Source organism: Mustela nigripes, chromosome 1 (assembly GCF_022355385.1).
Source record: "Mustela nigripes isolate SB6536 chromosome 1, MUSNIG.SB6536, whole genome shotgun sequence".
Lineage (NCBI taxonomy): Eukaryota > Metazoa > Chordata > Mammalia > Carnivora > Mustelidae > Mustela > Mustela nigripes.
Window position 1 is genome coordinate 40165420 of NC_081557.1, and position 144179 is coordinate 40309598.

Here is a 144179-nt window from a genome sequence, read left to right on the forward strand (position 1 = left end):
AGCTCAGTGTCCTATATTTTGTGTTTCTCCTATGTAGGTAGCTAGTATATATTTAATCTCACTTATTCAAACCCAGTTTTCATTTTGGAGAGTAGAAGGACCTCCCCTCACAAAGCAGAATGTGGTAGCACGACTACATTGGGGGACTTGCTTCTCTGCATAGCTAGCTATTTAACATTGGGTAGTTTGAGCCTTCCTGTTCCTCAGTTTTCACATCTGTAAAATTATGCCTTCTTTGAGGGCTATTAATAGGGTTAAATGAGTATGTATCTAAAATTCCTAACAGGTCATAGGAAAAGATACACAGCGTATATTAGTTCTCTTTTATATCCAATCATGTCCCGTTTAAACTTTACTTACACCTTCACTTCTAGTCTGGGTTTTTGTTCTCTGGCATCTTAACAGTCCTCCAGTCCATGGGACCTGACCCAATCTAAGGCAGCAAGATTAAGCATTGCTAGCCCAGGTTTTGTCACATTAATCACCCATTTTATCTTACTGGATGCTTGTATGTTCTCAGTAATCTTTATAGCAATCCTGTGGGATTAAGTAATTTTTGAATTTGCCTAAGGTCACATATGAAGTAACAGAATGTAATTTAAAATGTTGGGGTCCCTGACCGGTTCAGTCAGCACAGCATATAATTCTTGATTTCAGGGTCTGTGAGTTCAAGGCGCACATTGGATGTAGAGCCTACTAAACAAAACAAAGAACAGTGTTTTCCCATAGAAGGTACTTTTTATGGTCATTGCCTTTCAAACTTTATAAAGAGCATCAAACAGTGACTTTTGGAGCATAGCTAAAACTCCCTACTAAAGTCTGGGCATTTCTTTGAAATCCTGTATTTTCTTCTCCAGATTCACCTAAAATTAGCTGTCTACTTCAAAATATGACTGCTTACTTTAATATAAAACTGTGTAAAAATAGGGATTAAGTTGCCATCAAGGAAAATTATTCTCAAGAAAGATTCATAATTGCTCTTACATGCAGTACTTTTTGTCAGCTAATCCTAGAATTAAATCTACCCTAATTTGAGAGGCACACATAATGCCATAATATCCCTGTCTGGCTGATACCTCAAGTTTGATAATGAGACTCGTGATTACTGAACCTGAGCCCTTAAGTTATTTGTTTAGGGTATCATCCTCTTGAGATATAATACCTCTCTTTCTTTCCGGTTCTTTACTTGGAACCTCCTCTGAGGGTCTAGATCCTTCATTAAACCCAAGTCTGTTGACTGGGACCCTGCTATCTGATAATAGACCACTTTATTGCCAACCCCACCCAACTTGATTCTCAATGCCAATTTCTCATCTGTTCTGTAATCTCTCAGGCTAACCTATGGATACCATGTATGGCTAGTTGAGAGTGGACTTTTAGCACCTGAAGGTGGGCCTGGGACCTGTTGGGTGATGGGCAAATGTAGTTCCAGACAGCAACTTCTTTATTACCCTAACCTACTGTAGGTACCATAACTGAATCCCAGAACAGAAGATTCTTATCCTTCATATTTAAACCCTATCTACCCTTCAGACTTTGCCTTTCTTAAATAAAAGCAAAGCAAATCTTGAGCACTGTTAGTACTCCCTAAGATTCCAGATACTAGAGGCTCTTTCTGGAGCTAGAGGGAAGTCTCATAAATCCTTTCACCCAAGAAAGGAAACAACTCTTAAAGGAAGAGATTTGGGGACTAAAAAAAGACATCCTCAAATGACAGCTAACCTTTCTGCCTATGCATGAAACAGTTCACCTAGTGCTATCTAACCCAAAAGGACTTTTCCACTTTGAATCTAAAGTAACCGAAATTGTAGGGTTCCTAGCTGGCTAAGTCAGTAGAGAATGTGACTCTGTCTCAGGGTCATGAGTCTGAGCACAACATTGGGCATACAGTTTACTTAAAAAATACTAGTAATGAAAATTAAGGTAAATGAAATTGCCTTGATTTCTTAATGAGGATTGCTTCCTAGTACCACACACATATAAATCCACTGATTGTCATTTTTTGTTTCTAGGACTTCTTTAGAATCATTCATAGAACTTAGTTTCTAATCGTACAAAATGTGCTCAGTGATTGAATTCCCTACCTTAAAAGTTAAAGTATTAAGTGTAATACAATTTATACTGTAACATTATAAAAATCAGCTTTAAAGTTCTTTGGCTGCCTTAACAATGCAAAGCAATAACTATTCTTTGCCTATCAAAGACTACAGAAGTGACATTTTGTAAGTAAGCTCCCATGTTTCCCTAAAAATGCAGTATTACTTCCAAAAATATAATTTATCTACAATTCTTGAAAGAATCTCTCAGCAGTGTAAATCTAGGTGCCTCTGGAATTTATTCATGTTCAGTACTTTCATTTTTTTTAAGTTGGTATAGCTACACTATTAATTAGTACAATGGAAAGAATTCTAAAGCAGGTGTCAAGAGACTTGGGTTCTGCAACTAATTAACTACCTTAGATAAGTTCATCCTCTGTAGTCCTTAGTTTTTGATTAAACTAAAATGAGCTCTAAAGTTCTTGTCAAATAGGATCTAAATTTAAGCCTCAATAAAGATGTGCTCAGTTATTTGGAATATGGGGTTTTTTTCCCTAGAAGCCAAGCTTTTTTTTACACTTATACTTTTTTTTTTTTTTAGTTTCTTTTCAGTGTAACAGAATTCGTTGTTTATGCACCACACCCAGTGCTCCATGCCATATGTGCCCTCCATAATACGCACCACCTGGCTCTCCCAACCTCCCACCCCCCTGCCCCTTCAAAACCCCCAGACTGTTTTTTAGAGTCTATAGTCTCTCATGGTTCATCTCCCCTTTCCAATTTCCCTCAACTCCCTTCTCCTCTCCATCTCCCTATGTCCTCCATGTTATTTGTTATGCTCCACAAATAAGTGAAACCATATGATAATTGACTTTCTTGGCCTGACTTCATTCACTCAGCATAATCTCTTCCAATCCCGTCCATGTTCATACAAAAGTTGGGTATTCATCCTTTGTGATGGAGAAGCCAAGCTTTTCAATGAATCTTTAACCATAATACTTTCTACCAACCAAATGATAAAAATGTATATATTGCCCCACCATGGAAACTTAACTGGGAAGGGAATGAAGTGCTTTTTTTGGAAGGGAGATATACTTTGAAATTGAGAAAACATTGGAAGAATTAAAATATGCTTGGTTATGACTGTATTGGGATCCAGGATAGATTAAATAATTAAGTGTCAGACAGGCTGCAATAGAAATTGCTGTCCCCAGCATCTATTTTCCTCTTCCAAACTGTATCAGTTTTCTTTCAGGTATCCATTTTTTTCTTATGTAATCAGTGTACTTAAGCGACAGCTAACTAACTCCACTACAGTTTAGGGAGTGAACCTACTATGCCTAAGATGGTGGCTTTCAAACATTTTTTTACCCCAATTCATAAGAAACAGATTTTACATTATGATCCAGATGTGTATGTGTAAGCACCAGTTTCATAAAATAGTATATGTGCAATGTAATCTCAAATCTATTTAATCTTTTAAATGATGATTAGGACCCAAATATTAATTTCATGATGCATTCTTGGGTTACGGCCCACCATTTGAAAAACATTGGTCAGTGTAATGCCATTGCACTTACAAAAATTGTTCAGAAGCCTGGATCAAAGTTTACTAAGGCATAGTATTACTCTGACCGCAGGAATTGGTTCAGAATTTCATGTGACCCAGTACAGTCTAGTGAAAAGCAAGGGTAGATTGTTTATTATAAGGACTTTGAGAAAAGATGTATCCTCAGTTAATAAAGGTCCTATGTACTTGGGAGACGTAGAATTGCATCTCTCTAGCCCAAAGATAAACCCAACACATAGAAGAAGGGAGAGCCAGTAACATAGTAAGAAATGAAACCAGAACCCTGACTGAACCATGCTTCATCACTATTCTGCCTGTAATTTTTTTGTTATGTAGGCTAATAAATGCCCTTTATTGTTTAAGATAGTTTCATTGGATTTTCTATTAATATTGGCACAATCATCGTAACATAGTAGTCTAAACAGAAAGCAATATAAAACTAGAATTTATTGGTCACCTTAACCACAATGATGAGATGAGTGCCATCCCAAACGGATAGCCTGATCTCTTGTTATTTAGCCATCTACCATAGTTTTATCATTCAGAATTCTGCCATGGGTAGTATTTTATAGATGAGAAACAAAATCCATGCATATATTGACATTATTAGGTATCATCAAATGCCATTTATTTCTCTTAGTGGGACAGCTTGATAAATGTATTTTACTTACTAGCTAAGATTAGGCTAGTCGTGAATCAGGTATGTGCTTTAAATTAGAAATTAACTTGAGAACAAACTTGTTTATTTTTCCTTTAATTTGTTGAAAACCCTTGTAAATATGGTATGATTTTTTTTTTAAGTTTAATAAGAGAGTATTAACTGAGTTAATCTGAGAAGTCTTAAAGAAAGTGACATTTGAGCTGAAGCCTGAGCGATAAGGAGCCTTTCAAATGAAGGATTGGGAGAAGAATATTCCAGATGGAGAGAAAGCAAATGCAAGCACCCTGTATCAGAAAAGAGCTTGGTATGTTTGAAGAACAGAAAGATTAGAATGTATGGAATAAAGAGCACCATGAGCATGATGGAAATCAAAGATGTAGGAATGAATCAGATTTCTTAGGTGATTAGAGGCCAGTATAAGGAGTATGGATTTTATTTCAAGTACAATGGGAAGCCACTGTGGTTCTCAAACAGGAAAAGGGGTTGGAGTTAGGTTATCATCTCCAAGGGGTATTTGTAAATATGTCAGAGGGCACTGAGGGAAGAGCTGTTGTCATCATTAGTATAGACAATATCCATTCTGTAGAACCCTATCTTTCGAAGAGCTCAAAGTTAGGTGATACTGGGCACTTAATATACTTCCGAGGAGACCCAGGACTTTAGAGACCCCTTTAGGAAATGTATATATTTGTTGAAGGATTCTCCATTTCCAGTCTTAAGACCAGGGAACATATGTTGGATTTCTTTTCATCCCATATATCTCCATGCTAGGTTTTCTGGCACAAATTTGCCAACTATCTAAATTTGGAAGCATGTAAAATTTAATGGTGATAATATTTTGTCATAAGTGTAATGCATTAATCAAACAAAGGTCCATGATGTATAAAAATGCACAGATTTGGCCTTAAATATGTTTTTATTGAGTGAAGAGATGATATTAGGTCTTTAAGCCTCATCTAATAAACTCTTCATGCTACCACCATGTCCTTTTTGCTATCACCTTTCCCCTGTCCCTCAAGGAAGAGACTTCCAGAATTTTTGGTAGAAGAGCAAAAGGGACTCACCCTTGGGAATTTCACTGTTGGAATTATTTTTAAACTTAATTTTGAACTCCTTCCACCAGATGATTTTAGGATTTCTTATAAAGAAGTAGTGCCTACCTCCCTGCCCAAAATATGCAGGGAAACTCTAGTCTTAATGATAAGAGCACTGAATTGGTTTGGGAATAACAGAATAAGATTTTGTTCCAAGGCTTTTCACCATGTTACAAAAACTATATTCTATTTTTTAAGTTTTATTTATTTAAGTAATCTCTACACCCAATGCAGGGCTTGAGCTCACAACTCCCAAGATCAAGAGTCACATGCTCTTCTGACTGGGCCAGCAAGGTGCCTCCAAAAACAATACTTTAAAAACCACTGTTGGAGGACACCTGGATGGCTCAGTCATTTAAGCATCCAAATCCTGATTTTGGCTCAGCTCATGATCTCAGGGTAGTGAGATAGAGCCCAAGATTGGGCTCTGTTCTGAGTGTGGAGCCTGCTTAAGATAGGCACCTGGGTGGCTCAGTGGATTAAGCCGCTGCCTTCGGCTCAGGTCATGATCTCAGGGTCCTGGGATCGAGTCCCGCATCGGGCTCTCTGCTCAGCAGGGAGCCTGCTTCCCTCTCTCTCTCTCTCTCTGGCTGCCTCTCTGTCTACTTGTGATTTCTCTCTGTCAAATAAATAAATCTTTTAAAAAAAAAGATAGTCTTGTTGCCATCTCCCTATGCCCTCCCACTCTTGCGTACGCATGCTCTCTCCTTCCCTCTCTAAAAAAAAAAAAGTCACTCGGGTCAGCAGGCTGGCTCAGTGGTGGAACATGCAACTCTTGATCTTGGGGTGGTGAGTTCGAGTCCCACATTGGATATAGAGATGATTTTAAAAGAAATTATTTTTTTAAAGATCACTCTTGATGTAAATTTTCCGAGCACTTCATAAGTGTTAAGCAATTCTGTGGTAGGTTATATAACCATGATACAGCTATGGAATAATTAATTGCTAACATAGAGTACTTTGGGTTTACAGAAGGCCCTTTAAAATGCAAATTTTTATTCTACATAAATGAAAAGGTTAGACATCATCTTTTAAAAGAATTAGGAAGTCATGTATATTGTCAAAGCCTCAAATACTTTTGGAAGCTCCCATGTTCACTCAGCAACATTCGTTCATTCACTCTTTTTCCCCTTCCCAAGCACCTATTTAAGGAGGTAGCAGTAAAGATCACTCTAGAACAGGTCTACCTTAACAGCAATTCACTTTCAAGTACCCATTCCAGCTTTTAAATATAAATATGGTCTATCAAAGCACCATAAATTGACCAGACAGCTGTCATTGGGAACTAAGCCAATATCCCTTTCCCGGAAAGCTTTGGAAAGAAATTTTTCTCTGACAAACTGTGTACTTGTTCTAGAAAACAAGGTACTCTCAAGGCTTCAGTTTCAAGTCAGGTACAATACAGACAGAGCTCTAGTCTGTTGTGAGCTTGAAATTCTGAGTCTTATTAATTTTACAGTAAATTGATTACCACTTAGGAGGTTCTCAGTGTTCCTGAAATCATCTAATAAGTCCAGCACTCCTTAAATAGTGCAACACCAATAAATCGTACTTGTTTCACTTAATTTTGTACTCTAAAAAAGCAGACTTTTATCAACTAAACTCTGCTAAAATGAGAGATGAATAGAGCTTATGAAAGAAAGGCCTGAAGTTCAAACTTTATTTTCTTAAACCCTGTTATGAAAACCACTGAAGAATTGTTTGGTGTATGCATGGAGCATTTATCTAATATTTAGCCAGTCAAACACTGAAACAACCGTGGCTCTACTCATGGAGATAGTGTGTCAGATTCCACAGTTAAGAGCTCAATCCTACAAGACGGATCTTCAGATACCAATAGCAAGTCCAGGTTGTCAACCTAGCAGCTGTCTAAAGATCATATATTCCCACAACCCTCTCCTCCAGTTCAATTACTTTGCTAGAGCTGTTCACAGAGCTCAGAGAAAAATTTACTTACCTTTACCAGTTTATTATAGAAAGATGTAAGTAAGGAACAGCCAGATGGAAGAGATGCACAGGGCAAGGTATATAGGTTGGAGCAAGGAGCTTCCAGGCTCTCTTGTGCAGCCCATTCTCCCCACACCTTAATGTGTTTACTTACCCAGAAGCTCAGTTTGTTCACAAGTTTTTACAGAGAGTTAATCTGTAGCCTTCCCCTACTTCTCCCTTCCCAGGGGTCAGTGGGTGGGTGTGAAAGTTCCAATCTTTTGACTAGGTCTTTCTGGTGACCAGCTCCATCCTGAGGCTATCTGGGGGCCCTATCTAAGTTACTTCCTTAACATAAACTGAGAAGGGACTCCTAATGAAGGACAAAAATTTTCCTGAGTTTTAGGAACTCTGTGGCAGAAACCCAGGATTGAAACCATGTATTTCTTATGCCACAGTTTTAATCAGGTTCCTACTCTGAAAAATAAGATATGTATGTAGAACCACTATAAAATGCTATAGCATTATTAAAAAGTCATTATTTTAATGTAAGTAGTGTTATAACAAGACATTACCTGGTAGAGATAAAATTTAGTGGGCTTGAGTTAATAGTTACCTTTTTAAATGTATCTATTATCACACCAGTCAAAATGGCTAAAATCAGTCAAAGTCACGTGTTGGCAAGGATCTGGAGAAAGGGGAACCCTCTTTTACTATTGATGGGAATGCAGGCTGGTGCAGCCACTCTGGAAAACAATATGGAGGTTCCTCAAAAAGTTGAAAGTAGAGCTACCCTACAACCCAGCAACTGCATTACTAGGGATTTATGCCAAAGATACAAATGTAGTGATCTGAAGGGACACCTGCACCCCAATGTTTATAACAATGTCCACGATAGCCAAACTATGGAAAGAGCCCACATGTCTATTGACACAAAGGGGTAAAGAAGATGTGGTATATATATACACAATGGAATATTACTCAACCATCAAAAAAATGAAATCTTGCTATTTGCAAATGATGTGGATGGAACTAGAGAGTATTATATTAAGCGAAATAAGTCAACCAGAGAAAGAAAATTATCATATGATCTCACTGATATGTGGAATTTAAGAAACAAAACGGGATCATAGGGGAAGAGAGGTAAAAAGAAAACAAGTTGAAACCAGAGAGGGAGACAAACTACAACAGACTCTTAATCATAGGAAATAAACTGAGGTTTGCTGAGGGGAGGGTGGTGGAGGGATGGGGTAACTGGGTAATAGACATTGAGGAGGGCATGTGATGTAATAAGCATTGGGTATTATATACTGATGAATCACTGACCTGTACCTCTGAAACCAATAATACATGTTAATTAATTGAATTTAATTTTTTAAAAAAGAATAAATGGCAGAAATGGGAGGAAAAAAGTTTAGGACGATAGTTTTTCAAATTTTTAAAAGGGAAACATAAGTTGAATGTTTGCATTCTAGTGCTGTAATAGTATCTAACCTGGAGAGTAAGTCCTAATACTTAGTAAATGTTAACATACGCTAGACACTCTTCTAAGTATTTCACACATATTTTATGAAATGTTTATCACAAGGGTATGAGTAATGTCCTGGTTACTATTCCTGCAAAATAAATAACCCAAAACTTAATGGTGGTAAAATAAATAAATAAAGTATATATATACACATATATATATTTTTTAAGGATTTTAAATTTTGCTATTTTTATAGCAGGATTTTGACTCTTACACGCATTGTTTAATTTTAAGAGGATGGTGTGTATTATAGGCACTATTTTCCAGAGATCTTCAACTATAGAACTTTTTTTTAAATCTTTTCTTTTTTAAATTATGTTCAATTAGCCAACATATAGTACATCATTAGTTTTTGATATAGTAATCAGTGATTCATTAGTTGTGTGTAACACCCAGTGCGCATCACATGTGCCCTTCTTAATACCCATCACCCAGCTACCCCATCCCCCCATCCCACTCCACCCCCAAAATATAAATTAGATGCCAAATGCTTTACATATATTATTTCATTTAATTATGATACCTCTGTGAGGTATGCTATCAACTCCATTTTTAGAGATGAGGAAGCTAGGGCTTTGCATTATCTGCTATATAACAAATGATTACCTCACAATTTCTAGAAGTCAGGAATCTAGGTATAGCTTAGCTTCAGACTCTGCTTCAGTCTTCCACAGGCTGCAGTGAAGTTACTGGCCAGGGCTACAGTCATGTCAGGGGTCCGATGGGGAAGCATCCCTTCCAAACTCACTCATGTTGGCAGGGTTCAGTTTCTCACAGGCTGTTGGACTGAATGGGAGGCTGCCCTTAGCTTTTTAACACATGGACCTTTCTATAGGGCTGCTTACAACATGCCAGCTGGCTTCATCAAAGTGAGCAAGTGAGAGAGTGCCAGCCAGTGAGACAGAAGTCACAAACTTTTACAATCTAATTTTGGAAGAATTATCCTATCACTTTCCTTGTCCTCTCCATTAAAACCAAGTCACTAAATGAATAGGTTGCAGGCTCTCACCAGTCACTGAATCTGTTAGCACCTTGATCTTGGATTTCCCAGCCTCCAGAACTGTTAAGAAATGAATTTTTATTGATTTTTTTAAAGATTTTATTTATTTATTTGACAGGCAGAAATCACAAGTAGGCAGAGAGAAAGAGGAGGAAGCAGGCTCCCCACTGAGCAGAGAGCCTGATGCAGGGCTCGATCCCAGGACCCTGGGATCATGACCTGAGCCAAAGGCAGAGGCTTTAACCACTGAGCCACCCAGGTGCCCCTAAATTTCTATTGATTTTTAATGACCAAAAACAAGTTACTAGATCCAGCCCACATCCAAGAGGAGAGAGTATTACAACAGAAACGGACTCATAAATACAGAACCAACTGGGGGTTGCCCAAGAAGAGGGGTTTTAGGGGAATGGGAAAAATAGGTGAAGGAGATTAAGAGATACAAACTTCTAATTATAAGTCACAGGGATGAAAAGTAAAGCATAGGGAATATATCCCCCACCCTCACCCTCCAAAAAAGTATTACACAGAGGCATGAGTATCAGGAGGCAGAGAGCTCGGTGAGCCATTTTAGAAGACTGCCCTCCCACAGGCTCAGAGTGTTTGAGTTGCTTATCCAGTTTGATAAAGCCAGTAAGTAGCAAATGCGTCCGAATCACATCTACCAGACAAAGCCCACACTATTCTATTACTCTTTTCCCATTGAATACATAATAATCATGTAGGGTTAGCATAAACTTGTCTAGAAATGAATCATTCTAAAGTGTTAAAATTATCTATTCTCTAAGAATAAGCCATTTCCATCCTAATGGTTTTCCCTAGGATTATTCATCCTTGTCATTTTCTTCATACATAGGACAAGATAAACTTTTTTCATTTTTGGTCCACTGTACCATAAATTTCAAATTTTAGTAATATCAGAATGTTTATCATCTAAAAAGGACATGAAGTGTAAGTCACCTCTCAAGACTACATAAAGAAAAGAATCTAGTGGGCACACTAGTGTCATTGATAGAACTTTGGACAGCTTATCTTTTATTTGTTCATTTATTCAGTTCAGTAGGAAAGGACACAGACTTGTAAATAGCAATAAAGGTGTATACAAGAAACTGTAAGTTCAGAGAAGAAATATGGTTAAAGAATTATGAGTCAAAGAAGAAAACGTACTTTGAGTCTTAACGTATGAATCTCAATTTGCCGGGTGAACCAAGGCACAGAATTGTAAAAACAAACAAACAAAAACCCAATCAAGATTATTGAAGATTTTTGGACCTCAGGATTGCCAGCAGCTTTGGAATTTTGAGGACTCCTTGAAAGTCAGAGGGCATATGAAATAAGAGCAAGAGTCAGGCTTCAGAGCCCATTGATAACAGGGAGCTAGGCTGTAGGGGAAGGGCACAGTGTTCTAGAGCAACCATAAGGGAATGGAATTTGAAAACTCTGGTCGAGTTGGCTTCTCCTTCCATTCATTCTTCAAAGTTAGGGGTACTCTGGAATGGTATTTGCCCCTAAACTAGCTCAGTGACTCTAGAAACTTGTAGCAGATGAACCAGGCAGTACCCCAGGAGGTTATAACCAAGAAAAGAAGCCTCACTTCACATCCAGAATATTAGTTACTGTGCCCTCCCTCACAATCACCAGAGCAAACTATGGCAAAGGAACAGCATCATGCACAGAGAACAAGGAATACCAAAACAAAGAACCACCAAATACTGAAGGAAGATGAATACAAAATCAAGAACCACCAAATATCCAAGGAAAACCAATGCTGTGAAAGGTTGACACCAATCAACAGAAGATCTAACACCCAAGCAAATAGTTATTAGACAAAGCAGAAGAGGATCTTAGAAATAATAATTATTTACTGCATAATAGGTGTGGTATCAGGCATTGTTCTAATAAGCACCTTACGTGTACTTTAAAATTTGAATCCTTATGGAGAATATGCCCAGCGAAATATGAGAGCCTATGAGAGAATATTGTGTCTGAATTTCCTGAAAAAAGGTTGAGTTAAAGATTGTTAAAATTAAAAAATTAAAGCATGGTATAAGCTGCAAGTGGACTTTGATGAAGAACAAATTAGCAAAACTGAAAGAATAAGCGGAAAAATTATTCCAAAAGAACAAAGATACTGAAGGAGAGGTCGTTTAAGATGAAAGAAAAATCCAGAGATCCCAATATTTCTCTCACAGTTCCTAAGAAGAGATAAGAGAGAATTTTAAGGCAGCATTAACTGAAGAAATAATAGAAGAAAATCCTGGTGTAACTAGTGTAATTGAGAAAAAAGTTTAAGGATATTTATATTTTTAAAAAAGGTCAAACATTAAGTAAGTGCATCTTATTTTTTATTGCCAGGTTGCATCTAAAATTTTATCACTTTATTATATGTATTTCTAAATTGTAATACATATGTTTTTATGACAATTGTGCTTTTTAGCTTTTTATTTTGAAATAAATTTAGACCTACAGAAAAGCTGCAAACATAGTACCAATGCCCTTCACCTAGTTTCTTATAACGTTAACATCTTATATTCACTGTGTTAAAATTACACAAATTAATAAATTAATATCAATACAATACCATTAATTAAACTGCAAATATACCTTATATCAAATAGGATGAAAACATGTCAATGGGTATGATTAATGTATATAGATATATAAAAAACAGAACAAAGGAGATGGGTAGCTACTATATCCTCATTTCTATAACTGGTCTTGAGGCTTTTTTTTTTATAACATCCCTCATTATTTCATATTCATTTTGCCAGCATGTACAGCTGGTTGAGGTTGTCACATGATGCGGTAATTTTCATTTTTCAGGAATGAGTCCTTGGTGCTTCTGCTTGAATTTTATTACTATAGTTTCCTGTTTTCCACTGTACATAGCAATGCTAGGAGGTGACCCAAAGCATCTCCTGGGTTTCAAGACATTCTCATCCTTGCTCCTATAATGTAGCAGCAGTCATACTTACCCTTAGTATCAAGGGTAAGTTGTCCCAGCCTACAATATAACCTCTTTTCCCCCCTATTGTAGTATAAACTTCCAGTTACGTGGAACCATTGTTTTCTGGGAAACATATTCCTCCCTTGGATACTGAGCTCTTTAAATGGTCAAACCTCAAAATTATGGCAATTGGAAGCAAAACATTTTACGGGTAGATCAATAGGTATGAGCGGGAGGTGTCTATCCCACTCAAGGCTCCCCAGCTCCTGTGCTGCAGATAAGGGATAAACAACACTGTGTTAGTTGCTAGTTTACAATAATACTGTAGAACAGGAGTTGGCAAACTTTCTCCTACAAAGGGCCAGATAGTAAATATTCTAGGGTTTTAGGATCACATATGGTGTCTGTCACATGTTCTTTGTTTTTGTCTAAAACAAAAAATGTAAAAGCCGGGGTACATGGGTGGCTTAATCAGGCATGTGCCTTTGGCTCAGGTCATGATCCCAAGGTCCTGGGATGAAGCCCCATGTTGGGCATCCTACTCAGTGGGGAGCCTGCTTCTCCCTCTGCCCCTCCCTCCTGCTCATGTTCTCTCTGTCTTTCTCTCTCAAATAAGTAAAGTGTAAAATGTAAAAAGGTGTAAACGCCATTCTTAAAACTACAAAAACAGGATGTGGGCCAGGTTTAGCCCTCAGACTCTAATTTACTAGTCTCTGCTGTAGGCCAATAATTTGCAAATTTTTCCCTCTCTGATGACACTGGAACTGAGTCTTCAGAAGACCACTCAAGAGTTCTAACTGCAATCCGCTACTGAATGATGAGGATATACAATAAGACCAGTGAGTCTTGTGTGCATAGTATTCTGGGTCACAAGGGATTAACACCATTGTCCATGTCTTCCCTTTTTCCACCTACCAGTGCAGTTTTATGCTAGGAAATAACTGTATGTCCCTTTGGGGAAAGGCTGAGAGATTCACACATCATTCTTTTGATGTGTGGTCCTTTCTCATAGTACCTAGCATATTCTGTCTTCAAGGGCCTCTGGGTTTGTGAACTTTCCAGAACTAGGAAATGGGTGAAAACTACTGCATTACTCTTAGTGGTATTTCTAGCCACTGTTTTCCCAACCTAGGGATTGTTCAGTCACACAAATATGTATGACCTTAGCCAGCTCTTCTTCTATTTTAATACTGGAAACTCTATACATAAAGTTAACCACTACCAAAGATCTCTGTAGGTCAAAACCTTTCAATTACTACTCTTGGAGTAGTATTATACTTTTATTGGTAATTGTGCCCACTGTGTCTATAGCCGTTAAGTTCTGCTACCTTGATTAGAAAACCCATTTGAATGGCAACACATGCAGCCTTCATCCCCAGAAGACAGCTATTACAGTAACATTCAAGGATGCTTGTGCTGGACTCATCAATCTATTTGTTCATGCTGTAGAGTGAAGAGAGGGTGTGCTCTAGGTCCTTTTGCGGTTATAATTAGGGGTGGATGAGCCAATACAAATAACAACCCTTTTCAATATTTTTTTCTTCACAAACCTTTTCCTGGATTTCATACTTCTATCTTTTATGGCCTGCAGTTGGAAGCCACACATCATTTCTGTGATCTCCTACAGGATATAAAAGTCAGCCATCTGGGGCACCTGGGTGGCTCAGTGGGTTAAGCCGCTGCCTTCGGTTCGGGTCATGATCTCGGGGTCCTGGGATCGAGCCCCGCCTCGGGCTTTCTGCTCGGCGGGTAGCCTGCTTCCCTTCCTCTCTCTCTGCCCGCCTTTTCTGCCTACTTGTGATTTCTCACTGTCAAATATATAAATGAAATATTTAAAAAAAAAAAAAAGTCAGCCATATTCATTGTTGGAAGGGACTACTAGGGGCATTTAATACTAACAGGTACAAATCACTGAGATCTTCTTGGAGACTAGTTACTATAAGGTCTCTAGAGTTTCCAAGGAAGATAGACCAGGGCAAGAAGGGAGCTACTTCTCCAGGCAAGGGACACTCAGTGAAGTTTGGCAGTACAGGATACCATTTTTGTTTAGAATACAACTCTGTCAGTACTGAAACCTCCACATGAGAGATCAAGTGAAGCTCTTAATTCTACCTATATCATAACATAGCATTTTACTAAAGATTCTCTTTCTAATTTTTGGTGTGTTAGGCCTGTGGCTCTAAGAGATTAAGGATATATGGGGTACCTGGGTGGTTCAGTGGGTTAAACATCTGCCTTTAGCTTGGGTCATGATCCCAAGGTCCTAAGATCAAGCCCCACCACAGGCTCTCTGATCAGCTGGGAGCCTGCTTCTCCCTCTCCCTCTGCCTGGTGCTCTGCCTGTTTGTGTGCGCTCTCTCTCTCTCTCTCTCTCTCTCTCAAATAAATAAATCTTTTTTTTTTTAAGTGATAAAGGATGTTTTTAGGACAGTCATAGAAAACTCCTGGTTTTTTAAACATATCCTGAGCTAAAAATGTGAAATGTTGAGCCTATAATTTTCTTTAGGTTTTTCTAGCACAATTAGACATAATCCCTACGCTTGTATTCCTTATGCATTTCATAATAATCTGATTTAGCAGCCATTTGGTCCACCAGAGTTTTACTTTTGATAGGCAGTTCATTCTAGACAACACCAGATGATAATTTTGGTACTTTTTTTTAAAGAGAGAGCAAGGGAGGGGCAGAGAGAAAGAGAATTTTAAGCAGGCTCCATGTGTAGTGCAAACCTGATACAGGGCTCTATCTCAGGACCCAGAGATCATGACCTGAGCTGAAATCAAGAGTTGGATGCTTTATTGGCTGAGTCACTCAGGGTCCCCAAATGATAATTTTTTTAAGCAAAAATGGAATATACTTTCTAATGTAACTGAAAAGTCTTCAGATAGACCTGGATCCACAGACTCAAAACATCTTTAAGAATCTGTCCCTTGCCTTCACTTGAGTCTGCCTTCCTCTGTTGTCTTTATTCTCAGGGATACTTTTTCCATGTGATGGCAGAAGTGGTCTTTGCCTTATATTTTACTAGTTTACTAGTCCATAGGTGATAATTTAAATAACTGTTTCTCTTCTGTGTATCTTGGACTACCAGTCTCGGCTAATAGTAACCAGATTCTCGCTGCCTTCAGATACATCCAAGTCAGATAAGGCATCCCACATTCCTATTTCCTGGAAAATCATTCATTAACAACTTCTCTTATTACTGCATTCGTGTTCAATTGCATAACACAGAATCATCTAGTTTTGGCAAAAAGAGATTTAAAATGAGGAATTGAGTGCTTACAAAATTATTGAAAAAAGTAGAGGAGAAACTTCTAGGCCCAACTCCTTGGAATAACCTTCAGCCTTTACAACCATTCCGTTTCCACCATGATTAGAAATTCCCCACTACTGTGGCTCTGGGAAGCTGCTGCCATTGTTATGGAACTGCATTACTATTGCTGCTGCTGCTGCTGCTGCTGCTGCTGCTGCTGCTGCTGCTGCTATTACAAGAAACTGCTAACTCCAGAATCACATACATCCCCTCTGCCAAATCCACACAAGCAAATTAGATTCCATGTTTCTTTCCTTTTTCCTCAGCTCTGAATTCATTTCTCACAAGATCCATTGAACTGAATCACATCTGGAATCCTAACTGAAAAAGAGTCTGGGAAATGTCACATACTAGCTTTCCAGTTTTTTCAGATTAGAAAGAGGTTGAGCATCAAGCCACAGCTCTCAGCATTTTGTTCACATCAAGTATTATTATTATTCTGTAGAATTGGAAGTTGTGCATTCATCAGTACCTCCCTCAAACATAATCCCATAATTAAATACAACACTATTTTACAAATTTGTATTAAATATTTGCTAAGAATCTTTGTATGTATGGGTAAAGACTCATCCTTATACAATTCCTCTTTCAGCCAGAGCCTACTCATTTCCCCCATCCCTACCCCTTACTGAAACTGAAATTTCATTCACATCACTTCTTTTCTTATCACACCTTAGAAGACACTGTGATTGGAAAGATCAGAGTTTTGAGGGGGGCAGACAAATTTGGATTTGAATTTTGGCTTAGCTACTTAGCTAAATTTGGCTTAGCTCCATATACTATCTGTAAAACCTCGGGTAAGTTATTAACTCCTCTAAACCTTGGCTATACTATGAAGATAGTAATTTGAAGTTGCTCTAAGAACTAAATGAGGTAATGTTTTTAAAGTACTTGGCACAGAATATAAATAAAATCTTAAAAAAAAAAAGGACTTGGCACATAGTAGATGCTAAGAAATACATATTTAATAATATATGTTATATTAAATATATATTAAAATGTCTTCCCTTATCTCATATCTGTAACTTTGGAGTTGAAAGAGTTATCTAGTCCAGCTCCCTAACACCCATGAATAAGCCCAAACCTAAAAGAAGGGGTTTCATATCTGTGTCTGCCTGCCCCAGCTCTTTATGACTTGACCTATTCATCCCCTATATGTTGACACAGGTGTACTGTAGATCCCTGATAGATACTTGTTTGAGTAGATATTTATCTTCCTTTTGAGTGAGACTTAGTATGAAATTATCTTCCCTATTCAGTTGGCCCAGAAATAGCCATCCAGTCCTGATCACTGGATATTTAGTCTCAAGGACAGTTGAACCCATAATGTCTCACACTGAAAGGGAAGTTTTTGCCTGGCATTCTGGAGTCCAAGACACTCCTCCTAGATGCTAGAATGTGTAATCTTGATGTCAATTATTTATTTCTTCATGACGGTAGATCAACCCATCTTTGGCTACTGAATCTTCCCTGTATCGCTGAACTTGCATATGCCATGAGCAAGGCTCCACATGGTATCAGGGTCTAATGTAGTGGTTCTCAACTGGAGGGTGATTTGTCTCCCTGGGGACATTTGATAATGCTAAGAGACATTTTTGGTTGTCATAACTGGGGGGAATGTTGCTGCTGGATGTGACAAGTAGAGGCCGGGCTTGCTGCTAAAAATCCTACAGTACACAGGACAACCTCCTATAACAAAGAATTATCTGTCCCAAAATGTCAATAGTGTTAAAGTTGATAAATCGTGGTCTAATTTTAAGCCCCAGGCTTGTGCTCTAAGCCATGTCTTGAAGTGTCATAACTCACCAATAAGTTCTAAAATAGGACATCTCTACCATGGCTTTAGCCCTTATCATTACTGCCCATAGCAATTTCTTCCTCTGCCTTCTGTAAGGTTTTATTCATTTGTAGTCTCCTGACAAACTGGTTGTATTTCTTTCATTTTTATACATTGTCTCTTTAGGCTATGAGCTCTTCTGGACAATAGCCCTGTCTCCTACATTCTATACTCCTATTGCGTATGACAGTTTTAATTAATCCATAAAAATAATAAAAGAGCCTGGATTCAGACCAAATCTTTCAGAGTGCTCCCACTGTCTCTGGACAAAGACCCCCCACCCCACCCCCCCAAAAAAGGGTTCTTACCTTATTGAAATATTCAACCCACTTCATGTCAAAAGAATAAAATCTTAACTTCTTGGATCTCCATCTATTCCCACTTATTCTTGAGAGTTCTTGGTTTTTATTTTGGCTTTTGATTTCTTTCCTTTTTTTTTTTTTTTTAAAGATTTTATTTATTTATTTTACAGAGAGAGATCACAAGTAGGCAGAGAGGCAGGCAGAGAGAGAGAGAGGAGGAAGCAGGCTCCTGCTGAGCAGAGAGCCCGATGCGGGACTCGATCCCAGGACCCTGAGATCATGACCCGAGCCGAAGGCAGCGGCTTAACCCACTGAGCCACCCAGGCGCCCATGGCTTTTGATTTCTTTCCACTGAGAGTTTCTGTTCTGCTTATGTCTAATTGCTCTATCCGCAAATGCCCCTAGCAACTTGTCCTTCTTCCTTCATAACACATCACATTTGAATTTCTTTTTCAGCATCTTTCTTCCCCAAAAGACTTTTAGCTACATGAAAGCAGAGACCATTTCGGCCTTCATCATCATATCCCTCGCACTCTTAGAACAATGCCTGGCATATAGTAGGTAATTTCCTTGTTAGTGTCTTTGAGGTGTTTTGTTTTGTTTTGTGTTTCCCAAAATGAGTTTTATTAAAACATAATGGGTTCCAAAAGGAAGTTCAGCAAAGAAACTACAAAAAGGAAAATTCCAATTTAGAAAGTACAACCTTGTGTTCTAACACAGGTCAATTGATGACCAGACTCATGGTATCTATTCCATAGCCTCCTTGAGGGTGCCACTCACCTCCTTTGTCCCCTTCCTTCCTTCCTTGAGGTCTCAGACTTGTAAGTCCTGGGGTTTAAATTGCATATTAATGGCTTATCAGGCCATTTTAGAAGAACTGTTGCCCTTACTCTTCACCTGTCCAAACTGCCCGATCAGTGGTTTATCTGTGCATCTACTTAATAGATTCTGTGGATTTACATGTAGCAATTAGACTAAGGGTGATTGCAGGCCCCTTTAGTCAGTGAAGTAAAAAAAAAAAATCACGTACTTACTCTGGTCTACCCAGGACAATTTCTAATTAAGTGTTTCCTTCAATTGTTATACTGCATAAAATTAAAAACTCCAAGTCAAGTTAAATTTCATATATTCCTTCTCCTTCTAGTCTTTCTGTCATAAGATTGATTTGAGGGAGATTGGTTTTTTTTAAAAACCATGTACATTTTTACTTGTTAGTATTTATATTGTTCCTTTGATCAAAAGGAACAAGGCTTTTTAGGAGCAGAATTTGAGGGATGAAGGTAAGAAGAAGCTTTGAAACTCCCTCAGTTTGAACATACTTATCAACTTCTGGCTCCATCTCCCCTTTCTCCCACCCCAGTTTTTGTTCTTGGCTTCTAAACCCTTTTTCTCTTTCCCTTTCCCTCTCCACTTCTCTCCCCACCGCACCTTTCCCCCTTTTTCTCTCTCCTTTTCCAATTTCTGTGCAACATAAAAGTGGCCGGACAAGTGGTCTGAAAGACCCTTCGAAGATCTAAACTCTACTAATTCACTATCCACTAACCAAGCTGTGGATCTGAGCAAGTTTGTCCGTCCCTCTCCATAACCTTGCAGAGGCACTTTCTGATCCCCAGGGCTTACTCTCAGCCAACTCCTATCTATGGTAATTCCCCAGCCTAGAGGCACACTGCCTCCTCTTAGTTCTTGGGTCAGGCTGGTACCTAACTTTGCTTTAAGTTAGCATGGAGTTACCCCGAGGCAATATACTTGGTGGTGTAGCTTTTGAGATTTAGAACCCATGCTATCTAATTTCAAATTCTGATTCTCCCACCTTCTTGTTTCTCTGTGCCTCAGCTTCCTTCTCTGTGAAAAAGAGAGAAGTATCCTCTACCTCCTAGGACCGTTGTACACTTGTAAAATATTTAGAACATAGCTTTGTAGCTTTGTAAGCACAGTGTTGTTAATTATTATTATGACTTGACCCATGGTGGTGTTGGGAAGAGACCTGTGTTACTTCTACCACACTAATAATTCAGCACATGTTTATTGAATGACCACAGTGTGCCAGACACTGCTAGGCAGAACACAGAGTTGAAGCAGAAATTAACATTAAACATTTCATTTGTTTCCCAATGAGCTGCATTTGGTCTACAGATGATAATGATGGAAAAAGGTAGCTGTTCGTTTAGACAGGCCCTCAAGGTTTTCTTCATTGACTCTTACATGCAAGAAAGAATATTTATCCTTTGCCTTCTAGTATTGTCTTATATTCTGTCTCCTTTAAGAGCTTAGAAGTGCGTTTTATAATCATAGATCTTGATCTCCCTTAAATTTACCAGGGGTTGTCAAAATTATATCTTTTCCTATTTTCCTATAATTAAAAATAAACAATACTTTCTCTTTCCCAAATCATCTGTTCTCCAAATTCTCAAAAATAATTATTCTGGGCCTTGAAATGACTCTGGTCCTTTTTTTTAACCCCTCTGGTTTTGATTTGGTGGTATGTCACTATATATGTGTTTGCCCTTTGGCTCTAGTGAGATTTGGAAAGGTGAGCTGAATCAGAGAGATGTGAGTGAATTTACCATTGAATAAATGTACTTATTTCTCACCAGTTATTTCCCAGATCCAGCTGGATTTTATCTCTGCCTTGCAATCACAGGGAATGAAGGCAGAAAGCAGACAAACTTAAAATGTTCTGTCTAGAAGAGAGTAAGAATCCTTTCTAAAACAAAATATGAAGTTATAATTTAAATGATGGTTGGGGGGGGATCTAAAAAGGGATACAGTGAATTACCTAAAAATAAGAACAATCCCTTTTCTTTCTGGTTTATTATTCTACATCTCGGACCGAGATTTTTGTTGACTTGTGCACTCCGAAAGTTACTCTCTCTTTTAAGGGAGGGGAGGAGTCATGGACAGGCTCTGAGTTCAGCTGCAGGGATGTACAAATGAAGATGTGCAGGGCCGTGAGACAGTGAAGTCTCTGAGACAGCATTGTGTAACTGGATCAACGTTGGTTCACTATGATACTTGGCTTTCTGTTTTGAGTTCCTTGGTTCACAAATGTTCTTTCTCTCCACCCTTTATCTAATCAGCCACAATAAAATATAACTCAACCAGAGAACAGTATATTTATAGCCAAGGAAAGGTAAGTATTTGGTGCAGGAGCAACCAAAATTCACTTTGTTATGCCTAGGTCTACAGCACTATCTTCAAATCTCTTTCCCTTTTATAATTGGCTCTCTATTCTTTTTCTATAGGGCATATCATTATCCAATCATTGAGGATCTAAGTTATTTTTAGTAAGTCATTAATATTATCTTTAGGAGCACAAAAACTCTCCTACCAAAAGTATTGATAGTATGGCTACTATACTTTGAACAGTTTTTACATGAACCAGAACAGTCACATTTAATGAATTTATAATTTGATGGGTAAAAATAAACACTTTTACATTTCAATTTCATTGCCAAAATTTAAGTTTCAAAACACACACACACACAAAGTACACAGCTGGTTAAGCTATAAAAATTCCTTTACCTGACATCCCAAAACTTTCCCATTTCTCATTTTCTCAGATCTTTCCCATATTCACTGATATTTTTAGTCTAAAATTAGAGGCCATGATGAGTACTAGAGTACTCCAGGTCCAGATGTGCTGGAATTCTTAACAGTATTCATAAATCTTTGAAATTTTCACTCCATCATTGAAGTAGTCCTTCGGGGTTATACTATAGTCTGTGGCAAAATTTCTAGTAATATAGAATATTTAAACATACAGCAAGTACAGCTCTGGTTTTCTGCCTAAACCTGCAGAAGGATCAGAGATCCTGAATTTCCAACCCAGGAAACATATGAGGCAAACAACTTTAAAAGAAGCAAGAGTACTTGGCCAGGAAACTGAATATCCTAGTTTCTAGACCATGCCTGGGGCAACTTCTGGGGCAAGACCCTAAGTATAGATCTTGGAGTGCCTCGGTTGCATCATCTGTAGAATTGTAATATTACTACCTATCCCTTACCATCCCCCTCAAAGATTCTGTGACCCAACTACTCAGGAAAAATAGTACTGCACAGCTATGAGGTATTATTACCATTATGTGTATTGTCATCACACTTATACCCGGTCCTTATCATGATTGGTGCTTCTTTCACCAGAAAAAGATTTATAAAGAGAAACATTTATTCATATAGCATATCTCTAGGAAAATTCTTTAATTCTCAGTACTTTTAAGTAACTTACGTAACTTTTCAAACAAGTTGGTAGATGAACTCCAGTCTAGTACATATAAGTATATACACAAGTTCTCAGAGTAACAGCATGAATTAACCCATCCTCTGGCATTTAAAACTCACACCCTAGTAACTGTGTGTTTAAATGTTTTGCATATCTGTAATTCCACTTTAAAAATTACCTAAGACCAGGTATTCTTTTTAAATGACCAGCTTTTTAAGTTAACCATCAACCTTCCACAGAAAGTAAGAAAACGAGATTGATCTCTAAGAAGACAACTCTACCTGGTCAGGATAGTTTTCCAAATAGCTGCTATATCAGTCAGGGTTCTCCAGACAAACAGAACCAGCAAAATTTGTATTTATATACAGAGAGAGATTTATTTTAAGGAATTGGGTCATGTGATTGTTGAGACTTGGTGAGTCCAAAATCTGACGGGGCAAGCTGGAGACTGAGGGAGGAGTTGAGTTTGAGTCAAAAGCAGTCTTTTGGCAGAATTCCTTATTTGGGAGAGGTTACTCCTTTTTCTATTAAGGCTTTCTACTGATTGAATTAGGCCCACCCACATTATGGAAGGTAATCTGCTTTACTCCAAGTCTACCACTTGAAATGTTGATTTCATCCAAAAAGCTCCTTCACAGAAATATCCAGAATGTTTGACCAAGTATCTGGGCACCATGGCTTTGGCAAGTTGGTACATAAAATTAACTATTACAAGTAGAGTTCCAAGAATTTAGTTCTGCACTAAAAAGCTATGAGCAATTTAGTGGACTGAAAGTGACCCCCCACTCCCTCAAAAGATAGGTCCATGTCCTAATCCCTGAAACCTGTGACTATTACCTTATGTAGCAAAAAATGAACTTAAGGATTTTTTTTTTCAAGATTTTATTTATTTGACAGAGCACAAGCAGGGGGAGTGGCAGGCAAAGGGAGGAGGAGAAGCAGGCTCCCTGCTGAGCAGAGAGCCCTACACGGGGCTCCATCCCAGTACCCTGGAATCGTGACCTGAGCCAAAGGCAGACGCTTAACAAGTTGAGCCACCAGTCACCACTAAGTTAAGGATCCTGAGAGGAGCTTATTCTCAGTTATCTGAGTGCAATCATATGTATCATAAGAGAAAGTCAGAGAAGGTTTTTTGACACAGAGAAGGCAATGTGAAGACAGAGCGGAGGGAGATGCAGCCACAAGCCAAAGAATGCCAACAACCACCAGAAGCTGGAAAAGAGGTCAAGCAGACCAAAAGACATGGATTCTAGAGCATTCTCTAGAACCTCTCTAGGAAGTACAGTCTTGCCAACACCTTGATTTCAGACTTCAGACCTCCAGAAGTGCGAGGAAGTTAATTTATGTTTTTTTTCAACCACCCACTTTGGGACAGTTTATTAGAGCAGCCACAGGAAACTATGCAAGCATCTTATACACATTGCATGCAAAAGTGACCAAAAAAGGGATCCCCAGGTGGCGCAGTCGCTTAAACATCTGTCTTCTGCTCAGGTCATGATCTCAGGGTCCTGGGATTGAGTCCCCCATGGGGCTCCTTCCTCAGTGGGGAGCCTGCTTTTCTGCTTGCCGCTCACCCTGCTTGTGCTTGCTTTCTCCCTCTCTGACAAATAAATACAATCTATAAATAAATAAGTGACCCCCCCCCCAAGCCAAAAAAAAAAGGAATATCCCCCTTTGGAGTTAGAAATGTTGCTGTAAAAGAGTGAGAGAGCTTGGTGTACTTGGGAAAGTATGAAACCCTACCACAGTCTAACTTAATTACATTGGAAAAGTCACCCAACTTTCAATTTCCCTATCTTTAAAATAGGGGAAATGACACTTCCCTACCTACCCACATGATTTGTACGGAGACTCAAATGAGAGGAATATATATTCTTCTATTCAATAAATACTCACTGGTATTTACCATATGCCAAAAACTATTCAAAAGCACTGTATCTAAGGGATATAACAGTGAAAATGATAGGATTCCTATTGTCATTCAGCTTACACAGTAATGCAGTAAACAGACAATATACAAGAAAAATGTAAAATCATTTCATATAGTGAAAGGACTATAAAAAATAAATAGAATCATAATGATAGAATGGCTGGAAAAGACAATATTATGTAGGGTGATCAGGAGGGAAGGCTTTTCTAAAGAGGTGACCACAAGTTGATAAAGCTGAGTCCTAAATTATGAAAAAGAGCCAGCCATGGAAAAAAAACTAGAAAAGAGCTTTTTGGACAGTGGCACTTGAAAAAGAAGTAGCTGTAGCTTTTGCATGTTTGAAGAAAAGAAGACTTTGCAGGAACTTGAAATGTGTGAGGAACAGAAAAAAAGACCAGTTTGACTGAAGTGTAGAGGACAAGGAGAAACATGGTAGATGAAGCCAGAGTGATATTCAAGGGCTGAATCATGTAAAGCTATCTAAGCCACAATGAGAAGTTTGGATTTCACTGTGAATATAATGTATATCCATGACCAAAAGGTTTTAAACATGGAAGGGGTATTATCTGATTTTCAGTTTTAAGAAATGACTGGCTTCTGGGTAGAGGATGTGTTAGAGAGCAAGAGATGAGTAATCCAAGCTAAAGATAATGGTGGTTAGGTTAAAGTAACAGCAATGTAGACAAGCGAAGTGGACCAATTCAAGATATGTTTTGGAGATAGTGCCAGTAGAACTTTGATACATTGGATATGGGACAAGAGAGATCAGAATTAAGAATAAGTCATAGGGTTTTAGCCTTAGCAACTGGCAGATGGTGAACAATGGAGGAAAAACTATTCTGAACATGTTAAATTTGAAATGCCTTTCAGAAACCCATGGGGAGATTTCAGTAGGCAATTTGATTTTTATATCTATAGCTTGCAGGGGGAGGGCTGAATCAGAGATGGAGTTATGAATGTGGAAATCATCATCATGTAAATGGTATTTGAAGTCACAGGATAGGGGGAAAGTAATCAGAGGGAAGAGAAGAAGGTCCAGAATAAATCCTTAGGTACTTTAATATTTAGAGGTCAAGCAGAGGAGAAGAAGCCAGAAAAGACAGCTGAATTGGTGAAGGAGACAATGAGGTGGGAGGAAATCCTGGAAAATGTAAAGTTACCAAGGCCAAGAGAAAAATGAATAATGTCAACAGGATACTATGCATAAATATTTTCTCAGCTCCTGCTGTGTACAAAGAACACTACTGGAAATGCAAAAGAAATGTTCCTATCTCAAGGACCTTTTGATTTTGAAATGAAGATAAAAATAAGCCCCATAAAAATAATAGAGTACATAGCCTTCTAACTGATTTCCCCATCTTCAGGTTTGCCTTTCAATCTATTCTACTCCAGGTACAAGTTTGGTTTCCCTAACACAACACTCCGATCAGTTAAAACTGATCAGCTTTAAGCTAAAAGTCATCAAAGTTCTGATCAGCTCAGGAACTTTCTTTGCCCATATAGAAGTGCGAAATCATCATCTGACACTCAAGGAAGGATGGCCACAGCCTCATGAAACCTTAGAGCACTTTTTCGTGGTGGCTCCCTTTAGCATTCATTCTATCCTTCCCTGTCCTTGTATGTAATTGGTGTATGTATCTTCTGTCTAGACTGTGAGCTCCTTAAAGACAGACTGAGCCCAAGCTCCAGGTCTAATATGTTAACTCATTAGCTTTTTTTTTTCTGCCAAGTAGACCAAGACCTCCAAATTTTTTTAGTCATATGATATAGAACACTGGTGTAATAACAAAGCAAAATTTGAGTACCATAGAACCAGTTATGGATAACTAGGAATGGAGGATGGATATGCCTAGGAACAGGGAAGTAGTCTAAAACAAGTTTGCAAAGGGCCTTTTATGCCAAACTAAGGAGTTTGGATGTTACTCTGTTATGGGAAACCTTACTGAGGTTTTTGAACAGGGCAATTATATACTCCTATCTGTGCTAGAGAAATTAATTGGTAGAGGGGTTAAATGAGGATGGCCTCAAAATTGGAAGCAATGGAGAATCAGGACAGTGAATTTTTTGAGGCAGCAATACCGGTTTAACTGGCTCTATGAGAGAAGATTGGGTGTCTGGGAGTGGTGAAAAATAAAGCCATCAGAGAAGCAGGGTAGGGCCCTAATATGAAAGGCTTGAAAGCTAGGGAAAAGCATTATGAACTGGGATCCTTGAGTTCTAATGCTTGTTTCCCTGCTTGGGGAAAGTCCTTTACCTTTTCTAGAACCCAGTTTCCTTTTCTTAGGGTTTTCTTCAGCTGTAAAATTATCATTTCCTATAAAACTCTGACCTGTTATAACAGTAGTTCTCAAACCTTAACTGTACATTGGAACCACATGGAGAACTTTAAAAGTGGTTGATGCTGTGGATTAAGCATCTGCCTTCGGCTCAGGTCATGATCTCAGGGTCCTGGGATTGAGCCCCGCATCAGGCTCTCTGCTCAGCAGGGAGCCTGCTTCCCTCTCTCTCTCTGCCTGTCTCTCTACCTACTTGTGCTCTCTGTCAAATAAATAAAATCTTAAAAAAAAAAAAAAGTGGTTGATGCCTGGGTCCCACTCTGAGAGATTCAGATTTATCTGGTCCTGGAAGCACCCTGGACATTATTTTAAAAGGTCCTCAGGGGGGTACCTGGCAGGTTCAGTCTAGAGTATGCAACTTTTGATCTCACGGTCATGAGTTCAATACCCCACGTTCGCTTAGAAATTACTTAAAAATAACATCATTAAATAAATAATAATAAAAGGTCTGTGCAGCGAAGGTTGAGATCAACTGATGTAGAAAATAGTGAAACACTTTGTTTTTTTTAAGATTTTATTTATCTGACAGAGAGAAACATGGAGAGAAGGAATACAAGCAGGGGGAGTAGGAAAGGGAGAAGCAGGTATCCTGCAGAGCAGGATGGCCCATGTGGTGCTCAATCCCAGGAGCCTGGGATCACCAACCGAAGCCAAAGGCAGTCACTTAATGACTGAGCCACCTGGGCTCCCCAAAGCACCAATATTCTTGAGCATGGTTAATATGTTGTAAAAAAACAAAAGTGTTTTAAGGAGGACTAATATGAGTATCCAGAGTAAAAGACTATAGGAGACCAACTGGAAATTTTCAATAATTTAGGAGAAAAATATACTAAGGCCTACATTAGCATGTATGCAATGACATTGTAAGGAAGAAGATGAATTTAGGGGAAGTAACACAAGGACTTAGTATTTAATTGAATAGTCATTTGTTAGTTGTGGAAAATAGAAGACATTTTGGAGTAGGGTGAAATCTGTGTTCCTGATTGAAAGGAAAGAGAAAAGGTAGTCAAGTTTCTGGTACAGAATAATAGTGGAATCCTTAGCAAAACTAACGTACTTGTCAAACAGTTGATTAATCAATATTATTGATAATATGGTAATAGACATTAAGTAATTATTATGTCTGGGACTATGCTATGTGCTTTACATAATTATCTTATTTAATCTGTATAACTCTATAAATACTGTTATTCTCATTTTACACATTTAGAAACTAATAGGAGAGAGCAGTTAAATAATTTGCCCAACATTACACAGTAAGAAGTAGAGAAGGTAGCTATACAAGTCTGACTCCCTTTTCCTTATAAGAGGATGATGATCAATTACATACCGAATTGAGTTTGAACAAATAACTCAAAAAAGCAGAATGGCTGTAAAGGCGACACAGGAACATAAATGAATGGGTCAAGTCAGATTTAACTGTGTACAATGAAAACATTTAAATGAGGGGGTCACTGCTCAGCTATACTTAAATGTTGCCCTGTTGGAATTTCAGGCCCAGTATTGCAGTATTTTAAGATTTTTCATGAAAAGATGTATATCTAGACTTCTGTGTAAAATCTCCTAAAACTTAAATGTCAACTAATTCAAATGTTTAAAATTACCATGCCCAAACGAAATATTGGCTGCAAGTTTGCATCGCTGATCAGTAATAGGCTGTTAGAAATTAAGAGCTGAACTTAGAGATGTGAGCTGGAGATGTATGATTATGGGGAATCCTTAAGCGGTTGTGGAGTTGTATGTGTTGGAATAATAACAAAGATTTGACATGATTAGTTAAAAGAATGCAACAATATATGAGTTAACAAGTCAGTCAGGACTCTAAGAGTTTTGCAGTCTTACAGAAAACTGACATAAAATGGAAATGTTAAAACTAGCAGATTGAAGTGGGTGTATTTAAAATTCAATTTTCTATAAACTAAAAGCTAAATTCCAGATAATGACTTGAATTTTCATACATCTAGGATGTGATGGAAACATTTCAAAACTGTGAATATCTCTCCTACTGATTGAAAGATAATTGAAAGATTATGTTTTATCCATAGTTCCACCTTTTTATATTGGGTTACTTTCTCCCAGCCCAGTTTCTCACACACACACTGCAAAGTCCATAGCAGCTGGGTTCGCAAGGATCAAAGATTAAGTAAAACCTTTTTTATTTTTGAGTTTCAGACTCCTCAAAAGACCACCTTGGTTTTAGAGCTCGGTAAATACTCTCTTTGAAATCTAGTGTTTTTGAACATTATTCCATCAGATTAATGTATTATCAGTTATGAAGAATGTAAACCAGTTATTTAAAAATAAAGTATCACATATATGAAAGCATGTTTGCAAACTGTAGAGTCCTGTAATAATATTATAAATATTGTTCAGGTGTTATTTTGAAGCGACAGGGGTCCTGAAATTACAAAGTGAAACCTCTCCTATCTGGAACACAATTTTCACTCTTCCCCCAAATGTCTTATTTTCCACATGTAACTAACTCCAAGAATGAGGTATTTTCCACTTGCTTAAGTTCAAGCTATTGGGCGCCTGGGTGGCTCAGTGGGTTAAGCCGCTGCCTTCAGCTCAGGTCATGATCTCAGGGTCCTGGGATCGAGTCCCGCATCGGGCTCTCTGCTCAGCGGGGAGCCTGCTTCCCTCTCTCTCTCTCTCTCTGCCTGCCTCTCCATCTACTTGTGATTTCTCTCTGTCAAATAAATAAATAAAATCTTAAAAAAAAAAAAAAAGTTCAAGCTATTAAGTCAATAGCAATAACTGTAGTAACATGAAGGGTAGTGATCCCCCTCGTATATGACAAAGATGTAAAGATGCTGGAATTGTGTTAGAAATCTTCAGAGACGCACCACACCCCTCTATTATCAGGTTTAAAAACGTCCTGGGACAAACTGCAACTTTCATGAAGACTGTATTACCGGCTAGGTGCTTTCAACACCAAGAGCTGTTTTGACATGTCAAACACAGGTCTGGTCTTTGAAAATCCAGCCCTTTATTGGACACTTTCTTTAAAAGATATGCATGTTAAAACACAGTTTCTTGTTTTTGATACACATTGTATCAAGAACTGCACGTTTAAAATGAAGATGGGGAAATTTCTGCTAAGTATATGGAAATATGACCCCATTTTTGTATAGCCGGGACTCCATTTTTATGTAGCTAAAATGTCGCAAACGATGGAACACTTCATTTTACGGTAGCCCTCCTTTAAAATATTACCTGAGGAGTATAAATAGTTCATCTGCTGGCTTTGAAAAGCCTAATCCTATTTGTTATGGTGGACCTTACATAAAATGGAAATACACAGCTGGCAGTCTTCATCGCGCTTAAAAACAAAACCCCAGAAACAAAAACCAGCAGCTATCAATTAAAAAATCCTCCAAATGCCCGCGCTCCGCAAACACTTCTTCCAAAGAAGTCTGGTATTGTCTGGGTATTCCTCCGTGACCGCTGGCCGGACATTCCTTCGGGAAAAGCTGCTTCTCCTGTGAAGTACAAAGACAATAAACCCCTTCCTTTTATCCTTTTCTCATTCACTCTGCAGGGGGTGGAATAAATAGGGAGCTGAATGAAGCCTTCTTTACCCATCTGGGTGCACCGTCTAGTTTCCTGAACCCAATCCTCCCGGCTCCCCCACCTAAAGCTGCCGACGCTGGGCACCTGGAGACTGATAGTTATTCCAGGCACTGCGCCCCGGGGGCGCCAGGCCTCAACCCTACAGGCCCGACCCGGGGAGGCACGCCCTGCAAGGGGCAACCATGGCACCTTGGGGGCGCCAGGAAGATCAATGCTCTGACACGCCACGGACAGGAATCCGGTAGGGTAGGGGAAAGGCGAGTCCCTCGCACCACCACCCCCATGCCCGCTGAGAAAATGAGGTAGAGAGGAAGGGGGGGTGTGCAACTCGAGCGTGTTGTAGAGTCAGGGAACAAAGACACAGGAGGAAGATGAGACAGCCACACCAACGCAGACTCAGAAGGGCTCTCCGACTTTACGCAAGTGGCCCGCAACTCGACAGTGCTCAGCTCCCCTTACGCCACTAGCTTGGCCTCAGAGCCTTCGCGAATATGGCTTTGCGCACTGCGGCGGGGCTGCGCTGCAACCGAGCTTAGCCCTGTGGCTCCTCCCCGCCGCCCTGCGCGGATTGGTGGCAGACAGCAGTCAGGCTGCTGATTGGGCGACGAAGGAGCCATTCGGGGCGGCTCTGGTGGGTTCGGCTGCCCCAGAGTGATAAGTTCGGCTTCAGACACGCCTCAGCGCCAGCAGTGAGTTGGAGCTCTATGGAGGTGGCGGCGAGTACCGGGTGGTGGCTGCAGCAGCGACTCCTCTGAGCTGAGCGTTTCCAAGCCGTTCCGACTCCTTCCTCCCCCTTCCCTCCCCCTTTTTTGTTTTCCGTTCCCCTCTCCCCTCCCTTCCCTGTCCCCGACGACCGGATCCTGAGGAGGCAGCTGCGGCGGCAGCTGCTGAGTTCTCGGTGAAGGTGAGTAGAGCCGCCGCCGCCGCCGCCGAATAGAGCGCTCTAAAATGGCCGCCGTGCCCTGACCGCTTCTTCTCGAGCGGTACAAAATGGCGGCCGCAGGCGGAGACGGGCGGGGCGACTCTTGTTAGCGTTTTTTCCGCTCTTCGCGCACCCAGAAATTCTTCACCTTTGTTCTCCTCTCCCGTTGCTCTCGGAGTAGAAGGAAACCGGTAGCGATGGGGGCCCCCAGCCTTCATCGTGGCTGTCGGTGGCCGGGGTCCGGGCGGGCCGAAGCGCTGGTGTGCTCGGACGGGGAGAGAGCGTGGCGGGGCCGCGCGCGCCGCAGCGGGGAGCGACGTGCCGGCCGCCGGGGAGGGCCCGGCCGTTGGCGCGGGACCAGCCGAGGCGCAGGAGTCCTGGAGACCGGCCTCCCGGCGGGGAGGCGGTATGTTGAGGCCCCCAGTGCTGGCGGGGAGCGGGCCCCGCGTGGACGGGAGAGGGGAGAGAAAACGAGAATTTGCGTCCTTTTGTCAGCTGGGAAGAAAACAGAGAGGCGGCTGTCAGCCCCTCCGGGATTTATGGGGAGGGAGGGGGTCGGCTCGGAGGCGGCGGATGGGAAGGAGGCCGCTTTCCTGCCTGGAGAACAAAGAGCCGGGCGCTGGGCCGGCGGGGGCGGCCTTCGCTCCTCCCCGCCGAGGCTTGCCCCCAGCGGCTTCGCGGGGAGGTTGTCGGAAGCACTTCCCTAACTCCAGCCTGGGTGGGAGGAATCCAGTGCTCTTTTGTTCCCAGGAAGGGGGAAATGGGGCGGAGGTTCCTGCTGCCATGTTGTTGCCCGTGTCTTCCTCCTTCTGAGTGCCAGCCACTGAACACCCGTGTCCCTCGCATCTTCCCGGATGCCCTCTGTGCGGGGGAGTTGAAAGAATGGGCAGTGAAGAAAACTGCTCAGCAGTCTTCAATTATTTCTTACTGGTCCGCTGGGCTCGTCGTCGAGGCAGTGAAAGCCTAGGACATTTTACACATAATGTGCTCATGTTGATGGGAGTTAGATTTTGTTACCGCTCTTAGTGCTCAGTTCTCAAGGAGGTAGATGTGGCTCTCTGAAAAGATTGGTTCGCAATCAGATGTTCTCCTGTTCCTGTGAAAGGATCTTTGCATCTTTGAGCATAAAAGGAATTTCCAGGTGGCTAAACAAAATAAAATTTTACTGTCCACTTGTGTTTGAGTACATTCTATTTTAGTCTTAGGAGATCTGCAATGCAGTGAAAGTTCAGTCAACTGCAGTGCCAAGATCTAAAATAAATTACAGTTGAAGGAAGGTTTATAGGTTCGTTTATTAGCAGTGTCTAATTTTGGTACTCTTTCTCATTCTAGGTTTTTCATTTCTCCCATCCTCTTCCCTTCCCACCCCATCCATTAATATTATTCTTTTGAAGATTCTTCGTTGTCAAGCCGCCAAAGTGGAGAGTGCGATTGCAGAAGGGGGTGCTTCTCGTTTCAGGTATGTGTAGATTGCTTTTTGGCAGTTGTTATGAAGAGTCTAATCACAAGATTAAAAGAATTACCACCAAATAATTCTGAATGTATTGCAGGTTTAATGTATAACATACCATGTAGTTTTTAAAAGTTTTTAAATTTTCATTATTTTTGCCATCTGGAGGATAAATGTCATTTCCAATAGGCCCAAGTGTAGTCTTCATCTGTGGTGTAATTTCTGAAATCTTTCTGAAATAATTATTTCTGAAACAATTAATGAGATCTGTTAGTAGCCCTTTTTAGGTGAGATAACTGGCATCTACTTTTTTAAAAAATAATTTTTTTTTTTTAATAGTGCTTCTTCGGGCGGAGGAGGAAGTAGGGGTGCACCTCAGCACTATCCCAAGACTGCTGGCAACAGGTATAGTAAGTGTGTAGTAACAATGAGCTTTATATGGCAGATTTAGATTAAGTCTTCTCATGCATAAGAGTACAGCAATAGATACTACTAGGAATCCTAATCCTACTGGGCACAGTTTCTGCTACATATCCTTAATTTAGAATATCAGTTCTTGATTATTCTTTTGCAGAATCATCTGAATTAGCGGTCTCGACTGCTGTTTTATCCTTTTAACTCTTTGCATTATTTTCACTAATGTTATTTCTGAAATCAGCAATTATTATCAGCAGTTACCATACTAATCAGTAGGAAAGCCCTATGCATGCAGCATGGTCATAAGACATTAGAGGATATTCTAAAGGTGTGCCTCTTGGGGCAGCAGCAGCATTGGCATCATCTGGGAGTTAAAAAGAATGCAAATTATCTGGCCCTTGCCCAGCTCCACTAAAACAAAACGGCGGGTAGGTCCAGCCATCTGTTTTAACAAGCCCTTCAGGTGATTCTGATGCACACTGTTTGAGATGCACTGATTGTGAGTTGCTTAGTTGTACAGGAAGTTGAAAAAATAAACTTTTGATTTAGAAAGATGTCTGATCAGTATGGTGTTTGAATACGTAACAGTAAGGTTTTAAGTTGTTTGAATTATAAATCTCAATTTTTACTAGCGAGTTCCTGGGGAAAACCCCAGGGCAAAACGCTCAGAAATGGATTCCTGCACGAAGCACTAGACGAGATGACAACTCCGCAGCAAACAACTCCGCAAATGAAAAAGAACGACATGATGCAATCTTCAGGAAAGTAAGAGGGTAAGTTTGTAGATCTCTCTTGTCTTTTTACTAAAAGGTGGGGAGATGAGTTGGCTGTGGTTTTCTTGTATGTGTGCTGTATTATCCAGAAGGCAGTGTTCATGTCCCAAGTATTTCTTTTAATGAATTCCATGTTTTTTCGGTTTTATTTTAAACCGAAGACTGCAGCATATAGGTTTAGGTTTAGGTTTCTTGAGGCTTAAGAGTTGCTTACAGTCATTGGGTTAAAATCCACAAGGCTTTTGTCCTGATGTTTCCCATGCGTGGTGTGTAACCCACTGAAACATGGAACATAATGGTATTTAGTTCCTGGAATTTAGCCTTGATGATGAGATTCTTGTTCTCTTGGTTTTGAGGTAGTGAGAAAGAATTTTCAAACAGCTGGGGACCCCAACCAGGTACAGATATGATCTAAATAATAGTGAGAGGTTTATTTTAATAGTCAGTGATGGAAGAAAAAATTAATATAATTTAAAAGTTGTTTTTCAACTCTTAATTCTTTGTTGCCTGACACCTAGTGCAATTCCTTTCTCCCCAGCATACTAAATAAGCTTACTCCTGAAAAGTTTGACAAGCTATGCCTTGAGCTCCTCAATGTGGGTGTAGAGTCTAAACTCATCCTTAAAGGGGTCATACTGCTGGTAAGTTAAAAGTTGGCTTAACTGAAAGAAAAATAGTTAACAGATCCAAGGGTTTTTTGGTACACTTGCATTGTTGTTTAAAACTCAGGTGTGAGCTAGATAACATTTATTTTTGAATTGTGGTGGTGCTTTTAAAAAAAGAACCACTAAGTTTTGAAAGCACCAGATTTAAGAGGTGGATGTTTATTTTTATATTGAAGTATAGTTAGACATACAGTGGTTTCAGGTGTACAACATAGTGATTTGATAATTTGATACATTACACAGGGCTTATAGCAAGTGTGGTTGTCCTGACATAAAAAGTGCATTTTAAATTGTTCACGCTAAAAAATACATATATGTTCATACTATGTTTGGAGAGTTAGGGGCTAAGCACAGGCTAATCAGGTTTTGGGGGAGGGTGTTATGTTTTTCCTTGGAAAGCTTCCTTTGGTCTTGGAAATGAATTGTAGGGTAAGTTGATAGTAAGATTCCAGTGTCTGTTTATAGTTTCAATATCCAAGATACTTTCAACTCTTGGTGGTGGGGTGTGACTCATATGAAATCTGTACAGTGGGACATTTTTGGTACCATCTTTGAAATAATATTTAAGTGCTTGTATTTTTCTGGGGTGTGTGCTAATTATTTTAAATGCATAATGTTGATAGGCCAAGATTTTGTTGGAAAGTTCTTACGATATTTAAGATCTTAAGACTTGCAAGGAAGTATTAAGTTAAAGCAAGGGTTCTTTCAAAAAGTAGTATTTAGTTTTTAAAATGTCATTTTCTGTAGATTGTGGACAAAGCCCTAGAAGAGCCAAAGTATAGCTCACTGTATGCTCAGCTATGTCTGCGATTGGCAGAAGATGCACCAAACTTTGATGGCCCAGCAGCAGAGGGTCAACCAGGACAGAAGCAAAGCACAGTAAGTGGTGGTGTTGCTTGCTTACTTTAAAATTGATTTGAAAGATTTCATTAACAAAACATGCCAAATGTATTTGTTTCCTATAGACATTCAGACGCCTCCTAATTTCCAAATTACAAGATGAATTTGAAAACCGAACCAGAAATGTTGATGGTGAGAGTTTATATTTGTTACGTGGTACTGTGTATTTTCAGCTTTATTCTGGAAGTTGACTTTTTTTTCCTTTATTGTATATTTTCAGTCTATGATAAGCGTGAAAATCCCCTCCTCCCCGAGGAGGAGGAACAGAGAGCCATTGCTAAGATCAAGATGTTGGGGAACATCAAATTCATTGGAGAACTTGGAAAGCTTGATCTTATTCATGAATCTATCCTTCATAAGTGCATCAAAACAGTAAGTATGGGAATTTCGGTTTAGATCAGCCACTGGGTACACATCATCGTGTGGGGGAAAGTCCCATTATAATTGCTTCGTGCCATTGCAGAATGTTGGTGGGCTTGTTAAATATTCCAGATGGCTAGCAGAACTTACTTAAATGTTATAAATAGGTATTTAAAGTACACCACAGTGTATTTTGTAAACTAGGGGTAGAATCACCTACCTCTGTTAAAATTGATTTAATTTGGAAGGATTTCTTTTATAGTGGCCAGATAGTACTGTTCCTAGTACTGTGTATGGGTATGCTCCATCAGTGCAGACATGAGGACAAGTGTTAAAACTAGAAACCAAGTAAGATTTTGTCAACCTGTGACATTTATTTCTTTGGTAGCTTTTGGAAAAGAAGAAGAGAGTCCAACTCAAAGATATGGGAGAGGATTTGGAGTGCCTCTGTCAGATAATGAGGACAGTGGGACCTAGATTAGACCATGAACGAGCCAAGGTATGCGCGTTGCTGACAAAAGTAATATAAGTAGCCTGTTTTAATTTTATTTAAAATCAAAAGAATTGTTTTTGTGATGTAGGGGATTGTCCTATTCTTGATTATAAAGCAAGAAGTCTTTAAAAGATTTAAGTAATAGTATACATTTGCCATAACACTTTTTTCTAATTAGGTATTTCTGTTTTATTAGTCCTTAATGGATCAGTACTTTGCCCGAATGTGCTCCTTGATGTTAAGTAAGGAATTGCCAGCAAGGATTCGTTTCCTGCTGCAGGTAAAACTGGTTTAAATATGTTGATAAGCTTATTTCTTCTCTTTGGGAATATTGAAACTTACTAAAACTTTTTTAAATTAAAGGATACCGTAGAGTTGCGAGAACACCATTGGGTTCCTCGCAAGGCTTTTCTTGACAATGGACCAAAGACGATCAATCAAATCCGTCAAGATGCAGTAAAAGTAAGAGGCTGGTTTTACTCCCTTTTTTAAAAATTTATTTATTTATTTTTAAAGAATTTATTTATTTGAGAGAGAGAGAGCGCGCGCATGAGAGGCGAGAGAAGGTCAGAAGGAGCAGCAGACTCCTGTGGAGCTGGGAGCCGAATACGGGTCTTGATCCCAGGACTCCGGGATCATGACCCGAGCTGAAGGCAGTTGCTTAACCAACTGAGCCACCCAGGCGCCCTGGTGGTTTTGTTTTTTAATCGAGTGGTTAAGTTTATGAAACTGAAACGATCCTGTTAACACTTGAGTGAGATTCCTCTTACTGGTGGAGCTTAGTCTTTAGTTCCTTGTATAGCATTATGGGAAGAACTTATATATAGAAATTACGTAATTAGCACTCTAGTAGTCTAGAAGTTGTTTTTCTCAGTATAAGGATTTTAGTTTCAAGTAAAATAGTATCTGGAATCAGGTGTTTATTCACTTTATTTTTAAAGGATCTAGGAGTGTTTATTCCTGCTCCTATGGCTCAAGGAATGAGAAGTGACTTCTTTCTGGAGGGACCGTTCATGCCACCCAGGATGAAAATGGATAGGGACCCACTTGGAGGACTTGCTGATATGTTTGGACAAATGCCAGGTGATTTTTAACTGAAAATGGTTTCCGTTTACCGAAAATAAAAACCTTCACCATTTTAATAGTAGTAGCAGGGTTGTAAAGAGTTGTTTATTCATCTGTGTATTTTAAGGTAGTGGAATTGGTACTGGTCCAGGAGTTATACAGGATAGATTTTCACCCACCATGGGGCGTCATCGTTCGAATCAACTCTTCAATGGCCATGGGGGACACATCATGCCTCCCACACAATCGCAGTTTGGAGAGATGGGAGGCAAGTTCATGAAAAGCCAGGTAAAAAAACATTGAAAATGCTTATGTAACAAGTATTAAATCCAGTAATGTATGTTATTTACTTTTTGCTCTTTTAAAGATTCAGATATTTTACAGTCATGTATGTTTTTCTCGACCAAATACATATGTATGACAGTTATTTAAAATCGGGTAAGATGCTTATCTTTAAGATAGTAAAATCGAAGCACTTTTATTTGACAGTTAGGCTAGATTTTTATTCTTCCCCTGTTTTCATCTTTTGCTTCCTCTGGGCAAGTTCAGTTTAAACTTTTCCTTATGGCTTGGCTCATCCCTTTGGTACTTGATTACCATAATTGTGGACCCCTTTTTATCTAGACTTTCTTTCTCCCTTTCTAAAATAGGGGCTAAGCCAGCTCTACCATAACCAGAGTCAGGGACTCTTATCCCAGCTGCAAGGACAGTCGAAGGATATGCCACCTCGGTTTTCTAAGAAAGGACAGCTTAATGCAGATGAGGTACATTTGCCTATGTTACTTATATACCAAAGTTTGTCAATTTAGAAATTTATTGCCCGATGATTATAAATAAGACGCGTTATTAAGAGGACTTAATGCTGGAGTTCTTCACCTTCTTTCTTTTCTGTACTTCTTTTTCTTTCTTTGGATGTCCAGCGTCCTGTGAGCGAAGATTATGAGATATGAGGGCAAGTCTTGAGTTAGAGCAAAGAAAATGGTTGTCAAGATTTTGATTGTGATTTTTCTGTAAATGAACTAATTTTCTGATTTTTAATACTTTAGTGATGCTTCATCTAGGAGAATGCTAGTACAAATGTAATTTGTAACAGTATCTTACTTTCCGTATGGATCAGATCTTTAGTGTTCTTGCCTGAAGTTATGTTAACCTGGAGCAACTTTTTTAGCCATCAGTTCTCAGATTTCTGTCTTAGGTTCTGGGATGTTTGTTTATGCTGAATTAAATGTAGGATGTTGGATTTAATGTTTGCCATCTCCATGTTGTCGATTTTTTGTTGTGATCTGTTTTTAATTCTAGATTAGCCTGAGGCCTGCTCAGTCGTTCCTAATGAATAAAAATCAAGTGCCAAAGCTTCAGCCCCAGATAACTATGATTCCTCCTAGTGCACAACCACCACGCACTCAAACGCCGCCTCTGGGACAGGTAGGACTATAATACAAAAACATTTTCTCTTGTTAGAGTACTTTCTGAAGACTTTTTAGTGTCGTCTTCTTAACTTCATGAGTGTTTTTTTGTTGTTGTTTTTTAAGACACCTCAGCTTGGTCTCAAAACTAATCCACCACTTATCCAGGAAAAGCCTGCTAAGACCAGTAAAAAGCCACCACCATCGAAGGAAGAACTACTTAAACTAACTGTAAGTTTCAAATAATCCCATAGTTTAATTCATGGGGTGTATCTGTCTGAACTAGGGAAGCACTAAAGATACTTGGATTATATTCTTTTCAGGAAACTGTTGTGACTGAATATCTGAATAGTGGGAATGCAAATGAAGCTGTCAATGGTGTACGAGAAATGAGGGCTCCTAAACACTTTCTTCCTGAGATGTTAAGCAAAGTAATTATCCTGTCACTAGATAGAAGTGATGAAGATAAAGAAAAAGCAAGTTCTTTGATCAGTTTGCTCAAACAGGAAGGGATAGCCACAAGTGACAACTTCATGCAGGTAAACATTTGTCTGATTCTGTGAGGACTGTTCTGCATTTATATTTGAGAACTGATAAACTGACTGTTGTGTATTCCTTCTAAGGCTTTCCTGAATGTATTGGACCAGTGCCCCAAACTGGAGGTTGACATCCCTTTGGTGAAATCATATTTAGCACAGTTTGCAGCTCGTGCCATCATTTCAGAGCTGGTGAGCATTTCAGAACTAGCTCAACCACTGGAAAGTGGCACCCATTTTCCTCTCTTCTTACTTTGTCTTCAGCAATTAGCTAAATTACAAGATCGAGAATGGTTAACAGAACTTTTTCAACAAAGCAAGGTCAATATGCAGAAAATGCTCCCAGGTAAGAGAATGCTGGGGATTTTTTTTTTGTTTTGATTAGTAAGTCTAGAATGTCTTACTTAATACTTTGAGTGGATTTATATAAATCTTCACAGTTTTTATTATCCTGTCCAGATAGTGATAAGCATTACCATAGGCTAGAGGTCACCTTTTGTAAAAAGTGATTATGATTTAATGACTATTTGAGCCAAATACTAAGTGTTTCCTTTGCTGGGTTTATTTTTATGTTAATCTCGTACATTTGGGAAATAATTCGTGAAGCTGTTCTCTAGACAGGCCAGCTGGCTAAAATGAACTACCTAATGTTGGAGATGGCTTTTGTCTCTTCAGAAATTGATCAGAATAAGGACCGCATGTTGGAGATTCTGGAAGGAAAGGGACTGAGTTTCTTATTCCCACTCCTCAAATTGGAGAAGGAACTGCTGAAGCAAATAAAGTTGGATCCATCCCCTCAGACCATATATAAATGGATTAAAGATAACATCTCCCCCAAACTTCATGTAGATAAAGGATTTGTGAACATCTTAATGACTAGGTAAGATAAAGTCCAGAGTTAATGCTTTATTTACCAGGAAAAGTCTAAGGCAAGGGACTAAGAATTGTCTTTCTTGACCTGGAAAATTTTGCTTTTGGGTTCTAACACAATCTTTCTTTGCAGCTTCTTACAGTATATTTCTAGTGAAGTAAACCCACCCAGTGATGAGACAGATTCTTCCTCTGCTCCTTCCAAAGAACAGTTAGAGCAGGAAAAACAACTGCTTCTTTCTTTCAAGCCAGTAATGCAGAAATTTCTTCACGATCACGTTGATCTGCAAGTCAGTGCCCTGTATGCTCTTCAGGTGCACTGCTACAACAGCAACTTCCCCAAAGGTGAGTGGGAGAAGGACGGCGAGTGGGGGCCATGTCTCCCAACAGCGCACTAGATAACAGGATTGCATACTGTCTTGTAGGCATGTTACTCCGCTTTTTTGTTCACTTTTATGACATGGAAATTATTGAAGAAGAAGCTTTCTTGGCTTGGAAAGAAGATATAACCCAAGAGTTTCCTGGGAAAGGCAAGGCTTTGTTCCAGGTAAATGTTTTGTTAGTCATTTCAGTCTGTTTGGGTTTGTTTTGTTTTGTTTTGTTTTTTGTTTTTTTTGTTGTTCAATTTACATGGTATTTTGCATCCTATAGTTCAGTTTTAAAGGCTCTTCTTTAAATACTTAGATTTATCTGTACCTCTCCTTCTGTACTGTTGGAATCTGTGGTAAAGTCGATAGTTAGCACAGAGGGAGAGCCATGAAGGGATGAAAGGCTTCAACCTAGTGATACGCAAGAGGTTATTGATGGCTAGCATTTTTTAGAAACATACTTAGAAAGGTTGTGAACGACTACACAAGACTGGATTTAAGTTTTTTTTGTTTTGTTTTGTTTTTTTAATGTTAGTAAAGGAGCAATTGCTTCTGATTTTTCACAGCTCAGTTTTAGATCTTAGTGGCATTCTAGCCCTAGGCAAAGAACTTTATATTTCTGGGGATGTTATTTTTAAAGATTTCTTTGTTTGACAGCAAGCAAGAAAGGGAGCATAAACAGGAGGAGTGAGGAAGGTAGAGGCAAGCTTTCCAAAGAACAGGGGGTCCAAGGCAGGGCTCAATCCCAGGGTCCCTGGGATCATGACCTGTGCTGAAGGCAGATGCTTAATGACTGAGCCATCCAGGCGCCCCACTTCTGGGGATATTAAAATCACTGTACATTGATCACCTACAGAGTGGTTTAAAACTGGGTTTCAGAGTGTTAAGATTTAGTTTTCCAGGGGATTAGGCTTTGAGAAATACTGGTCTCTACAGTGTCTTTGTGAGGAGTATCTGTGAAGCATTTCGTTAGCCCTGTCCTTTAGGAATCTGAGCAATCCTGAGGTGGGGCAAGAAATCTGTTTCCAGGAATCTTCTCCCCTCTTCCTCCCCAGTCCTGCTAAACTTAGGTTTGGGAGGAGCCCCTGTTCCTTACTGAACCCGAGAGGTAACTGGAAGCAGTGTCATAGAATGACACCCAGGCTCACAGACTGTAAATCTCTTCCCTAGTACAACTCGTCCACGCCTTTTTAAAGTAACTCCCAGCCAGTAGAAAAGTAATAATTAGCAATATGTTCTGAAGGCTTTTGCAATCATAAAAGGTATAGACTACTTGAAAGTTCTCCTTCAGTGGGTTTGGTAGCTCTATCGTAAATCAGCTATTGGTTTGAGTTTTTCTGTCTTGTGTAAGTGTGGCTTAATTTTGTGGAATGACAAATTCACAGGTGAATCAGTGGCTAACCTGGCTAGAAACTGCTGAAGAAGAGGAGTCCGAGGAAGAAGCTGACTAAAGAACCAGCCAAAGCCTTAAATTGTGCAAAACATACTGTTGCTATGACGTAACTGCATCTGACCTAACCACTGCGAAAATTCATTCCGCTGTAATGTTTTCACAATATTTAAAGCAGAAGCACGTCAGTTAGGATTTCCTTCTGCATAAGGTTTTTTTGTAGTGTAATGTCTTAATCATAGTCTACCATCAAATATTTTAGGAGTATCTTTAATGTTTAGATAGTGTATTAGCAGCATGCAATAATTACATCCTGAGTTCTCAAGCAGAGGCAGTCTATTGCAAGGACCTTCTTTGCTGCCAGTTACCATAGGCTGTTTTAAGTTAGAAAACTGAATAGCAACACTGAATACTGTAGAAATGCACTTTGCTCAGTAATACTTGAGTTGTTGCAATATTTGATTATCCATTTGGTTGTTACAGAAAAATTCTTAACTGTAATTGATGGTTGTTGCCGTAATAGTATATTGCCTGTATTTCTACCTCTAGTAATGGGCTTTATGTGCTAGATTTTAATATCCTTGAGCCTGGGCAAGTGCACAAGTCTTTTTAAAAGAAACATGGTTTACTTGCACAAAACTGATCAGTTTTGAGAGATCGTTAATGCCCTTGAAGTGGTTTTGTGGGTGTGAAACAAATGGTGAGAATTTGAATTGGTCCCTCTTATTATAGTATTGAAATTAAGTCTACTTAATTTATCAAGTCATGTTCATGCCCTGATTTTATATACTTGTATCTATCAATAAACATTGTGATACTTGATAGTGTTGTGTGTGTCTTTAAGTAGCAGCCACACATTTATGAAGAATTACTATGACTTCAGTTGTGTAGCAACAAACTTGGTAACATTTGCCTAGTTAGATTTCTAAGTCAAAACATTAGCCTTGGCCTACACTGCCCTACATCTGATCTAGTTGCCTTCCTGTCCTTTCCCAATACCCAGTAAATCTGATCAGATTTTCTTTTTTGCCCCTTATTCATTCTGCCCTGCTTCGTGGGATGTACCATGCATTCCTCCCCTCACCCGTAGTCTTCCCTAAGCCTTGGCTCAACTGTCAGGATAGTAAGGGCCTGTCTCCCCTGTGAAAACAGCCCTTGTTACACCTCTTAACCTCCTTTACATATCGCCATGTCCACCATTATCGTGACTATGTGTTTATATCTGACTCTCCAGAAGAGATGGAAGGTTTTTTTGTTCACTGTTTCCCCAGCACCTAGAACAGGACCTACACACCATAAGCCTGTTTATTGAATGCAATCACAAATTAGTAAGTTTATCCTATGGGGCAGGATCTGGACATAGGTGGGGGGGGGGTTGTGTTTAAGATTTTATTTGACCACAAGCAGGCAGAGGGCTCAACAGGCTCCCTGCTGAGGAGAGAGCCCAGTGTGGGGCTGGATCCCAAGACCCTGCACCAAAGGCAGAGGCTTAACCAAGCCACCCAGGTGCCCCTGGACATAGGTTTTAAGTTCTTTTCAAGTTCTAAGACTACATTCATCCCTACTATTATGTGCGGTGTGACACATAACAACTTTATGTGACAACTTTATTTCATTCCTCTGGTTGGTTTTTTTTTTTTTTAAGATTTTTTTTATTTGGCAGATCACAAGTAGGCAGAGAGGAGGAAGCAGGCTCCCCACTGAGCCAAGAGCCTGATGTGGGGATTCCAGGATGATCATGTCTCGAGCCCAAGGCAGAAGCTTTAACTCACTGAGCCACCCAGGTGCCCCCTCTGGTTGATTTTTGAAAATGGAGCCAAGGCCTGATAGCTGAAGGTAATAGAAATGGTCCCTTCCTATCAAGAGAGCCCTCATGCATGAGGAGGCCTTTGACACATGTGAACTTGTGCTTTAAGTAGCTTTTCCAACTTCTCAGGAAGAGCCACTTCCATCCTGAGCTGCCAATCAGCAGATGAATCCAATCTTAAATGACCTATCAAAAGCATTCAGCAGTTATTTCTTGGCCTTCTGGCTTCTTCCATCTCCTTTTAAGGCTCTCTTCTAGCGTGCTGCACACATGGTACTGTTCAACTCCACTCCACACTCAGCTCCTAGAGTTCCAGGTCTGTCTACATGCCAAAGACCTCTGTTTTGAGTCAATACTTCCCAGGTCACCAATGGATACGTTCAGCCCTTTCTAGACATTTTATCTGAATGTGCCACAGGCACTTCAAGCTCCCCCATACCAACCTGTCCTCTCCTGGCCCTGAATGTTGCCCCCTTTCCCCAACCTGAGCCCTCCTTCCCAACCAGTCCCCACATTCTGTCCGTTCCCATGATCACTCTGGATGAAGTCCGTGGCTTTAACGCCATCTCCACTGCACAGCCCAGTCTAGCCCCCACTGTCTTATGCTTAAACTATTGCGAATGACAAGGGTTGTCCTCTAGTTCATCTTACTCTCCTTCCAGTCCATTCTTCAGATCACAGTTAAAAAACTCTGGTCCTGGGATGCCTGGGTGGCTCAGTTGGTTAAGCAGCTGCCTTCGGCTCAGGTCATGATCCTAGCGTCCTGGGATCGAGTCCCACATCGGGCTCCTTGCTCCGCAGGGAGCCTGCTTCTCCCTCTGCCTCTGCCTGCCATTCTGTCCGCCTGTGCTCGCTCTCTCTCCCTCTCTCTCTGATAAATAAATAAATTTTTTTTTTTTAATCTTTAAAAAAAAAAAAAAAAAACCTCTGGTCCTTCCTCTGCCCTTCAGTGGCCCCAAGTTTTCCTAGAAGAAAATACAAACTCCTTGGGGCGCCTGGATGGCTCAGTGGGTTAAGCCGCTGCCTTCGGCTCAGGTCATGATCTCGGGGTCCTGAGATCGAGTCCCGCATCGGGCTCTCTGCTCAGCAGGGAGCCTGCTTCCCTCTCTCTCTCTCTGCCTGCCTCTCCATCTACTTGTGATTTCTCTCTGTCAAATAAATAAATGAAATCTTTAAAAAAAAAAAAAAAAAAAGAAAAGAAAAAAGAAAATACAAACTCCTACTTTAACAATGGAGTTACCTGCTGTTTGCCGCTTTATACGTTTTTTCTTTCCAGCTCCTGTCTGTGGGCCTTCTTTACTCTTCGCACCTCTCCCTCCCTTCATCTAGCCTATTACTCATCCCTTCGGGTATTAGCATAAAATGTCCCACATTTGGAAAGCTTGCCTTCCTCTGCCAAGATGGAGGAATCTGTACCAATCAGAGCTCTTGGTTGCAAAGAGACACATTCTGGACAGACTAAGAAGAAAGGGAATTTACTGGCATCCCACTTAAAGAGACGCAAAGGAAACCCTGAGAACTAGGCTTAGAAGCGAAGGGGAATGAAGGGAAGCTGGGTAGGCTGAGTCAGAACTCTGCTAGAGCAGTTCAGACTCTCTGCTAGAGTTCAGACCCCAGGGCCTCTTGTGCCAGCGTGGGACTTTTCCAGGGACACCAGGTCCAGGTTCAGAGCTCCAGGCAGAAGCCCACAACTGGCTGGGCTTGGATCACGTGTCCACCCTTTACTGCCTTTGTTCACTTGAGCAGAGCATGGATCTGGCCTTTTGGGCCCCTGCTGTGTCAGGCAGGCCCTGCGTCCCATGAAGACTGACCGTGTAGGAGGGAACAATGAACTCTGGAAGGGAACTTGAGTCGACAGCCAAAGCAGAACTTGGGTAGTTACCCATAGCAGTCTGCTATGAGGCCTCTCCTCTCCATCTCCCCCTCTAGCACCTACCCCACTGCACTGTGACCACCTGCTTACTGCCTGCCTTTCCACTGTGTTGTGAAGGTGGCAGTGGCCCAGAGGGTGGGGGAGGGTCTCTTCTTCATTCCTCCATTCCCAGGGCTTAGCACAGTGCCGGACACGAGTGCCAACAAATAGAGATGGAACGCAACAATGCATCCAGGTTTCATGGGGCCCGAGTTTTCTCTAACGGGCATGAGGAAGAAGGTCCAATTACAAGTCAAGCCTGTCCATCGTGGTGCTAACTGGCTGAAGTCTGACCTAAGCCTTCGATCTTGCAGAGGAGCAAGCTAGGGGCCACTGTGCAGCCCTCAGAGTCCTGAATTCTTACTAGGTTGGCCAAGATTCCACATACAGATTCTTTGAGGTTATCCTCACTGATCCATTCCATAAAGTTAACAGAGGAAACCCTGACACCCCACGGATCACCAAACTGGTCCACAAGCACAGGGAGATGTGAGGACAGACTTCTGCAGCCCGTGGGAGCCATGGCCTTGGAAAGGATCACAGGTCCTACCTACCACACTCGGCGGTCCTCCCTGAGTGGCCTAGAGAAGCGCATTGTGCTCCTCCGGCTGCACCATTACTGCTGACGGAAAGAAGGTTTGTGGAATTCTTACCTAATAAACAAAAAAAAAGGGAGGGGGGTGAAACTCTTAAAGGATACAAACTAACAAACTTGGGGTCAGGATCCAGATAGATTCTCGTATAAGAGTCCAGTCTGGAACTTAGCTCATTAACTCCATGGTGACTCTAGGAAGAAGGGACCACAGCTGACACCCGTCTGCCTAACTGTCCTGCTCTGTACCAGATCCGCTTCCAGTCAGATGACAAAGCACTCAGCTTGCCACATTCACTTACTCATTCAGACATTCAGAAGTGAGCACCCCAGCACTGCCAGCCTTGCGCTGGGGGCCGGGACATGGCAGGAGTCAGACACCATCTCCGCCCCCACTCCGCGCACGTCCACCGTCTAGCGGGGGAGACGGACAGGAGTTGACCATACCGCCATCATGGGCAGGTGATAGGCCACCTCAGCCAAGAGGAGGAAACTGGCTGGAGAAGCTGGGGCTTCAAGAAGTGTCACTCTCCTGACAAGAGCATTTGAGGGGGGGGTTCACTAGGCAAAGGCAGGGAACCCGACCTCACCTACACCTGGCTCCGGGGAGTCCCCATCTCCCTCTCCCCCCAGGAGGCAGGGACTTCCAAGCTCCCTCACCACACGATTTAGAGACAGCCTTCCAAGGGGTGTCCTCCAAGGAAGCCCTGGGCCCTGGCCAAGGAGATGTCTGAGCGCAAAGCAGAGAGGAGCCGGAAGAGGACCCTGAAGCCACACAGGCTGCCCCGGCCCACAGACTGTCCTCCCACCCACCTCCGCTGGGCTTTAGTCCAGGAAGATGGGGCAGAACCAGGATCGGGCTTCCTGTCTCTGTTGCACTCTTGCTGGGCTCCCAGGAGAAGATACCCCACCGCTGTCTGGAGGAGGCTACAAGGGTTACTGGTCTTGAACATCCCAAGAGAAAGAGGACCAAAACCTCCTGGACATGCTCATCAGAAGGTAGGGGAGAGTGAGCATTGGCTTTGGGTTGGTCCCACTGTCCGCAGCAGATGACACCGCAGTGTGACTGAGAAGCAGTGACTCCTCGAGGGCGGCTCATGCCTGCATGGGACTCAGAGCCTGGTCTGGTCTGTGACTTGAATTACTAGTTACTTGGGAATCCCAAGTGATTAGTCCCATGAGCTTAGACTAACTGCTTCTCCTCTCTGGGCTTCATCTGCCATATCTATGGAAGAATCCTTGGTTTGGCCACCGCCTAGCGTCACTGCCAGGAGCCAGACAGGTAACAAGAAGCTGTGTTCAATGTCTGTGGGATGGCTCATTTGGCTCAGCAATATTTAGGAGGACCAACTACTACTGCAGAGCTAAGGACGGGAGAGTGAATGAGGCAAAGGCTTTTTATGTAGCACACATTCTGGCCAATAGGAAAGAGAGAAGAAAGGGTCCGTGAGAAAGTGCTACACTTAGAGAAATAAAACAGTCACAGGGAGTGATGTGAATGCTCGCTGAGATGGGGCGTTCAGGGAAACCCCATGTGCAAGTGACCCTCTAGCAAAGATCTACAGAAAGTGAGGGAGTGAATTATGCAGTTGTCTGGAGGAAGAACCTTCCAGGCATGGGGGAAGGAGAGTCAAGGGTCCAGAGATGGAAATACATACAGGGTATCTGAGGAACGAGGGAGCCAGTGCAGCTGAGAGCAGGGGCGAGGGCTGGAAAGAGGCTGGGGGACACGTGATCTAGGTAGACACAGTGAGGTCTGTGGCTTGTATTCTAAATGGGATGAACTGCCTTTGGAGGATTGCTAGTATTATTAATAATATTAATCATCCGTGAGTATTATCCATGCTTTGTTATGGAACATTATTGTGATTATTCTAGCTAACATTGCTTGAGCAGGTAATTTATGCAGGCTGGATCAGGTCCATTAATCATCCCATTTAATCTTCCCAACCTCTCTGAGGCAGGTACTTTTGATCTCCATTTGACTGATGACGAAACTGAGTCTCAAAAAAGTGAAGGAGCTTGTCTAAGGTCTCTCATTGATTTAACAAGTAGTGATGAGCACCTTCTGGGGGCTCTTTTGATACTCGAGGACACAGTGCTGCCATGGGGCTGTCATTCGAATGCTGCACTCATTTCAGGAGCCAGCACTCATCACTGCTAAGCCTGACTCGGGGGGTGGGGTATAGAAGGAAAAGAACGAAAGGAAGAGATTCACCCAGAGGCAGCGAGCTTCACCTTCCTGGGAGTGTGCGATCAGAGCACCTGAAGGAACAGGTGCCCCCAAAGGTTGTGCCACAGGACCTGAGGTGAGAAACAATCAGCCTCCAGATGCCCCTGTTGGGGGCTGAGTTGTGTCCCACCCAAAAGAGATGCTGAAGTCCTAACTCCAGGTACCTGTGGATGTAACCTTGTTGGGAAATCGGGTCTCGGATTAGATGTAATCAAGATGAGGCCATTAGGGTGAATCCTAGTCCAATAGGATGGGGTCCGTATAAGAAAAGAGACACACAGAGACACACAGGGAGAAGGACACAGAGGTGGACATTGGAGTGACGTCTCTACACAAGCCAAGGGAAGCCAAGGACCACCAGCAACACCAGAGGCTCAGAGAACAGCCTGGAACACATTTTCCCCTGTAGCCTTCAGGTGTCCGGCCAACATCGAGATTTCAGACTCCTAGACTCCAGAACTAGGAGAGAGTACATTTCTGTAGTTTCATGGCACTCGGTTTCAGCCCTTAGCAACTACTGCGCTACACCTGCTCTAGCAGAAGCCCCATGGCTGCCACCATGATGCCTTCTGGTCTCCACTTCTGGTCCCTTCCCCAGAACCTGCCTCACTGCTCCGCTGGATGCAGAAGGAGAGGGAGGCACTTGGATGAACAAATGAATGAACAGTGCAGCTCTATTTAAATCTGAGAAAAATCAACTCTGAAGAAAATGACTGAACATAATGATAATCCATTTTAGCACTGAAAACTTAGAAAATAAAAATAGGTGAAAAGATACAAAGTTAATCATATCTAAGGTGTTCTTAATTTGGGGCAAGGTGATCATTCTAAGTAGGATATCGGTGGCAATTACAGATTCTGTGGGGTCTGAAGTTTAAATCATGTGAGGGGCCCTTTTCGGGAAAAGAATACAAAATTAAAAATACAGAATTAGGTTCAGGGCCAGAAGAGATGGGGGACCCTGAAGCATAAGCTTCTTCAACTTCATGGAAAATCCACCTCTGCATGGAAAAGAAAAATAATCCAGAAACCACAAAGTATTGATGGATTTGTCTAGTTAACCTGCTTTTCCCAAAACAAAGGACAAAGAAAAATATTTGCTGTACTCACAACAGAAAGTCAATCAGTAAGAAAAAGGCTAACTTTGGGGAGCCCGAGTGCCTGGCTCACAGCATACATTATTGGGAGTCTCAGAGCAGTCCTGGGGTACAGATATTCTTACCCCAATTTAGTCAGCAGGAAATCAGGGCTAAGGGACTTGAAGCCACCATTCAAATGAAGCCATGATCGAAAGTCACATAGTTGGTCATTGGAAGATTAATCTAAAGTTCTTATGTCTTTAATCAGACCTGGTCAAAACTGGTGCTGATTTCCAAAGATGGGGAAAATAAAAGATGACAGCCCTACAGTTTTCTATCCCCAGATTATTGCCAAGAGAGGGCGGGCCTGGCATTTTAGTGCTAACAATTTATTTTCAGTGACTCCAGACCCTCTCAGTTTGTGCACAAGGATATACTGTTTGGGGAGGATACATGAACCCCAAATGGTCCCGCCAATGCTCGTTTTTAACATGGATGGAGATTCCCCCCTTTGGGCTTGGTGAAGAAAACAAAACCAAACCGAAAAAGCATAGGGAAATTTAACACAGATTTAATCGTTATTCCTGGGGGCCTGATCATATCATCTAAAGAGTTAGCCCCACAGCCAGCCCCCTGCTCAGCAGAGAGCCTGCTTCTCCCTCTCCTTCAGCCACCAGTACCCGCTCTTGCTATCTCTCTCTCTCTCCCTCGAGTAAACAAATAAAATCTTTAAAGATAAATAAAAATCAGTATGCTATATCAGGACAACACACACCTACTAGACAAATACAAAAACCAAAAGTCTTAATGTGATGTAAGTGACCACATGGGGTACATTTCCGGCCAAACATAGATTCTCATGCCTGGATCACAAACCATATGCCATGGAAGGGAAAGAAAGCTACATTCTCTTAAAAACCACATTGGAAGGGGTTTGGACACAGCTGGAGACCAAGACCCTGTCAAACATTTTGTGATGAATTTGAGTAAAATTATTTTATGAAGTGTGAATGGAGAAGAGCACTAGCTCTTTTTACTTTTTTTTTTTTTTAAGATTTTATTTATTTCATAGAAAGAGCACATAAGCTGGGAGAGCAGCAGAGGCAGTGGGAGAAGCAGGCTCCTCACTGAGCAGAGAGCCAGGACATGGGGCGTGATCCTAGGACCCTGGGATCATGACCTGAGCCGAAGGCAGCAGCTTAACCCACTGAGCCACCCAGGCGCCCCAACCAGGCTGTTCCTTGAGCTGATCACTTCCCCTGCTGTCTTCCTTCTCATGCCACTGGCTGCCTTGCTTCGTACCAGCACTTTCCAGCCACTTCTGTTCTCTTTTCTCCCCAGGACCCAGACCCTTAGAAGTTGACCCCATAAGATTACTCCGCTGGGTACGCTCACTCCCCTGCTCTTCCAAGTCATGACTTCCTCCCTTCTCCTGTTTCCCTGAGCCTTCTCAGACTCTTCCCTTTCCTTTCCCTGTCTCTCCACACCACAGCCCCCATGAAACCACAGTGGACACGCTCGTCATGACGGATGACCTGGCTACTCTCGTCATGACGGATGACCTGGCTACTCACATGGGAGTTGTTGGACTAGTGTCCTCTGGGAGCCTGTGAGGGTCGCAAAATATTCCATCTCACTCCAGACCTCCTGGATCCGAATCCCCAGGTGATTAGTGAGCCCTGATACACAGCATAACACAGGCTCCCTGGCTGGCCACCAAGGATTACTCTGTGTCCCCAGGTGTGGTGGCCTGGACTCAGCTTCCACTTCACTGACAAGCAATTCGATCCACACCCCCTCCGTCCCATGCCTTCCCACCTTCCAAAAGACCAACTCGCCAACAACAGCTCTCCCCTCCTTTTACTATGGATGGAGTTCCAGCTCTTTCCAAAGGCCAAACCCTTTCCCCATTCTCAGACCCCATTCCCTGGGGCCAAATAACTGTAGAGCATTTTCTGTCCCCATGACAAGGTGCAAACGGCAGGGCCAGTGGCCACAGCAGAGGTGACTAGGAGTCAGTGGGAGTCCATGCCAGCTCACAGGACAACTGAGAGCCCCCATTCTACCTTGAATCGAGGTTTTGACAAGATCAGCCATTCATAATGTGAGATGCCAACAGGAAGAGTGCCTGAGTCTTCCTGGAAAAGGATGGGACAGGTGAAAGCTGAGCTCTGTGATTTCTGTGAACCCTGCAAAAGAACGGTGTACACAATTCCAAGGCCAGAGTGTTCAGGGTAGACCAACAAGAGGGCTGCTGGCGCTAAAGCAAGGCTTTACCATTCTTCATACCAACCCAGCACTCATCTCTCACTTAATTGCTCAAGGTCAAGGAATATGGTGATGCTCCTTGGTACATCAATATGGTGCAATATGGTGACCCCTCCTTGGTCCAAGAGTGCTTCTTTCCATTGCTTCTGCTGCCCCTTCAAGTTGGAAGCAGCAGCAGGAGAGGTAGGGAGGAGCGTGTCTACACACACAAGGGGGCCAGGACAATCCCGCTGCTGCTGAAGGCAGGAAATGAAGTGTCCCCTTCTCTCCAGCAAAGGAACTTGGAGCACTGGCTCCCACTGGAGAAATCAAAGCAGCATTGTTTGCGAGAACAAAACAGCCCAGGAGAGAACAAAGGTTTTGGCATTGATCCCTCTCAGGCAGAAGATGCTATCAGAGACACTCCACCCTGCTGAGATAAACCCAGCCTATCCTGCACTACAGACCGACACACAGGTTCAATTATTAGGATCATGCTCAAGAGCAGTGATCTTTCATCGGTTTGACGAACATTCGGTGCCTTTACTATTGTAAAAATCAGAACAAAATCTGTTGAGCAAGAATGGTTTCTAAGAAACAACCACCTTCACAACTGACACAGAGATAACCAGGCAGCACCCTGGGCAGCGGCCACCATGTGGGTGAGGGGCACCTGGATGAGGACAAAATGGCTGCCAGTCACAGGTCAAGGGCAAGCAGGACTCCCACAAAATGAATTTGCTGAAACTCTTATACCAGAGACCTCAGAGCCAAGCCCTGTCCTTTTCAGCAACATCAGTTTTAAAATTTTTTAAAGATTTTATTCATTTATTTGACAGACAGAGATCACAAGTAGGCAGAGAGACAGGCAGAGGAAGCAGGCTCCCTGCTGAGCAGAGAGCCCGATGGGGGGTTTTGATCCCAGGATCCTGAGATCATGACCTGAGCCAAAGGCAGAGGCTTTAACCCACTGAGCCACTCAGGCACTCCTCAGTTTTAGATTTTAAGAACAAAATGTAAATGAGTACCTACTTCTTGTCAAGTCTTAGGTCTGGCTCTTGGGAAATGAAAAAGACAGAATCCCTGCTCTTGAGTTCACTCACTCCTGTGGACCTATGAAGACATTATTTCAATCCAGAGAGTCTGAGGTGGTTTGGGGCAAAGGCTGTTCACAGCCTGAGGTACCTCCCTTTCTATAGGAGCACACAACAGCAGCCAATGCTTGAATCATGACCCTGGATCATCAAAAGAGGGGTAAATACCATTTAGAGGTATCAAATGCGGGATGGAGTGGGGCACAAGTGAGGAAGGGTATATAGGCAGACTCTGCGAGGGCTAGAGGTATTGTGTTTATATTTACTACATCACACCTTCTTCCATATGCATCATACATGAGTGAATGAAGCAGAGTTTTTGACAATATGGTCCTCTGACTGAACTGCCCCCCCCCCCCCCCCCCCCCCCCCCCCCCCGGCCACAAAAACCTTTTTTTTTTTTTTTTAAGGATTTTATTTATTTATTTGACAGACAGAGATCACAAGCAGGCAGAGAGGCAGGCAGAGAGAGAGGAGGAAGCCGGCTCCCTGCTGAGCAGAGAGCCCGATGTGGGACTCGATCCCAGGACCCTGAGATCATGACCTGAGCCGAAGGCAGCGGCTTAACCCACTGAGCCACCCAGGCGCCCCAGGACACAATAATCTTAATTTTTAGAACAGTTTGAAATAGCATTTTCTGTGGTTTATCACCGAAAGCATCCTAACTGCAAAGGACTATAGAATTCAGCATTTTCCTCACTTATATGGCTATAGAATTTTTTTTTTAAGGAATCTCTTTGGGGACTAGTGTTTCGGGGACAACACGCTGGGGGGGCCACACTGGATTAGAGATTTTGGACACAGAATTGACCAGAAGGTGAATTCACGAATTCAGTGACTTCTGGATAAGACATTTCAAAATTCAGCCCCAGTGTCTTGCACCCAGTAAGCGTTCTCTTCACACCTTAGCAGTGGACAGCACCAACACGTACGATGGGCCCCTGGAGGGTGACCATGGTAGCAATCTAGAATACATCAGCCAGGTCAAGGAAAATGCATAAAAATTTGAGATATTTTCTAAAACTCAGTATGTTCAGAAGAACAAATGTTACAAAAACATTTTGTCTGCAGTAAACAGAATAAAGAAAAGCAAAAATCAAGAGCAAATATATAATTTCATATGCAAAAAAATATAATCTGTATCTATGGAAAAACTAGGCTTGAAATAGCAGACATGGTTTCCAGTTCCTTGGAACAGAAAGACCTCGTTACCCAGACAGTTGCAGTAGACTAGACAGTCCGTTCAAAATTCTCTGCCATGACCCTAGAATGTGTAACTTAAAAGGATCTCAAACAGCATTATTATTTTTTTTTTTTAGATTTATTTGAGAGAGAGAGAGAGAGATAGTATAAGCAGGCAAGCAGAGGGAGAGGGAGAAGCAGGGTCCCTGCCTAGCAAGGAGCCCAATGCAGGACTCAATCCCAGGGCCTCGGGACCATGACCTGAGTGGAAGGCAGACGGTTAACTGACTGAGCCACCCAGGCACCCTCAAACAAGCTTAGTGTATAAATAGGGCTGCTGATGCTGAAGAGTGAAGTGCTTCGTCCCATCAGTGTGAGTGTCAGAGTGGGGCTGGAAGCCAAGGCCCGATGCCAAGTGAGGCCCCACGACCGTCTGTAGGTTTGCTCCTCCCACATCAGTGGAGGAGGCACTGAGGTCTGGATGAACTTGAGGGGTCTGCAGCATATACCCTTCCCCGTGGCCCCGATGTGCACAGTGAGCTTGTGACAGACCTATACAGTGCAAACACTCCCAAAAGGCAAAGCATCAGAAACTACCTTTGGGGGGAAAAATGCACCAGGCTGTGCTCCAAATTCTGGTTATAGAAGTGGATATTAGTCTCCTTTAAAAGGTCTATCTTGACTCTATTGGGTACTTACTTTCCCAGGGAAGAAATTGTTTGTTAGTAAAATCAAAACAAGGGATACTTAGAAAGCTCCAGGAAAGTCACATTTCCTGGAGATTAAAAATATTTTTCTCCAGGGGCGCCTGGGTGGCTCAGTCGGTTAAGTGCCCAGCTCCTGATTTCAGCTCATGTCATGATCTTGGGGTCCTGGAATCTAGCCCTGGATCAGGCTCTGTGTTCAACCCCTCTCTCCCTCTGCCCCTCCCCCTACTCATGCTCTTTCTCTATTAAACAAAATCTTTAAGAAAATAATTGTTTCCAGAAGAACTAGGCAGAAGCCAAGAATTTGTTTTTATAGATGATCTATGAAAGTGTAGCTGACCTAGTCCCCACTTAGTCTCAACAAGTTCAGCGAGCTTGGCAAACAGGTCGAGACCTTCAGACCCCATTCAGACACAGGGAGGACTTTGGCAGTTCCTCACAGGCTCACTGCTGAACCTGCCTTCATAATAACTCTCATAGCAATTGTAGGAGCTACATATAGCCTTTCGCTATAAAGGCAAAGCTGCCCGCTTCAGAAAACCCACGCCATAAAAATAGCAATTTTTAAAAAAGATTTTATTTATTTATTTGACAGAGAGAGACACAGTAAGAGAGGGAACACAAGCAGGGGGAGTAGGAGAGGGAGAATCAGGCTTCCCGCCAAGCAGGGAGCCCGATCCCAAGACCGAGATCACAACCCGAGCTGAAGGCAGATGCCCAATGACTGAGCCACCCAGGCGCCCCCAAAAATAGCAATTTTAGCAAAGGAAGTGATTGTGATTCAGTCAGAATAACAAAGTGGGTTTTCTTGCCTAAACTTAAGCAAAATTTGTTTCAAAGTTTAATAGCTCCAGTAGTTGTGGTACTTCGTCTAGTTCTGAATTAACTTGAAGGCCAATGCCAATCACATTCTCTAGTTATACAGAGCCATTTGAAGTTCTCAAAAAACTTACCATGTAGGAGAGGGGCGCCTGGGTGGCACCATCTGTCAAGTGTCTGACTTGATTTTGCCTAGGGTTTGAGTCTCAGGGGCATGACATCGAGCCCCGTGTTGGGGGCCCTGCCGTGAGCATTGAGCAGGGAGGCTGCTTGAAATTCTCTCCCCCTCTCCCCACCATGCATGCTTGCTTGCTCTCAAATAGATAAATCTTAAAAAAGAAAGAAAGAAAGAAAAGAAAAAGAACATGGAGCAGAGATGGCTTTTGTATAAAATGGAAAGCGACTCAACTGGGGAAGTAACTTCCTCAAGGTTACAGGGCTTGTCAGCATCACAAAGGGAGATTCCATTTGAGGACACCTGGATTGCAGGATTTCTGCTCCTAACGAGCTATCCCTGGCCGCCTCTCCTGCTAACAGCCACTCCCACTAAGAAGTGGAAGGCTGAGGTGCGCGCTCAAGATGGCGACATGGCGGGATTCTGAACTCACCCCCTCCCCACCCCCGCCATGGATACACTAAACCTACAGTTACCCATGGAACGTGCTCTGAAAAAAAACCCCCAAACTAGCAGAGGGACCCCTTCACATCTAGCACATGGGGAAAAAATAATCACATCAAAGTGGGTAGGAGAGGGTGAGAAACCTCACCATTACGCCCTAGCCCCCGACCCCCTCACCTCCCCACCCAACCCTCTCAACCCCCAACCCCCTCACCTGCCATCCCTCAACAGCAACGGACAATTGGGAGGGAACTCAAAAACCCAGAGCTTCTCCCTGAGTTGGTACCCATACTGGGCTCCCCAACTTCTAAGACCTGCTCCTGAAAGACGAGCCCCCCAAAACAGCTAGTTTTGAAAACCAACAAGGTTTAAGCCCAAAAGACCTGTGGGATTGCCACAAACTGAGAAACAGCTCTTAGTTGTTGGACTAAGACTCACTCTCACACGTGAGACTCACTCACCCCACAGCCCAGCGCAGAAGAGCCTTTGGAAATTGCTCGGTCCTTCCGTGAGAACAGCTCATTTGCTAATTTTAAAGCATGGGACCTGGAGGCAGGGGCCTGCTGGGGTACCCTCTGGACAGAAGGAAACCAGCGGGCACTCTCTACTGTCTCCTGGATATCTTTGGGGCACTGTCTTCATTTCCCCCCTCTGCTCTGCATCCTGGAGACGAGCTTCAACCTGCATCTGGTGCATGGTTTTTACGGTGCCCTACTTTTTATGCTGGTAGCCCAGGGGCTGCCCCTTGATCTCCTGGCTCTGGGTGCCAGGGGCACCTACGTTCCTGGGGCTCGGGGGTCTGTAAGCTTCAGAGCTGTTCTGGCTACTGCAGAGAGCACACTGCAACACAAACCCGTCTTTCTGAGAAAGATGGCCGCTTGCTTGTTCCGGAGCTTGGGTCTGGCCACTGATTGCGGTCTCTGGAATGGAGGCCAGTGGAAGCAATCTTTGTTCTCTCTGCTTGGCTACAGCTGTCTGATATCATAAGTAGCTACCAGCCGCAGGGCACAACAATAGGCAATGGACCCAGAACTCAGTCCTCCTGTGAAAGAGACCTACTAGCTAGTCATCATTGCTGCCACCTGAGGCTCTGGCTTTCAATCAGCCTGAATCTAGGTGTCCTCTGGGATCATCCCCTTTAGGACAGTGACAGGTCTTGGCACATCCCAGCTACTGGGAGCTATGAAACATAAAATAGGTGGCTTGGATAATCAGGAAGGTTTGAGAGAAAACCAAGAACTAGGGCAGGATTCAATGATGAGTTTCAAGAGTCATCGGATATTGTTAACATTTTTTTTTCTTGATGGTAACTTTAAGATATAGTATTATTATTATTATTTTCTTTTTTTAAAAGAGTTTAGTTACTTATCTGACAGAGAGGGAGGGAGCACAAGCAGGGGGAATGACAGGCAGAGGGAGCCCAAAGCAGGACTCAATTCCGGGACTCTGGGATCATGACCTGAGCCGAAAGCAGACGCTTAACCGACTGAACCACCCAGGCGGCCTTATTATTTTCTTTTTTTTTTTTTAAAGATTTTATTTATTTATTTGACAGAGATCACAAGGAGGCAGAGAGGCAGGCAGAGAGAGAGAGAGGAGGAAGCAGGCTCCCCGCTGAGCAGAGAGCCCGATGCAGGACTCAATTCCAGGACCCTGGGATCATGACCTGAGCGGAAGGCAGCAGCTTAACCCACTGAGCCACCCAGGCACCCCAGTCTTATTATTTTCTCAAATATTTATTTATTCACTTGAGAAAGAGAGACATGTACTAAAAAGCACCTTTGGAACCAAAACGTGAAGTAGGGAAACAGTATTACGTTAAATCCCTCGTCCATAAATAGCTCTCTGAAGGACTTTCTACCAACATGCTTTCATTACTGCTTGATGTTGAGTCATTGGCTGGGAAATGTTTTTAAATTTAGATTTTTGGGGCACCTGGGTGGCTTAGTGGGTTAAGCCTCTGCCTTCAGCTCAGGTTATGATCTCAGGGTCCTAGGATTGAGCCCTGCGTTGGGCTCTCTGCTCAGCGGGGAGCCTGCTTCCCTTCTCTCTTGGCCTACTTGTGATCTCTCTGTCAAAAAAGTAAATAAAATCTTTAAAATAAATAAATAAACTTAGATTTTTGTCACTCGGGGATTAAGCAGTTCACCTTGTTATACGTGACATATTGGAAAGAGCAGAGAGGCCTGGATTCAGGTTCAAATCTCCCCTTCACCAGCTGCGTGAACTTCTGAATCGCAGGCCCTTCACCTTGCAAAGGCAGACCGTCATACGGCCTCGAACATTCTAGTTCCCTTACATTCTAGTTCCACCTCTCATGGCCTCAAACGCCCTCTCTTGACTCTTCACTTGCCTGGTACCTTGAGTTAGTGAAGGTCTCCGAACTTCAGGAAATCGTGATTTGACTTCCTCCCTTCTGCACCCACAACCTGCGCTAACATTACCTTCACACCATAGGGACAATGAACTTACTTCTTCACTATATTTTTGGCAGGAAAGTCATTTTATCTCTGCATTCTCAATCACCAATATACTTATTGACTAAATTACAGCTTCCTTTTTAAAGGTTTTTATTTTTATTTTTTAATTTTTTAAAAAGATTTTGAGAGAGAGAGAGACAACAAGCAGGGGGTAGCGACACGGCAGAGGGAGAGGGAGAAGCGGACTCCCCACAGAGCAGGGGGCCCAACGTGGGACTCGATTCCAGGATCCTGAGATCATAACCTGAGCCAAAGGTACTTAACTGATTGAGCCACCCAGGCACCCCAAAAAGTTTTACTTATTTTGAGGGAGAGGGAGAAAGTGAGAGGGGAGGAGGAAAGAGAATCTTAAGCAGGCTCCATGCCCAGTGTGGAGCCTGACATGGTACTTGATCTCATGACCCCGAGATCATGACCTGCGCTGAAATTGAGAGTCAGAAACTTAACTGAGTCACCCAGGTGCCCCTAATTACAGCTTTTTACAAACTGTGGTGCAATATAAAAATGTTATTCATAAATTATTAGTCACTGACTTATTGAAAATAAACTAGTAGTATGAAATTAGTACTAGTATGTATCTTAAAAAAAAAACGCCACAAATCTATAAAGAATTATAGAAGTTTTAGGGTGCCTGGCTGGCTTGTTCAGTGGAGCATGAGACTTTTGATCTCCGGGTTATAAGTCTGAGCCCCTGTTGGGTTTAGAGGTTACTTAAAAATAAAATCTTTAGGGAACACCTGGGTGGCTCAGTCTGTTAGGTGTTGGCTTTTGGCTCAGGTTGTGATCCCGGGGTCCTGGGATCAAGTCCCACTGGCTCCTTGTTTGGCAGGGAGCCTGCTTTTCCCTCTACCTGCCGCTCCCCCTGCTTGTGCTTTCTCTCTCAAATAAATAAAACCTTAAGAAAAAAAAAGAAAAATCTTTAGGGACAACTGAGTGGTTCAGTCAGTTAAGTGTCTGCCTTTAGCTCAGGCCATGATCCCAGAGTCCTGGGATCTAGCCCTGCATCCAGATCCCTCAGCAGGGAGTTTGCTTCTCCCTCTGCCCCTCACCCCTCTTGTGCTCTCTCAAATAAATAAAAATCTTAAAAAAAAAAAAAATCTTAAAAAAAATGATAGAAGTTTCCAGTAAATCTTCAGCTTAGTTCAGCTTAGTTCTTCCAAATATTTGCATAGTTTATGCCAAATTTTCATATACAAATGTACTGAGCAAATACAAATGACACGATGTTACCCATAAAAGTTGGCGAAAGAATTTTATTGTGTGGCTTATGTAGGTCTTTGCATTCTACTAACAGAAAAGCATTTTTCCACATCTTATTTGACCTAACAAATCATATATTTGTGATTTTATCTACATGGCTGCAGCATTACACTACTAAAGAAAACCTTCCTTTCACTTGGACTTTGGTGCAATTATACAGTAGATATCTCCTTGCCCAGAAAATAAAAATATTCGCAATCTCAACTTAAAATGGAACAAAGACATTAATACCAAGTTTCTTGCACCACTCGGTAAAAGATTGCAATAAAAACCAAAACAGTATGCTGCTTAACATACAAGATGATGAGACGTCTGGCAGTTTCAGTCAAACCTCTGTAGGAATGGTTTAGCATCTGGGTTTATTTTTACTGCAGTTTTCACATATGTCAGGTGGAAGTGTACCATAATGAAGAATAGTCACGTTCTTCATTTGCTCAAGAGACTCAAATATTGGACTCCAGCACAGGAAGTTATCTCTTGGGCCATAGTAATATACAAATGGGTAGAAAAAAAAACTGCCTTAGGAAAAATTTCACAATTGTTTGACTAAACATCTGAAACGTTTTTATCACAGCTTTCATATATTAAAAAAGTTTCCTCCCGAGATGAAGCTTATTTGTGAAATAAAACCTAGTCACTATCATCTGACCCATGTTCTGAGCCCCGATCTGAGGCCTCATTGTTGGATCCCTCCGGTTCAGATTCGTTTCCAGAGCCCTGGCCAGAGCCCTCATTATCAGAGCCTCTCTCAGAATCACGCTCGGACTCGGCGCTCGGAGAAGCGGGGCGAGAGTCCACGTCTGAGCCTCCAGAGCGGCTTCTCCCGGACTGCACAGACTCGTTGTCGGACTGCTCCGAACCTGAGGGCCTTCTCTTTCTGGCTGGCTGGTCACTGTCTGAATCCTCATCCGACTGCTGTCTGCGGGGCCTCCGGGGACTGCCGGCCTCGCTGCCAGACTTGCTCCGGTTCCCATCGGAATCGCTCTCCGAAGAGGCGTGCTTCTTCCGAGGCTCTCCCTCGTCTGAGTCGCTGTTGCTGTTGCTGGTGCGGTGATGTCTGGTAAAGACAAGGACTGGTTAGACTGCCCCATGGGAGACTCAAAGAGCAGAGAATGCTTTGAAAATGTCAGGGCAGTAAATGTTCTATTTATGACCTGCACGGTGTCTACGCAGATGTTCATTTTTTGTGTCCTGTTTTGTAAATTTGATCTATTTCACAGTTTAAAAAAAGGATTAAAAGGAAAAAAGAATATGGCACTTTGATTATAACACAGCATTTAAACAGTAAGCGAGGATTCTCAATGGCTTATACCAGGCACCCTTCATCAGAATGAAGCACTTCTCAATTTCATGCATAAAATTATGAAAAGGGATAATTAATTTTTATAAACAAATTCAGAGCAGCTGAAGTGAAACCCAGGATCTTGCTTGGCTGTCAACTCCAAGCAATTAACCCTCTCCCAAGGCTGGATGAGTGGGACTCACGCCATCCTGTCAGACACCTGAAGAGCAAAGGCACCATTCCTATCCATGATCCACGGATGCACTAGGGCCTTCCACCAGCACAAGACTTAATTCAGAGAAGAAGCTGGAGCTAAAAAGGCTTCTGTAGCTTGCTTACTTCTGCTTGGAGTTCCACCCTACTTATCAGCTGATGGGTTAAAAGGAAAGGGACTTGTACCTATGCTTGGAATTGTGGTGGCACCCAGGAAATCTTGGCTTCCTGGAGGCTTTGGAGCACAGAGCATTCCCTTAACTGCTGTGACAGGTGCTCACAGCCTAGAGCTTTGCACAGGAGGACATACTTCTCTTGTGGCCTACTTCTTAGTTTTGGTTTCCATGACAAATATTCCAGGAAAAGAATATTAAATCCCACAGGGTTCAGTCTTAAGAAGGGAGAATACGATGAAATATATTCCTCTGTTTGGAAATGAAACCATCTCCACGTGATTGAAGAAAGGTTCTCTGTGCTTAAATCTGAAAGAAGAAACCTAGATGTACAATACGTAACTCGGGTCACCCTGAGTGGACATGAAGAGTGACTGAGAGGAGGACGCTGTATATTCATTCTGTATATATGCTAAAAGCCAGTGGGCCTCTCACAATCCAACTGCTATCATTCTACCTGGCCAAATAAGCAAACACTCTGTGATGATCAGGACCAAATTTAACTGATACAAGGGGCTCAAATCAACTTGGTCTTGACCTCCAATATAGTTTAGCAGTAGCTCAGCCTCTCACATGGACCCTTCTGCCTACACATTTTAACAATGCTCATTCTAAAAACACACACCTCATTGCTCTGCTCGTGCATGCCTCTCACCACTGGCTGGGGTAACACTGTGGGCAAAGGGTAAGGCAACCACAGTGTAGGTCAGCCAGCGTTTTCAGAGAAAACAGAACTGCAAGTCTTTACAGATGGTTCCCTAGAGCTCGCTACCCAGGAGGGCAGCACCCCGCCAGCATCCTCAGCTCCCTCAACATGCTAACCAAGACTCAGCTCAAACAGCCTTCCTCTCACAAAGCCTGTCTCCTACAACCCTCCCCTCAAACTCCAGAGTAGGTATTGTCCCTGGAGAGCAATAAATGAAACCGTAAGTGATAACACTTATCCCACGAAAATGTGGTTTTTTGGCTTATCTGTTATTCTCCACTGCTTCTAAAGCATAAATTTGACGGCAGAGTCTATGACTCTTTCCTCTGTATCCCTCAGATACAGTGTGCACTCAGCACACTATCTCATGGAATTTTTAGTGAATGTGCAAGTGACTGTGGAATGAATGAATGAAATGATGGCCATCAGAAGAAATATAGTGTCGTACAGCATTCAGAGTCCCCGTCTACGAATTCAAGTTGGGGAATTGAGGGACAAGTTTAGGACAAGTAAACTCAAAGACTGCTTCTCCAGGTGCACCATGAGTTAAAGAAGAGTAGTGGACAAGCGGTCTAGGAAAAGCCCCTCCTGGAGCTGGCAGGGCTGAGTCACCACTGCCTGACAACGAAGGAAACAGTCAGGAAAGTCCCATCTCCAGTGGCCAGAAGCAGACTACTCTAACAGTTTTAGCTGGCCTGGTAGTGTAACAAAAGCAATACATTTCATTTAGAAGGATGCCATCCAGAGCTAGAACATGTTAAGCTACGTGAAATGAGTCGGTCAGAGAAAGACAAATACCATATGATCTCAGTCATATGTGTAATTTAAGGAAGAAAAGAGATGAACATATGGGAAGGGGGAAAAGAAAAAAGGAGAGGGAAACAAGCCATGAGAGACTCTTAATAACAGAACAAACAGGGTTGATGGAGGGATGTGGGTGGGAGATGAGCTAGATGGGTGATGGGCATGAAGGAGGGCATTTCTGATGAGAACTGGGTGTTGTACCTAAGCGATGAACCACTGAATTCTACACCAGAAACCAATATTCCACTGGATGTTAACTGCCTAAAATTCAAATTAAAAAAAAAAATAAATAAATAAAACAGCAAAAAATAGTAAGAGTAAAATATTGTAAAATAAAATAAAAATTCACTATTAAAAAAAATAGGAGGTAATCCAGGAAATTTCAGCTAATATCCATGGAGAAATAAGATCTCAAAATGGGTTTTCTTCTCTGAGGGACAAACATGTGACAGGACAAAAATGACAGGGTTAGAGTAAGATGTGTGCTGAGGTTTCTGCCAGCTTTGACAGAAAATTCTAAGAAGCTGGAGAGAAAACACTTTGGCACAGCCCACTCTTATCTTTCATTAGGGGAATACACTAAGGGAACAATTCCTACCCTTCATCAGCAATTTTAAGTTTATCTTCGTCTGAAGAATCATCACTTGACGATATTATGGCTTTTGACTTTATTTTGCCCTTCATTGAAGGAGGCAGACGTTCTGGCTTGGGCTGAAGAAAGAAGACCAAACATAACAGATTATTTAAGACTCTTAGGTTACATTACATTAGGATGTCTTGTTAAACTAAGTTTGCAGTGTAATGATAAAACCAAACAGCAATGAAATCTTGCCATCTGCGACGACCTGGATGGAACTAGAGGGTATTAAGCTTAGTGAAATAAGTCAATCGGAGAAAGACACCCATCATATGATATCCTGATATGAGGAAGTGGAGATGCAACATGGGGGGTTAGGAGGGGTAGGAGAAGAATAAATGAAACAAGATGGGATCGGGAGGGAGACAAACCATAAGAGACTCTTAATCTCACAAAACAAACTGAGGGTTGCTGGGGGTTGGGGGGGTTGGGAGAGGGTGGTGGGGTTATGGACACTGGGGAGGGTATATGCTATGGTGAGTGCTGTGAAGTGTGTAAACCTGGCGTGTCACAGACCTGTACCCCTGGGGCTAATAATACATTTTATGTTTATAAAAAAAAATTAAAAAATTAAAAAAAAAACCCAAACAGCAGCCATTACACTTCAAAAAGAAGCATTTCTGCTTGAAGACACTGCAAGGAAAGAATGTATTCTGGTGCAGTGTGACCCTTCCTGCCAACAACGGGGATGAAAGCCACAGTGTTAGAAACTTACAGCCTTCTTCTTCTCTGCTCTTGGGGGACGGCGCTTTTTGGGTTTGGGGCCATTTTCAGTTTCATCATCGTCGGATCCTTCTTCTCCCTTTGGAGGTCTTATGTAGCGGACGGACATCGAGAGAAAGTCTGTTAAGATTTACTCACACCTAGATATTCTAAGACTACTTTGTCATCGCCACACACTCATTCTGAGTACTACTTTCTACACATGCTCCCTCAACCTCACTGTCCTTCCTCAAGGGCAGAGGCCATCATTTACAATTGCTGTACACAGCTCAGGAGTCTGCAAAAACCATGGATTTATGTGATGTCTACCAAATAATCACGTCTCTGTCGAGTCCTCCTATTAATCTAAGATAACCTTGACTCTTGTACTTGGTGGAGCGACAGAAGATGGGCTGGAAGACCCAGGCTCCAGATCTTACATCTTTCCTCTCCTCTTCCTTCCTTCCCAGTTACTCATTCTGGGCCTACTGAGGCCCTATCATAGCTTCCATTCCACAGGTCTGTGTCTGGATGAATTCATTAGGTTCTTCCCCGAGTACAGGTAATGAAGGGCTGAGAGGAACAGGTCTTGCTAACTTCAGGGAAAGAATGTATTTTTAGAATACATAGCATGTATAGCCAACTGGAGGTTCCTGGACAGGGGAGCACCGTGAGAGAGGAACAGGACAGCTCAGGGGCACCTCTAGGTGAGGGTTGGGAAGGGTACCACTTATCTCAACAGCAAATGGCACCAGGAAGATTCAAAGGCCCTTCTTTTACATTAATTCACACTTTATATATCTAGCAAAACTTGAGGTGGGCATCGTTACCATTTTACACAAAGGAAACTGAGCTTAGTGACTTTCCTAAGATTGCAAGTGGACAGGTAGGGTGCATACACCCAGTTCTCATTCTACATAGCATACATTTTCCCATAAATATTACCATTTTGAAGACATAAGAGAGGCAGTGATGACTAACTTGCAGCTCTCACAGGAAAGCTGTGGAGATGTGTGGCAACTCCAAGTACTCAGGGGCTTTGGTGATGGGGTCTATCTTAGGATTATTATGATCAAAATAGGAAGTGGGGAACAAAAGGCTTTAAGGTCTGGGTGGATCAAGTGATCACCAGGTTTCACAAATTCTAACACAAGGAAGATTCAGGTGAGAGGTTGTCTGTCACCTTTCTGAGGCTATTCGCAACACCCTGGTTAATACCTTCTCCTCTTTTTCTTCTTTCTCTCACCACCCTCCTCTTCTTCGCCTTCTTGTTCACTACCACTGCCCTTTCTTCTCTTCTTCTTTTTGGATATAGGCAGGTCGTCATCGGTCTCATCATTGACAAATTCATCAAACTCTCCTCCCTTTTTAGAACGCTGAAATCCAAACAAGACTATAATCAGTTCTCTCCTGGCTGGTGGAATGAGGCCAGATCCTATCAGTCATTTGACAAACAAAGGACCTTTTTTTAATTTATCAAGTTGCAAGGAAGGGGTGCTTGATGAGGCCCAGTGTTAAAGACTTCTAGTTAGGATGAATTGCTCAGATGTCAAAAATCATCAACTACTTAGGCCACTACAAGGTACAGTGTGCTAGACTAACACTGGAATGCATTTTTAAGTACTGGCTACCACTGAAAGCACTGTGTTGGAAGCTATCTCTTAGCAAAGAAGGAAGTCAAACTTAAGAACTGAACACTGAGTAAATACAGACAACGATATTCACTTCTGGGACTCAAGTGCCAGACCTGCGGCCATCCGTCCTAGCAGGAGTGCCATCTTACCCTTCCACCACCGCCACCTCTTTTCTTTTCTTTTGTTGCTTCGGTCTCTCCAGTAAACATAAGAATATTTTTGGTCTTCTCTACATACTGGGCCCGCTGTTCCAAAAGTTTCTTTTGCTCTTCCTTTTCTCTGAGACGTTTCTCTTCCTATGAGGGAAAAAGAATAGGAAAACACTGCATCAAAATATTATGTTGAAAAAAACATCCTGATGACCATCAGAAGGACTACTTTTTTAACATACAAGATTTATGTATGCACACAATTCTTAAGTTCTAGTATAACAGCAAACACAATAAATACCTGTTCTTTAAGAAGTTTCTGCCTTAACAGTTCCTTTTCTTGCTCCTGTTTGGCTCGTAACTCCCTTTCCTCTTCATCTTGTTTACGTGCCCGGGCCACATGGTACTGGGCCTGGCTCAGTAAGTCAGAGCACTGCCTACAAAATTTCAGATTTAGAGAGACATGAATGCAGTTAACACACTTTTTGCTCAGAAACTCGGAACATCTCTTTTCCTTAGATGAACTAAAAAGTCTGAAGCAGGACTCTCTTAGCTGATATCTAAGGGGTATTTTAATCAGCAAAATTAACTTAGTTTCTCAAAGTCAAGACTGTCAACTACAGTAACTTTCCAAAGTATAAGCGTCCTCTCCAAGCACAAATGTAAAGATTTTCAACATTATCTTCACACGTGACTCAAAGAGTCAAGATTTTCTCCACACAACTTAAATACTTGTATGAAATTAACTGTCATATTCCCTGAAAGGACCCTTAGGAAAAAGCCTTGACCCAGGCTGGGGAGCCCCACAGAGGAGCAGGAGGACTGACCCCTGGAAGGCCACCCAGAGCACACTGATATTACTGCCGCCACCATCCAAAGTCACCTTTCAGAAATAGTAACATTACCTGGCTTCTGTAGCAGCAAGGGCCAAATCGAATCTCATTTTGTCTCCCACTTTACTCAAGTAACTGAAATACCTAAATGGAATGAGAAAATACAATAATTCACTTAAAAAAATTTCTAAGGAAAGGCTTTTTCCATTTTTAATCTATTCTACAAAAATAGCCTGAGAATAGGTTTACATGTTTACAAACAAGTTTACTGACTTATACCAACCTGTTTGATAAATGAAAGGCTATCATCTCAAGAAATTATATGTGAAACTCACTTAAAAAAAACTCTCATCAATATAGCACTCAATATGTTTAATAAAATACAAGTTCATGAAGTAGTCATATTTAATATTATTGGTAAACCCACAAATAACCAAAAATCAGCTCAAGCAACAAATATTTACTAAACACCATTTTTACTAAATATGTCAGCATGGAGATTAAAAGATGCAGGCCATGAAAACACAACCAATGTATCAGGCAAGGCAAGAAATGCCTATATATGAATTTAAATAAGGTTGGACAAAACCTGAAAAGATTTCAGGCTTTGATTTTACTACTAACTGAATTACCAAATAAATCCTACGAAGGTACATAAATTTTGAGCTAAGTTCAATAAACCTAATCAATATTTAAGAGGATAGGACTTAATATTCTTAGCCCAATGAAAATTCATATCCCATGAAAGACACACCAGTATAAGTAGAAAAACCACATAAATGAAGCCTAAAAATTTCATGTGTGTAAACTGCAGGGTCATTTTGTTAGAGTAATAAAAATCTTGGGCAAGCTTGCAAAGCTTGTCCGCCAGTTCTAGGGGAGGCTACATGAGCCAAATCTGGCAGGAACCTGACTACAGTTTGGCGCCACCAGGTGGCAACTGTCTGCTTTGGCTTGAAAATCACTAGAATGCTTCTAAATAGAAAATGATTCTCTTGACAAAGTGTTTCTTGGCACCTTTTGAGACGGATGGACAGATTGACTGATTTATGATCTTATTTATTTATTGGCCAGAGAGAGAGCACAAGCAGGGGGAGCGGCAGGCAGAGGGAGAGGCAGGCTCCCTGCTGAACAAGGAGCCAGATGTGGGACTCGGTCTTGAGCCGAAGGCAGACGCTTAACAGACTAAGCCACCTAGGTGTCCCAAAACAAATGGATTTAAAGAAACAAAGCATTTCAAAAGTTGTTTCTACAAAATTCTTTACCTATGTGCAAGCTCCAGTTCTTTCACAGCATTAAGTACTTCCTTCAGATTACTCTTTTCATCTTTCAGAACAGAGGTAGCTAACCTTTGCAGGACCAAGGCCACATTAAACATAAGTACTGTATCACTGGGGGCCACATGTCTAGCCTATAAATAAGAAACAAAGCAAATACTTCATATGACTGAATGATGTGAAAAGGATTTTAGCCAAATAGAGTGTTAGGTATATATATATATATATGCATAAAAGAGAATTAAAAAAATACCCCACAATGCAGCACAGAACTAAATGAGAATAATAAGTTTTCCTTTTTACCTTTAGCAAAGTCTGTTTGCACTCCTGTAACTTGCCACACTTGAAGAGGGCCCGGGCCAAATACAGCACAACTTCAGTGTTCTGGTGCTTATAGAACTTTCTGAGGCAGTTTTCATACTGTAATAAAAGAAAAAGTTAGTTAAAATACAATAAGGGTTAAATAATGTTGTCATCATGTAACAAGATTTCAGGTGATTTTAAAGCTATGTGAAAAGGTGTTTCACCTTTTGATTAGTTAATTTTAAAGAAAATTTGAGAATAATTTTTGACATCCACCAGGACAGATTTTCACAACATGAAAACCTGATAAAAAAAACAAAAGAAACCCACAACTAGATACTCAAAATAGTTTTTCCATTTGAAACTCAGAACAACACTGAAAGGACAAATAAACCGGATGGCCCTTTTCATATCTCTAGCAATACTATCTAGAATCAGCTGACAACTTATTAAAAGTTACACACCTGGCTCCTTTGGGTTACACTACCACTTTTCCTTAGGATTGATGGAACCTACTGGCAATGAGCATGTGAAGACTCACAGTTCTAATTGTTAACTTCTTGATAAAACCAGTATATAGCAATACTGGTGTCAACTTTGCCATGAACACTTCACTTTCTGACCATGAAACTTATCCTGTCATAGGTTAGATCTTTTTCATAGAAGGTGGTTAGAGAGCTTCCCCTTGAATATCCCTAGTAATTAATTTGCATTTTTAAAAGGCAACATTATCATTCTGCAGATCAGGAAGGCCCACCTTCAAAAATATCGCCTCTGAGACTACCATAAGCAGTCTGGAGTCTATAAATCTTTGTGACTAGTGCCTTCAAATTTTCTGAATTTGATAATAACCAACCTTCTTAGAAAAAAGGTTAACCACTTCTAGGAGCTTGACTGTACTTGCCTTCTACCTCTGGTAAGAATCTTGTTTTTTCTAACCATACTATTTCCCATAGAGCCTAAAAATTCTTTTACTTTTTAATATGCTATAGATGCTAAATATATATATATTTAAAGATTTTAAACCCATGACCCTGGGATCCAGAATCATATGCTCTACCTACCGAGCCAACCACACACTGCTAAATGCTAAATAGGACTCTTTTACTTCAAGCTCAAGCACTCCACAAATATGAAAAGCCTAAGAGAATTTCATAGTGATGAAAACGAATTCCCATGGAGTTTTTTTCTTCCTTTCCAAAATGTCTTTTAACCTTTCTGAAACTCAATTTCTCCCATGAAAAAAAAGAGTGTAAAACAAGCAAATATTAAACCCTCCTATCTTCTGGGTACTTACTGATATACTAGGCATGTTAGTGCCAAGTATGGTATCTAGTACTTTTTATACTGGATCCTCATACAGTTCTGTGAATTTAAGGTACATGAGCCTCATTTTATAAATGGGGAAACTGGCTCAGAGAGGATGTCCTTTGCCCAAGGCATGTGATTAGGGATGGAACTAGGGTTCATATGTCTGTCTGGACACCAAAGACTGGTGTCAAATTCAAACATTCCTTTGAAAGACTGGCCTTAACATTATTTAAGTCTCCAAATAGACATAGTATCACATGAGATAGCACAGAACTCCACAACAGGGTCAGAAATGTTAAGAAAACATTTGTTCAACAATGAACACAATATAGAAATATCTTGAATGATAAACTATTACCATCTGAACAGCACTGATATACTGCTTCTGTTCCACGTAGATGTGTGCTAGGTTCAACCACACATCACTGATATCTGCTGTTGCTTCTCTTACTTGGGCAAATACATCACGAGCTTCACGAAAATATCCTTTGTGGGCCAAAACAGCTCCTAAAATTATAAAAAGGCTTACATTTAAGAATTTTCTAATTGGAGCCAGGAAAACAACTGAAGGTCCTGTTTTAAAACAACTACATTTATTACATTCAGGGAGAAATTATGATCTATAAACATTCCTTTGAAAGCACTTATTTCACAGATCACTACAGATCCCCATGTCTTATAATCACCTATGCCATTAGCAGCATACAGATTCTTTGCATCATTTCTGAGTACTTGTTTATAGATGGCTAGAGCACGATCTTGATGACGCTTTTCCTACAAAATGAAATAAACATTATACAACAAAATTCAAACAGGAATCAAGAGTCAGTTTTGTCTTAAAGGGACAAAACAGAAAAAAAAATGAAGAGACAAAAGGAAATTACCTTTTCTCGATCTCGGGTGGGCTGATGCAAAGTCTGGAGCCAGACGTTGCCAAGAGCCAACATAGAATAAGTATCACTCTGTGTAGATGGTTGTTTTAATATCCTCTCAAATTTCTTCTGTCCTGGACCCCATTCTTGTTTTGCTAAATGAAGATTACCAATCAAAGACCAAGCATCTGGATGGTCCTAAAATACACATGTATAAAGAATCAAAATCTGTAATTTGAATTCAGAGACACCAATCACCTTTCCATGACAGCTGATTATTGAAGAGGTTTAAAAGTTACATTTACAAAATTGAGAGTGGAGATAGACTAATGAATTGTTAAATCAATCTAGTGTGTAATTATCAGCATGAGAAATGCAACAGAGTGGAATATAGAAAGGTCATCAGTGTACAGCACGTGGCAACAGCATAAAAAGATTTGTAAAACTTACATTTTAGTTGTTTGTATGCACACGTGTGTACTAGGCTATGATGTAAAGGCTATTTCTGTGGGCTACAATCAAAAAGTTTAGATGACTTCTACTCTCTAGCAGCTTTAGCAAGTAAAAATAAAACAGGGAGATGTCAAGATATTAGAAATATGATAGACATTAAAATGAAAAACTGATTTACTAGGGGAAAAAAGGTGAGAAAATTGTTTTTCAAACCTAGGAGTTAATACTACCAACCTGATTAATTTGAAGAGCTTCCTTAAACCAATCTGAAGCCTCATAAAAATTTCCTTTATCTCTAGCCATGGCTCCTAGGCGCAGATAGCCTGAAATATACATTTAAAAATTTTTACATTTAAAATATTAGCTATTTTAAAGCCTCTGCCTTCAGCTCAGGTCATGATCTCAGGGGCCTGAGATCGAGCCCCATATTGGGCTCTCTGCTCAGCAGGGAGCCTGCTTTCCCCTCTCTCTCTGCCTGCCTCTCTGCCTACTTGTGATCTCTCTCTCTCTGTGTCAAATAAATAAAATCTTAAAAAAATATATTAGCTATAAAAGATCATTATTTTAAAGTCACACTTTTGAAATGATTATATTTTGTTAATACATTCATACAATGAACAGAAATCCTACAGATGAAAAAATACTGAGCACCAATAAAATTAATTAATAATCTAACAGGTTAAGGAGCAACTCTGTGACCATCAAGTCTCACTGTTTGAAATCTCAGATTTATCTCTGCCACTCTATTCCTAATGCTAGCACCCTACTCCAAGTCCTGATTTACACCAAAGTTATTTTAAAAAGCTTGGAGCACTTTTTTTTCCAGTTATTCTCTGATGCACGGCACTGTCACTTTTTCTTAAAAAGCTGCTTGTCATATGGCAAAACAGCAAAAGCATGGACTACTCGGGATTACTAGTTAGAAAATCTGGGCTCTAACTGTGGGCTGCCACTTAAAGAACAGTAAGAAAGTATCACACAAATGTAAGTTGTTACTTTCTCCAGAAAATGTCAATGTCCTCAGGCCAACTAGCAATGGTTTACTATTGCCTATCAAACCAATTCAAGTTCAGCCTGGCATTCAATTAAAATCTTATTTGTTTTAAATCACTTTTGCATCCGTAACAGCATGATGATGGCCAAGTTAATAGCTCCTGATTTAACCAGAGTAAAAATATCATAGCTTTAGGTGCTTTTAAGGGAAGTACAGTATTATAAATTATTTTTAATTTAAAACTTTCCAAATTTTACAATGTTTAGTGTGTAAAAACTCACTATATATTTATTTTTTTTAAATAATAATTATTTTGAAGTAAAATAGTGTTCATTCTTACTAGTACAAACACTGCAAAAATGTTAATATGAAATCGGAGCAGGAGTATCATAAAGGTACATCCATCACCAAATAAGTCAAGGAGTTGTTCAAAGTGTAATAAAGGTAGTTGATCCACTAAGGATGGCCTACCCTATGAAATATATGGTTCAACTGGTTTTTAGTTATTTCTTTTAGTTTCTAGCATAAATTTAAGTGAAGTTTCATTGTTCTGTTTTATTTTTTTAAGGCCATAAATTTGCCTTGAAGGAAAAGGGGATGTTACAAACCTTCACATTTTTTTACTATTGGTTCTGAGAAAGATTTTTTTTCAGGCTGAATTTTGGGAATTTTAATTTATAAAAACAGTTTACAGTTCTTCGGACATGTGGGTGGCTCAACTGGTTAAGCATCTGCCTTCGGCTCAGGTCATGATCCCAGTGTCCTATGATTAAGCAAGCCCTAAGGAGGGAGCCTGTTTCTCCTTCTTCCCCTTTATGCCACTCCCCCTGCTTGTGCTCTCTGTCAAATGAATAAATTTAATCTTTAAAAAAAAAGAAGCAGAAGTTTACAATTCTTACAGTCAACATAATTAGGATGTTCCCGTAAGATGTTTTTATATAGTTTTTCTGCTTCATGGAATTCACACATTGCCTCATACAGCCTGGCTAAATTATATGATGTTGTAACAGAAATGGCATTATAATAATGTTCATCATGCTCAGCTTCTGCCTTTGCGCGATCCAATGAGGCCAAAAAATATTTCTATAAGAAAAGAAAATTACATGTTAAAGGACAGTTGATACATCTGAAAAGTGTGCATTCAACTTGGTAGTATGTAAGAAGGGAGTTATTTCCAGTTTCCTACCTTTGCTTCCCCTAGATTTCCAAGTCTAAAATGGAGGGCACCCACATTATTCAGAATCTCTGGCGGCACATCAGCCTGCACTTTCTCCTGAAGGATCCGTGTAGCTGTTCCATAGGCTGAAAGGGCACCCTGTATTATCATGGTGGAGACAATAAGGTGTAAGTGAAAATGAAAGGGAGAAACACTACACCATGCTTTCAAAAAACACATTTGTAGGAGACGAAAAACCCTGCTAAAATACCTGTATATCAGTCTGTTCTAAGATTTGTGCCAATTCAATCCAAGCTTCAACGTCATCAGGATACTGTTCTGTGACCTTCTTCAAATGGCCCTGGGATAAAAAGAGATCACTAAGCTGAAATAGGATTAATTCAGCAACTATAGGCTGTCAAGTAAAAAGTGGTAGCTACTCTACCTTGTTTAATACATCAACTGTTCGTTATTTCAACTGGAACAAGCTCGGCTAACAAAACTGCTTCCATCATATCTCTACTAGCAATAACAAGAATGAGGCATGACAGTCTAGTGATAACTATGAGAAAATAGCTACAATTTTTTAAAAGTACCTTGGCAATATCTCGTTTTTCTTGATCTTCTGAGGCAGCATATAGCGAGCCAAGAATTTTCATAGTTTCATAATTATTAGGATAAGCTTTCAAAACTTTCTCAAAGCACTGAGATGCATTTTCTTTGTCACCTCGATAAATGTACATTTGTCCCAACCCAAAAAATGGCAGCACAAAAGAGGATGAAGCAAACTGTGTGGCTTGATAGTAGTACTGGAAAGCTTGGTCATAATCTTCCTAAAAAATGAAAATTAAACAAGACCAACAGTATGTACAGAAGTTTATCTTCTTTTCCATGTAGAAAAGTTTTTAAAAGACTTGAAAGACTATGAAATAACAGAATTAGATATTTAGAGAAGCTTTAAAATGATCTTACCTGAACGTGGAATGATCTAGCCAGCTGGTAACAACTTTCTGCTTGCATAGCCTCCACTTCTGTATTATGGAATGCATGGAGAGCCAAGTGTTGGACTTTGCTATAATCCTGAACAATGAGATCCAGAAATCAACTGAGTCAATTCAAACAACTCTAACAATTTCAAACATAAGGCTTCCTCAAATTTCATTTTTAAAATGTGTTCACTGAATTACCAGTAACAGTGCCGTATCCTGAATTACAAATCATTTTTCTCATTCTCCTTGCAGATAAATTCACTTACCTAGAACTTAACATCTATCCATCACATCCATTACTTCTTTTAATCCTGCAACAATCCTTTGAGGTATCAGCCCTATTTCTGTGATGAGAAAACCTAAGAGAGGTTAAGTCTCTTATTACTAGTAAAGGAAGCAGTTAAAATTCATTGAGAACTATTATACACTAAGCACTGAGGTAGGTATGATACTTAAAATTCATCAAGCCTCAGTCAAAAACCCTGCAAAGAGTATCATTATTACCATTTTATTGATGGGGAAATGGAGGCTTAAAGAAATAAAGTGTATTGCCTAAGGTGGAAAAGCTAGAATCTGGATTTTTTTCTGACTCCAAGGAAATGTTCTAACACACAAGCGCAGTAAGCTTAAGCGACTGGATTTGAATTCAGCTGTCTTCGAATGCATGGGTCATGACTTTCCCATTAGACCTGACTTAATTTGAAATATAGAGCTAATCTAACAGTCTCAAAGTCAGAGTTCATACATCAGGCGTAGGAAACATCTTTCTTGTTTTAATAGGGATATGTTTTATCCCTATGAGAAAATAGCTAGTAATCTGGTCTGGGAAGCCTTTGTTAGGTCAATAGTCAGTTTCAACTTTTTAAAAAAAATATTTTTTAAATATTAGGAATAATAATGTGATTGCTATTTTTAACAGTAACTGTTTTCCATTAGATAAGTATTTAATATGCACACATTTCATCTTAACTGCCACTCCTCAAATCCTGTAAAATAGGTTTTATTACTGTTTTACTAGTAAGTAAATTAAAATTTAGGGGAATTATTTGCCCAAAGCCATAAAACAATAAAATGGTGGTACCTGAATTTTGAACCAAGTGATTCAAATTCTACACCTGGAATTATGTTGCAAAGCCTTTTAGCTAAATTTATATATTGCTCCCTGGGACGAGGATAAAGGTCAAATGTTGGTTTTGGAATATAATTTTTCTATTTTTATTATTCTTTGACTCATGATATATCTTTTAGGGAATAAAATGATTCCATTTTAAAATTTAACATAAAATGTATTAGAGATTACATTCCATTTTAAAATCCTTATTCGCATCTCTTTGGTTCCCCCCATTGCCCCAATTTTTGTCCCCAGTTCCCTCTGCATTCTAGCTGCTTCACTTTCTGGTCAAAAACCAAGCTCAATTCTCAGTTCTTTCTGGAATTCTGTGTTACTTGCTCCAGGATTCACCACAGCTCCCATCTCTAATCCCACCTCACTACTTATTGAAGTGTCTGGGATGTTGGTAATACCTTTTCTTCCTAGCTAAATGATTCTTCTATAGGGGAGACAATGTAGTGTGGTGGGCAGTTAATTAAAATACTACATCTCAACTATACAACTTGCTAACTGAGTGAATTTTGGCAAGTGATGTTACTTAACTTTGCTGAATCTCAATTTTCTTATCCATAGAAAGGGAAATAGAAATAAGCTGCCTACCTCCTTAGGGCTGCCCTAATGACAGATGAAGAAAACATATGTAAGCATGTTCTAAACCTTTAGGACATATATTCAGTGCAAGATAACTTCATGGTGCTGATCACATAACAGGTATTCAGCAACACTAATAGATTGGCTTGATTTACATACTTCATGTACACAATCTAAAAGGTTTTGAACATGTTAAAAAGTAAGGCTTTGGGTGCCTGGGTGGCTCAGTTGGTTAAGCATCTGCCCTTGGCTCAGGTCATGATCCTGGAGTCCCAAGATGGAGTACCACATCAGGCTTCCCGCTCAGCGAGAGTCTGTTTCTTCCTCTGACCCTCCCCCGTCTTGTGCTTTCTCTCTCTCAAATAAATGAATAAAATCTTAAAAAAAAAAAAAAAAAAAAGCAAGACTTTATCTTCAGCAGTGGAAGAAAGACTAGCATTGAAAATTAAAAACTAGGGGCGCCGGGGTGGCTCAGTTGTTAAGTGTCTGCCTTCAGCTCAGGTCATGGGGATAATATTAACTACCTCTAACTATTATCTGACTCTTTTACAAATTCATGGGATGCATTTTTTTTTTAAATTTTTTATTTTTTTAAAAAAATTTTTATTTATTTATTTTTTTACAAACATATATTTTTATCCCCGGGGTTACAGGTCTATGAATCGCCAGGTTTACACACTTCACAGCACTCACCATAGCACATACCCTCCCCAAAGTCCATAACCCCACCCCCCTCCCCCCAGCAACTCTCATTTGTTTTGTGAGATTAAGAGTCACTTATGGTTTGTCTCCCTCCCAATCCCATCTTGTTTCATTTATTCTTCTCCTACCCCCTTAACCCCCCATGTTGTATCTCCACTTCCTCGTATCAGAGGGATCATATGATAGTTGTCTTTCTCCGCTTGACTTATTTTGCTAAGCATGATACCCTCTAGTTCCATCCACGTCGTCGCAAATGGCAAGATTTCATTTCTTCTGATGGCTGCATAGTACATGGAATGCATTTTTTCAAGTTTTCTTTATTTAAGTCTCTACATCTCATGTGGGGCTCAAACTCACGACCCTGAGATCAAGTCACATGCTCTTCTGAAGGATCCAGCCAGGTACCCCCACAAGATTCATTTTTAATAATACTTGGTATTTCATAAGTATTGACTGCATATTAATAGCAATAATAACAGTGATATGCTAACATTAGTAAGGTCTGAAACAGTTCTGTAACTTTTACCTAAATTGCTATTAAATTAAAGTTCCTGGTATAATTTAGTATCTGGTTTCCATATGGCAAGTAAAACTTTCATACTTACTGTATAAAAACTTTGCCAATGCAATCTTGGATTTAGTATTCAAGAAATCTAAAATACCATTGCTTCTACAGAATTTGTGGCAACTTTAAAAATTACATCTTGATCAATATGCAAAAATAAATAAAAACTTCAATGACTTCTCGGCTGCCTATGTAAGTAGGTCCAAACTCCTTATATCACACAAGTACCTCGCTATCTGGACCCAATGCATTGTCTAGCACGAGCCCACCACATGCTGCGCTTTTACTATGCACTATTTCCACATCTGTGCCTTTGCCCTTTCAACTACCCAAAGACCTCCTCTTAAAAACCTAGTTCAAGAGCCTTTCCTTCTTGGTGAAAACCCTTCTTAACCACTTGGTCACTTCCTCTTTCATTTCTCTACCACAGCAAGATAGAGACTTTTATTTCTGCATTTACATTTGTTTACATGTCTGTGTTTTCTATGAAACTGAATGGAGTACAGAAACCACAGTTTACTGATCTCCACATCTCTACTCAGTGTTGGGTACAGAGTATAAAGGGTCAATAAATATTAAATGAGTGAATGACTAAACATACCCACCCCCAATTAACTAATACAAATTTTAATTTGAAAAAAACTCTACATTTTCAGTGTTTTTCCAAGTTAAAAAAATAAAGTATCAACGGCAGAACAGAAAAACAAATCAGGATTTAAAAGCAAACAACTTTAATAAATTGACTTCTCTTACCTTTTTGAAGAAAAAGTGATTTGCCAAATGGTTCAATACCATGGGATTGCTAGGATCAATAGTATAGGCTCTGGAAAGAAGCTGGACACCATTTTTGATGGAATCAGCCTAAAAGAAAAACAACAACAACAGGGTCATTACTTAATTAGCATTTTTCCGAAGTTTTCTTTATAGTCTGAAGAAATAAGGTTATATAAATCTAAGTTCAGACACCAAAATATAGCTCTTGTTTCAGTTAACCTTCAGCAGGGATAAAAAAAAAATTCAAATAGTGAATTAAACTGTTAGAATTTCCCTCACAAATAGCCACATTTCCTACTTTTATAGATTCTGGCTGTCTTCTTGATGCGGCAGAGGTCTGTGGATTACCCAACAGCCAGTTTACCCCCTTCCTCTGTTAATAGAGTCCTGACCTGACTTTGTAGCCTGTGATCTTTTAATTTCAGGAGGGAAAGTTCCCTCTTCCTCTTCTCAAGCCCCAGGGGATGAATAATGATTGATCTAAACCAGTCAAGATAATCTATCCCTTTCTCTCAGGATCAGTCTAAGGCAGTGGTTCTAAACTGGGAGTGATGTCATTTTTCATCATCACGACATGGAGGATTTTAGCTGGCAGATATCAGGGATGCTGCTAAACATCCTACCAATGGGTAGGATAATTTTCTACAGCAAAAAATTATCCAGCTCCGTAAGTCAACAAAGCTAAGGCTGAGAAACTCTGATATCCCTGTCTAGACAATTATACACACTTTATAAAGAGAAAGTGTGATGGGGATAGAACTGCTCTAAGAGAAATCTGTTTATCCTTTCCCTTTCCTCCTTCTACATAAGGTTGATGAAATAATGCGAGCTTGGAGATACAGCAGCTATCCCGTAACTACGAGGTGACAGACACAAGGAGGAAGATCCACATATTAGGAAGGACAGAAAGATGTAAAATTCTGGGTTTGAGGATACTGAGGTGCCAAATCCAAGACCTCAGATGACTGGTTTAGCAGATAATAAAAACCCTCATGTTTAAGTCACAGCAATAGGCTTTTGTTACTTGCAATGGAAAGCATTCCAAACTTACACACATCGTGCAGCTCCTTTTTTTTTTTTTTTTAACGTTTTATTTATTTATTTGACAGAGATCACAAGTAGGCAGAGACACAGGCAGAGAGAGAGAGAGAGAGAGGAAGCAGGCTCCCTGCTGAGCAGGAAGTCAGATGCGGGGCTCGATCCCAGGACTCTGAGACCATGACCTGAGCCGAAGGCAGAGGTTTTAACCCACTGAGGCACTCAGGTGCCCCATTGTACAGCTCCTTATCTGAAATTCTGAAATCCAAAAACTTCTTAAAAAACATGTTGTTTGGTAATCTTAGAACAAGCTTACATAGGGGCAAAAGTTTACTTGAATTGTGAAGTTATCCTCTAGTGTGAACAGTCACTCATTATTACAGAGAAATATAAGTTTGCATTTGGGGTGGTGTCCTAATACCTGGGTGTTAATATATTATGCAGTGCAGGCATCATATTGCATTTTTTTAAAGACTTTATTTATTTATTTGATAGACAGAGATCACAAGTAGGCAGAGAGGCAAGCAGAGTGGGGGTGGAGGGGAAGCAGGCTCCTCGCCAAGCAGAGAGCCTGATGCGGGGCTCGATCCCAGGACCCTAGGACCCTGAGACCATGACCTGAGCCGAAGGCAGAGGCTTGAACCCAGAGTGACCCAGGCACCCCTCATATTACATTTCTATTCTTTGCAGTCTTGACCTCTAAAACACTCTGGTCTCAAGAGTTTAGATAAGGAATAGTGAGCCTGACAGATCAGTCACGAAAGCCTTTTTTTTTATTCACATACCTCTTTATTGTTGAGTTCTAGTACAGCCAGTCCAACCAATGCTCCCACACATTTGGAATTGAGTTCAAGGGCTCTGCTGAATGCCAGACGAGCTTTCTCCAGTTTGTTAAGTTTCACAAAGCAATGGCCCATTCCTAAACGAACTTCCGCTAAAAAAATAGTCCATCTGTCAAACTAGGGCGATTTTAGGGTTCAATTAAACAAAATGCTTTAACATTCTCTATGAGTTGCAAAATCTCAAAATTAACCTCAGTATTACTACACTATAAAATCTTTTGGTGTATCACAAATTTGGTTACAGTGGATAGTATACCATACTGCCCATCCCCTTTCTCGCCATAAACAGAATACCTACAATACTGGTATTTTTCTTGCACTCCTGGCTATACAGTACCTTCAGTATCTAATTTTCAAAGAACAATTTTAAAAAAGTATATTTCTTTTCTTATTTGACAGACAGAAATCACAAGTAGGCAGAGAGGCAGGCAGAGAGAAAGAGAGGGAAGCAGGCTCCCCACTGAGCAGAGAGCCTGTTGCAGGGCTTGATCCCAGGACCCTGGAATTATGACCTACACTGAAGGCAGAGGCTTTAACCCACTGAGCTACCCAGGCACCCCTCAAAGAGCAATTTTTAAAGACAGCAAAAAATTTCATGAAGGCCTTCAATACTGTGACTGACTACATGTACAAACTGTCATTCCCTTCAGAGCTGTGTTTATTATACATGCTATCCAACTTCAAGGCAATGCCAAAACTCCACCATGTTCCCATGAAGGGCCAACCTCCCCACTGGACACTGGATTTTACCCCTTCTCGTCTATTTAAGGACACTGCTCCAGCAACTCTCACTTGTTTTTCCTGCATTATCAAATTTTCTCTATGTATACATCATTCTAATCCACATATATTCTCCCATCTAAAAAAAAAAATCCTCTCCATTCTTTTCCTCTCCAATTGTCAACCCACTCCTATTCTTCCCTTGAGAGCAAAACTCCTCGAAAGATCTATCTATAGTTGCTGCCTAACTTTCCTCTTCCATTTTCTCTTAAGTGTATCCACCAAGCATCTCACCCTCACCATTCCAATAAAACTGCTTTTATCAAGGTCACTAATGATTACTATACTGCTGAATTCAGTGATCAGTTTTGGGTTCCTATTTTACTTGACCTAACAATAGAACGTGACAGTGTCTGACCTTGTCCTAGAAACATTCTTACATTTTACTTCAAGGACATTGCCTTTACTCTCTTTTCCTCTTACTTTGCAGGCTCCTTTGTTGGTTCTTCTTCATTTCCCTAACCTCTACAATGTCACAGTGCCCTAGAAGACCATCCCTGAACCTCTTTTCTATCTCTACTCATCACCTGGTAACCTCATAGTCTCATGGCTTTATATATCATCTCTATGTTGATGATTTCCAAATTAATTACTTCAGCTCAGACCTCCTTCCTGAACAACAGCTCTCCTGACCTCTCCACTTGTAGGTCTAAAAGGTATTTTAAAATTTTCATGTCTAAAACTAATTCATCTTGGAACTATATTTTCCAAATGTGCTAAAATGTAACTCTACTCTTATAAGAAGTTCCTTTTGATTTCTCCTTTGTCTCATACATCACATCTACTCCATCAGTTCTTCCTTCAAAATATACAGAGATTCCAATCACTTGTACCTCTACTATTACCATCCTAATGCAAGCCACAATCATCTCTGACCTACATGACTGCAACAGGCTTCTACCCGGTCTCCCAATTTCTATACTTGCACCCCACCCCACTCTAGTCTCAACCCAGAGGCCCATATGATCCTTTTAAATATAAGTCAGATCATTACTTACTCCTTTGCCCAAAGCCCTCAAATAGCTTCCTATGTCTATCAGAGTAAACACCCAAGTCTTTTTAATAATCTATGATGCCTGACATGATTGGTCCCTGGTTCTATTTTTGACCCAGTTCTTTTTTTTTTTTTTCATCTTTTTGACCCAGTTCTTATTACTTTTCCTCCTTACCTTCTCTCTCCACTCCAGATACACTAGCTTCCTCATTATTCTTCAAACTTGTTAGACCCACTCTTTCCTCAGGACCTTTGTACCTCCTATTCCCTCTCTCTGAGAATAATCTTCTCCCATATATTTACATGTCTATTATTTTAAGGTCTTAATTGTTACTATTTTCCTCATCAACATTTCTTTTTTCTTCTTTTTTTGGAGGGGAGGAGGAGCAGAAGAGGAGAGAGAGTATCTTTTTAAAAATATTTGGGACAGAGCATGAGCAGGGGAAGGGGCAGGGGGAAGAGGGCGAAGCAGGCTCCCCACTGAGTACAGAGCCCAATGCAGGGCTTTTATGTCAGGACCTTGAGCTGAAATAGTCAGATGCTTAAACGACTGAGCCACCCAGACTCCCTAAGAGAATCTTAAGCAGGTTCCTTGCCCAGCACAGAGCCCAACGCAGGACTTGACCTCACAACCCTGAGATCATGACCCAAGCCAAAATCAAGAGTTGAATGCTTAACAAACTAAGCCACCCAGGCGCTCCCTGGTCAACCTTTCTAAGTAATCTCCCAATTCTTCTCATACACTTTTACTGCTTTATGTTCTTTTTGCTAATATCTTACACAGTGTATATTTTACTCATTTTCTCTTCCCCACTGAGAAATGAATTCCATGAGGGAAGAGATTGTTTCTTTTTTTAAGATTTATTTATTCATTCCAGAGAGAGTGAGCAAGCAGGGGAAGGGATAGAGGGAGAGAGAGAGAATCTCCATCAGACTCCCTGCTGAGCATGGAGCCCAACATGGGGCTCAAGTCTATGACCCCACGATCATGACCTAAGCCAAAACCAAGAGTCTGATGCTCAATCCGCTGAACCACCCAGGAACGCCAAGGCAGAGATTTTTGTCTCTTGGGTTTACTGCTGCATTCCTTCAGTCTGAACAATGTCTGGCACATAGTTGATCTCAATAAGATTTGCTAAATGACTGAGATTTTCAATAGAAAAACAGAAATAAAGCAAACAGAAGAAAGAGAATAGTACAGCAAATAAAGAAATAGAAAAATAGTATAAAGCAAAAAGATTATAATATGGTCTAGAAGAGATGCCTGGGTGCCTCAGTTGGTTAAGCTTCTGAATCTTGGTTTCAGTTCAGGTCACAATCTCATAGGTCAAGAGACTAAGCCCTGCATCAGGCTCTATGCTCAGCAGGGAGTCTGCTTAAAGATTCTCTCCCTTTGTCTCCCACTCATACATGATTGCTCGCTCTCTCTCCCTCTCTAAATAAATCTTAAAAAAAAAAAAAAAAAAGATCTGCTATTCAGCTTTTGGATCAAACATAATATATATTTTTAAATTTCAATTCTGTCATTTCAACAACCTATAGCATCTTTTCACAATAACTTCATAGTCAACGGCCAAATCCTCAATATTTTCAGTTGGGTCATATGCAGCTTAGACTTCAGAAAAAAGTTTTGCTCCTACCTGGACATCCTGGGTTGGTACGCAATGCTTTCTTATAGTAAGCAAGAGCTCCTCTGTAATCCTTCTTGTTGAAGGAAATGCAAGCTTTACCTATTGTAATTTTTAAAAATAAACATTCACTGACTAAAGAATACAAGTCTCATATGTTCTACATGAACTCACCTAAATCAAACACATCTCTGAATAAGAAATACTTGAAAACAGTGAAAATGATTTCATATTTAAACTTGTTTTCCATAAAAATATATTAATTTCACCTATAAACAAATAGTCCTGTTAAATAAGATAAAATAATTAAAATAGCTTATAGTTGTCCAAATAGATATTGCTTATTGACTCTTTAGAAGCGGGTAACAAATTATTAACTGGTGTGTGTGTGTATTTTAATATTATGAAGTGACGTTAATGGTAAAGGAAATTCTTTTTTAATTTAAATTCAATTAATTAACATATGTCTTATTTGTTTCAGGGGTACAGGTCTATGATTGAAATTTCAAAAGAAACAATGATCTATTGCAGATAGTTTCATTTTTATAAAGTAAAGCGCTTCTACATTGCTGTCCAGCCCAGTCAATGAAATATACTATAGGCATATGGTGGAAGATACAGTTCCCTAAGATGGTTGCCAAAAATGACTTACCAAGAAGGGCTGGAATATTATTTGGAGACTGGTTAAGTACAAAATGAAACTGTGCATCAGCCTGATCCATTTTGTCCCCTTCAAGTAGGCAGAAGCAGGCTCTTCCCAACAAATGATTCTGAAAAAGTGATATATCATCTTAGACTTGACTTTACCAAGGAACAACCACAATTTAACATAAATGTGTAACAGTAAAATGAAAACCATATAGGAAGGAGGTAGAGTATGACAGAAATACCTCTATCAGCTATAATGTGTTACAACTATAAGCTATAACGAATGTGTTACAACTATAATGTGCAAACTACCAATGAGCGATTTTTAATTACAAATCAAGAAATGTGACTTATTTACCTGATCATACATAATAATTTTATCAGCCATGGTATACAACAGGGTTGCCTGTGTAATAAGATCTTTCTTATTGTCCTTATTCTTTTCCTTACGAGCCTGTTGAACATAATAGGCCGCCAATGTATCCAAGCAAGTCATCTGGTCTTTTTCATGGTCTCTATAGTCCAAATTGCCATCTATACGTGCTGCTTCCAACAACTTTACAAACTCTTCTGTTTTTCCTTGCTTGTAATATTCCAGCTAAAAAGTAAAGAATCAAATTAGAATTATTAAAGCATATGTCCACACACAAAGCTGCACACAAACATCTACAGCAGCTCCGTTTGTAATAGCCAAAAACTAGAAACAACTCAATTGTTGATCAACAGGTGAATCGACAAACAAGCTGTGGTATATCTGTACAATGGCTGTTGCTCAGGAGAAAAAAGAACCACTGATACATGCTACAACATGGGTAAGTCTCAAGATAATTATGCTGAGTGAGAGAAGCCAGACCAAAAAGAATACATACTATAATGATTCCATTTGTATAAAAACTCTGGAACATGCAATCTTTAGAAACAAAAAGCAAGGGTTGGCTGAGCACTATGGGGCGTAGGGACGAGTTTGGAGAAAGGTTTTGGGGGTGATGGATTTATTCATTATCTTGATTGCAGTAATGATTTCACAGGTGTGAAATATGCTAAAACTTCTCAAATGGTACATGTCATATGTGTGCAGCTTATAGTAGGTGAATTATTGTAAGAGTTGAATTATTAAAATTGTTAAAAAGGTGATAATCACCATAAATGTTTCCAAATTACTACTTACCTACCAATAGGTGATTTCAAACTAAATCAGAACCCAAGAGAAAAAGCAATAACGAGAGGGATATAGAATTCTAAACCGAAAACTTAGGTTCTGGTTCTAGATCTATGAAAATTATCCATGACTTTGGGCCTGCTGAATAACTTCCCTGGCATCTGTCATTTATTAATACTAAAAGGAAGATCCATCTTTTTTTTTTTTTTTTTAAGATTTTATTTATTTATTTGACATACAAATATCACAAGTAGGCAGAGAGGCAGGTAGAGAGAGGAGGAAGCAGCCTCCCTGAGGAGCAGAGAGCCTGATGAGGGATTCGATCCCAGGACCCTGGGATTATGACCTGAGGCGAAGGCAGAAGCTTTAACCCACTGAGCCACCCAGACACCCCAAGATCTATCTTTTTTACCCACCGACTGTGGGCCATACATTATGGCAGGAGCTTTATATACTTATTTCTAATCTGCACAATCACCCTTAAAATGAATGCTAACATCCCCACATTTTAGATGAGAAAACAGGCTCAGAAGGTAATCATTTGTCAAAGGCCACAGCTAGTTAGCAGCCAAGTAGGAATCTGAAGAAAGGCCTTTCCCAGTCCAAAGCCTAGACTCTTTTCTGTTACACTCTCTAGAGCCCACAATGTTTCATCAATTTTACCACAGGTGCCACAATAATCCTTCAATCCTCCATTTTTTCCTGTAAGTGCTGTTAAAAGAGGCATTTATACTAAAGAAAATCTAAATTCCTCTCTGGTTTTAAAAACTGTGTGACAACGTCAACGGCTTACTCTCCATAGACCAGGAAAACGTAACACTTCAGAAAGGTACTGTCACTAAAAGTATTTTTCTGTAAAACCTTATCTAAGAAATGATTTACAGTTAGGCTTCAGCACTGGATATAAGCCCAACTGCAGATCAACTTCTTTCAAGATAATAGGAGGAGCCTCCTATGTATCTTTAAACAAAAGTGACCTGGAGCACACCTGCTTAAAAAACAATTTTAGTATAATGCATTACCAGAATAATTTATTATCAAGTTCTCATAAAAAGAAAACATTAGGTAAGTGGTGCTGGGGAGAGTAAAGGGTGTCAGAATTTTAGGCTGAGGTGATTCTCCTGAGACTTTCCAGTCCGGTTTATGTTATGGAAGGGACCAACAGGACAAAAAACAAGCCTGAGAAAAAACTCATCCAAAAGGGCTTTTGTGAGTTAGCCTGGAATATAATCACCTTCTAGACTGTTTTACAGGAAATGTTTTATTGTTATGGAAAACAATGTTAAGTAATAATGTTTACATGATGGCTCCTTGTTTTTTCTCAGATTATCCACAAATCAGTGGATTACTCTTCACTGAGTAATTAGTAAATAACCAAATACACAGTATAGACTACTATTTAACTTAAATGAATTTTGCCTTTACCAACATATAGTAATACCAGTGGAACAGTACAACATATAGTAATACAAGTGGAACAGTACATCATTTAGGAAACTGGCCTTCTTGTTCTATAAATGGTAATACAATTAACTTCCATACATATGGTACAATTTACTTATCCTGCTCCCAAGCTGGCTACTACTAATCTGAAGACAGAAGCCAAATATTTTTCCTAGTCAATGTATAAAAAATAGTTGTCACATTAACACTAACCGCCAAAGCAATCCATATGTGCAGTTGTGTGTGTTCCTGCTTCAGAATACTGATAACTTCATCTCCCTCCGGTAACTGATCGAAGTCGAGTTCAATGACCTAAAACAGAAAATGCAAGTTTTTCTTATTTCTTATTTTTTTCTTATTTCTTCCTTAAATTCACATTTCTTCCTTGCGCTTTTCGGAATACACATCAATATGGATATACATAGGGTTTGTTTTCACTTGCTATGGGGCTGAGCAAGGATACATTAAGACACGCTTAAGGCACACATGTCAAATAGGTCATATGAGAATATTAAGGTAAAAGCATAGAGAAGCAAACAAACACTTCTAGCTGTCTTCAAATCACCAGAAAGAGAAAATGTTACAAAAGCTTTGTTAAAAAAGAAAAAAAAAAAGCTTTGTCAAAAAAGACAAAACAAAACCGTGCCTAGCATATAATCCAGGTGAAGTGCAGATAAGCATCCCTGAGACTGATGCCACAGGCCTGACAACTTGAGAAGCACCATTCTAGAGGCAATGTGAAGTTCCATGCCACTGTACACATTCATCCAGGGAGACAACATTTGTGTGTCACAGGCACTCCTGAATGTGAGCACAAAAAGTAACAGTAGGCAAATGTTCTGGAATTCGATAGTGGTGATGGTTAACAACTTTACAACAATACTGCTGAAAAACACTGGATTTTATGCTAGGTCAATGACATCTCAATGTTATATCTCAAGTGAACAAAAATAAGGGTACGCGATTATATTGGACAACATCAATGCTGAGGGCTTAACTGAGACAAGCCACAGGCTACCCATGATGAGGTGTGGGGAAGGGAGAAGGTGAGTTCCATCACCACACCCTGGCGGCTGTATCTCGGGGTCTCTTATTTTGCCGATGCAGCTGTGTGTGGGGGACACAGAGCATCACGAGAGACTCGAGTTTCTAAGGGATAAAGGTTGACATCCTATGTATTCCTCAGGGAAAGATAGTTTGAGCAGCAGAGACCACGGCGACATCAGCGCCCACCTCTTTTATCTGTGAGGCGCCTTACAATTTATCCGCACTCTCGCACCCCTGCGCCGACAATTAGGAAGAGAGCAGAGTACTGCCACATACGAACAGGTAGGAAAGGAACTTTCAAGAACTCCTCGAGGTGGCCGCGAGGCTGCGGGGACGTGATGTGGTCAGCCTGAAAAGGTGCAGGGGCAGGGGGTGACTGGGGCTTCGGTCGGGGATTTCGACCTGGGCTCCCGGGGGAAAAGGTGCTCTCGCTTCAGAGGCGAAGTCGAAAGAACGGGAAAGGAGGGGATCATTCAAGTTCATGGCCCCCACCCTCCCCCATACTCGACACTTACCTCGTCAGTGTCCCGGAGGGGAATCTCGATGGAACCCCGCGACATGATGAGAGCAGAAGGCGAGCGGGCGTCTTGCCCCTCCGCTCCACAGCAGGTACTCCTGGCTTCTGGCTCTTCCAGAGGCTAGCGGCGGCCCGGGCTCAGGTCGTGACTGCCGCCCCGCGGCGCCGCCGGAGCTTGGGCTTCTCCTTCCCGTCAGCCGCTTAAACAACGAACAGCAGACGGCGTCCGGCCACTTCCGGCAGCCCCGCCCCCTGCCCCGGAAGCATTCCCCGCGGGAGGGCCTGTCAGACTACCGGCTCATTCTGCGGCTCTGGCGTTTCCTTGACTAGGGAACGACGATGTCGATGTTTTCTTTAGAGTGGGTCTGCGACTTCTGAATCAGACCCGCACGGGCGCAGCGTGAATCAAAGTACTGAAAGCCTAGCCTCCCGGCCCCGGGGTGGGCGAGACGACGAACGAGGCGCGGGTTCAGGGCCTGGCCACTGACTGACGTGGGACCTCCGGCCAATTCTGGCAGCTGTGTCGGCGCCGGACTCCCGCCTCTGCGCCCCGGACTTGGCGGATCTTTTTTCCTCCTCAAGATTGCTGTGAATAATTCAATCATTCATCCCTCAGCCCGGTCAGGGGCTCTTCGTTTAGCAGATGTGAAGTGCAAGTCATACCTGTGCTACCTTTGTGATCAGTTTAAATATAAATGTTACGATGAATTCTATAACCTTATGAGTTCCTGTGTGTGTTTGTGTGTGTATTTTCGGTTCTTAGAAGGATATGAATCGGCTAGACTTGTGATTTTAATAAAGTGGTTGAACAATTTGATTAAACCTGTAATGACTGTTTTGATTAAATTATAGAATTTGATTAAATACGTTTTAATTACTGTTTTCATTGTAGAATATGATAAAACTGTAATCAATGTTTTGATGCAATCAGATAATCTGATTAAATAGATTTTTAAACTTTTGTCAGTTTTATGTCCCAAGTTGTCTCTTTTCTTCACCTCACTACCTCCATTCTAGCCCAAACCAATATCATCACTTTTCTGCCCGGTTTACGGCAGTAGCCTCCCATTTTACCCCACACCCCAGCCACTCACCCTAAATTCCAATCCAGCTTCAGCATGTTACACACTTACTTTTTTGTATTTATTTTTTTTTTTAGATTTATTTATTTATTTGACACAGAGAGAGAGAGAGAGAGAGAGAGAAATCACAAGTAGGCAGAGAGGAAGGCAGAGAGAGAGGAAGGGAAGCAGGCTCCCTGCTGAGCAGAGAGCCCGACGCGGGACTCGATCCGAGGACCCTGAGATCATGACCTGAGCCGAAGGCAGCGGCTTAACCCACTGAGCCACCCAGGCGCCCACACACTTACTTTTAAAAATGCCAATGCGATGTTTGTATTTCCTCCCAACTCCCTCAAAAACTTTAACTGGAAACTTTGTAAGCCTTTACATAGAAACTTTGTTAAATTCATGCTTTTAATTAGTTGAGTAGTTATTTGGAGCTGTACTGTCCAACATAATGCTAACCCTATAATTAGCCATGTAATTTAAATTTAAAGTTTTCTATTAGCCACGTAAAAGAGCAAAAACAAATAGATTAATTTTAGTAACATTTTATTTAACGCAATCTATCCAAAATATAATTTTGACATGTATAACAATTTACATTTTTATACAAGGCTTGGAAATTCAGTGTGTACTTTACACTTATATTCTTTATTCTTATTTTTTAATTTAAATTCTGTTAACTGGGGCGCCTGGGTGGCTCAGTGGGTTAAGCCGCTGCCTTCAGCTCAGGTCATGATCTCAAGGTTCTGGGATCGAGTCCCGCATCGGGCTCTCTGCTCAGCAGGGAGCCTGCTTCCTCCTCTCTCTCTCTGCCTGCCTCTCTGCCTACTTGTGATCTCTGTCTGTCAAATAAATAAATAAAATCTTTAAAAAAAAATAAATTCTGTTAACTAACATAATGTATTATTGGTTTCAGAGGTACAGATCAGTGATTCATCAGGCTTCTATAATAGCCAGTGCTCATTACATCACATGCCCTCTTTAATGTCTATCACCCAGTTACTCCATCGCCCCACCTTCCTCCCCTTCAGCAACGCTGTTTGTTTCCTATGATTAAGAGTCTCTTATGGTTTGTCTCCCTATCTGGTTTTGTCTTGTTTTAGTTTTTCCTCTTTCCCTATGATCCTCTGTTTGGTTTCTTAAATTCCATGTATCAGTGAGATTGTATGATAATTGTCTTTCTCTGATTGACTTATATTGCTTAGCATAAAGCTGTCTAGTACCATCTATTTGCTTAATTTCTTTTGAAAATACTGGAACTGTATTAGATTTCATAAAATTTGCAGTTGAAAAAATAGATTCACATACTTGAGTTTTTCCAAATGCACTTAAAAATTTCCTGTCACTGAAGAAATTATCAGCTTTAAATTTTAATTAAAAATAAGTAAAGTTAAAAATTTAATTCCTCAGTTGCATTAGTCATATTTAAGTGCTCAATAACCACATGTGTTTAGTGGATACTGTTTTGGACAGCACAGCAAAGTATTTCCAGGAAATACTGTTTACTACATATTACGGTTTATATAGTGAGCTTTAAACAAAAATACACGTAGTGGTGAGTGTTCTCCATGTTCAAAACCCCCCTGGCCTTAAAGACACTAAGAATACATTTGAATTAGTCTTTGAGTTACTGACCACCAAAGGCATCCTAACTGATGATAAAGACACTATGATTGGTTGAATAATAGTACTGATTCAGATTGGGATTTTTTACATCTAAGTTGCAACTGGGACAATGAGTAAAATGTGGCTAGGTAAAGGTTATAGGGTAGTGTGTACCAGAGAGAGGGAGTACTGTGCTTGGGAAGAGCCTGTGAACCTGAAAGAAGGCCAAGTGCCTGGAACATAGAAATGAGGGGGAGAGTAGCATAAGTTGAAGATGAAGACATAAGAAGTAGCCAGGTCATGCCCAGATTTATCCTTGTAAAGCAAAATCGGCACCTTGCCCTGCTTCCAATATGAATAAGTGTAAATGTCACACACCACAGTTAGGAAAAACAAAACACTTTGTGCTCTGAGGCAAGCCAAAAAAGAACAGTGTCATACTATCCATAGTCTCCAAAGTGAATGAAACCTTTAGCCATTCTCACATGTTTCTGGTTCCTTAACAAAAACAATTTAATCACTGGCTTTTGTAATGCTGACTTTTGTCTTATGTAAATCTGATGACACACAATAATTTGGAAGAGTATAGCAATCATATGAGAAAGTGTTATTTTTTCCATCATGAACCATATAAGCTGGGGTGTGTGTGTTTTCTGAACCAGTCCTTCTAAAGTTGAACTCACTTGTAAACTTTTGTAAGTGTTTTTCTAAGAGAACTTTTTTCCCCTAAAGTCTCTGAGAATTCTTTTGACATAGGATATGTTAAGGAGTCTGGATTTTATTTTAGGTGCAATGTAATGGAAAAGTTTGAAATGATGTTTATATGCTTCAATCAGTATGAGAGAGAATTGGTTCTGTGGCTTTAAAGGATTGTTCTGGCTACATTGTAAAGAATGGATTGGAGAGTGTTTGAGAGGATGTGAGCAGGCCACTTAGGAAATAGCTCGTCCTGGTGGCTGTCCAGGTGACACATGGTAAATATCTAGGAATAAGGTATTGGAGGTGAGAGAGATATATATCTCCATTTCTCTCCATCTCTGGTACAATCAATCAAGCAATAAATAAATCTTAATCACTAAGTCTCGATAATCATTGGCTATCTGGGCCATTGAAAAAGTAGTGGTAGGAAGGATTTTCAGAGTTCTGTCATGAATTACTGGGTGAATGAAGTGTCATTTTCCAAGATAGGAATGATTATAGAAGAGCACATAAGGGCAAGGCTAGATCAGGTTGAGTATCAGAGTTATGTCTGAGACAGATCTCAGACAGGCATTTGGATATACAGATCTGCAGTCGAAAGACAGTTTCTGAGCCAAGAAAGTCTGAAAGCTACTGACATGTAAATGAAGTTTAAAACTATGGAATTGTATGAGATAATCTAGAGAGAGTATATAGAGTGATAGCACAAGGCCATGGACCAAACTCTAGGCATTCTAGCAGGTAAGGGAATTCTAGCGGACAGGTAAGGGAAGAGGATCTACAAAGAATCGGAGGATTGGACAGGGAAAAACCACGGGACAACAGTCAGGATGGAAACCGCAACTCAACTCTGCTACCTATAGGCAGCTTTTTATTTTTCCCCAACTGTAGCAGATCTGGATGAAATTAGGCATTTTTAAGCTATAACAAAGTTTTGGAGTGCTACAAAGATTTTATTTCAGCTGGCATGATTGTGCAATATCTATTCACAAAATGCCATTCTCTACATTGGGCCTGAGTGTGTGAGTTCCAGGTAAAGTAATTAGTGTATTTGGTCAGTATGGGCTTTGTTGAGTACATAAGAAAGAAAGCTAAGATTCTTTAGTTTTCTGTTACTGATACTGTGGTTGGTTATAGTGTTGGTAAATACACATATTTAGACAATCCAAAGAGTGAGTTATTTTTTTTTAAAGATTTATTAATTTGAGAGAGAGAAAGAGAGAGAGAGAGCATGAGCAGGACAGGCAGAGGGAGAGGGAGAGGAGAAGCAGACTCCCTGTTGAGCCTGGAGCCCGAGAAAGATCTCAAAACCCTTGAGTTCTTGACCTGAGCCGAAACAGAATCTGACGCTCAACCAACTTGAACCACCCAGGCACCCCCCAAAAGCGAATTATTTTATTTGTTGATACAATATGCTAACTATTAAGAAGGTATAATGAATATTTGATCTTAACAAAGAACATTTAAGACCTTAAATTAGATATCTTTTAAATAGCAGAAAACAAAGGGAAGTGTTTTAAGTAGTTTTGTCTACATTATAAGAAAGAATAGAAAGCTGTGTTAATTTGCTAGGGCTACCATAGCAAAGTACCACAGACTATGTGACTCAAGCAACAGGAATTTATTTTCCTATAATTCTGGAGGCTGGAAGTCCAAGATCAAGGTGTTGGCAGAGTTGGTGTCTTCTGAGGCCTCTCTCCTTGGCTTGTATGTGGCCCTCATCTTCCTGTGCCTTCCCTCTGTGTGTCTGTGTCCTAATTTCTTCTTCTTACAAGGGAACCAGTCATATTCGATTAGGATCCACCCTAATGACCTCATTTTAACTCAACAATCTCAGGATGCCTGGATGGCTCAGTTGGTTAAGCTACTGCCTTCAGCTCAGGTCATGATCCCAGGGTCCTGGGATCGAGTCCTGCAGTGGCATTCTTGCTTGGCAGGGAGCCTGCTTCTCTCTCAGGCTCTGCCTGCTTGTATACTTGCACTCTTTCTCTCTAACTAACTAACTAACAAATAAATAAATAAATAAATAAATAAATAAATAAATAAGATCTTTAACTCAACTATCTACTTTAAAAGCCTGTCTCCAAATATAGTCACATCTAGGTAGTGGAGGTTACAAGTATAGCATAGGAATTTTGGGAGGACACAATTCAGCCCTTAACAGAGCTGATCAATAGAATAAGTCTTTGCAGGTGAATTTTTAAATTGTGCTTTTCGCCATGTCTGACAAATAAATAAATAAAATCTTAAAAAAAAAAGAATATAAAAAAATGGACATTTGGAGGGGCGTCTGGGTGGCTCAGTGGGTTAAGTCTCTGTCTTCAGCTCAGGTCATGGTCTCGGGGTCCTGGGATCAAGCCCCACAGTGAGCTCTCTGCTCTGCAGGGAGCCTGCTTCTCCCTCTCTCTCTGCCTGCCTCTCTGCCTACTTGTGATCCCTCTCTCTCTGTCAAATAAATAAATAAAATCTTAAAAAAAAAATGGGACATTTGGGTGGCTCAGTTGGTTAAGCATCTGCCTTCGGCTCAGGTCATGATCCCAGGGTCCAAGGATGGAGTCCCACTTCAGGCTCCTTGCTCATTGGGGAGCCTGCTTCTCCCTCTGCCTGTTGCTCCCCCTGCTGTGTTCTCTTTCTGACAAATAAATAAATAAATAAAATACATTTTAAAAAAAGAATCAATTGTGCTTTTCCCTGTAAAGTATTAAAGTAAGGCTTCTTTCTGAAACATTAGGATATATGATCCATAGTAAACCATTTTAGGGTTATAATTTGTCATTACATTTGTCTGAGCAGTTGTTTTACAATTTATGCCACAGTTTCTTTTGGGTTTTCAACAAACATTCATCTCTAAAACATGAGCTTATTTTTAGGAATTTGAAACTACACTCAAGCTCATAAGCTCAAGCTCATAAAATGCTCCCTTAGGTAAGGACTGAGAATGAAAAGGTAAACAGGCCTAATTTGATTGTCAGTGAAAAACTATGATGGGAATCTTAGTTCTGGCAAAGTAAAATAATAAGACACTCCTCTGGCTATAAAACACCTAGATGAGCTGGATTAAAAACCAACAAGAATAACCTAATAAATACCCATATAAATGCATAGCTAAGAGATCTAATAATCTTAGTATCAGAAATTTAAGCCTATACAAAGACTGCCCAGATTGTGGTGAGTATAAGAAAAATGTTGTTTTCCATTACTTCAAGCTCTTGAGTTTTAATGTTTACACAGAGACAGAATTAGAGGCTTTGGGCTCATGCTGCAAGTCTTAAAAACTACACCCTCAGTAAAAGGGGCAGTGAGTAGGGCAGAACTGAAGAAAAAAAACGTTACAAAGACAGATGATGGTCTGTCCTCTGGATTTACAAGTTCAGAGGGTGGTGGTAGTGGTGTTGGACGTGGCCAGGAGAGGGTTAGGAGATTTCCCCTTTAGAATTTGCAACCATGGGTCTGTATCTCAGGTAGGTTTGACGTCTGACATTACCTAGTTGGTCTGGGAATTCCCAAGGCAAGAAATTAGCATAGGAAATATCCCTAAGTGTGTGGTATCTCTGGGATTCCCAGGCAACTTAATCTTCTTGATTGATACTTATTTCTCCTAGTAGGAATTAAATACTAGTAACTAACAAGTATTGAAAGATTATTGTGTCAGCACTCTACATGCCAAAACTCATTAATCTTCAGAACATCCCTATGACATGGGTATAGTAATCTGTCAATGCTGTGGGGGCAAAGAGAAGTGTTCATATCTGTCTTCTAGGATTGGTGTGGAAGTAAGATGAGGAGTAATAGGACAGGTCAATGCTTATGTGACTCTACTTTGGAAACTGTGACCATATGCTTTATCCCTTGGGCTTTTCTCACTTCAAGTAGGAGACAGAATCTCAAACTCTTCTCTTCCTCTCTTTCTTATTGTCCCCAAAGATAAGAAACACAACATCCCTTCTTATTTTAAGGATTTTATTATTGGTTCTTGTTAAAGGAAAGAAAGAAATTGAGGTGGCCTTGAAAGATGAGTGAAATTTGAATAAGGTGAATGTGGGACAAGTGTTTCAAGCAGAATTGATGGTGAGCAAAATCTTAACAGCAGGAATAATACTCTCTAAAGGCCAGTAACAGGTAAGCATTAAAATTTGATAATTCCTAAAAACCAAAAGCAAAAAACAAAAGAAAGCAAAAAATCCTTGATAATTCCTTGATACCCATCAGTGTCCCATCTCCTCCCGGAAACTTCCTTTTTGGCATCCTTCAAGATACTCTATCCTTCCCATGTTTCTTATTGCCTCCAAAAGTAGCTTGGTATGGAGCTATATTCAGTTTGGAAAGAATAGTATATATCACAGTATATTTAAAATGCATTTTTGGAATGTAGTCTTTTCTTGCCTCTGACTTTGCCCTGTCTGAAGGTCAGAATACTTCTGGAATGTTCCCTTCTCCTAGTGTAAAGAAGCTAGAAAGTGCTCAATACATCAGTATATTTGGAATTGCTTTGTCAAAGTCACAGTCAGAAATACAGCAGAAGATATTGCTTCCCAAAGAAAACGTACTCATGGAATTTGTATGCTATTGCTTTGTGTAGACAAAGCTTTCTGCTTAAGTGTTTAAATAAATATTTTGAAGATATTTTCAGAACGTTGAAAAGCGAAGATTGCTCTTCACATTCACTCCTAAAAATTGTGGGAAACATTACAAAATCAAGAAAAGATGATTTTGACAGAATTAACTGAGGTTTTGTCTATTAAAAGATTTTTGTTTATAAAATGGGTTTAACACTGTTTAAAAATACTTTTACCTGATTCTTTGTCTGTCTTTATATATGTTATAAACACATCAATGTGCTCTGGGACTTGTTAGGGCAAAGACAAATTAATGTGTGCTCCAGTGAGAATTCTTTTTACTTAACCCTGTGGTGACTTTATGCGGAAACAAGTACGTTATAAGAACTTAGGAAATTCTTTCCCAACTATCCTACTCACTTATTCACCTCTACCATTGTGGAAAATCAGCTTGACTCTGTAGTTTCTGATTGGTCAAGTAGTGGCTTACACAGTATCACCAACCTTAGCCAAATTATCAGGGCTTTTGGCTGATGATGTGATAAGGGCAGGTCAGACTCTTGCCCATGAGGCCTGTTTATAAAGGCAATGGTTAAAAAAAAAAAAGGCATTAGGATCAATATATCAGCACTATTTTCATTTTAAAATAACTTTTTTAAATAACTTTTTAAAATGTCATTTTAAAATAACATTTTATTTTAAAATAACTTAATTTCATGGAGGAATACAGGGAAAGCGTTTCAAATTTTGGAGAGATTTTCCATTTTCATATTTCAGAGATGGGACTGTCCCTGGGAACCATGCTTTTTTTTTTAATTTTTAATTTTTTTTAAAGATTTTATTTATTTATTTGACAGACAGAGATCACATGTAGGCAGAGAGGCAGGCAGAGAGAAAGGAGGAAGCAGGCTCCCCAATGAACCATGCGTTTTAAACTTTGTAGTGAAACAAGCATTGCCCAGAGAGCTAGTTGAAACTCAAATCTCTGAGTTTCAGTTTCTGATTCAGCAGGTGTTAGGTTGAGGTGGAGAATTTGCATTTCTAATGAGTTCTTAGGTGATGCTGATGCCCTTGGTCCAGGAGCCACACTTTGAGGACCACTGTTTTAAGGAGCATGGGATTAGGAAGTCCTAGAGTCTGCAAGAAAAGTTTTACTTTCTTGAATACTTACACTGTGCCGCGCGCCCTATGCAAGTCACTTTGCAGACATTCTGTCTGACCCAGACAATAGCCTCGAAAGTTGGCAAGGAGTGTCCCTATTTTACAGATCAAGCTGTTGAGCCTCAGAACATTAAGTAATCCAAGATCACACAGCTAGTAATTGGCAGAGCCAGAGTTTGAACCTGGGCTTTCTGTCTCCAGGTGCATGCTACTTCTGCTAAAGTCTGCTTTTTCATCTGGATTCAAGCTCTAGGTCCATCTCCTTCCTCATGCAGGAATAATTTCTCTAATATCCCAGAACCATGGTTCTTCGGCTTCTGCTCAAACTCATCACAGAGGGACACTTCAGGAAGAAGACCTGACTGGGGGACAGCTAGAGTGACCAATCATCTGGTTTGCCTGCGACCCAGGATGGCACTTTCAGTTTTAAAATGTGGACAGTCAAGGGCTTCTTGGGAATCATGGGTCTCTTCACAGATGGCTCAAGCCATACCAAATACATTATAATGAGCCCAACCTTCTTTAGTATAGTTTCCTCTTCTTTTGTCTAACAGGGTCCTGTCTGACAGTCCTTCAGATATTTGAAGATGATCATTCCACCAGTCTTCAGACTGTCTTCATGCCCCCGGCCTTTCTCCATATAACATTGTTTACTTAGCATTTACAGTGTGTCAGGAACTCTTCCAAGAGCATTATGTTACTATATTATATATATAATATATATACTTAACTATATATTATATTAGTTATATTAACTAATTAAATCTTCACAAAAGTCCTATGAGGTAGGTATGATTATTATCCCATTTTTTTTTTTTTTAAAGATTTTTATTTATTTATTTGACAGAGAGAGATCACAAGTAGGCGGAGAGTCAGGCAGAGAGAGAGAGAAGCAGGCTCCCGCTGAGCAAAGAGCCCGATGCGGGGCTCGATCCCAGGACACTGAGATCATGACCTGAGCCGAAGGCAGCGGCTTAATCCACTGAGCCACCCAGGCGCCCCTGATTATTATCCCATTTTATGGATGGGGAAACTGGGGCACAGGCAAGTACCCTGCCCAAGGCCATATAGTTATCAAGAGGTGGACTCAGGATTTTAGCCTACAGAGCATGGCTGGAGAATCCAAACTCAATCACTACACTTTCCTGCTTTCCACTCAGTCAGTGGGGCTTTACTGAGTACCTATTATGCACAGAGTGAAGAGATACAGAAGAGAGGCAGGGTCCTTGTCATCACGGAGTGTATAGTTTATCAGGAGACATAAGCAATAAGTAAATAATAAAAAAAACAGAAACAAAATAACTGCACATGTGTGCAAACCAGATGATTGGTCACTCTAGTCACTCTAGCTGTCCCCCAGTCAGGTCTTCTTCCTGAAGTGCCCCTCTGAGATGGGTTTGAGCAGAAGCCGAAGAACCATGGTTCTATGTGCACATATTCTAGTTCTGGGACCCTGGAGCTGAGGGAGTGGACCCAAAGGGCAAACTTGGATGGGATTCAGCTTTCATTAGGGAAGGTATGGGCTTTAGCTCAGGCCACCATAGCAAAATACCACAGACTTGGTGGCCTAAACAATAGGCATTTACTTCTCAGTTCTGGAGGCTGAAAGTCCAAGATCAAAGTGCTGGTGGATTAGGTTCTCTAGTGAGGGTTTTCTTCCTGGTTTGCAGCCTGCTGGGTTTTGTCTGCATCCTCACAGTGAGCAATGAGAGACAGACAGAGAAAGAGAGCGAGAGGTGAGAGAAAGAGGGAGGGTGGGAGAGGGACAGACACTGTGTTCTCTGGAGTTTCTTCTCATAAGACATTAATCCCATTAGGATAGCCTCATCCTCAAGACTTCTTCTAAATTTAACCATCTCCCAAATGCTCCATCTCCAAGTACTAGTTTGTGGGAGGTTAGGGTATACCACACGAATTCTGGGGGACACAATTCAGTCCATAGCCGTGTGGGTCAGCTATCTGATAGCAGAGAAGTTGGCTGATTTGGCCCTGCTGGAGCTAGTCAGGAGTCACTGGTCAAGCAGTAGGCCACCTTCTGGAATGCTGGAGAGGAAGTAGGCCATCAACACCTGGCAGTGTGGGTGCTCTGGGTAGTCTGGGTGGTCTGGGGCCCTGGAGTGGGCAGGACCTGTGGAGTGCATGGGGCTTAATTAGTGTCTGTGGAAAGGCTGTGGAAGGGTTATCAGTCGGCTGAGACTGCAGGGTTACAGAGGGCTGGTGCTCCGAGCCCATGGCCGGGGTAGGCTACAGCGTGCATCCTTATACTCTCCCCTCTGCCCAGGAAAATGGCAGGAAAGCCTCCTGCTCCAGCAATGTCTCTCCAGTGCCTTCAGCTGAGAAGTTCACACCTTACCCACTTTAAAGGAGAAATGTATAAAGGAATCCTGTTTGGCACAGGGTGTATTTTGAAAGGTGCATCCAGAGCTGAGAGGTCATAACATGATAATGAATGCCTTAGTTCCAAATTTTAAAAAGTTATTGATATGTAAATCGGAAGTAAAAATTTCCAAGGTCTTCCACTTTACTCCGGAAAGATACAAAATTAGAGGGAAGAATGTCACTCCTTTCTTTCATATGCCATTTTCTCTCCCCAAAGGTAAAAAGCATAGTTTCCTGTGGTTCCCTCAAAAAAAAAAAAAAAAAAGCGTTTATGCATTTACCCACATACACATCAATGTTACAATTTATACAAAATGGATCGTTTTCCTCTATATTATTGTTTTTTCTCTGATTTGTCTTAAAAATCTTTCCCCATCAGGACATCCAAGTCTCCTTTATTGTCTTTAATCACTGCATGGTATTGTATCATGGGATGACATATAATTTACTTACTTTTAATAGACACTTTAGGTGTTACTTTTATAAAAATTGTGCCAAGAAGATTCCTGTACATATATACGGCTGTATTTTTGCACATATAACCACATGTAAATTCTTTGCTGTGCAAAAGGATATGTGCCTTCAAAACTTTGGAATTTATCACATTAACCTGCAATAAGGCACCGGTCTTTGGCCTGCTCCCATCACAAGTGGACAAGAGGATTGATTCCCTCACAGTCCAGCCGGCATCATAGAAGCCTTGTACTGTCTGACGAGTGAAGAAAAATGTTTTCTTACTATTCTGATTTGCATTTAAAAAATTATACATGAAGTAGTGCATTTTTCCGTATGTTCATCATCTTTTGAATTTGTTTTTCTACAAACTATTTCTAACCTTTGCACAATTTTCTATTGAGCTCTTCTTTTTAAAAATATTCACTTACATCAATGCTATTAAAGTTAAGTAAAAGAGCTCTTTGAGAAATATGTTTTACATATATTTTCCCTTTTTTGGAGCTTAGTCTTTTGATTTAAGTTTTAGGTGGTTTTTATTTTCTTTTTCTTTTTTCTATATTAGAGTTACATTGTTATGTAGATTAATTTATCAGCTTTTCCCTTTATACCTTTTGGATTTAGAGCCTTTTCAGAAAAGCCTCTTTCTTAGATTAGTGCTAAATTAATCCACATTTTTAGATATTTTGTGATTTATTTTTTCATTAAATATTTGATCTATCTGAAATTGACTTGGGCATAAGGAGTGTGACAGGAACCTGGCTTTGTTCTTACCTCAGTAGATACTATTACAAGGTCACCATTTATTTATTTAACTCTCTCTTCCTCAGTGATTTGAAATCTCACCTCAACACCTTTAGAGTATACTAACTTCCCTTGAGCATTACAGTCTATTTTTTATCTTTCTTAGGTTCCATTAATTTCTTCTCTTATATTGAACTTCCTTAATGATTGATGTTTCAAAAATACGTTTGATACTGGAGAGCCCTAGAAGCAGACATGCTTTGGATGAGGTGGACAGAGAGGATCTCGCTGAGAGGTGACATATTTGAAGAATAGAAGTAATCAGATTCATGGAGATGGAGGCAGGAGCCTTCTGGGTAAAGGAAGTTACATATCCAACTTGTTGGCAGGCACAAAACAGCTTGGTGTGTTTGAAGGCACTAAAAGAAGACCAATGTGGTAAGCTCAGTAAACACAGGACAGAAAGGGGTGAGCTAGGGTGGGAAGGATACGTCAGATTTTGTCAGGAAAGCTTGGTTTTGTCCTGACTACAAAGGGAAGATGAGAATGGATTTGGAGCAGGGAGATGCCATATTCCCATTTTCCTGAGCATAATGTCATCACTCTGGCTCGTGAAGCTGTGAAGCTGGGTAGGAGGAGGACAAAAGCTGCAAGAAGGAACAGTTAGGGGGTCATTGCAGTGATCTGGGCCAGAGATGGTGGTAGTCAGGCTACTGAGAGACGATGTAGCTGGAGACAAATGCGCAACTCCGAGACTTATTCTGGAAGTAGAACCAACAAATTTGTTGATGGCATCTTGTTGTTGACATAACAAGGTACCCTTGTTGTAGGATAAGTCACCAGAAGGAATCATAGCTGATTCCCAGGGGACTTCTTTCCATTGTGTACCTTTCTGGACCAAAGGGGAGCTCTCAAAAAGTTGACAAAGAAAGGGAACCCTGGTCCCAGTTGCTGAACTCCAGGCCTGTGACAGCAAGAGCCCAGTTGAGGGCAGCAGAGGGCTGTCGTTCTGCTTCCTGGGATTTGCCGGGGATGGTGAGGGGAGGTGTTGGGGAGCAGGCCAAGCTGCTAGATCAGAGCCTTTAAGTTTACTCGCCTTATGCACCCTTATGCACATAGGCATCATAGCAATGATTGGGGGAAAGTGAGGGACTTGTGAAGTCTATCTGGGCTAGCTGGCATTACGGAGTCACAGCAAATGGTGCCATTTGCTGAGATGGGGAAGATTCAGAGGAGAAACGGGTTTGGGAATCAAGGTCAGGGGGTTGGGGTTATATCAAGAGTACAGAGCTGAGATGTTTGGTTTGAGACGTCTGATGAATCCAAAGCAGACAGCAAGTAGGCTGTTTTATATGTGGATCTGGAGCCAGAGGAGAGGTCCAGGGGAGCCAACAACCCACATGTGAATGTTGTTAAGAATTGTGGGCTGGATGGAGAAGAGACTGTAGGAAGAGAAAAGAGAGCTAGGACAGAGCCTGGAGGAACAGCAGCATTTAGTGATGGATGGTGGAGAGGGAGCCACTGAGAGACTGCCGAGCAGCCAGGGGTATGGCTGGATGAGTGCGAGGACTCAGAAACCCACTTCCTAAATTTCTGATGACTTTCACTGTGCTGAGAATAATGTCCAGACTTCTCCCCACCCTCTGCGAGGCTCTGCCCACTCTGGCCAGGGTCTACGACCCCCATTGCACCTTTAGCTACTTCTAACCTCAGGCACCTTCTTTGGGCCTCACAGTGGTCTTCTTGGCTCTCTGCTGGGGAGACTCAGCCCCTGCCCACCTTATCCTGTTCTTGGTGTGTTGCTTCTTCCTCATAGGGGGAGCTTCCCCTTGTTATATTCTCCCCCAGCATCTTATTTATTTCCTTTATGGGATGTTTCTTTTTTGGTCCTTTTTGTATCCCTAGTGTCAACATAGTGTTTAGCAAACAGTTGGCGTGTAATAAACATTTGACTCATTAATGGATGTATGAGTAAGCCTTTTAATCTTTACTGTGGCCCTTGAGGGGAGAGTTTTAAATCCCCTCCACCTCTTTTTTTATTCTTAGTTTTTATAATTGAGCATCTGACTAGCGATAGGTGGGTTAAAAAAGCGGTATCTGTGTTCCAGTGACAGGCCCAAAGGAGAAATCGGAAATATTTGGGGAGAAGAGCCCCTGGCTCCCGTTGTAGAATCCCAGCGCTGTGACAGCAAGGCCCCAACAGAGGGTAGCAGAGGGCTGTGGTTCTGCTTCATTGAACGGCGGGGGCGCTGGGGTGGGGGTGGGGGGAGGGGCTAGGCAGTAGGCCAAGCAGCTAGAACCGAGAATAAATTTAGTGTTTGGGGAGAAGGGAGGGGAGAAGTCCTTTGTAGAAATCAAAGTGCACTGATGGAGCAGTGAAGCAACCTTCCTATCTGTGCTTATGTGGTAATGATTCTTAGCACTTAAAATGTAAGGAAGCTCCTAATACTGTGGGCCCCTTCTGTTGGGAAGGGCAAAGGGTGTCCTGGAACAGTGATGGGGGAAGAGAGAGGGCCCTGAATGAAGGCTGCAAGGGGACCGGCCTCCTGGAGAGGCAAAGCAGGGAATAATGCGGGTTAGAGCCAGGCAGAAGCTCAGGAGCCTCAAAGACAGCACTTTTGGGAAAGAAGGAGCTGACTATTGGCTCAGCAATGTACATTGTCAGAAATAACTGTATGTTTCTTATGCTTTCTGAATTGATTTCCTTTCTGGCCTCCTTTTTTATTAGCAAAGATTTTTTTAAAGTTTGTAACCCATCATCTGTGCTTAGGCGAAAAGGGATTTTGCACAGAAGAAAATAATATTTAAAGCCCCTCGTAGCCTCTTCACCTTCCATAGAAAATGACATGCTTCTAACCTATAGAGGAATAAGTCTCATTTTCTATAGAAGGCAAAGAGGCTACAATGGGCTTTAAATATTGTCAGAATTTCCTTCCTTTTAAGGGTGAATAATATTCCATTGCATGTCTATACTACGCTTTGTTTATCCATTCACCAGTCAATAGACACTTGGATTGCTTCTACCTTTTGGCTGTTGTGAATAACGCTGCCATGAACATGGGCGTACAAATATCTCTTCGAGACCTTGCTCTCAGTTCTTTTGGGTATATATACCCAGAAGTGTAATTGCAGGATCATATGGCAATTCTATATTTAAGTTTTGGAGGAACTGTCATACTGTTTTCCACAGTAGGTGCACCATTGTACAAATGTTCTAATTTCTCCACATCCTTATCAACACTTGTTTTTTCCTTCCTCCCTCATTCGCTCCCCTCCTCTGTCTCACTCTCACTGTCTCTTTCTTTTGATAGGAGGCATCCTGGCGGGTGTGTGGGTGTGAGGTGGTATCTCATTGTGGTTCTGATTTGCATTTCTCTAATGATTAGTGATGTTGACGAAGGATCTTTACATCTAATTATTAGCATTTGTATATCTTCTTTGGAGAAACGTCTACTCAAACTCTATGCCCATTTTTTTTTTAAAGATCTTATTTATTTATTTGACAGAAATCACAAGTAGTTGGAGAGGCAGGCAGAGAGAGAGAGAGGGAAGCAGGCTCCCTGCTGCGCAGAGAGCCCGATATGGGACTCGATCCCAGGACCCTGAGATCATGACCTGAGCCGAAGGCAGCGGCTTAACCCACTGAGCCACCCAGGCGCCCCACTATGCCCATTTTTACTATCAGCTTGCTGTTGTTGATTTGTATGAGTTCTTTATATATTCTGGATATTAATTCTGTATCAGATATATGATTTACAAACATTTTCTTCCATTCTGTGTGTTGTCTTTTTACTTTGTTGATTGTGTCCTTTGATGCACAGAAGTTTTAAATTTTGATGTTGTTGAATTTATTGATTTTTTTTTACCATAGTGCTTATCTTCTTTTTTCTCCGTTGAGAGCAAGTTAGTGGGAGGTGACCTTGACATATTCTATCTCTGTTTTTGGCCATTGGTACGAAAAAGGAGAAGAAAGCTTCTTACCACAAAAAACAAAAGACCAGTATCCCTCATGGAGACATCATGACAGAAGGATTTACATACATCTGTTTGCTGAAGACTCCTGAATTAAGGAAAGCTGGCATAGAAGGGTCTGCTCTCAGAGAGCTCCTCTGACATTTGCCCGAGCAATCAAGCTGGAGGTGGCAGGAAATCTGACTATTGTGCTGGCCAGGAACTGTTTCCGGGACTGTCAAGGCCGGGGGGAACTGTCAAGGCCAGGGTAGGCTTGCAGGGAAGGTCTTCCTTGGGAGTGGGCTGAGACTAAGACGAAGTAAGTGAGACACCAAAGGCACAAAATTTAAAGAGACACTTTCAGGTGCCAGTCCCACACTTGCGTAACTCAGAGAGGGACTATCTCCTACAATTTTGCCCCCAGGCACCTCCCTTGCCTCACCCCAGTCCTGGCTCTGCCTGATGTCGCCAAGAAGCAGGGCCTGGCATCACAGTTTCTGTGTCTGAGTGAGCGAGACAGCTATGTGGTGAAGGGCACACAAGTGTGTGTGGCCCACATCACAAGGGAGAGTGCTCAGGCCAGAGTGTGCACATGATGGGCAGGCCCAGTGGATCTTGACTGTGATAGGCCATGAGATATCTTCCCTTGGATGGAATATCAGACCTCAGGGTATGATACAAAAGAAAGCATGTTTCTTTTCTTCTCTTTACTCACAGAGCAAGCTTGGGCCCAGAAATGAAACCCATGATATGTGAAGGGAACTGTATTAGTTATCTATTACAACATAACAAATTTTCTCAAAACTTAGTGGCTTAAAACAACATTTGTTGTTATTTCTCTGCATGAAAATCCACGCACAGCTTACCTGGGTTCTCTGTTTCAAGGTCTCTCACAGGCCAGAATCAAGGTTTCACCTGGGTTACAGTCATCTCAAGGCCTGACTGAAGAAAGATCTTCTTATGTCTATTGGCAAGATTCGGTTTCTTCCTAACTGTTGACTGAGGCCTCCCTCATTTCCTTGCCATGCATCTCTAACATGGCAGCATACAAGCCACCAAGCTGAGAGAGCAAGAGAGAAAGAATGCAAGATGGAAGTCATAGTCCTTCGTGGTCTAATCTTGGAAGTAACACTCCACAACATTTGCCATATTCTCTTCGTTCAAAGCAACTCTCTTGGTCCCTCACCCTACACACGGGTGCAGAGGCCAGACCATCAGGAACAATTTCAGAAGCAGCCTACTACAGGAAGGGGTAGAGGTAGGCAACTGGGACTTATTGAGGTCCCAACATCATCAGGACCACTCATAGTGATCCCACTAAGTCTTCACAGTAAGCTTGGGAAGAGACTGGCATGCTATTCTCGGCACAGAAGAGTAGTAAAGAAGGTCTTTGAAGAATGAAAGGCCAGTTGGGACACCCATATATATTTTAATCTGAGGAATGCACATGTGTGTGCTGTGAGACACTACAAACAGGGCCCCCGAGGTTGAAACTTGAGAGATCAGTCAAGTTGGTAGCATGGCTGGCAATGGACACACAAACAAACTGCAGAATCCAAAGCCTTTGTTTGAATGGGGAAGGTGGGGAACACTCTCTTGACTGATGGGTGGGGCACAAAGCTGAGGTTGCCAGGGCAGCTCCCCAGAGACTGAGGTTGGAACTGGACTTCAGAAGCAGTACCATGGATGTTCCAGAGTTGTCTGTGATATTGAAAGAAATAGTGAAAGAGCCGCACAAAAGGAAGGCATCTGAAAAGTAGCCTGTGTGCTTCCAGAAGAGTGGTGGTGGGTGGATCAGCCCAACAGAATCTCACTCTGGATGGAAGCCTCAGGAAGAAGCTGGCAGATGGTGTGGTTCCCGAGGGGATCGGTGAAAGTGAGTGTTAGTCACGGTAGGATAAGCTTATGCGCAGATGATGTCAAAGTGGAGACCATGCAGAATGTTTGGAATTTCTAATGCATGAACCTGTCTATTTAGCTTTTAACTTGTATGAACTCTGGGAGTTGGGAGTGGGAATTTCCCCTACTGTCCTAGGAGGTATCTGTCCTGATGTGACCCAGGAAAATAACTCTACGATAAGCCTTTTTTCCCATACATTTAATATGGTGATAATACCTACTCATAGTGCGTTGTAGAAAATCACTTAGTATATACCAGATGCGCAATAAGAGTTAGCTCTTTCCTCCCCTCAGCCTCTCTTCCCCCACTCAAAATAATACGGTACGGTTATACATAATAGATGGGCACTCTACCTTCATTCCATCAGCCTTCGACTGGACTTTCCAGTATTGCAAAGGCTGGAAAGCTGAAAACCACATTTCCCAGACTCTTGTGCAATCAGGGGTTCAGAGGTAAGTAAGGTAAGTAGGGCCCAACTCTCAGGTGCGCTGGGAGAGCTGGGTAGAAGCCAGGCAGAGACCACACCTCTGTGGCTCCTGCTGTTTCTGTAGGCATTGCCGTGGAGGGACTGACTGACCTTTCTCTGGCAGCATGAAGAGACATCCTAGTGTCCTGTCATTAGGCTCAGGGAGGCTGGTGGCCTTGTGGCAGGGGCAGCGCTGGTTCTGGAGTCAGCGGCTTCCTCCATGGCCTGGATCTTCTATGGGAAGCTTTTCTGAAAGCTCCACCCAAAGTCCTTTCTAAATGCCTCCTAGTAGTTCTACAAGACACTTAATATCCTGCCATAAATCCTTTCTCGCTTAATTTAGCTGGAGTGGATTTTGTTCTCTTCAACTAACCAGTACAAGTGGGATGGAGAGATTTCACCTGCTGAATTCCTCTTGGAGAAAGCACTGTGTGTGTGTATATGTTGGAAGGATACTTTGATAAGCGCTTGAGAGGGTGTGGTCCCCTCCCCACCAGCCATCACTTCATTCCTCCTGCGGCCTACATGTAGGGGACGCTAAGGCTCAGAACTTTAGGAGTCGTTCCTGAAAGACAGAAGTTTTGAGAGAAGACAGAGGAACCCAGTGGATGGTTGAAAGCCAGGTGCTGTATAACATGACTCTTTTATAAGACTCCCTGTCTCATAGTTTATGAAACTTGTGGCGTGATTTAATTTTTTGTGTGTGGAAAACAAAGGAGTGACTGGACTTCATGTTGGGGAGGATGTAGTATGGGGACGGAAGTGGTGTGTGAGGAAGCCAGAATTTTGAGAGGTAGAAGGGCCAGGAGACCAGGGTCCCTACAGGGAGCCAGTAGAAATACTGGAGAGGCGGTGGAAGTCCCTAGTCCATGGGATTCAGAAGTCCGAGCCCACCTCACTTGGACATCAAGGAGCAGAGACCCTCAGCAGACATCCGGTAGCAGCCGGGACTGGCTCCTTCCCATTCTGCTTGACCCTTTACCTTACAGCTTCATCTCTCCCCCAGGAACTCTCAAACTTTACACACCACAGTCCTTCAGGGTACTGGTCATGTTCTCATCTATATTTATATATATTTTTCTTTGTTTGTTTACCTTCTCTATAAGACTGTTAGCTTCTGGAAGGCAAAGGCCTGGGTCTAATTTATGTTTCAGAAGTTATTACATGCATAATGTTGTGTGTGTGTGTGCTCCTGCATGCATTTTCCTGGGGAAGGCTACGCAGAGCTTTAACCATATTCTTTTTTTAAGGATTTATTTATTTATGACAAAGATCAGAGAGGCAGGCAGGGAGAGAGAGGAGGAAACAGGCTCTCTGCAGAGCAGAGAGTGCGACGTGGGGCTTGATCCCAGGACCCTGGGATCACGACCCAAGCCAAAGGCCGAGTCTTTAACCCACTGAGCTACCCAAGCGCCTCTGCTCTAACCATATTCTGAAAGAGGTCCAGGACCTAGAAAATGTTTGGAAGCTATGTGAGAGGGGTCTTTTTTTTGGACACCCCCCCTTTTATTGTTGCTGTTCAGGCATCTTATGGATAAAGAAGATGTGATATATATATATATATATATATATATGTATATATATGTGTGTGTGCATGCACATATATATATGTGGTATGATATATATATATATATATGTATATATATAGGTACACACACAATGGAATACTACTCAACCATCAAAAGGAATAAAATCTTGCCATTTGCAACAACATGGATGGAACTAGGGAATATTACGCCAAGCGAAATAAGTCAGTCACAGAATGACAAACATCATATGACTTCACTCACAAGTGGAATTTAAGCAACAAAACAGACGAACATAGGGGAAGAGAAGGATAAATAAGCTGAAAACAGAGAAGACAAACAGTAAGAGACTCCTAACTCTAGGAAACAAACTGAGGGTTGCTGGAGGGGTAGTGGGTGAGGGAATGGGGTAAGTGGGTGATGGGCATTAAGGAGAGCACTTGATGTAGTGAGCACTGGGTGTTATATGCAACTGATGAATCACTAAATTACCTCTGAAACTAAGAATATGCTATATGTTTATTACATTGAATTTAAATTCACAAAAGAAAAGAAAGAGTTATCTTTCAAATATCAAATTCATTTCATCCCAATGCTTGTCTTCCATCAAGGGTGTGCACCCATGGAGATCCAAGGCTCGGGGACTATGCAGGAAATGTAGAATAGGTTTCTGTAGAGTAGGACAAGATTCTGCCTTTAGGGGCTCAGCCTAGCAGTGTGTGTTTATTACCTCTTCCCCAGGATGCCTTGCCCTGCACTCAGAGGGATTTACAAGCCAGACAGACACCAGGCAAGTCCCACTGGGGGTGGGATCCATGGTGGTTGTGTGCTTTCCAGCCTGCCGTCTCTTAAGCTATAAATATTTACCAAGTTGAGCGTGGAGATGTCAGTCTCCAAAGAGTGTCTGGGTGGTGTGTATGTAGGGGGTAGTGCTGGGTGAGTGAGAGACGGAGGAGGCTGCCATGTGATGTTGATGCTTTAAAGCTTGAGGATAAGCAGTTAGAGCCCTGCTCAAGTCAGTGTCTTTGCAGCCTAGGGTGGGTGGCAGATGGGTCTGTACAACCAAGCATATCTCAGCCCAGAAACCACAGGCAAATATCAGTGAAGCCAAGTTGGCTTTCCAGCACTGCGGAGTTTATAAACTTTCTCAAGTTCCCATCTTTATCTCTTAAATGAAGCCAGCAACACCTCCATATAGCTGATAGCTTTGCCTGTGGGTATGCGGATGTGTTCAGTGTGGGAAACAGTAAAAATATGGGGAGGTCCAGATTAATTTTCTGTTTATTTTATTTTATGCTAGGTTTATTTTGTCATCTTATGGATTTTATGGAGTAATTTGTTGTTAAAATGAAATGGCTTTCAAATTGCAGTGAAGGCTCCAAGATCTTGGCCCTTTCCTAATTAAGATCACCTCTGAGCTCCTGCAACAGGGTGACCCCTCTTTTGCCTAAGGACAGAAAAGAGTTGAAGTTGAGGCAGCCAGCAGGGAGAGAGACTGAAGGGAGAGTTTAAGGAAGCTGTCCACGTGCTCTGAGTTTTTCTACCCCAGCTCTAAAAGAGGCTCTGCAAGGTCTGAGCATTTTCTACTTTCAGGAAGTCACCCGTAATTTGGCACAGCTGCCTCCCCAGAACCGCCCACACCAGCCACAATCTCATTAGCACTTTTTCGCTGGACACCCATGAGTCAGTGTCTGAACACAGGGGCCACTGCCATGGGTGTCCCAGGAAAAAACGAGCACGTCCATGGCAGACTTTGTGAGCAGAAATGACAGAAGGGATGGGAGCTTAGCCCATGCCTGACTTCTCTTCAAATCTTGCTTTTGTACATCTTACTGGGAAATGAGGTTTTATCTTATCAGCTTGTGAAATACAGGAAGGAGGTTGGAATGTGTTTCACTTTATCTAACACATTCCTACTCACAATCCAAAGCTCACATCAAATGCTCTTCCATTCAGAGACTCCTCTCCCACTGGCTCCCTTCTCCCAGTAGAAACTTCCTTCTCTGTGCTCCCACAGCTTAGGTAAAATGTTGCTCTCATTTGTTAAGCTGAAAACTTCTTGAGGGCAGGGATTTTGTACATCTCTTGTACTTATATAAGGACTGTTAGGTAACAGCTATGTCCACAAATTTTTTGATACCTCTTTCTTCCAAAAGTGAAGCCTAATTCTCCTCCCTTTGAGACTGGACTAGATTGACTTGCTCCTAATGAACACAATGTGGCAAGTGATGTGTGACTTCTGAGACTATGTCATAAGAGATGCAGCTCGATTGTTTTTGGATCATTGGCTCCCAAGGTCATGATGACACTTAAGCAGCCCAAAGGAGAGGTCCAGGTGGCAAGGATTCGAGCCCTTTGTCAAAAACCAGCAGTAACTTGCCAGATGTTTCCTTCTTCTAGGAGGGAGACTCCCATCTGATGTGGGATGCTCCCATTCAAGGACTCTACCTCTCCAGTCCATTAAAGTGGTTGACAACCACGCCTGTTGACTTATCATCCTTATTCCCTGTGAGTTGGGGCATGGTGGACAGAAGGCATTGAGAGAGGACAGGGTAAAAGTGAGAATGGGAGGTCCCTGTTTTCACTCAGAGTTTCTGGTTGGCTTTGGCTGAGTCTGACCCATCCTGCCGAGAAAGGTGAGGAACACCACCTGCAGCTCAAGGCCCCCTCACCTCTCCTCATTGATGTTCTGGTGAACCCTGTTTCCAGCACAGTTCTTGCCAGAGGAAGGAGAGCCACTCAAGAAGGGGTCTTCCAGCACTGCACCCCCCCAGACTACCCTGTGCCCTGTGTGCAGGCAAGTGGTCTGGAAAGGCTGTTCCACATAGCGGAGAGAGAGGGGCTCTTACCCAGCAGTAATTCCCAGCAGTAATACAAGATCATTAAGCCAGTTCTCCAAGCGATGCCTCCAGCAGGGGGCCTGTTTCTCAGCTTCTTGAGGCAGCTTGGGATAAGTGAACAGCTCGTCTCAAGCAAACCGGCTGAGGATAAAATTGGCTTCTTCGAAGAAGGCAGAACTTGGGTAATGCTTGGTGTGCTTTCCTTGTGCTGGTATTCTACATCTTTTTTTTTTTTAAACGTACATAATTAACACATTTCATTGCAAAATAAAGTTCAAACTACTCCAGTTATAGGGAGTAAAAAAGAGAAGGTTCTCTTTTACCATCCACTCCCTACCTCATCTCATTTCCTCCCACAGGTAACTAACTACTGCTACGAGTTGGGCATGTAGCCTGCCAGACCTCATGTGGGGGTCACACGTTATATATTGCCCTGCAACTTGTTTGTTTTTTCATTTGATGATAAATCACCAACATTTTGGATTATGTTAGTATGTACAGATCAAATTCGCTGTGTTTTCTAACAACTATCTAATACTCCATAGTGAGAAGAAAAATGGAAGTATGCTAAGAATAACCACTTTGCACAGCCTTCATGGAGTAGGGAGCAAGGATGTTGACAGGGCACCCAGTGGGTTGAGGGTTAGTCAGGAGTGAGTCATGGAGAGCTGAATTGCTCCTTACGGGAGCAGGGGAGGCCTTTGGAGCCTATGGCCACCTCAGGTAGAGAGGTGGGAAGGGGAGAGTGAGAGTGGAGAAGTAAGAGGTGTTGACCAGATGGAATATGAGGGCCTGCAAAGTGACCCCTCTGTGCGGCCCTCACATCTTTAACACGTTTACTAAGTTGATGAACAGATATGTTCTTGAATGTTTCCTTAGCACAGCTTCACAAGAATGCTATTCCTGGGTGAAAGGGTAGGAATTTTCTATGGCTCTTTTGACATGGTTAAATTGTTATCCCAAAGGGCTGTAAGAACTATGCTGCTCCCCTTGTGTGTTGGGGAGGTAGAAAGGAAGCCCAGTTTAGGATGCACACTTCTAGAATCTGCCAGTTATGATGCTCTTCACAAAGTCTGACAGTTCAACACATAAATATGGATTCCTGCTATGTGCTAGTCCTTGTGCTGCACTGTGATGGCAAGGAGGCTGAGCTGGCTCAGGTATCCAGCCTGGTTCCTAGCTCCATGGTGTTGACAAGTGTGGGGGTCAGGGCTTGTGTACAGAGAGTGGTCATGAACACTAGGGAAGCCACAGGCCAGAAGTAGTAAATGTGTGGTATCTATGTTCCACTCCCCATGTCCATACTTTTGTCCAATGATTGACCATGAATCTTTCTTGCTGATTCCAAGTGCTTCTTCAGAATTCTTCTCAACACAGTGCTTCTCCAGGCAGCTACTAATCAATTAGAATGGATTGAATAGGACATATTTTCTCTCTCTTCTATAAGCTCAACCTAAAATGAGATTCTGAAATTTCGTTTTTTAAAAAATGTGTATTAGATTAGAATATATAACTAATAACATTTTTTTAAATGCTTATCCGTGTCCCACCAAAGGTAAGTGAGCACACTTGAGAATATCCTGGAATGGTGTAAAGATGGTTGAGCAGAAGGGAAGCAAGTCCCCTGCCACCAGCTTCCTGAAGGCCAGGCTTGGTCCCTCTGCTGAGCTCAGAAGCTCATATCTGAGGCCCCAGACACTTGGGGAAGCAATGGTGGCTGGCTGATAGTTGCTAGGAAACACTCAGGAAGTGGCTGGGGCACATCTGCTAGGCCTGCTAGTACACTATCTGGTAGGAAGTCAGGGCCTGGAATCAGAAAAGAGGAAGGTATGTTGTGCTCAGAGCTGTTAAAGGCCTTTCGTGATCCTTGGGCTTGAATTAGAGATAATAGGGGCAGGGGAACCCAAATGAAAGCCAGAATGGCTCTATGTCTATGGCTGGGTGAACGGCCTTGCACGAGATGTTCTACCATTTGCTTCATTTGCATGAGGGTAGTTATTTTTCTGGTGGTTGGGCAAGAAGCCTCTTCTCTTTTCTCCATTGTTCCCAATAAAGTTAGGCCTTTGGGAATCAGCTTCAGAAACCAGTTACTTCTGACGTTGGGCAGCATCTTTCCTTAGGGGCTCCTGTGACCACTCCCCAGCCCACCTTCTAACTAGCCCTGGGGTCCCTTTGACTTTGATTTGAAGCCTTCTTGGTCTCTATGGGTTTCAGATCTTGCATTTCTGCCCCTGTCTTGTCCTTGTTCCTCTCCAGGCTCAATTTCACAGAACTGCTCATCTGTTTCCTGCCTATCCTAGATTCTCATGGGCCTCTCTTAGTGCCCAGGACCACTCACTCTGTAGAACTGTGAAGAAGCCTGCCAGATCCATGAATATTGACCTCACCCTCAGCCTCCTGCCAGCTGGGCCTCAACTGTCAACGCTTACTGGCCTATTGACTATCCTGGTTCCTGAATGGCCATCTAGGAGTTGCCAAGTGTTGTCTATGCTGAGTGGCATGGCAGGAAGTCCATTGTGTTGACAACAGTGAATTGAGCATATTTACACAGACAGTAAAATAACCAGGCATAGTTCACACAAGCCTGGGACACATGGTAGTGTTATTCATGAGGATATCCCTTCTGTGTGAAGCAGGGCTGGATGGTGTAGAAAAGAACAGGGATTTCATAGTCAGGCAGCAGAGGTCAAATCCACTCTGCAATTGAATAGTCTGGACAATTTTTTAAATCTTTCATAGCCTGAGAGTCCTCATTTAGAAAATAAAGATAAATAAAAGTACCTAACTCATTGGGTTGTTTCAAGAATTAACGGAAATTAGTGACCATGATTTATAGTGAGAATTTTTAAATGGTAAATGTATTAGTTTATTAGTACTGTTGTAATAAAGTATCACAAAGTGAATGGCTTAATCAACAGAAATACTGTGTCTCATAGTTCTGGAGGCTAGAAGTTCAAAATCAAGATGTCTGTGGGGTTGGTTATTTCTGCAGTTTGTGTGGGAGGAGGTGTTCAGGCCTTTCTTATTGGTTTGTAGATGACCGTGTTTTCCTTATGTCTCTTTACATGGTGCCCTCCCTGCATGTGTGTCTCTGTGTCCAAATTTCCTTTTTTTTTTTTTCTGTAAATAAGGATACCAGTCATTGGGTTAGGGCCCATCCCTTCCTAGTGACCTGATCTTAACTAATTATATCTGCAACAGCCCTATTTCCAAATATGGTCACTTTCTGCAGTACTTGGGTTTAGGACTTCAACATGTGAATTTTGGGGTGACACAATTCAACCCATAATAGCAAGCTATCATTATTGTCAGGAGCTCTTATAAAGCCCTGATATTGATGAGATTCTAGTGGAATTAAATGGTGACCGTTCAAGCTTATGCACAGAACCAGAGTTTACTTAAAATACCATTGTATCAGTTACTGGAAGTGGTAGTTCTATGGGTGGCCTCACAAGCCTCCAGGTTCATGTGTAGGAGCTAACTGTGAAAAGATTTTTGTTTTTCCTTTTCCCTAACCAGTGATAGCAGTGGTCATGGGGTAGTGATGGTAAAGTCCCAAGTGTCAGACAGAGTATACTTGAAACTGGTGTCCATATTGGATCTCTAGGGCTGAGGTCCAGGGCCAGATCCTGACTTTGTTCACTTCCTTTTGTCCTACCTCCAACCCAAGTCAGTATAAAGAACTCCCTGCCTCATAACAAATTCCAAAATCACGGGAATTCATTCCTCAGGAAGTGCAGGGGAGGGTGACTCACCACCTTCCCTGCTCTGTAGAAAAGCTGGACTCCTATGGAGGCAGGAGTATGGGCAGTACCCAGCAGCTCACAGCTGGGCCTTCTTTATGTCACGCCAATAGAAGTAGGAAAACTGAAAGCAGAGGGATGTTGAAGCATGTGCAGAGTGGGATGGAAGACCTTGCATGACCTCTATAACTTCCGCACAAATATCCATCTTGGTGCTCTTCAATGGAGCCCAGTATCATGGTTGATTCTCCCTGTCCCTCCCCCAAGGAGAGCCATATTCAGGAAGTCTCTGGCCTGAGAGTGAGGCCTGAGAGTGGGGAACTTGAGTGTCTGGGATGTCCACTTCTGGCATTGTCATCTCAGTCTCTCAGTACCCCAGGGACCTGTAGTTTGGACAGTTGTCATGTCTGCTTCCTACAAAGTCAAGGCTATGCCTCTGAATACTGTGGTAGGATTTGTGTGGCTGGAGAAAGTAGTGAGCCTTTGGGGTGTGGCCAAGCCTGGAGATACTGCAACTTCCTCCTTAGTATCATTCTTGAGGGGAGGCTGGCTTTGAGGGGGACACAGGGACAGGTCTTTATCTTTTCTCTCTTCTATTAACTATGTCAGAATTTCCTTTCTAATCTGATCATGTAGCTCAGCTCAGTTTCAACAAATTTTGAATATACACACAATGCTAGCAATTTAATACATGGTACATCTCTCAAGGAGTTTACTTCAAGTAAGGGTTAAAAAAAAAGACAAGCAAAGGAGTGCCTGGGTCGCTCAGCTGGTTAAGCATCCAGCTCTTGGTTTCAGCTCAGGTCATGATCTTATAGGTTGTGAGATCAAGCCTCATGTCAGGCTCTGAGCTCAGTGGGGAATTTGCTGGAAAATTCTTCCCTCTGTTCCTACCCCCAATCTCACTCTCTCTCTCAAATAAATAAATCTTAAGAAAAAAAAAAAAAAAGACGAGGAGAAATTCACTGGAACATAAACAGAGATAGGTATGACTATTTTTTCTATTTTTATTTTATTTTTTAAAATTATGTTCAGTTAGCCAACATATAGTACATCATTAGTTTTTCATGTAGTGTTCAGTGATCCATTAGTTGCATATAACACCCAGTGCTCACCACAACACATGCCACCCATCACCTGGTTACCCCATCCCCCCACCCCCCTCCCTCTGTAATCCTCAGTTTGTTTCCTTGAGTCCAGAGTTTCTAATGGTTTTTCCTCCCTCTCTTATCTCTTCCCATTCAGTTTTCCCTCCTTTCTCCTGTGGTCCTCCACACTATTCCTTATGTTCCACATATGAGTGAAACCATATAATTGTCTTTCTCCACTTGACTTATTTCACTTAGCATAATCCCCTCCAGTTCCATCCATGTCAATGCAAATGGTAGGTGTTCATCCTTTCTGAACAGTAGGGAAGTTCCTCAAGACATTAAAAATAGAGCTACCCTACGACCCAGCAAATGCACTACTAGGTATTTACTCCAAAGACACAGATGTAGTGAAGTGAAGGGGCACCTGCACCCCAATGCTCATAGCAGCAATGGCCACAATATGGACATTGCCAAGATGTCCTTCAGCAGATGAATGGATAAAGAAGATGTGATTCATAGGTACAAGGGACGGCTATTTAGATGCTAAGTGCTAAGAGACAGAGAGAAATGAGGATTTACTTCCAACTAGAAAGGCTTCATGGTAGAGGTGGTATTTGTCTTGAGCTTTGAAGAATGGCTAGAATTTCAATGGATGCAGAGAGGGAGGAGGGCTTCAGAGTAGAAAGAACAGATTGAAAAAATGTAGGAAGGTCAGAACATGTAGAGCATTATGGGAGAACAAGTTTGGCTGAGAATGGGGTAGAAAGTTTATTTGGGAATAGAATAGGAGATGAAACTAGAAAGTTGTATCTAGATTGTGTAGGATTCTAGATGTCTTACTAAGGGATTTAGCTTTTGTTCTATAAGTGATGAGGATGACACTGAAGATGCTCTGACCAAATCAACAGCCTGATCCAAATTGTATCTTAATAAGACTGATCAGGTAGCTTTCTGTACCTATGAATTCTTGTGGTTGAGGTTGCAGGTTTGGCGGGGGGAGGGGAATGCAAACCTGAAGCTGGTGCAATGGTCTAGGAAAGAGATGGTTGGGTGGGTTTCACAGGTTAGAAGTCAGAGTGGATGAATGCTTAGTTAGACCAGGTTGAGCAGGAGAGTCTGGGGACCAGGAAAGCCCCTCCTATCCCAAGCTGGGCAGGTGCTGGAGAAAGTGACACAGAGGATTCTGACTGGCATAGGTGGTAAGCAAGGAGTAAGCAGCAATTGTCTCATGTCCTTCAATAGCATGAGTCTAAAGTAAGTTGGTGGTGAGCATAAGGATGGGAAAGCCCAAGTCTACAATAGCTGGTATTCTTGGCAGTTGCCCTAAAGCCAAGAGTTCTGTTATGGATCCTGCCTCATTGTGTGTTTTGACTGGGCACTTTCTCCATTCTTGTCCATACTCAGGGCTCGGTCAGATAAGCAAGTATCTGGGAGAGCTTGTCTTCCATGTTTGCGCTTATTTGCCCTTATTCCATGTTTACCTTTCTGTGTTTGCCCTTCCATGTTTGCCCTTGGATTAGAGTCCAAGAATTGCAAATTCCACCCTCTGGCCTGATCCCTGTAGCCAGAGCTTCTCCCTCAAAGCCTCTCATGTTTTCCAAGACCCAGACGTCCCCTTGTAAGAAGATATGAAAGTACTGGTACTGTGCCCTTAGGGTCTTGATATCCCTAGAGATTCTTCTTCAGTCTCTTCTAACTCACTTTCCATTGCTCTTTCCATGAGATAGCAGGAATGGGGAGTGGGGTGCAGGTTTGGACAACCTCAGCATACACTTATTACATCCTAGATGCAAGGTCCAGGCACATGGCCCAGGCCAGGGCAGAACAAAAGAACAACAACCACCCCTTCTCCCAGAGGCCATGGTATCTGGGCTCACACTCTCCCATGTTTACTAGTTAAAAGATTGCTGGTTCTGCAGGAATGGCCCTATACTTGTTTACTACCCTTAGCTACTCCACTTTGCAGGGATATCCTACTCCTCAAATGCTCGACATTGGATCAGGTTTTACTTTTGTTTTTGTTTTTGTTTTTTTTTCCTTTTTCTTCACACTGTCTGGAATTTTTGTAGCTCTACTGACAGAAGTCTTGGTTAAGCATTTGGCCTTCTCCTCACACAAGCTTTCCTGGGTCTCTGTAACTCAGTTGTTAGCTGGGGCCTCCTTAGTATTTGAACTCTGGAAAAGTTTGCTCCCAATCCTCAATTCCACAGTCCAGGCAAGTCCAAAGTAAGTCTGCTGGGAATTCTGGTGCTTCTGCCTCTGGGCTCTTGCAACTGTGCAAGCCATTCTGATTCAAGCTGTAGACACAATTCAGCCCTTCACTGGTGTCCACAAGAGATCCATTCAATGAATATTTGTGAACCTAGCAGAGGGAGAAAGGGCATATCACACATCCCAAAACTTTCTTGTTGGCTTCCTTCTCTTATTCCCATCATGTCTTCCTCCAAAGTATTCAGAAGTCTCCTTTCTTTCTTTTAAAGATTTTATTTATTTGAGATGAATTTATTTGAGAGAGTGTGAGGGTGAAGGAGAGAAGATGAGAGGATGGGAAGGAAGGGCAAAGGGAGAGGGAGAAGCAAACTTCCTGCTGAGCAGGGAGCCCAACACAGGGCTTGGCTCAATCCCAGAACCCTGACATCATGACCTGAGCCCGAGGCAGATGCTTAACCAACTGAGTCATCCAGGTGCCCTACCTTTCTCCTTTCCTGTGCAGAACTACCCACCATCTGACATTTCTTTTCAAGCTAACACTCATATTTTTGACACTCCACATTCTACCCTGAGTTTTCCACATGTTTTTCCCAACAAAACAGTTCTCACCCTTGAAGGAATTCCCATGCCAGTTCTTACTGTCTGATTTCACATGTATCAAACTCCGAGTAGGGTTTTTAAAAGTTCCCTCTAGCCATTAGGATACTGTTGGTGCAATTTAATGGGAACTAATTCAAAGTGTCCTAAATGTTAAAGACAGTTATTATCTCACAAAATCAGAAGCCAGAGATGGCTTCTGGCTCCATGCTCCAGGATCCCAGTTCTGCCTCTTGGTTTTGTCCCAAACTTGGCCTCAGACTGGTAGCAAATGGCTATTGCAGTTCCAGGCATCAGAGCCAGACCCCACAAAGTGCAGAACAAGAGTGGGGTGGTTCTCTTCCCACATCTCTTCCTTTTTAGGGAAGACACTTTTCCCAGAAGCCCTTCAGCCGAGTGGCCTTCCCATCTAATTGGCTGGATATGGTCACATGCCTAAACCCACCCTTAGAAAGAGGAATGGGATCTGTGACTGCTTAAATGAAGCAGAATCATTCCCTGGTGATGGGGTTTGGTGAGAATCTGCCAAAGCATGAAGCTGCATGGATGCACAAACAAAAGTGGGAGTATCTCCTGCACAGACAGAGTACTACTGTGGCTCTGCTTCCAGGTCCAGAATCCTAGCTAGCTGCTGCCTCCTTCCCCAGCTTCATTCTGCTCCTACAGCTGCCAGCTGGAGAGGCACCTGGTAAAACTGAACATCTCTGCCTTACAGCTCTTCTCCTACTTCTGCACTAAGGACAAACCATCTCCTTCTTGCAATAGACTATTCTTATGTTTTGAGGAATTATTCTCATCTTTGTTTCCTTGTTTAGAACATATTATTAATCTTTAGCAAGTACTTGAATAGACTATCTTTTGAGAGAAGTTATAGGCATTTGGGGGATTCCAAACCTTCCATTTCACATGAGCTTATTAGAATTGGTTGGGTTTGTGTGTGGATGGGGGGGTTTCTTTGTTTTGTTTTCTTTTTGCCTTTCACTAGTTAGAACAGTGGTTCTCAGATTTCAGTGGGAATTTCTTAGAAAGCTCATTAGAAATGACAGAAGTCTACATTCTACTACCTCCAATCTAAGAGCAGAATCTAGAAGCCTATTTTTAAAGAAAGCATAGTAGGTGACCACATGTTGAGATTCACTATTTTAGAAGAAGACATCCAGATACAAGCCTGCTTTGACAAGTAACTTGGAGGGGGCCACAATTCCAATTTCATGTCATTCTATTTTTATTTATAAAAGGGATTTTATTGAATGAAAACCAAATGTAATATGAATTACAGATTGTTGGGAAACTTTTCCTTTAAGTAGATTCACAAATCAGAAAAGAAACCCTCTCTTGGCGAAGAGTCTTTCTAATTTTTGGTTCAGAGCATATGGTTACTCTTCTGAGGTTAAATGTTAGAAAGCCATTTGTTCAGATGAAATGGTGATTGCTGGCACCAGATGCCAAGTGTGGAGATGCTTAAGACCTTGGACGGTCTGGGCTTGGCTCCTGGAGTGTTTTCAATGTTTAAAAACTCCCGAGTTGTGTTCTTCACTGACAAGGTTTGCTTCTTCTAGAAATGGAGAGCTCTTCTTATGAATTAGGACAAGTTGGCCTTGTTTGGAGCACTTGTTGCAGGGTCTTCCACTCCTTCTCTAACAGAGCTGGAAGTTCCCAGTGAGCAATGGACTTGAGGCATGGAGGTGGCCATTCTTGGCAGATGAAAAAGGGGCATGAAATTCAGGACACTTCGACCTCTAGAGCTGGACCTGGGCAGGTTTACATTTTGACTTTTGGAATGTGGAGATGGAAGATGGGGGTCCTTCCCTGGGTAGGCTCTGAGCACTATAACAACAGAGGAAATGTCTAAGAGAAAAATGGACAAAGATATGAAATAGGAAATAGAGTCAAATTAGAAGAGGAAAAAAGATTAAGGAGGCAGGTATCAGATCAAGAGCCCCAGAGGGAAGCAAGTGAATGTGATTTGGGGAGAATTCTGGAGTTATATAGGCTTGGGTTTGAGTCAGAATTTGGGCACCTACTAGCCATGTATCCTTAGAAAGGATATTTCACCTTTCAAAGTTTTAGTTTCTGTAATAAAAGGAGTAATAATATTACCTACTTAAAAATTCTCATGTGGATTAAAGTAACTCATATGAAGAGTTTACCTGTGCCTGTATGGCATAGTCACTATTGATTGACTGTATACTGTTAAAGCCATAGACTACCTTCTTGATTTATTTTCTCATCGGTATGAACCGCCTCCACAACTTGGAGTACAACTACAATCACCACCCTTAAAATTTCCAAACACCCACACACGTATCTTTTAGCAGGATGTCCAATATTTTCCACTTGAGATATCCACACCCTTGAATTTTCTAATGACTCCAGTGGCTCATCCAGTCCAAAGGGACAGTCCTACAGACAAATGCTAACTAGAGAAAGAACTCTAGAATCTCATTGGCCCAATGATGATGATGATGTTGTCACTGTTTCTGTTGCCATCTTATGGTGTTGTAGTTGAAAACAGGGCCCATGTAGTTGTGGATCATTGCCACGATATTGCCTCATTGGTCTAGAACTCTATGTAGTAGATTGTTGCTACTGGGCCCTTCTTGTGAATGGATTGTATTTCTCACTCCACTGCAGTCCAGGTAGGGCCAATGACTTGCTTTGGCCAATGAGGTAGAAGTAACTTGTGCTAATTCTAATCAGAAGCTTTTCTGGGAAGGGTTTCTTTTTTTAAATTTAAATTCAATTAATTAACATATAGTGTATCATTAGTTTCAGAAGTAGAGTTCAGTGATTCATCAGTCTTATATAATACCCAGTGCTCATTCCATCCAGTGCCTTCCTTAATGCCCATCACCCAGTTACCCCCCCAGCAACTCTTTGTTTTCTATAGTTAAGAATCTCTTTAAAAAAAAAAAAACAACTCTCTTTATGTGTTAGTAAGATCCCATTTCTTCAAGCCCAAGAATTCAGTCTCTTTCAAAAAATAGAAAATCCTTTGGAGACAGAACAGTGTTCATTTTGTGTATGTAACATTAGCAAATTTGAGATGTTTTCTTATGTGTATGACACCATGGTATTATTTCCATGTGGAAACACTTCTATATAAAATAAGCTGTTCTAATGGATTTGTCTGAAATTTACTTAGGGCTTGAAACAGATGAAAATAACAGGAATAAAAGATGCTTTTAAGAAAAAAAAAAGTCTCTTATGGTTTGTCTCCCTCTCTGATTTCATCTTGTTTTATTTTTCCCAGGTTTGTTTCTTTTACTAACCTGACTCATGCTGTATGTATCATTATTTGATGTGCTTTTTGGAGCTGTTCTTAGCACACTCCTTTATCCATTATATATTCCACAGAATTAGGGTCACTATTGGGGCTGTTTCATTCTGCAGTTAGAATTATACCTACTTTTGTGCCCAAACTTGAGCACAGGGGCTGGAATTTGAGAGAAAGAGTGTCAATTTGAGCCTTTGTCAAACCAAGGTGGAGGCATATTGACTTGACATTGAGCAGGTGGCAGGCCATGCATGCTGACATGGGCAGGAGCATGGCTGGGGTGAATTTGGGATCCACAGGCCAGTGGCATTGTGTGTGATGGGAATGTGACTGGTTTTGCTTTTAACTTTTGTTTTTCTGAGAAACTCTACCTCTCCTTCTATTCTGAGTGAAAGCCTTGCTGGACAGAGTATTCCTGGCTGCAGAATTTTTTCCATTTAGCACTTTGAATACATCATGCCACTCCCTTTTGGCCTGCTAAGTTTCTGCTGAAAAACTCACTGGAAGCCTTATGGAGTTTCCCTTGCATGTAACTGCTTTCCTTTCTCTTGCTGCTTTAAAATTTCTCTCTTTATCACTATTTTTGACCTTATTTTCTTTGTGTCTTGGTGCAGACCTCTTTGGGTTGGTTTCACTGAGGGCTCTCCATGCCTCCCGGATCTGGATTTCTCTTTCCTTACCCAGACTCAGGAAGTTTTCAGCTGTTATTTCTTCAAATAAATCTTCTGCTCCCTTTTCTCACTCTTCTCCTTCTGGGATCCCTATCATGCGACTGTTATGCTTGACAGTTTCACTGAGTTCCCTGGGTCTAGTCTCATTTTGTATATTTTCCTCCCCTCTCATCTGCTCAACTTGATTAGTATTCTTTACTCTGTCCTCCAGGTTGCTGATCTGTTCTTCTACTTCCTCTTGTTTGCTATTTATTCCAGGTGGTCTATTTTTATTTTCATGTAGTGAGTTCAATATCTCTAATTGATTCTTTTTTTAGATTTCCTGTCTCTTGGTAGGAGGGTGTCATGGAAGTCCTGCACTCCTTTCTCAATTCTAGCGAATATCTTTATAAGCATTACTTTAAATTCACTATCAGACATATTATTTATCTCCATTTTGTTTAGGTCTCTTGCCATAATTTTGTTCTGCTCTTTGATTTGGGACATATTCTTCTATCTCCTCATTTTGTCTATTGCTGTGTCTGTTTCTATGTATTAGGAAAGTCAGCTATGTTTCCTGCACTTGAAAGTAGTGGCTTTATAAAGAAGCAGTCCTGTAGTGCCCTGCAGTGCAATGTCTCCTTTTCACCAGAAAATGGTACTTGAGGGGTGTCTCTTATGTGTGTTGCTACAGGGGTGTCCTACCATTGTGTTTGCCTTCAGTCCAATCTGTGATATAGCTGCCTGTTGTGGGCAGAATCTGGTCCCTGTGGTGTTAGTTGGCTGGTTCATGGCTGCCTTGAGCTTGAGTTGAGTAAGACCCGGTTTTTGCCAGAGATGAAGTAGAACCAAACCACAGTACACTTCGCCTGTGTTGTCTCCTGAGAAGGTTTTATTGTGGGTGAGCACTGCAGTCAGAACAGCTGCCTTTTCCCAGCCCACTGTTAGGGTCACAGTTCTCTTCCCCTCCCCTTGGAACAGGACTCACTTTGGAGTGGGGCCGGCCCTTGTCTGAGCTGCACTCACACTGCCTGGCTTGTGGCACTGCTTTGATGAGATCTTTCCAAGAGTGAACAGAGCGGGTGGATCTGCTTTGCTCTGGCCTCTCGTCTACATCTGGCTATGGAGAGTCTATTCTGCCAGTCTTCAGGTTTCTTTCTGGGTTATTTATGCTGATGTGGGTGTTACCTAGGTGGCCACATGGCAAGAAGTGAGCCCAGGGTCCTCCTACTCTGCCATCTTCTCAGTAGCCTCTGCTCTCTAATCAGAAGCTTTAAAAGCCATTGCAATCTGTCTCTTCCTCTGTCACAAAAATGGCACTGTTCTATGTAGGAATTAATCCCCAGTTTGAGGCTTGGAGTGAAGAGTTCATGGTGTAGAGCTATGGCCAAACCATAGCCAGCATGTAATATGACTAAGACTATTTACTACTGTAAGCCACCTAGGTTTTGGAGTTGTTACTATAGCATAACATTCTTTACCTGGCTGATATACACACCTGCATCACAGGAGAGCCTCATATTTAGGTTCTATAGTTATAGCTGTTTTAGTTCATTCATTCAACTCAGGCATTACACTCAAAGCATATTACCATGCTAGTGTAGGTTAGTTGAGAGGGACCTCCAGCCTTACTTCATGCTCTACCATGAAGGTATATTTCTCCATGAACACTTAGGTTCTTATTAAAAGCTGGATTACCATCCCAGACCCTCATAGTATATTCCCTTCTGGGGCAATTTTGTCTCTTCCTGATTGCACATTCCAACAGGGGCTCACCAAATAAATCAGTGAGGTTCTAATAATAATGTCCCTGCAAAAGGAATCGGTCAGGGGTCAATGCCCATGTCTCCTATGCAGGTTTACCTGAGTAGATAATTTGGTATACTACAGGCATTTGGGAGAGGTAGTCTTTGTCAGGCTCAGGAGTTTCTATTATATCTCTTTTCTGTGTATAAATGCCTGTTTGTCTTACCTTTGTTAGGGGAAGTCACTAGTTGATTTTTTTTTGTCAAAGTAAGTGCCTTCTACCCCAGTGAGATTTGCTACTCCCACTTTTTTCCTACTTTTCCTTTTTCCGCTTCTAAAAACTCAAAGAATAAGATTGAACCCCAAGAATTAAAAAAAAATTATTCCAATACAAAATAAAATGAAAATAAAAGACAGAATTGCTCAGGCTTTGATATTAGTACAACTAGAGAAGGTATGAGGGTCCAAGATCAGCACTGGATCTTATAAGTAGGAAGGAGAAGGGTTGCCTTTCAGGGCTCAGGGAGGTTTCTTGGTGCAAGGAGTAGAATCTTTTCAGTTACTGGTATCTTGTCTCTCTCTGCCAGAGGGTGTAAACACGAACAGCACTTTGTAAGTATCTCTCTGGCTGCTATGGGAGGATTGGGGATACAAGCAAGAGTAGAGACAAATGGACTAGTTAGGGGAAGTAGAAAAGATACATGTTTATTGAGTGAATGAATAAATAAATTAATATTAAGCTGTGGATATCAAGCTGTGGTTTTGGGTCCCTGCTCTGTAGCATGTGCCATCTTTCTTAAGGACTGTGGTGGGTCTTCAGACTTCTGGAAGAATAAAACATTTCCTGGCCTACTCTCCTCCACTGACCCTATACATTCATAGTCTCTCCCTTCTTGGTAGGACTCTTTGGCTGTATCGCTGAGATCCTAATCTATTTTCCCCTGAGATCTTTGGGATTTTAAAGGTTGGTCACAAGCTGGCATTGAGTCTGATTCTGTGCTTTGGTGCCTTCCACTTCTTCACCTCTGGTAGTCCAAGCTCTGTCTTATTTAATATTAGATACTATCTTTTCTCAGGGCCATTCTGGTTCACAACACATTTTAATCTCACCATAATCCCCAACATTGTATATCCACATTCAAAGCACAAGCAGGTTACTTGTGGGGTAGGGGATGACAACTTAGCTGCCAAAAAGTGTGCATTCTAGAGGGTTACCCATTCCACTGAGGCCCCTGATACTCTTGGGTAAGCCATCACCCACCTCCCCACCTGCAGGGTCTATACATCCACCACCAGGTGACTGCCTTGCAGTTTTCCACTCCCAGAATGCTTTCACATTTACATTTTTTTTTAATTTTATTTTTTCAGTGTCCCAAGATTCATCATTTATTCACCACACCCAGTGCTCCATGCAATATGTGCCTCCTTAATACCCACCACCAGGCTCACCTAACTCCCCTAGCCCCCACCTCCTTTCCTCACATTTATTTTTAAAAAGCAGGCAACATTCCTACCCAAGAAAGATGAAGGAAATCCCTAACATTGCTCAAAACTAGTTTTTGGAGAATCTAAAACAGATTTAGATGCTTTAAGAAGTTGTCTTTGGTTTTTAATCCAGAAAAAAGAAGGAAGAACACAAAAGAAGGGCTCAGATCCAAAGTGAATTCTTTTGTCCAGTACATGGTTTATTTTAAATGTAAAAGTTCAAGTTTACAAAAACAAATGGATTGGATGGAGCATTTGTGAATTCTGAAGCACAGACATTTCTCCATGTTTGGAGGATGTGCTCAGATATTTGTGCAATTTTTGCTATTGTTGAAATAAAAGAGATATTGAGACTGTGTAACACTGCAAAATGTTGTGAAAAATAAATAAATGCTAGTACAGGGCACAGAATCCCAAAGAAAGAAAGAAGAGAAAATATGGTCCTGATTGGTATTATCCTCCTATGGTCCCAGGACATTTTGTTGAAAAACTTTTTCTGACATATCAACTCAAAAATTGGATGAATTCACTGACTGAATGGAATAAATTGAGCAAATATGCTACTATCAAGACTGGTATCTTCTACAGAGGTGTTATTTCTGCTTTTCTTCCATCCTTATCTATTTATTTTTGTTAAAGTCCCTTTTCATGAACTTGACTTTAGATGGTATTGACTTGATCAGGCAGCTTTGAGAAAGGGATTTTCTAGAGGTGGGGGAGAATGGAATTCTTTTTTTTTAATTATTTTATTTTTTTTAAAGATTTTATTTATTTGAGAGAGAATGAGAGAGAGTGCAAGGGGTGGGGAATTCAAAGGGAGAAGCAGACTCCCTGCTGTGCAGGGAGTCTGAGTCTGATGTGGGACTCTGATCTTAGGACTCCAGGATCATGACCTGGGTCGAAGGCAGTCATTTAACCAACGAGTCACCCAGGCGTCCTGCCTCCCTCCCTCCTTTTTTTTTTTTTTTTTTTTTTTTAAAGATTTTTGTTTATTTGAGAGAGTGACCGAGAGAGAGAGAGAGAAAGAGGACACAAATGGGGCAGAGGAAGAGGGAGAGGTAGACTCCATTGTTGAGCAGGGAGCCCAACGTGGGGCTCAATCCCAGGACCCTGGGATCATGACCTGAGCTGAAAGCAAATGCTTAACCGACAGAGCCAACCAGGCACCCCCCCCCCTCGCTTTTAAAAAAAAGATTTTGTTTTATTTATTTATTTTAAAGAGAGTGAGTGGGGGGAGGAGCAGAGGGAGAGGATCTCAAGCAGACTCCCTGCTGAGTGCAGAGCCTGATGCAGGGATCAATGGAATGACCCAAAAATCACGACCTGAACCAAAATCAAGAGTTGGATGCTTAAATGACTGAGCCACCCAGGAGCTCTGAGAATGGAATTCTTCTTCAGCAACTGGATTGAAGGAAAAAGCATGGCCTTGGGATGCCAGGTCCAGCTCTTTCTTTTTTCCTTCTTTTTAAAAAATATTTTATCTATTTATTTGTCAGAGAGAGAGAGAGAGAGAAAGCCTAACTAGAGGGAATGGGAGGCAGAGGGAGAAGCAGGATCCCTGATGAACAAGGAGTCTGATGTGGGACTTGATCCCAGGACCCGAAGATCATGACCTGAGCCAAAGGTAGATGCTTAACTGACTGAGACACCCAGGTGTCCCAGGTCCGGCTCTTTCACAGAGCAGCTGTGTGATTAGGGACAAAGTACTCTATATCCTAGGCTTTGTTCTTTTACTGAAAATTCAGACTGGACATTTTTGAAGAGTATATTTTGAGAATGAGTGATGTATAGAAATTGCTGTGTATGTAACCTATTACAAAGTAAGTCTTAAAAGATACAATCTAACTCATATTTGAAAAGAATCACTCTGCCTACAGACAATTCTCCAAAGAAGACATCCAAATGGCTAATAGACATATGAAAATTGCTCAACATCACTTGGCATCAGGGAAATACAAAACAAAGTCACAATGAGATACCACTTTACACCAGTGAGAATGGCTAAAATTAACAAGTTGGGAAACGGCAGATGTTGATGAGGATGTGGACAAAGGGGAACCCTCCTACACTGTTGGTGGGAATGCAAGTTGGTGCAGCCACTCTGGAAAACAGAATGGAGGTGCCTCAAAAAGTTGAAAATAAGAGCTACCTTATGACCTAGCAATTGCACTACTTGGTATTTACCCAAAGATACAAATGTAGTGATCTGAAGGGTCATGTGCACCCCAGTGTTTATAGTGGCAATGCCCACCATAGCCAAACTATAGAAGGAGTCCAGATGTCCATCGACAGATAAATGAATAAAGAAGATGTGATACACACACACACACACAAATATTATGCAGCCATCAAAAATGACATATTGCCATTCGCAGCAATGTGGATGAAACTAGAGGCTTTCATATGCTAAGTGAAATAAGTCAATCAGAGAAAGACAATTACCATATGATCTCACTGGTAGGTGGAATTTAAGAAACAAAACAGGATCACAGGAGAAGAGAGAAAAAAATAAAACAAGATGAAATCAGAGAGTGAGACAAACCATAGAAGACTCTTAATCATAGGAAAATCAGTTTAAGACTCAAACTGAGGGGCGCCTGGGTGGCTCAGTGGGTTAAGCCGCTGCATTCGGCTCGGGTCATGATCTCAGGGTCCTGGGATCGAGTCCCGCATCGGGCTCTCTGCTCGGCAGGGAGCCTGCTTCCTCCTCTCTCTCTGCCTGTCTCTCTGCCTACTTGTGATCTCTCTCTGTCGAATAAATGGATAAAATCTTAAAAAAAAAAAAAAAGACTCAAACTGAACATTGCTGGAGGGGAGGAGGGTAGGGGAATGGGGTAACTGGGTGATAGACATTAAGGAGGGCATGTAATGTAATGAGCACTGGGTATTGTATAAGACTGATGAATCACTCACCTGTACCTCTGAAACCAATACCACATTATATGTTAATTAATTGAATTAAAATAAAAATAATAATAAAAAAAAAGAATCACTCTGCCTGCTTTGTGGGGTGGCAGGAGAGTGGTTAGGAGTCAGTGCATTCATGCCACAGCAAGAAGTCACAGCCACCGGGACCAGGGTGGTAGTGGTAAAAATAGTAAGAATTGCTCAGATTCTGGACATATTTTGAAGGTAGAGCCAAGATAATTTTCTGATGGCTTCCCTGTGGGGCGTTTGGGGAGCAGTAAGTGGGGAATTAGGAGTGTTTCCTGTTTTGAGCTTCAGCAACTTGAAGGATGGACTTGCCATTTACTGAGATGGTAAAGGCTGAGGGGAGAGCAGGTAGTGCAGGCTGGATGGGGTAAGCTGGAGAAGTCTGTGACACACTGAAGAAGAATTACTGAGCTGACAGTTGGATGCTGACTTTGGGGTTTGGGGGAAAGGTCCAGACTAGACATATTTAAAGTCATGAGCTTGGATAAGAATCCCTTGGGAGTGAATGCAAGGAGAAGAGAATCCAGGTCTGCGAACTAAGTCCTGGGGCAGCTCTGCGTTACTTTTTGGGGAGGTGAGGGGGAAAAATGCATCCCTCCGCTTTCTTCCTCCTCATCTTTCTTCTTCTTTTATGGTTATGCAAGGGAACTGTTCTATTTAATTCAGTTAGCCTTCACTTGAACAAAGCTGCTTACCAAATTTATTTTGGGTTTGCTCAAAAAGCGGTATATGCTCTTTGCAACTTCAAAGTCTTTTAAAAAGGAAAAACACCCAACTCTGGGCTGTGGAAGAAGGCCTTGTTCATGGTGCAGTCATCGAACCAGCAAGCCCAGTGCATCTGGAGATCAAGTTCCTCTTAGGATTAGTGAAATCAAGCTTTTGTTAGCATTAATTTAATGGTGGAATGTCAACTTGAAAACCTCAAAAATCCTTTTCTGCTTCACATCCCTTCCCCTTTTTCATCCAAAAGAAAAACTATGTAAGGCCAGAAGGGAGAATCTGAGAAAGGTTGGACTCTTCCTTTGGTGAGATAAACAATCTGTTGTGTCATGGCAGCAGCACAGAAATCCTGTGTTTGAAGAACAGATTGAGATGACAGTGTTACTCAGGATAGTTTAGGAAAGGGCAAGGTAGGAATAGATCAGTTTCATGATATAGATTTGGGAGTCTCAGTGGACCGTGGGTTTTTTATGAGTCACGTAATGATGTGGTTCTTCCAGGAGCCAATACGATTATAGGTTGAATTCAAAACAAACTGGTGTTCTGGCCATATGAAATCAGAATCCCCTAAATAAAGAGACTATTGGCTGGATAGCCTCCTATACTGTTCTGGGTTTTGTACTGTGAGCCAGACTTTGGCAAAGTTTGTGCTGTTTAGTGGCAAGAGGGACCAGCATGGGACAAAAGTCAGGACAAATGACAGGCTTCTGGCCTCAGCTATCACTGTCTTCAGATATTGAAGGGCTGCCAGGGTATGACAGAGATTGGCTCTGCAGCTCTCTGTAGGGCACAAGAAGAAGTAAAGGAGGGAAAGTTACATAGATCTTTTTATTGTTGGATAAATAAATAAATGGGCTGCCACAGAAAGTACCGAGCTCTCTCTTCCTCAAGGCTTTCAAGAAGGGAGCGAATAATCAACACCTGACTAAGGGTGCTAGAGAGAAAATACTCTTAGGTGGAGGCTAAGAGGTCTGCAAATCCCATGAAAGCACATGTCAAATGGAATGGATATGTTCCATGGCTTTTATCAGATCCTCAGAGCTATGGGACCCTAAAAAGGTTAAGAAGGTCTGTCACAGCAAATACTTTTAAGCAGGGTGGGCTATAAGACTGGTTGACATCTGTAGCATTCTTTTTTTTTTTTTTAAAGATTTTATTTATTTATTTGACAGAGATCACAAGTAGGCAGAGTCAGGCAGAGAGAGAGGAGGAAGCAGGCTCCCTGCTGAGCTGAGAGCCCGATGTGGGACTCGATCCCAGGATCCTGGGATCATGACCTGAGCTGAAGGCAGAGGCTTTAACCCACTGAGCCACCCAGGCACCCCATCTGTAGCATTCTTAGACTAAGTTCACTGGTTCTAACTAGCTCCCCATTCCTTGACATTGTGGTCTGGTGGAAGAGTATTTATTTCAGAGTTGGACAGAACTTGGTTTAAATTCTAGCTCAGCTCCCCTCTACCTTAGTGACCCTGGGCCAGTGGCTTAACTTCTCTTAATCCCAGTTTCTTCATTTGTAAAACAGGATGAAAGCTGTCTCATAGGTCATTGAATGACAAAACACAGGTCATCCAGCCTGGGTTTGGGCTCATAGAGGGAACTTGGTACATGTGTGGCTTTTTCCTCACTTCTTATACATGACATCTTTTGTTGCCTATCCGCCCACAATCTCTGAAGAGGGACACTGTATTTATCACATGGTCTTAGCTATGACTACTAGATCAGACCAGGATACATGCCTCTGGGGTAGTTAATGACTTAGGAGAACTGGCTTAAACAGACAAGCTAGGCCAGTCAGAAGCTTTGAGATTCTGAAACAACAGAGTTGTCAGATGGTTTTAGAGAGGAGAGGGCTGGAGTTGACAGGCTGTATGAGCCATAGCAGGAAGAGTGTGGAAAAAAAAAAAAAGAGAGAGGAGGGGGGAGAAGGAGGATGAAGCAGACATGCAGAGAGGAGGAGAAAGAGGGAGAGAGAGAATCACTTGGTTTGTGGGAGACAGTGGGATACAGACACTCAGAATAGGGGTCTCAAGTTCTGATGGCTCTCTGCTCCTTCAAGTTCTGGATATACTTCCTTTCTTGTCCTTGGGTTCTGTGGGGCTCCGTTACCATTGGCACAAGCCCCTTATACACTTGAGCCAGCCAGAATGGGTTTCTGTTCTTTGCAACTTAAAGAACCTACACTTACCCCATCTGTTCTGCCATGAATTCTGCACGCACACTGGCCCAACCTGGAATTCCTCCTTTCCCTGTTCTACTCAGCACTTGATGCCCAGCTGAAGTTCCTATTTCTCCCACAAAGCCCTTCCTGAGCAACCTCAGGTCCCAGAGGACTCTCCTCCCCTGAACTGCTTCTTTGATGGATGTATGTGAGCCTGGGGTGCAGGGGAGCCCAGAGGAGGGGACAGACTCATTTAGGCTTCTCCAAAGAACAATGCTGACTTCTCTAAAAGCCTTCTGAAAGTGGCTTCTGGTTTCTCTGTGACATCAACATTCACTTTACCTGTGATGAAAACTTTTGAGTACAGGATCCCTGCTTAGAAACCCTCTGGGGCTTCCAGCAGCTAGAGCCAAACTCTGAAGCCTGGGGTTTAAGGCTCCTTCACAGTCCTTCTCACAGACATACTCAGCCAGCCCCATGATAGAACTCCTGCCCCTGCATTCCTGAGCACTTTGCCACTGCCATACTTAGGCTCATACCACTTCTTCTTCTAGGAACATGCTCTCTAACCCACTCTGCATCTCTTGAAACTTTGACCTCTTGTAACCTTGACCTTGCTTCAAATGCCAACTTGTCTAGGAAGCAAACCTTCCTAAATCCCCCACTTCTTCTTCCTTGGAACTCCTGCAGTGACCTCACCCTGGTCCACCCACGTTCCTCCTTATAGAACAGTTTTACTAATGACATCTCATGTAAGTACGCCAAAGGGTTGTTTGCAAACCAGTTACACATACTTTCCATCATAGGTAGAAATATGAGAGGCTCTCTTAAGTCTCCTACCATAAGCTTCTAGAGGGCATGTTTGAGTCATGTTTTGCTTACTTCTGTAACCTCACTGCCACGCAGAAGGTATGTGTGCAGTGTATTTCCTTGAAAACAATGGATAAGTCACACTTGAGGCAGAGTGAGGAAAATGGATGACAATTTTCCAGCAGTTTTCCCCTCTAGGACCGGCCCAAAGCAAAGTCAGGAAGCCAGGACCCTTTCTCTCCCCTGCTCACCCCAGGACCACTTGAGGGGTTTTATTTTATTCATGGGTTATCATCATTTATCATCATTAGTTACCTGATGCTCATATTGTCTTTGATTTGGCCAGTGAGAGCCCCTTCGGGTGGCCCTCTGTCCTTTGACATGTCACCATCGTTCTGGAAGCAGTCCTTACTATTCAGCACAATCAGATATTCCAGGCTCATCTCGTACTTTCCCTACCCCAGCCCTACCAGTACTCATTTCTCTAAGGAGTTCTAGATCCTTTTATTGGAGAATGGTATTTATAAACCAATCTGTGTACAAAGTGTGCTCATTGCAACCAGAGCATGTTATTTCTGGGCCCTCTCAGTGGACAGAGCTAGGAAGCAGATGTACATTATGCACACACATCTGTATGTATGTATATAAATACATATATATACATACACATGCCCACTCACTTATCTATCCAGACCTCCCCCTTCTCTCTCCCCTTCTATTTACCAACTTGCCAATCCAGTCCATGCCAGTACCTACAGTTCCAGCCCAGCAGAACTGTGGTTTATTCTATTTTCGCTCCTTTCTGCGTTCATAGCTCCCTCCTCTTGCAAGTGAGAAACTTGATTCTCATTTTTTTTTAAATTAACATATGATGTATTATTTGTTTCATGGGTACAGGTCTGTGAATCATCAGGCTTACACAGCGCTCATCATAGCACCTACCCTCCCTGATGTCCACCACCCAGCCATCCTATTCTCTCCCCGCCCCCACTGCTCCAGCAGCCTTCAATTTGTTTCCTGAGATTTAGATTGATTCTCATTATGAACAATGTATTTACTAATATGCTCAGTCCTGGAATGCACAGGAAGTACTTTCAGAATTGCTAATCCATAAGAAAAAGATATCTACTCAGTATTTGTTTATAGTTCTTGTTTTCCCTTAGCCTGAAGGCATTTAGTCCAAACGCTGTGTACAAAAGTTTACCCGAAGTAGTTCCTTTTCAGCCCCTTCTCTCTACAGACCTTGAATCATTTGCTTGACTCCATATCTCATTTCTGTATTTGTCACACCTAGCTCTTCAGGGGCATCAGAGCAGTAGACCCCCTTCTCCATGGGTCTTCTCCACTGGACTGAGGCTGCCCCTTCCCCCCTTCATTAGGCTCTCCTCCATCCTCTTCTTGCCAGTTCCAGAAATGTCTTCTTATTCTCTTTGTAATTAAGATTTATTCCTTTTTAAGAAGTCCTTTGCTATTATTTCAGTGGGATTCTGGGAAGGAAAGAGACACCTTATTCTCCCATTCTGCTGTCCCCGACCTCCTGGGGACTCTAGAGTCAGGAAGATCTAGCTTTATAAACTGTGAGACATGGGCATGGTCTTTGACCTCTTTGTGTGTCTCAGATTTCTCCTCCAGGAAGTGAGGGTGAGAAGCCACACATCATATGGTTTTAGTGAGGACTGATCTAGACCTTATGTGTAAAGTGGCTGACACAGTGCCTGGCACTGTGGGCAGTAAATGACACCTGTCATTGTCATCTGATTGACACCACTGATTGGCCACTTATTTGTTTGCTTACTCATCCTGGACCTACTAAGTGCTGGGCATACCAGAGTCCCCGAGCATAAAAGGGGCAGGGAGGTCTCAATTCCCAGTGTGGTCATCCCAGCTGCCAGTCCCTGCGCTGGCAGTGTTTTTGGCAACATGCTGCTTCTCCAGGCTTGGCTTCCTTCAGTCCCAGGACAAAGGCCTGGGACTTTTAAACCTCTTCCCTGGCCTGGAGTCAAATGGTCTGTTGAGAGAGATTCCCCCAGCTGTGTGCCAGTGTGCCTCTGCTGGGCCACTGCTTTTATGCTGAGGACACATGATTATCCCTGATGGGAATGAGTGATGAGCTGAAGACTTTGGTAGAGTGAGGCCAAATCCCTGTGTGGCTCCAGGAATGAGGATAAAAATAGCCGGAGTAATTGCTCATGCTCTTTTAAGGATTAAAAGTCAGCTTTCAGGCAAGCTGTGAAGCTCCATGACCAGGACAGCAAGGGACACAGTTCCTTTTTTAGAGGTTTGGTCAGTACTCCCTGTGTACTGCTCGCTCCTGGGTTTCTGTGATATTATTCTCATTTGAGCAAGGGGGTCACCTTCCCTAGTCTACACCCCATGAGGGAGGGATGGGTTTGAGGTGTCCCTACCCAGGGATGGGTCTGAAGTGTCCCTAGTGTGGGTCTGGCACACTAAAGGTGCTCAACAAACATTTTTAAATGAATTTATGAGTTGTGAAAAGGCTATATTTTAAAAATAGCCTTTAGAATAAGATTTGTACTGGAGTCAATAGTAACACACCAGTGCCACCTTCCAGGTTTTCATATTGTGCAACAGCCGTCCAAGATGTCACCACTGGAGGAAGCTGGGTAAAGGATACATGGGACCTTTTGTACTATTTTTGCAACTTCCTGTGTGTCTGTAATTATTCCAAAATAAAAAATAAAAGCAACAAAAATAGCCTTTAGTTAGGCTCTTGTCAATACTCTGACACTTAGAGGAAGCAGTGCTGAAAGATGAATTGATTAAATCCTGTTCATAGCAATGCTTTTATTTCATTATTATTTTTGAATGTCAACATATTATTTATTCATATGATTCAAAATTTTGAATGTATAAATGAGGCTTACAGTGGATACTCTCTCTCCCAGGCACTCCGTTTCCCTCGCCATTGACAACTATTGTTATTTGTTTCTTGTGCTAATTTTCCCGAGATTGTGTGCACATATACATACACATATGTACTTGTGAACACGTATGTGTGAACTTAAGTCTATTTGTGCACATGGATATTTATAAACTGTTCTGTTATTTTACTTTTCCACTTAACCATATCTTGGAGGCTTTTTATATCACTGTACAAAGAGCTTTCTTATCATCTGTTATGGCTGTACCACATCATCTTTTTTTTTTTTTTTTTTTTTTTTTTTAGAGAGAGAGGGAAAGGAGAGATAAAGGGAGAGGGAGAGAGAGAATCTTTAGTAAGCTCCATGCCCAGCATGGAGCCAGATGTGGGACTTGATTTTGCGACCCTGAGATCATGATCTGAACTGAAATAAAGAGTCAGATGCTTAACCAACTGAGCCACCCAGGTGCCCCTGTACCACACCATCTTTTATGGTTCCCCCGTTGATGAACATTCATGTTGTTTCCAATCCTATTGCTTTTAAAGACAAAGCAGTAATGAATAATCTTGTTCATTTGTCACTTCCCAAGTGTGAGAGTGTGTTTGTAGAATAAATTCATAGAGTTGGAATTGGGTCAAAGATCCCGAGTCTTATAATCTTGAGAAGGCTAAATTGTCTTCTGTAGAGCTTGTTCCATATCACATACCCACCAGTAATATGTTTTATGAAATGCTTGTATTAATGCAGTGATTTTAATCTTTATTTGGTGTCTCCTTTGTGAGACTGGTGAAAGCTACAGACGTGGATCCAAGAGAAACAAAATCATACAGTGTTTCACATACAATTTCAGTTGGCTCAGAAACTCTGGATGGCTTTCCACGAACCCTAGTTTAAGACACTCTGCTGAAGCGGGAAGAGTTTTAGGGCCAACCGACCTAAGTTCACCCCTTAACTCTACCATTTCCCAGCTGTGGAATGTCAGTCAAGTGGTTTCACCTCTTCTTGTCTCAATTTCCTTTTGGAAGAAAAGGTACAACAATCCTATTTCTTAGGGCACTTGTGAGGGTACATACATACTTTTGTGTAGAGTATCTAATGTAGAGGTTGGAATATAGCAGGGGCTCAATGTATGGTTTGTATACACACCCACACTTCGGTCCCACACACACCCTTATGTGTACCCAATGCCTTCCATTCCTTTTCAGCCTAAGTTCCTAGTTCATCTCTGGATTAACTCCTGCTAGATTCACAAGATCAACCCTTGGAGCATCATTCCCTAAAGTGGGGTCTTTGGACCAACTGCATAAGAATCACCTGAGGGCCTTAATTAAAATGCAGATTCTTGCACATCTACTGTAGATCCATGGAATTAGAACTTTTGGAAGAGGGGTTCAAGGAACTTCATGCTTGGGGATTCTCACACACAGAGTGGAGTTAGAGAAGTAGTACTATACAGTTTGCTAAATTCCTTCTAGTTCCTATACCTGAAATTTTAGTAGTTACCACGATGTATCTTTGTTAGTGGGAACCTATACCCAGCAAATGGATAGGTGTAGACACATGAGGGAAAGCAGAACTAGTATGTGGTTCAGTCTCTTCTGGTTCTATCTACAAAAATACTATTTTTAGGGGTGTAACAGCACAAACTCTATTCTCATCAGGAATATTTCTCATAATAACCAGGGAGACCAGGACTAGATGCCTATGGTTTGGGTTAAGATTGAGGCCCAGGGTGTCAGGTTTGTTGGAGAAAGCCTGCCATGGCTGGGATGGCTGACCCATGGCCAGGAGCTAGGAATAAGACTGTATACAGCCAGGCAGTGGTCACCAGGCAGGCTTGAGGGCACAGGCTTTGAAGCACCAATCCCTATAACTCTCAGAACTGGTAGATGATTTCTGGGGTGGCGAAAGATGGTCTAGGGCTGGAGTTGCCAGATTTAGAAAATGAAAATAGATGATGTACAGTTCAATTAACATTTCAGGTAAGATATCTATATCTTACCTGAAATTATATATATATATATATGAAATAAATGTGTCCTGTATAATATTTGGGACGTACTTACATTACAAAAGTTATGTATTTTTTAAATACATAAAGTTATGTATTTAAAAGGTTATGTATAAATACAAAAGTTATGTATTTTTTAAAGGTTTTATTTATTCACTTGAGAGAGAGAGAGAGAGTGCGCACACGTAAGCAGGGGGAGAGGCAGAGGGAGAAGGAGAAACAGACTCCCTGCTGAGTTGGGAGCCCGACTATGAGGCTCGATCCCAGGACCCTGAGATTATGACCTGAGCGGAAGGCAGATGCTTAACCATCTGAGCCACCCAGGTGCCCCAAAAGTTATGTGTCGTTTATCTGAAATTTGTATTTAAGTGGTGTCTTGTATTTTATCTGGCAACCTACCCAGGGCTTCTCTGACCTGCCTCCAGCTTCAGAAGACGGCTGGAGCCTCCATGTGACTTGCACAGAATCTGGAACTCTGTGACTTTGGCCCAAGGTGGGCACTGTACCCAAGGTGGGTGAGGAGCAAGCAGGGTCAGCATGTCTCCCTCTTCCAGGAGGGAGACAGCCTGTCCTTGCCTGCGTCTGGGAAGGGGCAGGAAATGAATTTGTGCCAATCAACTCGATGAGATGCTGGCACTATGCTAAGGCTTCACTATGGTCTCCTTTAGCCTTCCTGCAACTCTGAGTTAGGCATTATCGCTGTTATCCCTGTCTTGGAGATGAGGAGACTGGAACTCCACAATGCAAAGACCACAGGACTGCTGAGCGCAGGAGCAGGGATTGAAGCCCCTGGGGCTGCTGCCAGGTCTGGGATTAGCTGAACCTCCTAGGCCCTTCGCTCTGGTAATCCCAAGGGTTTAAGGTAGGAGCAGCCCCCGCCCATGAATCCCTGGGACAGGAAGTGTTCCCAGTTTCTCCTGGCTTGGGGCCAGGGTCTTGTCCAGCCTCACATGCTTGCTGGGGATTCCAGGCTGGGAGGCAGATCTGCAGTTTCTTTGGTCCCTGTCTGGCCAGGACAGTGCCCAGCAGCACGGGCTGCCCATGGGCACTGCCATCCACTGTGTGGGTGCCCGTAAGAGGCACTCAGAGCAAGCTCCTGACTCACAGGCTCAGCCTGCCCTAAGCTCTGGGGCCGGCCTGGTTAGCTTCCCCTGCTGTCAGCCCCCCTGAGTGGGGCCAGAGGGGGCTCCCCGAGGAGCTCCGGGCTCTAAGTCCCAGCCCCTCTAGGAGGAGGCGGTGGCCGCGGCTCAGCAGCCAGAGGCTTCTCAGCTCGGAGCTCCAGAGCCAGATGTAACATTGACCTTAAATGGTAAAAGCTCCCCAGAGTGAAGAGAGGCTGGCCAGAGGAGGAAAGGGGAATAACTCAGTTTTAGGTAAGTCATTGCTATATCTAAGAATAACCTGCTCTTCAGCTGGGACGCAAGGGAACCCTTCTCCTCCTTAAAGGTACAGGGTGCTGGGATGGGGGCGCTTGACTTTAACTTTTAGGGGAGTTGGCTTTGTCGGGTGCCATTTCAGCTGAGTATGTTTATTGTTGCTGTCATGATTTTTAAATAAGAAGTGAATCTTGCCAGTCCTAACTTAATTAAACCGTGCTCTGTCTGCTGCTGTTGGAAAGCATGCACAGGCTAGGGTGAAAATGTGGGTTCTGACTGGAGAGCCCACCCCCAGATTTCCCGTAGGCCCCTCTGGGGAATAGAGGGTCCTCAGCTTATGTAAGACCCCCGGCAGGGCTTTCCTCCCACTGCCTGCTACCCTTCGCCCAGCTCTGCTCTGTGCTTACTTGTGTCTCCCTCTGTCCGCTCCCCCAACCCTGTGCCACAGTCCTGTCCACTTAGGACCCTGTGCAGGCCCAGCCCTGTCTCTGTCCTTGATCCTGCCCCTGTTTCTGTCCCTACTCCTCCTATCCTGTGTTCTGGTCTGTTTTCATCTCTGTCTCCATCTCTATTTCTGCGTCCAGCTTTGCCCCCTGTGCCCCTTCCCTCCTCCATGGAGGGGGTACCTGTGCCCAAACTGTGCCCCTAGCCCTGCTCACCTCAGGAAGCTCAGTGTCAAAGCTATCCTATTATAAACGGCACTCAGGCTGGCTTTCTCCAAAGGAGAGGCCAGCAGACAGAAAGCAGAGAAGGGCCTAGATATCTTGCTCCCTCCTGCCCAGGAAATATTTGTGAAAGCCTGGAGATGCTCTGCAGTTCGAGTCAACAGAGTGTAGGGTCTGGGAACCCTGGCCAGGACTTCTGCCTCCCAGAGCTTGGCAGCTGGTGTACTCTTAACTCTCTCAGACTGCTCTTGGGGGGTTGCTGGGTGGGGGGAGTAAAGCAGCCCACAGGCTTGTCCGAGCTGGATCTCCAGCAGGGGAAAGGAGGAAACTTCCCAGGACTGTTCTGGCTGGAAGCACTAGGGAGTCAGAGTCCGCTAAGGGCTCCATCATCCCCACCAGGGGCAATGACATGTTGGTGACACAGGTGGGGTTAACTCCCCTGAAACCTCATCCAGTACTTTTCTGGAGAAGAAATACAGGTTAAATGACTTGCCAAAGGTCAGACCACTAAGGAAGAGCCGTTCTAGGACTCAAACCCAGGTCTGACTCTAACGGCCAAGTTAACATAGCTATGAGTGAGAGGGTACTCCCATTTCCTGTGATATCTGACCAAATGGACAATACAGTTGTCATCGTCATGTTTGGTTATCCCTGGTACAGTGGTGTGTGTGTATGTGTGTGTGTGTGTGTGTGTGTGTGTGTGTGTGTGTCTGTGTTGGAGGTGACTATATTCACATCTAATGCACATTTCTTTATGTTTCTAGTAAGTGGGACATTCCTGCATACTCTCAAAGGTCATCTGGGAGATATAAAGAGGTGCTAATTGCTCCAGCATGATCAGTGATCCCATAAACATATTTTCTGGAAGAAGGAAACAAACAAACAAACAAACATACCATTCTTGATATGCATCGAACCCTGTTCCAAGCACTTCCCATATAGTAATTCAGCATCCAACACCCTCTAGGGTAGGAATTATTATTACTGTCCTCATCTTGTAGATGGGGACGTTTTAGTATAGAGATGTCATACAGCTGGTGAGAGGTGACCCCAGGCCCCTGTCTCGGCAGGCTCTGTTCCTAACCACCATGCTCTGTTTTTCTCCAGTTGGTGCCACATCTGAGAGGGCGGCGGGGGAGCAACGACTGTCTTCCGATTTGGATTTCTTGTGCCCTCCTCAGTAGTGCCATGAGGGTGGTATCTTTACCCAGTTTTACAGGGAAGACACTAGGACTAGGGGATGTTACATGACTTGTCCAAGGTCACCCAGCCACCCCCAGCCACAGAGCAGGGAAGTTAGTATCTTGGATGAGGATTATAAATGCCTTCTTATTGGCACTGATTTCCGGGGGTGGGGGGTCGGAACCAGTGGGCTCCTAGCTTCAGGCTAACGGTTCTGAGTCTCTGTGACAGGAAGCTGGATGCCTGGCCTGATGGGCTGAACTACATGTATGGTTCTCAGCTCCTCAAATGGCCCTGCCTCTTCCCCCAGTCTTGGTAATGAAGGTGGATGGATGCCGCTCACACCTCCAGCAGGAGTGGAGACTGAGCCCTGTGAGGGCAGAGACCTTGTTTCATTCTCCACTGTGTGTCCCACATCCAGAATGATGCTGGGAGGTGCTGAGGGTTCAGGATCAATTCGTTTTCCTTACGAAGGAATGGACATGATGCTCATACAGTGTGCTGCAGTTACATGGGGCCCTGGTTTATTGTGTATATGCCTGGTGATCAGATTCTTTTAGCTTGGCCAGTTGGGGTCTCAAGTTAGCTACCTCCCCCAACCTTGCCACCTCTTCTGGGAAGCCCCCATGGGGCCACTGGGCTGCCTCTCAGCCATTCTTTCTTTCTTTTTTTTTTTTTTTTTGAGGGGTCTTGACCAAGGAGAAGCAGAGACCTAGATGGGTTGTAGAGGAGAGATTTTGCCCCTGCCACTTGGGGAGTTCTTTGAATTAGTGGAAGGGAGATAGAGAAAGAGTTCTTGTGTAGTAAATGTAAAAATTGATAAAAATTGAGTCCCACTTGATGTCCTGCTAGATTGTTATTTCACTTAATCCTTATGATAGTGAGGAGGCCGCTGTTGTGGAAAGAGGTATAGCGGTGTGCCCAAGGCCGTGTAGCTAGAAGGTGGTGAGCAGGGATTCCAGCTCAGGCTGTTTGGGTCCAAAGCAGGGACTTCCTGTGTTAGATGCCACCCTGCCTCTAGTTCGTAACATGTGTCTTGGGGAAGTTATTGGGTGCCACAGTCCAAATGATGGAAAAATCAAGAAAAGGGGGAAAGGGATATTGTGTTTTCCTTATAGACTCTGGAGTTCAGAGCCTGAGGTTCAGGGGACAGCTCAGGAGCAGCCTCACCAGATGGGATGCAGAGGCAGCAGAAACCTGTGACCTTGGACAAGCCCCGCCTTCTCTGCAAGGGCATTCTCCAGAGGAGAAGGAAAGGAGGTGATAGCCAGTCAGCCAGAAACCTCCCTCCCAGTGCGCCACCATTGTAAAAAACAATTTTATTTTTTTTTAATATTTTATTTATTTATTTGACAGAGAGAGATCACAAGTAGGCAGAGAGGCAGGCAGAGAGAGAGGAGGAAGCAAGCTCCCTGCAGAGCAGAGAGCCCGATGCAGGGCTCGATCCCAGGACCCTAAGATCATAACCTGAGCCGAAGGCAGCGGCTTTAACTACTGAGCCACCCAGGCACCCCATAAAAAACAATTTTCAAAGGCTGTGGTTAATCAGTTCTGGTTACTTTCTTCCTAGTACTTTTTAGATATATAATTTTTATTCAACTTCTTTTCCTGGTAATGAAAGTAATATATGTTCTGTGCTAAAATTTCTTAGAAAATATAGAAATAGATATAAATAAGAAATACAGAAGTAAATATGAAGAAATAAAAAATCCCTCCAGAATCCTGCCACACAGAGATAAATGTTGGTTTTTTTTTTTTTTTTCTTTTTAAAGATTTTACCCATTTATTTGACAGAGAGAGAGCACAAGCAGGGGGAGTGGGAGAAGGAGAAGCAGGTTCCCCACTGAGCAGGGAGCCTGACGCAGGACTTGATCTCTGGACCTCAGGATCATGACCCGAGCTGAAGGCAGATGCTCAACCGACTGAGCCACCCAGGCACCCCAAATATTGTTAATATTACAGTGTATTTCTTTTTTATCTTTCTCTGCATTTTAAAAAACTAAGGTCTTACTATGTGTGGTTTTGTAGTCTGTTTTAAACATTTTTAAAAAGATTTTATTTATTTATTTGAGAGAGAGAGAGCACATGCACACAAGCAGGGGTCGGGTGTGGGGAGGGGCAGAGGGAAAGGGAGAAGCAGACTCCCCACTGAGCAGGGAGCCTCACAACGTGAGGCTCAATCCCAGGGCTCTGGAATCATGACCTGAGGTAAAGGTAGATACTTAACTGACTGAGCCACCCAGGTACCCCTGCTTTAAAAATTTTTAAGACTTGGGGCGCCTGCGTGGCTCAGTGGGTCAAAGCCTCTGCCTTTGGCTTGGGTCATGATCTCAGGATCCTGGGATCCAGCCCCGCATCAGGCTCTCTGCTCAGTAGGGAGCCCGTTTCCCCCCACTCCCTTCTCTCTGCCTGCCTCTTGGCCTACTCGTAATCTCTGTCTGTCAAATAAATAAATAAGAATCTTAAAAAAAACTTTTTTTTTAAGACTTAGTTCTTCCAGGGCAGTTTTAGGTTCACAGCAGGAAGGAAGGTACAGAGATTTCCCACATACCCCCTGCTTCACATATGCACAGCCTTCCCCATTAGCAACACCCCCTATTAGAGTGGTTCATTTGTTACAATGGGCAAACCTACACTGACACATCATTAGGAGCCCAAGTCTACAGTTTACCATTGGTTTCACTCTTGTTGTTCATTCTCTGGGTTTAGGCAAATGTATTAGGACATGTATCCACCCTTATAGTATCATGCAGCGTAGTTTCACTGCCCTAGAGATCCCCTGTGCTCCAGCTACGCACCCTTCCTTCCAACCCTAACTCCTAGCAACCACCGATCTTTTTACTTTCTCCATAGTGTGGCCTTTTCCAGAATGTCAGATAGTTGGAACCACACAGTATGTGGCCTTTTCAGACAGGCGTCTTTCACTTAGCAACATGATTTGAGTCTCCTCCATGTCTTTTCATAGCTTGATAACTCATTTCTTTTCAGCAGCGGATAATACCCTGCTGTCTTGATGTACTACAGTTTATTTACCCACCCACTTACTGAGGACAT

General features: G+C 41.8%; 3 protein-coding genes, 1 long non-coding RNA gene and 1 other non-coding gene across 10 annotated transcripts in view; 3 read left to right on the forward strand and 2 right to left on the reverse strand.

The window, feature by feature from the left end:
- Window positions 1–29980: 29980 nt before the first annotated feature.
- LOC132023075 (uncharacterized) lies at window positions 29981–31170 on the reverse strand. The gene is made up of 2 exons (XR_009405848.1): window positions 30658–31170; window positions 29981–30176 (listed from the first exon to the last, which is right to left on the reverse strand). It is a non-coding gene; the product is annotated as an uncharacterized LOC132023075 (long non-coding RNA).
- Window positions 31171–31949: 779 nt separating this feature from the next.
- EIF4G2 (eukaryotic translation initiation factor 4 gamma 2) lies at window positions 31950–42704 on the forward strand. The gene is made up of 22 exons (XM_059391800.1): window positions 31950–32052; window positions 32522–32648; window positions 32979–33044; window positions 33689–33829; window positions 34368–34470; window positions 35242–35373; window positions 35460–35526; window positions 35615–35766; window positions 36143–36253; window positions 36444–36527; window positions 36611–36709; window positions 37189–37330; window positions 37440–37600; window positions 37963–38076; window positions 38612–38737; window positions 38845–38949; window positions 39042–39257; window positions 39342–39600; window positions 39930–40134; window positions 40258–40469; window positions 40550–40671; window positions 41878–42704. Exons 1-22 carry the CDS (start codon window positions 31950–31952, stop codon window positions 41941–41943), a joined length of 2913 nt encoding a protein of 970 aa, XP_059247783.1. The 3' UTR covers window positions 41944–42704.
- LOC132009558 (small nucleolar RNA SNORD97) lies at window positions 38129–38268 on the forward strand. The gene has a single exon (XR_009402018.1). It is a non-coding gene; the product is annotated as a small nucleolar RNA SNORD97 (small nucleolar RNA).
- Window positions 42705–59888: 17184 nt separating the features above from the next.
- Window positions 59889–88489, reverse strand: CTR9 (CTR9 homolog, Paf1/RNA polymerase II complex component). The gene is made up of 25 exons (XM_059408230.1): window positions 88239–88489; window positions 86890–86988; window positions 84433–84672; window positions 84079–84196; window positions 83439–83528; window positions 79968–80116; window positions 78124–78231; window positions 74385–74492; window positions 74009–74245; window positions 73684–73773; window positions 73443–73571; window positions 73156–73339; window positions 71497–71585; window positions 70822–71007; window positions 70624–70711; window positions 70296–70444; window positions 68627–68743; window positions 68312–68457; window positions 67119–67190; window positions 66515–66650; window positions 66214–66360; window positions 65649–65806; window positions 64444–64540; window positions 63690–63802; window positions 59889–60970 (listed from the first exon to the last, which is right to left on the reverse strand). Exons 1-25 carry the CDS (start codon window positions 88281–88283, stop codon window positions 60544–60546), a joined length of 3522 nt encoding a protein of 1173 aa, XP_059264213.1. The 5' UTR covers window positions 88284–88489; the 3' UTR covers window positions 59889–60543.
- A 50378-nt stretch (window positions 88490–138867) lies between these two features.
- The window catches only part of IRAG1 (inositol 1,4,5-triphosphate receptor associated 1), a 127787-nt gene continuing 122475 nt past the window's right edge, over window positions 138868–144179 (forward strand). For 5 of the 6 annotated variants that reach the window (XM_059408246.1, XM_059408254.1, XM_059408270.1 and 2 more), the window contains exon 1: window positions 138868–139275. In XM_059408246.1, coding sequence (XP_059264229.1) covers window positions 139209–139275 — 67 coding nt within the window. In that variant the 5' untranslated portion in view covers window positions 138868–139208. Of the gene's footprint in view, window positions 139349–144179 lie in introns of all 6 variants that reach the window. The other variant, XM_059408287.1, reaches the window with a different exon arrangement.

Bases quoted from the DNA above. Each gene is read 5' to 3' on its own strand.
- EIF4G2 (XM_059391800.1), top strand. From the start codon at position 31,950: ATGGGGCGGAGGTTCCTGCTGCCATGTTGTTGCCCGTGTCTTCCTCCT. The intron at 35,527-35,614 runs GTGAGAGTTTAT...GTATATTTTCAG, and splicing joins CCGAACCAGAAATGTTGATG to TCTATGATAAGCGTGAAAAT. The intron at 36,254-36,443 runs GTATGCGCGTTG...CTGTTTTATTAG, and splicing joins TAGACCATGAACGAGCCAAG to TCCTTAATGGATCAGTACTT.
- CTR9 (XM_059408230.1), bottom strand. From the start codon at position 88,283: ATGTCGCGGGGTTCCATCGAGATTCCCCTCCGGGACACTGACGAG. The intron at 73,572-73,683 runs GTATTTTAGCAG...ATGATAATACAG, and splicing joins TAGAACAGACTGATATACAG to GGTGCCCTTTCAGCCTATGG. The intron at 66,651-67,118 runs GTAATGTTACTA...GAAATTTTGTAG, and splicing joins CTTGCTGCTACAGAAGCCAG to GCAGTGCTCTGACTTACTGA.